Source organism: Gymnodraco acuticeps, unplaced genomic scaffold (genome assembly GCF_902827175.1).
Source record: "Gymnodraco acuticeps unplaced genomic scaffold, fGymAcu1.1, whole genome shotgun sequence".
NCBI lineage: Eukaryota > Metazoa > Chordata > Actinopteri > Perciformes > Bathydraconidae > Gymnodraco > Gymnodraco acuticeps.
Window position 1 is genome coordinate 189,592 of NW_022990906.1, and position 144,179 is coordinate 333,770.

Below are 144,179 nucleotides of genomic sequence, written 5' to 3' on the forward strand. Positions count from 1 at the left end.
CTCTTGTACTTTGGTACGAAGGCCACTTCCGGGTCTCCGCTGGCACCGGTGAGTTTGCAGTGGCTGCCGTTTGTTGTACACCTAGCATGACAATTAGCCTAAATACTAAATGTATCGCTGGTTGTAGACCCTTGCAGGGATCCTGCAGCCCATGTCTGCTGCCGCTGTAAATGAAGCTCCCCTGCTGTGTGTTTGTCTGAACTTGGCCTCATCGGTAGGTAGACCTTCTGCTAGTATCATTCTTCCTGAATGTTCAACTTCTTAGCCTAGTATTGTTATCGTAACATCACCTTAAACTTAATGTCTGCTAGGCTCTGCGCTGGAAGCGTGATAAAGGACTGCTGTTTGGCCTCCACATCTGTGTTGCATCCACGACTGCTCTAAGTTTACGAGTGTCTTGCCTGCCTGACTGTTGCCTGGACGGCTGGTCTACCCTCACGGCTGTGTCTGTCTGCCCAGCCGGCTTGCCTGCCCTACTGTGCTTCACCGCTACACTACTGTCTGGCAGGTGTTGCTCTTGGCCTACATTGTCTGTACCAGCCTCTTGGTATCACTGTGCCTTTGCTCTTCATTACAGGGCCATATTTTAAACATTGTTATCGCGGACTGTTCGATTAATCTCTGTTCATGATTAGTTATTTCATTGAGTTAAGTTTGTTTTGTTTATTTAATTCAAGATTAAGTAGACTGTTAGGTTGATTTTCGTTTCTTTGGTTTAGTTTTCGACCCTGTTGCTTTAAATATGTTTTGTTTATTTCAGTTAATATCAGTTACTTGTAATCAGTATTTTGTAGTATTCTTGACTTTTTATTGTCTTATACTTATCTTATGTGTTGCTCTGTGTATTAATTTGTGTTTACTGTTTATCCCAGTAATTGTTTCTTGTTTGCCCCTCTTAGTTGCTGAGAGCCAAAGGTGTGGTGCTGTTGTCCCCGGTGGTGGCTTCCCCCTTTGTGTGTCGTGCTCCCCCCTGATTTGTGTTCCTTCGTGTGAGTGTGTAGTGATCACGGGTGCCTTAATTTACTTTGTTGGGATCCCTCTCACCCCTCGTCACCTCCATCCACTGGTAAGCCTCAGCATCCCTGAATTAAGAGTTCCCCCCCTTTATTTTCAGTGTGTATAATGATCTTATGGTGTTTTTAATGATATTTTAATGCCAGAAATAAAACATTTGATAAATTGGAACCACGTCTCCTGCCCCTCAGTATCACAAACCTGAGTGCCTTGTTGGTACTTGGAATAATTATTTCCTTGGGTGCAATTCCCAAGGTGGCGTTGTCTGGCTTTTAGTTGAATAGGATTTCCAACAAACGTGCCGCCACACTAAGCCGCTTTCTAGTTTAAAAAGTGAGAACTGCCAAGAAATGGACCATAAAGCCCTTACAGAACATTGCCAAGGGATCAATGTTGCTATCACCAAGCCTGAGGCGGATCTCATTGAGAAGGCCACAAAAACACAGGCCAAATCCAAACTGGTATCGATACAGAGCTGGGCGGATTACAGCATCTCATATGAAGGCATCATGTTCAACAAGTGCAACTAAACCATTGCTTAGCTTGATTAAAGCTATTTGTTATCCAGTAGACACAACATTTAAAACTGCAGGCTCTGGGGCGCTGTCTAGAGCAGTGGTTCCCAAACTTTTTGTGCCCAAGGCACACCAAAGGAGAAGTAAAAATCTCAAGGCACACCTATTGTGCAAAATAGCCCTTATAACACGTGTTATCACTCATATCATGTAAAATATCTGTAAATGTGCATAATTATTGACTAATGCCAAATAAAATGTGACAAAGACAACTATATTACTCATGAAATATTTATTAACGAAATATTTCAGAAATTAATTTGAAACTTTATCAAATTAGGCTTCATCAAAGCAGCAACACACTCATTTAAACCAGACAGGTCACACAATTAACATTTCAGCAATCAGCATTGAAACATGTGCTATTGTAAATATTTTGCCGACTTACAAATTAGTGAGATACATGTGCCTGTCGGGGCGCGCAGAATTTTTTAATCCTTGGTGGCACTGAGGAGAGGGCCACTCGCAAGTCCTGTTCAACAGAGAGCCGTGACCTCCTGTTGTTCTTCATGTAAATCAGAGTAGAGAACGCCAACTCCAGAGATGGGGTCGTTACTAAAAAAATGTAATATATTACATATTACTTTAAAAAAAGTAATATATTACACTACTTCGTTACTATCTACATAAAGTAACTCGTTACTTTACTCGTTACTTTACTCGTTACTTTACTCGCCGAGCACGTACGAACTGCGCATGCGTGAGTTGCAATAACTCTCCTTACCAGCAGGCGGCGGTAGTGTGTATTTGTCATTCAAAACAGGCAACAACCGGAAGACAGAGAAGAAGAACAGACTACGTGATATAAACAAACAACAAATAGCGTGTGCGGTAGCTTCACCTTAGCATGTGTTCTTTGCAGGTGTTTGTTGAGGTTTGACGTGGTGTTTCCAGCAGTGGATAACAGCTTCTGGCCTGGACACAGTTTGCACCTCACCGTCACATTCCTGTCTATTCTTCGGACGAACTCAAAGTAATGGGCATACCTCCACCCCTCGAGAGTTATCGCTGACTCAGCCATGTTTATGCAGCACTGCATGTGGAGATGTGGACGCGCAAGTCGCGCAGATTACGTACATATAAACCTACAAAGTACTGATATAGTAAATTAAAAAATAATTATTTTTGTGTAGTTGTATATTGCAATAATAACGTATGGTTGTCACAAAATCCCACGGCACACCCGGACTTGCCTCACGGCACACCAGTGTGCCGCGGCACACCGTTTGGGAACCACTGGTCTAGAGCAGTGCTTCTCAAAGTGTGGTCCACGGACCACTGGTGGTCCGTGAGCGCCCCCTAGTGGTCCGTGAGTATATTGGTAAAATTTCACATTTTTAATTAATTAATTAATTCAAGTTTTCCGCACTCTCGTGGGAATATCTCCGCAATGGAGCGAGCTTAAGTTTCACTTTCGATTGCATGATATAACCCAGATAAACACCTTCATCACACATGTTGCCACTTGTTTGTACAATTTTCAGGCGATTTGTAAAAAACGATGTGTTTTTGGATATTTGTGGAGTTAGGTGGTCCGCGAGTGTTTTTTTATTGGTTAAGTGGTCCTTGGTATGAAAAAGTTTGAGAAACACTGGTCTAGAGCATGGGTCGGCAACAGGCGGCCCGCGGGCCATTGTTGGCCCGCCAGCAATAATATTTGGCCCGTAATTTTGAGAATCAAAAAAAAAAAAATTGTTTTTAACAACATAGGACCGAGAGTCGCACATTAGGGTTTCCGTTAGCCGGTAACCGGTTTTTATCTGGTAAAATGTATTAAAACCCGGTAAATTCAAAACCTGCTGGTCAAAATGTCTGGTAATAATTAGGGATGCTCCGATCGATCGGCCGCCGGTCATTATCGGCCGATATTCACTCTTAATAGTTTGATCAGTGCTCTCTATAAAGGCCCGATCAGGAGAGCTGGATCTGATCGATATGGACATAAACGCAGTGAAGTATAACCGGACCCGAGAGAGAGATCAGATCAGCTGCTGCATAATCACTGAAGCCCGCTCACTGTTTAGCGTGCTGCATGAGAAACTGACGGGCTGTCAGGAGAGGAGAAGAGAGAGAGAGAGAGAGAGAGAGAGAGAGATAGAGAGATAGAGAGAGAGAGAGAGAGAGAGATAGAGAGAGGATGAGATCGATATAGATAAGAGAGCTCTGAGCTCGCTCTCTCTCTCGCTCCTCTCTCTATCTCTCTCGCTCTATCTCTCTCGCTTCTCTCTCTCGCGCCTCCTCCTCGCTCTCTCTCTCTACTCTCTCTGCTCTCTCTCCTCTCTCTCTCCTCTCTCTCCTCTCTCTCTGCTCTCTCTACTCTCTCTCTCTCTCTCTCTCTCTACTCTCTCTGCTCTCTCTCTCTCTCTCTTCTCTCTCTCTCTCTCTCTCTCTCTCCTCTTCTCTCTCTCTCTCTCTTCTCTCTCTCTCTCTCCTCTACTCTCTCTCTCTTCTCTCTCTCTCTCTCTCTCTCTCTCCTCTCTCTCTCTCTCTCCTCTCTCTAGATAGCTGATAGAGCCTGAAAAGAGAGGATCCGTTTCTCCCGTGTTATTATTCAAAGTTAATGTAAACTTTTGAATAATGTACTTCATCTACAAGTAGTTTGTTTGAATGTAATAATTATGTTGTCCATTAACTGAGTTTTAAACATCAGCATATCCGGTCATAGTCCGGTGATTACCTGCTAACGGAAACTTTGCTACACCATTCTTATTATTATTATTGAAACATGACCGGTAAGTTTCAAATTTGTCCGGTAAAATAAATTCTGTCCCGACATATCCGCTTACATTCATAATGTCAGCGGAGGGAGGGGAAGCGGCGCTGTGGAAGAGCAGAGTGGCGAGGGAGAGCTGTCATCTTCCCTTTACAAGCTTCAAACATGTATTTATAGTGTGATTTTGGAAATACAAGTTCCATATTCTGAAAGCCAAGACTTTGTTTATTTAAAATCAAACAAAACACTCGAACCCTGAAAAACTAGTTTTTTACGCAAATCCACGTTTATTTTTAAATGAGCCGTTGCGACTTCCGACTGATTTCGATAGAGCGGGTCACATATGGCAAATGTGTGGTTGTGGGGAACCAGGTCAATTAAAGTATTTATTTAACTATTAAATACATTGAGTTTGAGTAAAATATTTGGTTACTGATTAATTTAGGTTATAATATATTAAATTGCAAAGTAAAACATGCTGTAATTTATTTATTTTGTCCTTTGATATTTTTTAAAGGTTTTCAACCTGAAAGAATCCTAATGTGTCCTTGAAAAGTTGAAATAAAGAAAAGGAAAAAGGATTCGAGTTGTCCATGCGTTGCCCCTCAAGCCTCTCAAATGGGCAAACACTCAAATAAATGCCAAAAACCTAGAGAACTTGACAATACTTATCAGAATAAAAGTAGCCTATGTTAAATAACACTGCTACCGAGTTAATAACTCTACTTTACTCAGTGGAGGCTCGTCCATTGAGGAAAGGGAGGACCATCCTCCCTAACATTTCAGAGAAAAATTTACTTTGAAGAGAACAATAAATACACCTCAATTTAAAAGATAAGTCTGTTAAAATACAGATAATAGCCCTGGCTTTGGGACTGAAATGGGGCTAGAGAGGACGAGCCTCCCTTTGGGCGGGTCTAGCCAGAGGCTCTGGATTGGGCGCCTATATCATCAGTGAACCAATCAGCGGATCTGACTGCGCATCAGAGTGTTGATGGGGAGGGTTATCAGCGATATCAGAGTTTTTTTCTGAACCGGGGAACAGAGGCGCTGCGCCCTCTTACCAAAATCAATTCCTTGAATTAGGCTTTGATTATGTTCTGGCCCGCCATCTTGTGGCTGAGCAAAAAATTGGCCCGAGGCCAAACTTACTTGCCTACCCCTGGTCTAGAGTATAGCGGGGTTGTGATCATTATATTACATTATATGACATTGCATTTAGCTGACGCTTTTATCCAAAGCGACTTACAATAAGTGCATTCGACCAACATGATACAAACTGTGGACAAAAGTGCCCGAGATCAGCCTCTTAATTTACCAGGGCTTCCAACATTTGAGTTCAGCTTGGAATGAGATTTTTTTTTGGTGAACCGAAAAAATAAACGTTCATGTGTACAGTGTTACAAATGTATTGAACATGTACAAACTAGGATTTCCCATTAATGTACCGGGCGCTACAGTGGAATACACACATCCACAGTGTACCCGCAACTCTTAAAATCAAGTGCTATTTTCTAAGTGGGTCCTCATCTCATCTAGGGGGGTCCGGGGGCATGCTCCCCCGGGAAGTTTTTTTTTAAATATTGAAGTTAAATTCATCAACCTGGTGCACTTTGAGAGCAAAATGAATTTATGCTAAACAGATTTTCTTTTTCTTTATGGATATTTTACAAATCACTCACCTTTTAAACTGTATTCTTGTTTTACTGTCATATAGTATTTCATAACTGTTTTTCATTTATTCTCATAAATGGTGACCAAAACGTTTGAGACCCACTGAGATAACTAGACTAAAGTATCTAAACAGAGTCCCTTACCTCACTGAGCTGTAGTTATCTCTCAGTCTGACAGGACAGAGCTCTCCCTCTCATTGTTTTAGAAACAGCTTTTAATATCCGTTAAGCTAACCAGATGCTAACAACAACAATGCAAATAGTGAGTTTGGTAGAAATATACTGTATAATAGTAAAGTTATTTAAGATGATGCCATATTTATTGAGGATTTTACATTATAAATATTCCCCAAAATTATTCAAAAGCATATTCTTCCAAACTCCTTGCTGTAGTATGACCACCAGGAGACTATTGATGTGTGTGGTGAGTTTGGTAGTAATAAGCAATATAATAGTGATTGAATATTATTGTATTCTCTTTTTTCGGAGTTGCACTTTGCAGACGGTCCCTAAGCACTCGTTTCTTCTCCGGCTGCGGATAGAGACCAATGTAACGTGTCCAGCTCGGAGGACGGCGCGTATTGGCTTGTTTTGATCAAAATGTGATTGTAGTTCGTTGTCAACCTTACCACGGTACTTAAGAGACGTCATTTGTGTCTGAATAACGTTTTCATGAGTTATTGATCCGTGAAATCAGAATCTCCCAATATCGTTCCAACTTTACTGAACTAAGCCAGAAGACCGTCTCATTTTGTAGACCGCTCGGTTTTGATTGATTGATTGAAAAGTTTATTAACAGCTTGTATATTGGGTACAGTACAGTACAGCTCAAAACATACAATTGTTAAGGGGATGCAGACCAGAGAAAGACTTTCGTCTTGTTTACATCAGGGTCCCCCATTTCCAATTCATCATATCATTTAAAGGGGACCTATCATGCAAAATGCACCTTTGTACGTCTTTTATACATGAATATGTGTCCCCGGTGTTCCAGGGAACTCACCAAGTGTCAGAAAACACAACCCTCTCTATTTTCCTCCTTAGCCAAATCTCTAAAAAAGGGGCTGCATCTGAAAAAAACAAATCCAGATTTCAATACTTTTCTACGTCACAAAGACGTGCTCCGCTTATTGGTCAACTCTCCACCTATCAGGGGAATGAGCCACGGCCACGTGCATTGCCAAACCTCTCATTCGCATATAGGCTATCGGCAGGCTAAATCAACCCCAGTCACATCTGTGTTTTTGTCTGCTCTTGCCAGGATGTCTAAGCCAGTTAAACGTTGTGCTGTTGTTGGCTGCAAGACTCGAGAAAGGGGACTGCATGCAATGCCATCAGTGGAAAAAGAAAATAATCTGTAGCTAGACTTCATTTTCAAGGGACATGTGCCAGAAGACCACGGCAGATTTCTGTTGGTGTGTTCCAAACATTTTACGACGGACATGTTTATGAATTTCTCTCAAGTCCAACACGGATATGCCTCCAAACTAATGCTAAACCCGGGATCAATACCAACCATCCGGGACCAGGCCAGTGAGGACACATCCAATTTTGAAGCTGTAAGTTTTTATTTAGCGGTGTTTTTCCTGATAAAGCTATCTCTAGCTTGTAGTATGTAGCATGTAGCTTCGCCATATCAATGTCGCCTCAAACCCAAATAGTAATCGGTTAGGTGTTTATATGTTTTTGTAACATTTTATTTTGTACGCTCCGCAGTCTTTGCTTTGTCTTTTATTTTAATTATCAGGCATTTGCTAACATGTTCAGTCCTACTGCCATAATGGCGATCTGTGTGAAGGCTGTAAAACCACGCCCTAGCCGATAACACAAGTATTTATTCTCCTATTTATTAGTATTTTGTATCCTCTAAAATCATATTGAGTAAGTTATAATAACAAACGTAATCTTCTGTAGGTAAGTGCCGTTTTTTCCAGCGTTATATGTAAAAGCTTTTGTGATTGTAGTCTGTAAGAACGATCAGATATCATCGATCTGTAAGCTAAGCTACGCTACGCTAATGAGACATGCCGTTTTTTGCAGCGTTATATATAAAAGCTTTTGTGTGTTTACTTGTTTGCGCACATGAATATAAATGGGGGTGTGTTAGGATACAACACTGTGTGTATGCGAGGGGACACACACACCACGAGTAAAACGGAGCTAAAGCCCTGTTGGTCTGTTGTTGTTGACGAGGCCTTACCTCTAGCAACAGGCTAATTAGTGGCTAGCACTCATTACAGTCAGTCTACTGAGCTCAGCCCCTCTCCAACATATCATCTGTATTGAGTCAGAAACACAGCATGCACGTTACGGTTCAAAACTAACTCAGATTGGAAAAGGCTAAGCAAAGAGCTTTGCTAAATAGAGAGTTTTAAGCCCCATCTTTTGGGATTTCAGACTATATTTATCCAAATAGTATTTTCTCATCCTGAATACTAAATTGAGATGATTTTGTTCTAACTATGTTTTCTTCTTTACAGGCCAGCACCTCACATACTTACTAATTAGTGACAATTTGTACATCCTTTGCTATTATTTACATTTTTTTTTATCATGGCGGAAATAAAAGACAGCCCTGCACTACAATGAAAACGCTGAGCGTGCACAAGCCACTACATCCACTGGAAACCCTCTGTATAAACTGCAGTTCCCAAAGGCCAGGAAGGGAGAATGCAGAGCAAAACCAGTAAAGACTGACCCCACATTCCGTAAGTGTTTAAAATATTTATTATACAACTATTTACAAATATAAAATTAAAAAATTAGAAAGAACTTTCAGTTTTTTACATACATATACTAATCTAAACCACATTTTTTGTTGTGCTTTTTTTAAACATTGCACAGGCTACGTGGCCAACTTGATGGACCTCATCTTCGACCAAGTCTTTGTGGACCCTGCACCATTATGAGCGACCTGACAGGGAGGAGGTCATCGCGGGGTATGCTACACGATTCAATTTGGCTGCTGTCTGAACCCAACATAGACATTTCGCGGATCAGGAAACTCCTGCCTCCCTAAGGACAACGCAGGCCGGAATCACCACTCTGATCCTGCGTCCAAGGAAGCCCCAGCACCAGCTCACAAAGCTTCTGTAGGCTAGATACCTGTGACGCCTGAAATCATTAAAAAATATATTTAGTGTCATTTATACAAAATACAAGTACATTTAGTTTTTTTTTATGGGTTCAAAGAACCGTTGATTTTGACAATAAAGTTCCGAGTTGATATCAAATATGTCGTGATTATTCATGTTTGGATGGGTAAAGAATATTCTGATTTTAAAAGCATAAGGTTGTGTGTGGACTTTTGTTGTCGTACACATGGGTGTGTTATGCCATTGCTGTGTAGTATATAATAGTACATGTACAATGACAGAATGAAAGATTGCATAAAGCCATATACACCAGTATTTATTTCCATGAACAATATTGGCATTCATTTTACAATTTCAGTCAAAACAAACAAACCACTCACTGCTCTATTTGCCTCAACTGTAGTCCACCATGTTCAGCTCTGTAAATATTCAATGCATTCTGCAGGGAGAACACATTCAGGCACACAGGCTCCAATCCAGGATGGTCCACCATACAGGTTACAGAGTCCTCAAGTTCCTGCATCCGTCTTGACACCTAGTGTGATAAACATATATTGAATGACATGTGAAAAATGTATTCTCTAAACAGACAACTTAGTGAAGCTATCAAAAATGTTACCTGTGGTATCTCCATGCAGCACACATTCTCCGTTCAGAAGGCATCGTGGCGCAATTTGCACATGTACACCTGTAGAAAGAAGTCAATAACTGAGCTTTTAAAAACACATGAAACTGCACACATTGCTGACAACTGAGGTGTTGTTGGAGTTATACTTTTTATCACCCTAAGTTATTGAACTTTCCAACGGTTGTTGCACGATGTTGGAAGAAAAGGACTGTAAACTATTAATAAACGCAATGAGGCCATTGTATATATGCTGAAAATATGAATGTCTCCCTTTATAAATATATATAAGTATCGCTGTTTTTGCGTTACAAGCTCTAAGTTATAAACTGTACACATTGCATTCTTGCTAATTAGCCAAAATATGAACGGAATAAGTAGCAAGCATCGTAACAGAGTAAAATAAATAGGGACAACAGCTTGTCAACTAACCATTCAGAAACGTCCTGCTGCAACCGAGATGTTTGCACCTCCACCAAAACCTCCGCTGCTTCAAGGTCAGTCTCTGGATCAAATTGATAATATGCTTGAACACATGCATTGCTCTAAGATGACATGTTTATTCCACACTCGTAATCACAGCAAGCATGGTAACGTGACTCTCACCGGCTCATGCCCCGCTCTTCTGCAGGAGGGCGTGGTCAGCTGCTGCTCAGAATTTTCAAAGACAGGCTTGGAATAGAGCGAAAATGAGCGAAACGAGGCATGGCTAAAAAATGATCTGTTTGGTATTTTGAAAAATAAAATGTATAAATATACCTTATATAGGTATGGTCATACACTATATCATTTAAATATAGCATGATCGGTCTCCTTTAAGACATATAAGACATATTTGACATACAGATGGCTTATTTACAATTTACATACAGGTGGTTTTTTACATACAGATTGCTTATTTACAATTTTAATTTTAGATTTCGTTCTAATACATCCTAACCGGACATTTAAGACATACCAAGTCTACAGATATACAGTTAGTAACAGAGTCTAAAATGCGAGTATATACATAGATGGGGGGGGGAAGCTGTCCATTGAACGACAGGTTGAGATTTGTACCATTACCGGGGCCAGTTTTGCAATGCTCTCCCCCGAAGGTGCTCTTTAAGAGAGGTTTTGAAGGTAAGTATAGTTTTACTTTCCTTTACAGTTGTGGAAAGAGCGTTCCACCTTGATGTGGCATAATTGCGAAACGTGGTGTTTGGAGAGGTGGGGGGAGGGAGGCTCCGTTGTAGATTTAGCCGTTGATATGCTAGCAGGGTGGCTAACAACATGGCGGATATTTGTTCCCTCGGATCTCGGTTCTCTTCCTCTCGTCACTGCCTCATGCGTCTGTCTGTCGAGGCGTCCCCGGGGGAATGTCGAAGTCTCTGTTAATTCCTCGGTCTCCGCTGTCTCGACGGTCTCTGTTGTCGTCGCCTAGTTGTTGCTGCAGCGGAAGAGATGCTAGTTGTGATGCTAGTTGTGATGCTAGCTCATCGAGCCTGCAGGACTGGCTTCTTGTCTGCACCGGGCCCGGATTCAGATGGATGTCTCCCGCTAACAATAAGACCAAGACGATCATACTTCTTCGGTCTAGTTTGCCTGACGGGGGTAAGTACTTTCGCGTCGGGTTTGCAGTTAATAATGCATGAATGCTTGCACTTCCAAAAGCGAGGTGTTTCCTTTCCCAGCCGTTGAGAAGGTAAAAGTCATTGTGGTTCATTTTATCCCCGCTTTCATTACTCTCCTTCTCTAAGTGATGTTGCCTCATTGATGAGTTGAGGTAGGAGTCCATAATCCATATTATCAGGAGGATGAAATATGTAAAAAATCGTGAGGAATAACCTCCAAAGCGGGAGCTCTCGAAAATGCGACCACTCATAGCGAAACCGGATGTCACGGGTTTGCTGTTCCTTCACTTTATTTTTATATTTATATACATTTATTTTGGACGAAAACTTAGCGTGAGGAAAGGCAAGTGTGGCGTGGGTGCGTGAGTTATGGGTTAATTGCGTAACTCTCACGCTCAATGCGTGAGTGTTGGCAACCCTGAATTTACCCAGGGCCTAGTGCTTGGTTTTGGGCATGAAAATTCAGGAAACTCCCCTGAGTATTTTATTAAATATCTGAACTTTGGAGAGGAGTTGGGAGACACACGACACATCAAATCACATCTACAGATCAAGATGAAGCGAATGGAAGTACTCCCATACTCCTAGCGTGTGAACATGTTTGTGAAAAATGTGTGCAAAGTCTCCGAAAATCCTAAAAATATGCTCCTATTTGAATTCCCCATAAAAAAACACATCATTCAGTAAAAACAAGGCCCCACTGATCATCTACTCTCTGAGACGATTCCAGGGATGCCTGACTTGAGTTTCTACCACCAGGGTAAGTGGACAAAAGTGCCCGAGATCAGCCTCTTAATTTACCCAGGGCCTAGTGCTTGGTTTTGGGCATGAAAATTCAGGAAACTCCCCTGAGTATTTTACGAATATTTGAACTTTGGAGAGGAGTTGGGGGGACACACGACACATCAAATCACATCTACAGATCAAGGCGAAGCGAATGGAAGTACTCCCATACTCCTAGCGTGTGAAAATGTTTGTCAAAAACGTGTGCAAAGTCTCCGAAAATGGAGCAGTGGCTGTGATGTTAGCTTTGCGGCTAGCGGTTAGTTGTTATTTTCTATGTTCTGCCAACCCTATGTCCTGTCCCGTTGGGGGTCCCATCGACTACTCTTCTGCCGGGGGTCTTGCCAACCCTATGTCCTGTGCCGTTGGAGGCCTCGCCGACTACTCTTCTGCCGGAGGTCCTGCCAACCCTATGTCCTGTGCCGTTGGGGGTTCCGCTGAGAGTCCTGCCAACCCCATGTCCTGTTCCATTGGGGGTTCCGTTGGGAGTCCTGCCAACTCCATGCCCTGACAGGTTGGGGGTCCCGCCGTGGTCTCGCCAACACCTGTTTCGTTGGGGTCCAGCCGACACCTACTCCGCCGGATTTCCTGCCAACACCAGATCCTGTCCTGTTGGGTGTCCTGCCGACACCTGCTCCGCCGGGTTTCCTGCCAACACCATATCCTGTCCTGTTGGGGGTCCCGCCGACACCTGCTCCGCCGGGTTTCCTGCCAACACCATATCCTGTCCTGTTGGGGGTCCCGCCGACACGTGCTCCGCCGGGTTTCCTGCCAACACCCACTCCTGTCCTGTTTGGGGTCCCATCGACACCAGCCCTTGCTCTGTTGTGGGTCCCACTGACACCAGCCCATGTTCCGTCCAGGGTCCCGTCTACGCCTGACCCGCCAGGGGTTCCACCAGCTCCTGCCCGTCCTTGTGCCCGGCCCCCTGCGTTCTCCAGCCGCTGCCTTCGCCCTCGAGCCCGGCCCCCTGACTTTCCCGGCCGCGGCCCTCGCCCTCGGGCCCGACCCCCTGACTCTTCCAGCCGCTGCCTTCGTCCTCATGCCCGGCCCCCTGAGTTCGCCCGCTGTGGCCTTCGCTCCTTTATGAACTCTGCCTTGCCCCCGGGCCGTCCACCTGAGACCCCCACCACGAACTCTGCCTTGCCCCTGGGCCGTCCGCCCGAGTTTAAGTGATTTGATCATCAAAGGTAGGCCAAAGTCATTTTCAATGCGGGCCGCCGTGCCGACTTAATTCATTTGTAATTGTTACTTGGCTGTGGGTGCCCTGTCATGATAGGTGTTTATATAAATGGTGTTGTTTTGTGTGGTAGAGGGTCGCTGTCATTGATGCGTTTTGCACCCCGGGCCGCGGTTTTGATATTCCGCTGAAGTATACGCTGTGACGTAATATCTCTTCTTTTTTTCCTCGAGGGAAGGGGGGTCAGAGGGCCTAGGTATAAAAGTTACGGCTCGCCACTGCTTTGATTGTTATCTTCATCGCATATACTAAGGAATGAATGGTGTAAAATCACTCGGGGAAGTGTGGACAGCATTGTAAGTTCCTGATTGCAGAATGGATGCAGCCTCTGGGATGAGACACTACTTTACCTCATATGCTACATATTGAGGGTTTAAGGTGAAATCGGATTGGACTGACTCCATCTGCCTTTTCTCTGTGCTTTAATCATGAAGTGTGTTCTTCCCGGATGTCAGAAACATTTATTTTAAGTCAACATTTCAGGATATAATACACTACTGTACACACATGAAAAGGAGATAGACCAAAGGCTGTAGGTATGACTTTATTTACGGTGATGTGTCTGACAAATAAAGAAAACTGAACTCTTTCACAAGCCTGTTCTAAATATTTAAGGATAACAATAACAGAGTAATTCACAAATAAATAAAGAATCCAATTAAATTGCTGGTATTGAATGCCTAAAGTATGATACATTAGTAACACCATTGTAGATCTCTGCAACATACTGAATGTTCCCTTAGTTTAAACATACCATGGATCCACCGTGTCTTGGATAAGAGAACCCTCTAGTGACAAACAGTCACACAGGGAGATCATTTGTATTGCAGACATTCCCAAGCAGTTTCAATACAGAGAGAATATAGGAAATATGTTCTGTGTCAATAAGATCAGATGATTTGCCTTTACCTTATGAATTAGTTATACTATAAATGAGGTGAAGGTACTGTATATATTTTACGACACAAATGAAAATAATCTACTTACAGACTGTTAATATAGACATGAGCAAATTACAACTTAAAGTTAACACTCTATGATCTTGATGACTCCAAAAGTCAAAAACAGTAGTCTCACATTTATTGACAGATCCTTTTATTATAATATCGTAAGACAAGAACTAAAAAATGTTTTATGTGAGGGGCTGCGGATGGAAATTAGCTCAAAGCTAAATCTGGCACTGTTACGCTTGATACATTTGAATGTTTTAAGTGTTCATTACTGTGCATTGTCCCTGCCAAATAAACGATTAAATAAATAAATAAAAATAACTATTTCAAGTTTATGATACGTCAAACGGTTTGTTTACATCTGCAATGTTCCTGAAGATCTCTTGCAAACTTTTGCATAAGAATGTAGGTAAATTAAGATTTTTGGAGGATTTTACCAACATAAAAATAGTTTTTTGTCTATGATAGGCTCTTTCATATAAGGACTCCATGGTGGAGATCCAATCTGATTTCTCTCCCAGCGTTTACTCTCTGATGTTGCAGATGAAGTTTCTTGTCTCACTGCAGTTCAATGTCTTCCAGCCTTGGCTATCATAACCCAAGGCACCACAGTGCTGCTGCTGGTCAGGACACTCAGGAAGATTGGGCGAATGTGCCCTTGTTCCGTCCATCCACAGCCGCTCACCAGCCAGGAATCGCAGTCCAACCCACATCTACAGGAAACAACAGAAACAATTAGTATCTGTTTACAGAGAAAACTACTTTTAGACGCTCAATTACTGCTGCACACTCACTTCACATGATGCAGAACTGAAGGAAGAGAGAGGAACCTGGTGTTCCCACTTGAAATAATTACCTAGACTGCCAGTCTTCTAGAAAATGTTAACAGCCTAAATGTGAGTATGTCTACGGAAGTGGAAAACGGCCATCCTGGAATCGAGTTAGGAAGATAATTATTTTGTTGAGCTCAAGATAACAAGGTTTGTTTTTATAACAAAGGGTTAATTTATGCTGATGTTTGAGAAAATTAGGTAAATTTATCAAGATATTTAAATTATTTATCACAAAAAAATACATATTATTTCTCAGGATTAAGGAAAAACTACTTTTTTTGTTTGCCACATTGCTGGTCTGATCGTTAGCTGTAACATAATTACATAATGCAATTTCTGCCTGTGTTAGAGAACAACTTTATGATTTCTCATGATAACAGGTTTTTGTTTTTACAACAAAAAATGAGCCAAAATTGCAAACATGGCTGTTCTTGGCTTCCGTATCGTTTTAGACAATTTGTATATTTTAAATTGACTGAATAAATGGTATAAGTGTCGGTATTAGATTTGTATTTAGAGGAATCTGACTGACAGACATTGGAAGACATTTTCGTCTTCATAAAAAATCACTGATATATCTGACCTGAGCTACAGCCAGCCGAAGGGGATTATTTTTATAACTCAAAAGCTAAAATATAATACAGCCTCAATGTTGTGACATGCCTGCAATGTGTATCGAGGCAACCAACAGAGAATCCAGAAGGTTACTCTGCATTGCCAAAAAATTGTCCATCCCATGACCCCCAATAAACAAATGGATGTTGTTGTGGAATATTTTCCAAGGCCCATAACTTTGACCCAGTTTATCAGTTCAAACTGTCCTGACTGAGCACACGCACCTCGTAACCTTGGCTGCTGTGCTCTCAGTGTTCTGTCTCCCTGTTCCTGCCTGTTGGCGTCAGCTGATAGAGGTGTTATCATTCTATGTTCCTGCCTGTTGACGTCAGCTGATAGAGGTGTTATGATTTTATCTTGTTATGCAGCATGTTGATGATGCTCTCAGAACTAGCTAAATACATGGGTCTGAGGTAGAGTTCTTCAGAATTGACGTGGCAACCCACCCGTGCAGTCAGACCGTGACTGCTGTGACTTGTGATGTGAACTCTCCGGCCGAAACTCCAAATAAACCATCAGTGTTTGACATCAAAGCTCCTGCTCCACCGTGTCTCCTTCCTGAGTCGGTGACTCCCACTGTATTGCTACACAGAAGTTTCCCTTACAAATTGGAGTTGTCGGCAGGATACCAACAAATCTTCAGAACTGGTAAGTGTAATTTCAAATCTACATTTGGACATTGCCTTACCAGAATCTGTGATTGACGGTATCCTAAAATTACCTGTGAAACTGAGCGGCTGTGTTTCGTTTTTGGTTAATGAACATTTGGGGATAATAAACCCAGGGGATCAGTGTCTGGGGACTCAGTCCTGGCTGATTTCCTCTGTGTGTGCTGCTCGGGACGGAAGTGCCATACAAGTATACACAGCTCATGTTTAGAGAGACCTTAAAGAAAGGCATCAGTGAAGTGGAGCTTCTGTGTGAAAGCAATGTAAAAGATTTGTATTGGACAAATCGCCGAATTCTGGGGGTTTTAGCGGCCAAACACAGCAGTTGAAAATAAGCAGCCGGAGATATTACTGCTATCGCCTCCCTGTAAAACACGGCTCCAGCTGCGGCCGCGGGTGTGTGTGTGTGTAAAACCTCCCCGTGTTTGTGGGGCTGGAGAAGTGCAGCTGAGAGGGAGAAAGTCACAGCCTTTTGTCTATAAGCTTTAACTCACAACACCGCCGTCTCTATTAAAAACGAGATGGTCTAAAAAGCACTCGTTGTTTAGGACCGCTTTCTCATGGTAAGATGGGCCAGCGCGAGGTGGGTAGTGGCAAGCAAGCATAGAGCAAACTGTGTTTCATCGTTGTAATGAACTCGATAGTGTAAGAGAATATTTTAATCTGATCTTGATTATAGAGTTTCTTATCTTTTCTTAGAATCTGTGATATTGCAAACATTCTTTGTATTAAAGTCAAAGCTCCTCTCTGTAAGTTGAGGTCACAGGTCAAAAGCTTCTCCCCCTTTCCTGTGGGGGAAGGGTCCAGGCCTGCATGCAGTTTGCGGGACAAACAGATTATTGTCCCACATCTGCTATTGATTAGGTAAGCGCGGGTTTCTGATGGCTCCGCCTCTTCTCATGTTGATGCGTGCTGTGGTTTCTTTGTGTCAGAGATGGCTTGGTGGGTGCACAGAGATGTGTGAAACGAAGTAATCTCCCCGGCTGTATTAATGTACTTGTAAAATAAACTCTCAGTGCTTTGGCTAACGACGATCCAGTCTCCTTCATTCCACCTCAACATTGCAACACAGAAGTTTTCATCACAGATAGCAAGTGTATAGGCTGGTCGTATCGGACTACAGTCAACTGGGCTGTCGTTTGGAGAGAAAGGGAAGAGGGAAAAGTCTGTGGGCTCTGATCGTGGGGGCACAGCGCCACTAGAAAAGAGTAGTGGTGTCGCAAGAGGATAAGCTAGTTATCGCTCTTGGACGGCTTTCAGGCACCGATCTATGACTTGTATACAAGGGTGGGTGCGTGAGTCAAGGCGCCCCATCTACAATTCCCCACCCCCTCTGACACCTCTTAATTCGGACTAAATTGAGCTGGATGAGCTTAGCTGTCACGCTGGTGTTTATTACGAGTTCATGTTTTGTTTGTCTGATTGTTTGTATGGGGGGTCTATATTGGTTTGTCCCGCCGTCTTGTGTATGTTTTGTAAGAACTAATAATGAATCAGTCCATAGACAGGGTAAAATGAACTAAACTTTAGTTATCCCACCAAAAGTAAATGACTTGAGAAAAATAAATAATATAAAGATGTAAAGCAAAATTCTGGTAGTATAAATGTGCTGCAAAATGAAAATAAATAGCAAAAGAGTGTTTTTATGTCCTGCCTCTGAGTGTGCAGGGGAAAATGTAAACAAGAAGCCCACTGTTCAGGGTGTGCGCTGTATAGGTGTAAGAAGAAAACTGACAAGTTTTCTGAAACCGAGCTTATGAACAATAGAGTAAAGGTCGCTGGTTAAGCCAGGATCAATATATTTGTTGAAGTTTTTATTTTGTGCATAATAAATGTTTTAAACCTTGGGCAATCTCTTTAAAAATAAGTAATTACAGTTAAAAAATAGATGTTGTTTTCCAAGGGCCTCCCTTTCACAGGCCCACACTTTGAATCATGACACTTCCAAGTCCTACAGAGATCAGTATCACTTTGTGTTGCTAGCCAAATCCAGGGGTTCTACTCGAGCCCAATTTTAAATAAGTATTGAACCCAGCTCGAGCTAAATGTCAAATGTATTTAATTAATGTGCAAGTGTTTTGATTTATTTAGAATGTTCCAGTCTAGTTTCCTTCGAGTTTAGTCTAAGCATAACATTTTCACTGCTGTCCCAAATGTTTTAAACCTTGGGCAGACAAACAAACACACACACACACACACACACACACACACACACACCCACACACACACACTTTGGATAAGTATTCACCTTTTCCAAATTGTTGTTGCCTTCTTTAAAGTTATTAGTAATTCAAGATGAATTATTAAATTAAATGTGGTACATAACATAGAATAAATAAAATAACTTTGACTTGATAATTTTGTTCACAACAACCTGTCCTCTAATCTCTACTAGAATAAGATACGTGTGCATGTTTGGGTGTTTTAACACTCCTGTAATGTACCTAATCTTGTTATCCTTTTCATTACAGAGCTGGGAAAATGGTGTATTGCTTAGATTCTGATCCGTGCAAATCCAATTTTGACTGACTTTAGTTCTAATGTTAATGTTAATTTGATTTCAACCCATAAGTAATTATTTAGATTAACTCAACATTTCACATGATGATGGATTAGTGTTCCACATTTTTCCCACTCATTTGTTGTGCAATTAGGCCAATGGTAAAGAGAGACATTGATGACCTTGTGTCCCTTTTGTTGGTACGTGGTTCCATTTTGTCTATGGCCTTGGACGGCTTCACTAAGAGTCACCCAGTTCTACCCTGCTACAGTCCGGCTGAGTGCAGTCACAGAGATGCTATGGCTGCTCTACATGACATTAATGGTCTGGTCCGAGAATGGACACCATTTCCTGCTCCCAGAGAGAATGATGCTCCTCAAACTGAACATTACAGCCGTTGATACTGTCTCACGTGGGTCTGCTCCCCCCACCGAGCCATGAACTGAAAGCTTGACATCTGCTTTGAACACTTTGAAGCCTCATTGTCACACCAGCACCAACCCTTGGGTCAGTCAGATGAGACTAACGGCTTCACTTAGGGCATTTGGTTCAGATACATGACTCTCGTTACCGCAGAGTGGGTTGTTTTTTTAAGGCTATTCATACTGCTATGCAGAGGATGCCTGTAGGTTGGCAAGCTGTTAAAAGCCCCTACTATTTTTAAAATAGGCCTAATGTCAGGGGCCTCTTAGTTCTACATGTATTCACATTATATGGACCATGTTTCCACCTGGTAAAACTAAAGGCTGCATGGTACTCAGGCTACAATACGACCATTCTGTTCTGCTCTAACGATTCAATTGATAGATTCTACATCAAAACAATTAGCTTGTATTGTTTCCAATGATAACGTCACTTTAAGTGGAGGAATGCAAACCTGTTTTCAAATGTAAGGTTTTGAATTTGTTTGACATTTCTCAGTAGTGACACCCTCAGACACCCACTATCATTCATGCTATGCCTTCAGTGGTAACTCAGATGTTAAGGGGGATGAAGCTTTTCCTCCCAAATCAGCTATGCTTTGTTTTTCAACAAATGTATACATTTCCTGCATAATATGTGTCTCACAATTGTTTTTTTTTTTGGAAGCTGCACACAGGTGATACTGAGTCTTCTCGAGTAATAGATTATAAACTACACCATGCTTAAATAGACTCCTAAGTTATTATTTCATATGTGACATATGTAAGAAAAGGGAGGGAAGAGTCAATTATATTGAGTAATTGATTTTATATTGGGTAATTTATTACTCAAACCTGTTTTATGGAAGAGAAAAATATTTCTGATAAACTAATATTTTATCAAACGGTAAATGGTGAATTAATATAACATTTAGAATAATTGAGAAGGGGTTATATCCACAGGGACTAGCTCACCTTTAACTTAAAATAACATTTCTCTGCTTTGGACTGATGAGTATATGATTCTTGCATGTTAAATGACTAACACAAACCTTACATTTATGCATGTGCATGTGTCAGGAAGGCTCCCAAATAATTCTGAGGGGCCTATCCTATTTTTGTATTTAAATGATAATGTGCTAATCCATTACTTTGAGTTGTCTGCACTCAGGAAAACATCCCTATCAAGTGTTAACCCAATAACTAGGACAGCTCTGAAGGCCAAGGGTCAGAGAGAGAGGGTCACACTCTCCGGCTGCAGAGGGCACCCCCAGCCACGGGCAAGGAGGCACGAGGTCGTTCGAGATGAGAGGATTCTAATCTTCAACTATCTGAGGAGATGGGATGCTTCTAATCTTCACCATTCTGCTCGGTGGGCTCAGGCAGACAACCCTGCGGGACGACCGAGGGCTTCAGAGGCTTCATACAAGGTTCCTTGTTTCTTGGAGGAGCAGATGTCTTCCTAACCTCTCCCATTACGGGGGGAAACCTGGATGCGCCTCTTGGAATACGCAGTTGCACTGCTCTCAAGCAGATAGCAGAAGGAATGCAGGCAGATGAGCCTCCATTTCACTGGGGGGAATCAACTACAGTGCTCACTAATGAGCCACACAAAAGCAGAGCAATTGGGGGGTTTAAATATGGCGCTCTGATGAACAAGAGTTTGAGCCAATCAGCACCTCACTGCTAATCTACAGTATCAGGATGCCTTTACACACCAGACACTCGTTGTCATAAAGAGAGGAGGAGAACGAGTCAGAAAGACTGAAGGACACGTTCTTCCAGCTCTCGTACAAAGATGAACTTTGCATTGATTTTATATCTTGGATGTTTACAGAGGTACAATTAATGACTGTTTTTATATTTCCAATGACCAGACATGTGTTGAATAGTGGTGATTAATATATTTTTGCCGGATCAGATTACACTTTCGCACTAAACAAAATTAATTAATTAATATTTTCAGATTATAAGGTATTGAATAATAAGATATTTCTACTATTACCACAGATAATGTTAATATCCTTAATCGTCCAGCAATCAGGCTTAACAACACTACTCTTTAATGTATTATCCATGCATAGAAAGACTGATGTTTCAAGTACTGGATTAATTTCAGTTTTGGCCCAAAACAAATATTTTTGCTATTGTGCACCTGTGTTTTATGTGTGTTCATTATAATGCTTTTGACAAAAGATGATCCAAACACTGATGAGAGATGATTTTTCTATTATGATTGGCTGTATCAATCATTGTGATTGAATGTTTCAATCTTAATGTGATTGTTATTGATGTAATTGATGTTGTGTAAGTCCTGATAGAGATTTAAAGGGATAACTGGTCCGCTTTTCAAATCTCCGCGTGTCCCTATCAAGCTGGTTATAATACAGGAAGGAATCCAGAGCTACCAAGTAACCGTTAAACAATAATCTACTTTAATGGTAACATGACAATGCAATACAATCAATACAGTACAAATTCCATACAGTTATCTTTGGGATCCCGAATTTACCTGCACGTGAGCCAGCCAGAGGAAAGAGACTGAACACAGCGTGTGTCTCTGTGTTTATACTTTCTAACAATGGGAGGAGTTATCTGATCCTCCCTTTGGACCTCCTTGATTATATCACAAACACCTCAGATCTTAGGTTTCCCCAATCACTGTAGCTAGATCTAAGTTGAATGCAAATCAATACATGCTCTCACCTTCCCCCATCTTCCTTTGTCCTCAAAAACACATGTCAACAGGCCCCAAATCCAGCTCACAGTTTTACACAAATTATTTCCCATTTTAAGCTTATTCATAGTTTGCTAACATGAATACATACAAATATTTCACTACAGTCCACACTCAAATCTGAAGATTCCCATTGATTTAAGTATTGAACAAAATATTATCAGACTAAGGTTTTTAGATTATCAAAATTGATAAAAAGAGAAAACTGTTGTGGAAATATTTTCCAAGGCCCATAACTTTGACCCAGTTTATCAGTTCAAACTGTCCTGACTGAGCACATGCACCTCGTAACCTTGGCTGCTGTGCTCTCAGTGTTCTGTCTCCCTGTTCTTGCCTGTTGGCGTCAGCTGATAGAGGTGTTATGGTTCTATGTTCCTGCCTGTTGACGTCAGCTGATAGAGGTGTTATGATTTTATCTTGTTATGCAGCATGTTGATGATGCTCTCAGAACTAGCTAAATACAGGGGTCTGAGGTAGAGTTCTTTAGAATTGACATGGCAACCCACCCGTGCAGTTAGACCGTGACTGCTGTGACTTGTGATGTGAATCTCTCCGGCCGTAACTCCAAATAAATCATCAGTGTTTGACATCGAAGCTCCTGCTCTACCGTGTCTCCTTCCTGAGTCGGTGACTCCCACTGTATTGCTACACAGAAGTTTCCCTTACAGATGTTACTAATGGCGCATTTCCACTGCAACGGGGTAGCCCCGTTTAAGCGTCCCTAAGCATCCTCGCTCAGGCCTCGGGCTGCCTCGCTGGCCGTCCGAGGTCGTGGCGCATTCCCATTACAGTTTAGGACCTGGGGTAGCAACGCAGTGTAGGCGGGGCGATCGGCTTTGTTTTTGTTCACATTTCAAGTTGTTCCGTCGAGCTCCCGCTGGATTTGATCATCCCCAATGAGATGTAGGAACGTCGTCACCTCCTCGGTCGACCACGGTGTGCTTTTCTTATTAGACGTAGCCATTTTTGTAGCTCATCCGTTTACAAAATGCTGTTTATAAAAATGCTGCAAGCTTGCTTCTAAATATATATGCGACGCTAGGGATGAACTCGCGCGCGATCTTGTGACGATTCTCTCTGACCAATCAGCAGTCGAGAGTGTTGACGTCACTAGTTCAGCCCTGGCCCTGGTCTGATAGAACCACGATTTTATGGGGCCGAAAAAAGAGGGGAAAAGTACCCGCTAGCCGGTACTAGGCTATATGGAAAGGCCACCAAAAACTGGCCTGGCCGCTTGAGGACGGTTAAGGACGCTTAAACGGGGCTACCCGCTGCAGTGGAAATGCGCCATTAGTGACCTTAAGAGGTGCTGTGAGCCTGAACAGAGCCAGGCTAGCTGTTTCCAAATAATTCCAGTATTTCTGCTACGCTAAGCTAACTGGAAACTATTCCTTATCACAGGACAGTTACAGTGACAAAATCTAACAACAAGCACACAAGCACACAAACAGAAAAACATCAAACCCCCTTGGTGTTTGGGTCCAGTCCCCCTAACTTCATTCTGTCCAACACAGTTTGATGTTGTCCTGGCAGACTGGCGAGGTCGTATGCAGATAAGCCACCATCCTGCAGCTCTCTACAGTGCTGTAAGGCCTCTTCCCATGTCTTCTCCTCCTGCGCCAGATTAAGTCTGTCTTCACATATGAAGGAGTCAATTTGAGAGCATAAATGACTGTGCCATTCGGTTCCATCATGGCACTCAGCACAGTACCCATCAGAGGCTGGTTCACCTACAAAAGCAAAAAGATAGAGTCTGAAATTACAGTCTCTCTTGTAACATAGACATGATTGCATTCTGGTAAACCTGATTATAATGATAGGCCCAATTTTCATGATTTTTTAAAATATTTATATGGCCATTTGGTTGCCATAAAAGTAGCAAGTGTACACTGAATGGAAGCAGAACAAACTAGGTAAGTATACTTATCTTCCTTCCATCCCACCAGATTTGAACTTCTTGAAGACAGCTTTCTCATTTTTTCTGGACAATCTCCAGTGATCTGACCTCCATCTCATACCAATCCAGCCTTTGTACGGAGCAATCATGTCGGCCTGGGCTTGATTTCTGACGTTGAACAAGTCGCTATAGTGCTCTCTGCAGTGTGCCCGGGCAACATCCCAGTCAAGCTTGTCAGATATGGGGACAACTCTGAAAGTCGCTGCATGCGGAGGAGTGGAGAGAACGAAGAAGACGAGGGGGAGAAGAAGAAGGATCTTTTTCTCCATGTTGTCTGCAAAAAGGCTACAAAGTACACTTAGGTCACCTTTCAGGGATTACAACAATAATAACAACTAGGTTACTTTAATTTAAATATGTTTTAATTAGTTTCTCAATCATCCTTATTTATACAGTTCCACTTTGAGACAAATTATCCGGTCACTTTTAGCCACAGTCAACAAAAGCTAATTGCAATTTTCACAATTTTTTTATAAAAAAACTACTATGACAGAGCAGCAGGATCAAATGCCAAGGGTAATACCAAAAACATTGAACATAAAAACAACTTTTTCTATAAAACCAAGGCTGTTTCTATGTTAACACTCACCATAAATGACGGCACCAACAAAGAGATCTCAGCCTCGGGGATATTTGCTGAAAAGAGAAGGGATGCTTCTTCTTTAAAGGCAGAGCTGTGGATTATATAGGACCTTTTGTTACAAATTCCCCAACATGAAGTATCGGAGATCAGATGATTTCTACCTAAACGGACCAATCAGAGCCATGCATTGAAACAACTTTGGCCTTCACCATACACAAACTAAATCTTCAATTTATTGTATCATCATTAGTCAAACATCTTAAATGATGCACAGCAGTTATCCTCAACTGACAAAACAAGCATCTCTTTCCATTTGCCTTAAACATTAAGCCTTCCTTTATATTTGTATATTATTTTTGCAAGAAGTCAAAACAAGACAGACACACTGAAATTTGCTTAAAATAAATTGGTTTAGATAGCATACAATATAGATATGTGACTACAGTTCAGGCCACCAGGGCTAGTTAAGCAAATGGTTGCAAAAATTAAACCTGATATCAAAGTGATGTTTGTCTTTCTGTTAGATTTGTTAAGCCGGCACAGCTGGGATTTGAGCCAAAAATGTTTTGTTTACCAGACAAATGGTTTACCTTTTCTGCTTTGAGTAAAAGTGTCAAAAATGTCAATTTTCACTAAACACATGTTAGGGAAGTAATTTGTACAGTCAGTCCATCGGGCACTTTCCTATTTGGTTCAAATGTCACCAAATATTATCTACATTATCTTGATAGCTCAGATTTGAGTCCAAATGTAAACGTGAGATTGTAAACATACATTCTAAAATGGCATTTGAAATGTTTGGCATTACATTTGAACCTGGTTCATTATAAAAAATAAATGCAATAGACTTACCATAAGAAAGCTCACAAACAACCAGACATTTGAACATCAATTAAATATTACCAACATAATTAGAGTTTTTAGTTTTCAAGCTCCAATTTTGAACAATCAAAGCAGAATGATTTTCAACAGAGTGATGAGCACTTGATGGGAAACACTTTAAGGCTGGTATAATATTTATGAACAAGAATTTGAGAATCATTTTCTTTATATTTATCTATCTATCGATAATAAATAATGAATTTGGAATATGTTGAAACCTTTATGACTGAACTGCAACAACCCAGGTCAGTTTATTATAATCCTGATAGTAATCCCATGGCAGAAATGACTTTTTACATTACTTTTTGCTTTGTCTCTCAATATTTCAAGAAATCACAAATGTGTTTAAATGGTGGCTTTCACATTTATTACACGGTAATACAGCTTTATTTTAGCATCACTTGAAGACACATACAAACTGATGATGGTAGACAACAGCTACACAAGGTAGTTGACAGTCTTAGCAATAACTCAGGTATTTAATAAGTCCAGCCTGTGCCAGGGCACATTGAGAGCCAGTGTGCATCCCGCTCCATTTCCCTCAGCTCTCTGGCGCATGCTGCTAAATTATTCGCTAAACCCGACGCTCTGCTCTCCGGGCGAAGCTGCAGCAGGTCCTGTCTGTGTGCACTGCAGCAGGCTGTGCACACAGACATGATGATGTCAGAGTTTTTAGGAGGTTATGGACACCATGTTGTTAGGACTCAGGATCTCAATCCAGTATCCATCAGGGTCCTGAATGAATGCAAGGCCTTTCATTTTACCTGGGGTGCAAAAAAATAAGTATGAATACATGTGAAAAAAAACTTTTGAAATTCAGGTTTCAGCAAGTGTGCAGTGAAGTGTACTCCTCCAGATTTGAACGCAATGTGTTAGTTCTTAACTTAACAGCGTTGTAAGCAATTATTTGTACTTGGCAACATTCACAGCTACACTGTATCTACTGATGGTTTAACAGCATTTATCCTCAGTTAGTGGCTGGTAGGATGACCTAAAAATGGCCTGAGATCTCATATGAGGATATTTTGATTAACTCTGTAGTATCTCTTCGTGTAGAATAGATGGTTCCTCTTTGAGAAACTACAAAAGTACAAGGCATATAAGCTCAGCTGGTCAAATTCTGTTCTAAACCAAATGTCTACAGTGGTTTTGTAATAACCATTACTAGAATGATTGACCTATCAGAATCAGAATACCTTTATTAGTCCCACAGAGGGGAAATTTGCATCGTTACAGCAGGAAAGAGCCACAGAGAGCTTAATGTTACATATGTTAAAAAAAGTACTAAGTTATGATATAATAAAAAATATAATAAAAATAAATAAATAAATAAAAAATACTTTTCAAAATACAAATCCTGTATGTCCACAGAAACAAATATTGAGTGTACCATTTAGATAGCTAGCAAACATTAGCTATCTATCAAAATAGCTAGAAAACAGGTGCTATCAACTAAACAAGCTAGCTAACGTTAATTACCCATCAAACAAGCCATCTAGGAAAAAATGTTGTGCCATTAAGCTTACTAGCAAACATTCGCTATCTATGAAACTAGATAGCAAATGTTATCTACTTACCCATCTACTTACCAAGCTAGCTTACGTTAGCTACCCAACTTTGAAGCTAGTTAGTGAACGTTAGCCACTAACTGTCATAGTTTAAATTATTATTATTATTTGATACCCTATGGTTAAACTTACAGTGCGGAAATGTCTACGGTTCTGGCAGTAAGTTATTATGAAGAAACATTGGTGACATTTGCTTTTACTAATACTCTCACACAGCCAGCAGCTTCTAACAGCTCCAAACTTCAGTGTACATTCCCACGTATGCATTATTTGGATGAACTCATTAGTATCGAATTGGTAACTTTCTTACAAAAAAAAGTATCAAAACTTAATAAAATTGTATTAAGAAGTTTAAAAACAGTTCATTTGGAGAAGAAAAAGGTTACTAAAGCTTGGCAAAGTAATAGCACTTCAGCTCACTGACCCACCAAATTAATCAATGTGGAAGCGCCCTAGTGAAGTAAAAGAATAAGATGAGGCTTTGGGGCAGGTCAATTGAAGGTATATTCATATTTTTCAGGATATTAGGGAAATACATCATAATTATAATTCCCTCTTACATTAAAAGGTGTACAAATACTATTAGTTACAAAAAATAAAATCGCATTGCTTTGATATTATTGGGGAGAGGTGAATACAACTGAAGATAAACAACAGTGGTAGATTCATTAAGACCAAAAATAATAATGAAAATGTTAACATCTATTGTAGTATACTTAAGGGCTTATTTTATTCTTGAATAGAATGGCATCAGCCCATATTTCAATTGTAATTGCTTTTCATTTTAAGGGCACAAGCCAACTAAAAAAGCCTAATGGAGAAAGAAAGAAAAATATCTACAACGCAGGCTGTCAGTTTTTATGTATTTAACCCGTCTATGACCCTGAGTTTCACTAACGCTTCACATCTTACCATCATCTGGCTTCTTGACAAATGTGACTCCTTGTTCTTCAAACAGTTTGCAGGCAGCGTAGACGTCAGGAACTGCAATTCCTATGTGTCCTGTTAAATGCCAGGTAGACATATAGACACTTTACTATGGATTCAGACTGTTAGCCATAGTGTAGTTTGCTCCAGTGAGCCAATACATGTTCAGAGATTCTCACACATTAAAAACAACAGACAAAAAGCAAACAGTATATCCTTTAAATGTTAAATGGACATTTTATAAAGAGTGTTATACTATTCTCCTACATTTCAAGTCTATGCCATCATATATGCTGTAGGCTTTCAAACAAGACATTTTGTTTCACTTTAAAAACAGGGAGAAATCTTACCAAAGCCACGTGGATCTGAGTTTCCATTGTGATAGGACTGGCTCTCATCGGCCTCAGAGCCCCAGTTACTGAAAGGCAGAGGGAGGAATACAAAAATGGTAAGAAAAGAAAAGTACAAAGGAGGAAGGAGACAAAAAGGTAGGGTAGAGCCTTACTGTGTCAACTCAATGGTGGCTCTTCTTGAAAAAGTCCACGCCGTCTTTTCCTTCACCTCTGTAGGAATCTCCTTTTTGTCCTCGAAGCCCAAGAAGAAGAGAGAGAAACGCATGGAGGGGAAGTCAAACTTTTGCAGGAGCCTGGAAGAGTGAGAGTTTTTTAGGAATCGTGTGTTTAAAGTGGATATAAGTCAAGTCAACACTTAAAAACTAGTACTCACGTCATGCCAAGGATTCTGGTGTAAAAGTCCAACGATTTAACTGGATCTTTGACTCGCAGCATGGTCTGCTGCATCATGAAATCCTGAAACACAGGAACACAATACCAGAGCTTTACATACACAGAACACTGGAAGTCAAGTGCAGCACTAACAAATAATAACCACGACTGATGCAGAAAAATAAATGCATCCTGATTTTAATATTATTTGCATTATTATATTTCAGTGGGTTTTCTTTAAATCTTATGCTTTTCATTCTATATTCTCTTTCATCTTAATATTTATTTTCTTTTTATATTTGATTTGATACATTTATTGACCTCAAATAGTAAGACAGCTAGTATTTTACTAAGTGTTTTGTATTTAATGTTATTTAAATTAAGACTCGTGCTTTATTTATTATATTAAAGGGTACTGTACGAATCAAGTCTTCATTGTTAATATGAATATGATATTATTAATAACCATTGTAAAAATGCATGGTCACTTGTTTTCCTGGTATGCAAAAAAATCTCACAAATACAGCGTGTACGTGAATTGAAGTGTGTTTGAAATAAAATACAAAAACACTTAAAATATATTAAAGATTTTGTTTTACTTGGTTTCGGCTACAGCAATAGTTACAGATGTGAAATATGAAGCAGTGTAGTATTTAAAAAAAAAAAATGTTAACAGAGAAATGTTCACAACAACTATGTTTGAAGGGTAGAAGATTCCTTTGCTGTGTCTGAGTGCAAGCAGGGGAACATTTGTATCCTGGCACTGAGTCGTGAAGAAAGACATCAGCCAAACTGCACCTCTGTGCAACTGAGCTGTGTGAGCTTCACCTCCTGAAAAAATATACCAGAACGATCAGGACTGCTTGGACAAAACACATTTACTTCCTAGTTTTCAATGCAAACACATGCAAAGACAGTGATGACGTAGGATGATGTTCCATGCAAAAGCAAGTGGTGACAGACTGAAGTTTAAAAAAAGTGTTTTTTTATATAAATTGTGTTTGTCCATGGATGTATGGCTGGTCAATATATTAATATTTTACTCATATGATGAGTTCAGACTAGATATTGTCTTAGATTTTGGATATTGTTTGAACTTTTCCTGGTTTTAAGAGCTGCATTACACCAAATTGAAGTATTTTTCTGAACTCACCAGACCTGTAGCACTTCAATGTATTTTGATAGGCGAAATGCATCAAGAACTAGCACCAGACATATTATCTCATAATTTGCTGCATTCATGTTGCAATATTGGTGAGACCACTTTTCATTTTCATCCTAAAATATTTATGTGTAGAGCCATTCTACGACTGTGTGTGTGACTTCACAGTTGAGTGTTATCTCTGTGGTTAGCAGAGTTCCCTTTCCTGTGCTCTTCCTTCTACCGTGTCACATTTTTTAAAGTGAACACAAAATCAACACATCCATAGAAACCTCCCAAACACTGCCGTGGCGAAACCATTTACCCAGTAAACTAAATCCATATGTTTAAACAGTTATTTGTGTCACCTTTTAGCTACATGCATTACTTCATGCAGACTTCAAAAGAACAAATATGGGTTGATGGGTTGAAACCTGGTTGAAACAGAAGCAGTGCATTTAGCCATATTAAGGCACATTTAAGATTATGTGGAAAACTCTATAAATAGCAGAGAAGTGGATTGTGCTGCAAGAGGTTAACAAGGTTTCTCCAGTTGTTTGTCTATCCTTTAGAGTCTCTTATTTCTTATGTAAAACTTACGTGAACTTTGATTCTGCTGGAAATGCCAGGGCTCATCCTTGAACTGTAGACACATTCTTGAGTCTGTAAAGCCGGCCAGGGGCCCATGCAAACAAAATATTTGGGGGGGTTTTTGTATATATCTTTTTTTTCTGGTGGGCCCCAATGGCATTGACCACGCAGTCTTCAAAGTAACCAAGCAACCTAAATGTATCTGTAATTTGTCTGTCCAATGACCTTGCTCCCTTTCATGTCATGTGATACCTGCCTGAAGAGCGAACCGTTTAATCAACCTCAAAAGTTATAGGTACTGTAGCTAGCAGCAGCAATTTCGGCAGCATTATAAAAAATACAATAGCTTGCATTTATAATGTACAGCAAACCAAAGCACAAGAGCGGTGCTCAAAAGAGAAAGGACAAGAGAGAACAAGGAGATGTAACAGCTAAACTGACGAAATTAGACCGTTTCTTTTGTCATACATCGTCCTCGAAATCTCGATTAATTCTGTAAAGTGATTGTGTGATTAGTTCGCTGTGCGGTTGTCAGGCTGTGGTGGTCTGAGGCCAGGGCAAGTTGTTGTTGATAGCTTACATGTGCGCTTATAAGTAGGGATGCTCCGATTGCCAATTTCGGGGCCGATCACCGATCGTCGATCGCCGGAATCAGTATCGGCCGATACCGATCGCCGATCCGATCGAGTGGGCGGGGCCTAAATGGAAGATTTAAACATCACTTTAAATCTTCCATTTAAAGTGATGTTTAAAACTCAGTTAATGGGGCTCATTCACTGGAGCTTCCACAAACAACAACCAACTTAATTATTACATTCAAATGATGTACATTATTCAAGTTTACATTCACTTTGGATAATAACACGGGAGAAATTAGCGGAAGCGCTCTCTTTTCCTCTCTCCCTCTCTCTCTCCCTCTCCTGACTACCTGTCAGTATCTCATGCAGCTCACTGATCCAGTAATGAGTGACCCGACAATGAAGAATACATATATTTATAATAACTAGTTTAGCTTGTTCCAGAGGTATAAAATAGCTAAGTGTGTTAGGTCTAACTCTTACGGTACGTCCACACAGCAGCTTTTCAAAAATCTTGAAAATCTTGGAGCTGGGCGTGTCTGAAATCTTGGGGATTTTTTGCGAGCAACGCGACCAACAACCAATCACATGAATCTCCCGCCCCCGACATACAAAGCAAAAAACCCCGGGGATTTAATGCGAACAATATATATATATATATATAAACTCCCCAAACAGGCGAAAACCTACCAGTTTCACCCACTGTCTCTGCCACCTCCCTCCATGCCTGGTTCCTCCGGTTTGTATCCCGTTAATAGTTCTGGTCGTAAAGAACCGGGTGATTTGCTACCGTAATTTCTCGTTTGGAATATGAGGAAATGAACTGCAGTCTGGTTCTCCCTGTGTGTGTGTTTCGCTGCGCTTACCGGTCCGGCGGGCGGAGCTGCAGGATTTCTGCTTCACACACGTTGCATACCGCTATTTTACTGTCTTTTTCGGACACCTTAAAATAATGCCAGAACGGTGAAGCCATTTTGGCGAGCTTGTTTTGCCGCACACAGAGAAAAGTGTCATGTATTTTACGTCATGCGATCGGCTCTCGCGATCGGCATGTTTAGAGAGCACCGATCGATCGGTAGAGAGTGAGTATCGGCCGATCTCGATCGGTGACCGATCGATCGGAGCATCCCTACTTATAAGTGGTTGTGTGTGTCTGTGCGTGTGTGAGCGCATCAGCATGCGATTATGTTTTGGGCGATGGGGGGGGTCCCAAAACAATATTTGCACCGGGGCCAATCACAACCTTGTTACGCCACTGTGTTACTGGGTATATAGTAGTGTCTATATAGCAGAATAATACAGGCAGCATAGATGTAGTAACGTTTAATGGCTGGCATCAATAAAGGTATGGTCTAATGAATCCCTAGATTTATAAAATTATATTTGTAAAAAAATAAAATGTGGTCAAAAGGGGTCTGTTGTTTTGTTTCGTCATTCCAACAACCTAATTACATTTGGTGTAATTGTATAAAATCAAAGTAAACAGGACATTTCCATTTGTATTAAGTATATTTTTTACAAATATGAATTGGCATTTTGTTTTTCAAATATTTATGTTAAAATGGGACTGAACATTTTTTTCTGCTGTTTGTACGATTGATCGATTATTAAAACAGTTGGCGATTTGTATTTATTGTCGATCAAGAGGGACATAGTCGACCAATTCATGGTTGATCAAGTGTGTTGACATTTCCTTCAGTGTTAAAAAAAAAGAAAAAGTACTATCAATATATTTTTGAGATGATCAAAACAACAGTTTGATTGAAATTGCATTGAATATATATATATATATATATATATATATATATATATATATATATATATATATATATATATATATATATATATATATATATACACAAATATAAATATAAAAGATATAGGACCATTTTCTAGAAACGGATATATTGATTATTGCAAAGCACACTTTTTGGTTCGCCAGATTGACAGGTTATTAGTTATTAGTCCCTGCAGCGACACTGCACACATCAGCCAGCCCCAGACCCGCCTGCTCTTCGCCACAAGCCAGTAATGCAAGTCCGGCCGCGCCTTAACGCCACCTTTCTTCAGAGATCTGGGAGATTTAGCGTTCCTAACATACTTGTTGCTACGCATGCTAAATCACGTTCCAACTTCTGAGTTTCTTTCCACGCGAGAGCTGTTTCTGAGCGTTAGCAAACGCCTGTAACAAAAACAACAAACAAAGTTACCTGAAACGTAAATGTAGCAGTGACACTCACCGTGAGCATTAGCAATCATGTTACAGATAACCGGTTTACAATCCACCGGTCCAACACAAATGTTGGATGAAACGTATCTGTCCGATAATGGAGGCAATGTGAATAGCTGGTTTACCTATCTGCGAGTCGATGGCCTGTTGGGTGAGCTAGGTTTGACTGTCTGGTAGAAGTTTAGTTTAACTTCAACAGGGACGACAATTATCTTACCTTAGTAACCGGGTCTCCATCTTTGCAAGCTGCAGCCGCTGCCTCGTCTGAAAGACCTTTGTCGCTCATTTTTGCTCAGAGACTGACTGTACAAAGTTGGACCGCAGCTCTGCTAAGCGGACTGACAGGGAGTGGGGCTCTACTACTGACGGAAGATGAAGACAAGCAGCTTCTGGTACAGGCCTTCAAAATAAAAGGCATTGGAATGTACTAACCAGCGCCATATAGATAGGCGCTGGTACTAACCACACGACCGCACCTGGCAGAGCATTGACTTCAAATAATTTAGACTGACTTGATAATGCATTGGCCTATAGAATGTTCTTTAAATACAGTCATTTCCTATTAATTATATTTTTTATTTCTAGATTATTTTGAACATTTAGTGAGGATTTTATTATTTATTTTAATTGCTAAAGCACCCTGTCATGTTTTGACGCTACACTTGTGAAATGCCATAACATGGAGGTGCTTTCTTACACAGTGGTATAATGCATTTTGGTTCAGGATTATTTAGGAAAGTGCTAAACTTGGGACAACATAATTGGCCCCTTTTCCATGTCGGTACTTTTGCTCTGGACATTTGACGTGAGTTGATCAGAATCTTCCCACGTCAACTTTTATTTTGAAAATAAAGACAGGAAGTTTCCATTTTTAACTTTTGGCACACCAGGCTCAGTATTATGTAATCAAGAAAGCTTGCTACAGAATGCATAATGTTTGTACAAACAATTACCTTGCATATCCCACTACATATACACGTACTAGTTTATCTGCACAATCATACACATTAAAATACAATAAAACTGTAATTACTCAGATTGTGAAGCACATTATGCTATAAACGATGTTACTCCATAGATTGTAACCCTTATATTGATTTCATTTAGCTAATATGATATAATGCATTAGTCCAGGGGTTCCCAAACGTTGCCATACCAAGGACCCCAATTAGGATTATCCATCCTTATCCCTGTTGCAATTTTTTTTTTTTTAAATGACGAGTACATTATGATGGAAAATATAATAAATTAATCATACAGCTTAATACATTTTCTTACTATATATATTTGTATTAATAATTAATAATCAGTTATTCTTCTAAAAAATGTTTGTATTTATCTTTTGTTTGTCATTCATTACATTGATTGTGTCTTCTGTTATAAACATTCTTAACACAATATTAAACAGTAATATGAACAATTAACATATATTTTTAGCATTTTTGAAAGCTACTTATGCCTTAATAATATTATATATAATAGTCAACAGTAATATTAACAATAAACATATTTATATTCATATATATAAACAACAATATTTGCTACATACATTAAATACCGCATTTAAAATCTGATGAACTCAGTGTACATCTGACCGGGTGACGACATTTCCTATTGACGCAGCAACCACTGTAAGTTATATTCTTGTTTAATTAGACTTCTCTGTTTCATTTATTCTACTCTGTATAATTGTTCTGTAGTTATTGTAGCTAAAACGGCTAAATCGCTTTTGAGAGATTTTAAATCTCAGATCTGCTCAGGCGAAACCTGCTTCACAGGTCTCAGCTCTCAATCCTGCATTATAATATAGGCAGGGCCAGTCTATTGTTGCCCATCAACTGTGAATAGTTAACTAATTAGAGGGGCGTGCCCCTACAGCTGTGAGAACTCAGCAATCAGGCGTCCATTTTAGGTAGCTCTTTCCTGGAGCATCAGCTTAAGCGTCAGACAGCCGAAGACTGACAAAGACATTGGAGTCCTACGGGAGTAAGACTGACAAAGACATTGGAGTCCTACGGGAGTCACGAGGGAGGCAAAGAGGAGGTAAATCCTACTCTGATTGAGCTGGTGTCTTATTTCTCTTTTCTTTAGTTTTCTAACCCCTGCTATAATCATGTGTATTTTCTCCATTCCTGTTCATGTGTCTTCTCGCAATTATCACTGGCCCCGTGTATCTCGTAATCGATATAACCGGCCTGCTCTCGTCTATCCCACATGCTCCACTGAGATCCAACATCTAGTTTCAGGTGGCCTGTGGAATTGCCAGTCAGCTGTTCCTAAGGCTGACTTCATCTCTGGCTACGCCTCCCTGCAATCTGTGGATTTCCTTGCTCTCACTGAGACCTGGATTACTCCATCCAACACATCCATCCCAGCAGCTCTCTCCACTGCATATTCCTTCTCCCATACACCCAGACCAACTGGCAGAGGAGGTGGCACTGGTCTCCTGCTCTCTCCCAAATGGAGCTTTTCCCTCTTCAAACTACCTAACTTCACTCCTTCCACCTTTGAATTCCATGCCGTCACAGTAACCCATCCTATACAGTTAACCATTGTTGTTCTCTACCGTCCACCAGGCGCCTTGGGGGACTTCTTGGAGGAATTAGATAATCTCCTCTCACACATCCCTGAAACTGGCCCTCCCGCTGTACTTCTCGGAGACTTCAACCTCCAGACGGGGAAGATAGACGAACTAACATCCCTGTTAACCGCCTTTGCTTTCTCACTGTCTCCGTCCCCACCGACTCATAAAGCTGGCAATGTCCTTGATCTCATATTCTCAAGGAACTGCGCTACTTCTAACCTCTCTGTAAACCCGCTCCACACATCCGATCACTTCTTCATTTCATTCTCTCTACCCCTTTCCAAACATAACAAACTAATCTCTTCTCATCCTGCACTTGTCCGCCGTAACCTTCGTTCCCTCTCCCCCTCTACCTTTTTCTCGTCGGTGCTCTCAGCCCTCCCTTCCTCTGACTCGTTCCAACTCCTGCCTCCAAACTCTGCTCTCTACTCTCTCATCCACTCTGGACTCTCTCTGTCCTCTCACATCTCGGCAGGCTCGTCAGTCCCCTCCTGCTCCCTGGCTAAATGATGCACTGCGTGCTAATAGAACCGTCCTTAGGGCAGCAGAGCGGAAACGGTGGAAATCCAAACACCGTGATGACCTCCTAACCTATCAGGCTCTCCTCTCCTCTTTCTCTGCTTCGATCTCTCAGGCAAAAAGCACTTTCTTTCAAGATAAGATCCAATCTTCCTATTCCAATCCGAAAAAACTATTTCCATCTTCTCCACCCTCTTGGACCCTCCAAAAGCCCCTCCCCCCTCCTCACTTCTGTCAAGCGACTTTGTTACCCACTTTGAAAAAAAGGTTGATGATATTCGCTCTTCTTTTTCTGACTCACCTTTACTCACCAGACCCTCCTTCCACCAATACACTAACCTCCTTTTCCCCTCTCTCTCTCCAAGTGAGGTTCTTACCCTCATTACCTCTGCCCGCCCTACCACCTGTCCTCTGGACCCTATCCCTTCAAACCTCCTTCAGACTATCGCTCCTGATATTCTACCATTTCTCACCCATTTCATCAACACTTCTGGTCACTTTCCAAACAGTCTCAAGGAGGCAAGAGTAAACCCTCTCCTAAAGAAACCTACTCTCAACCCGTCTGATGTTATAAACTACAGGCCTGTCTCTCTCCTCCCGTTCCTGTCTAAATCACTTGAACGCGCTGTCTTTAAACAACTCTCCTGTTATCTCCATGAGAACAACCTTCTGGATCCGCACCAGTCTAGTTTCAAGGCAGGTCACTCCACAGAAACTGCTCTCATTGCTGTCACGGAGGAACTGCACACTGCCAAAACTGCATCCCTCTCCTCTGTCATCATCCTGTTGGACCTGTCTGCTGCATTTGACACGGTGAATCATCAGATCCTCCTTCGCACTCTCCAAAACCTGGAGTTTCAGGCTCTGCACTTTCCCTCCTCACCTCATATCTGAAAGACCGTACCTACAGGGTGACTTGGAGAGGGTCTGAGTCCGACCCTTGTCAATTAACTACAGGGGTCCCTCAGGGCTCTGTTCTTGGTCCCCTCCTCTTCTCCCTGTACACAAACTCGCTCGGATCAGTCATTAGCCCGCATGGTTTTTCATACCACTGCTACGCTGACGACACCCAATTAATTCTGTCCTTTCCCCGCTCAGAGACCCAGGTCGTCGCACGCATCTCTGCTTGTCTAGCTGACATCTCTCAGTGGATGTCTGCTCATCACCTCAAGCTCAACCTTGACAAGACTGAGCTGCTCTTCCTTCCGGGAAAAGATTGTCCCACTCTTGACCTAACAATCAACATCGGCACCTCAGTTGTTTCCCCGACTCAGACTGCAAGGAATCTGGGTGTGACCCTAGATAACAAACTGTCCTTCACCGCAAACATTGCTGCTACAACCCGCTGCTGCAGATACACGCTTTACAACATCAGGAAGATACGTCCCCAGCTGACACAGAAAGCGACGCAGGTTCTGGTCCAGGCTCTCGTCATCTCACGCCTAGACTACTGCAACTCCCTCCTGGCTGGTCTACCTGCATGTGCCATCCGACCTCTGCAGCTCATCCAGAATGCAGCGGCTCGTCTGGTCTTCAACCTACCTACATTTTCCCACACCACTCCGCTCCTCCGCTCCCTTCACTGGCTTCCGGTAACTGCTAGAATCCACTTCAAGACACTGGTACTAGCGTACCATGCTGCGAATGGATCTGGCCCTTCGTACATCCAGGACATGGTTAAACCGTACACCCCAGCGCGTGCACTACGCTCTGCATCAGCCAAACGACTCGCTGCGCCCTCGCTGCGAGGGGGACCCAAGTTCCCATCGGCAAAAACATGTGGGTTTGCTATCCTGGCTCCAAGATGGTGGAATGAGCTCCCCATTGACATCAGGACAGCAGATAGCTTGCACATCTTCCGGCGCAGACTGAAAACTCATCTCTTTCGACTCCACTTCGAGCGATAGAACTATTAACAAAGCACTTATATACTAATAAAGGACTGGCTTATCTAAAGCCAGTTGAGTAGCACTTGAAATGTTTTGGCTCTATGAAACCTGATGTACTTATATGATTCTGTTTTCTTCAAGGTTGTGTCTTCCTGGTCGAATGTACTTATTGTAAGTCGCTTTGGATAAAAGCGTCAGCTAAATGTAATGTAATGTAACATCCGTGCTCTCATCCAGCTGCAGAGCGAAATATTCACTTGCTCCAAAAGCTGAGCAGATTCTCAGTAGAGGCAGCTCGATTACGATTGGCTTGAAGGGCGGTCGTGAGATTTAAAAACAATAAAATAAAAAATATTAAAAGATTGGCATCAAAGGAGGACACATAGATTGATAGATATGCAGTTATTAATAACATCTAAAAAAATAAATAAAATGTAACTTTAAAAAAAAAAAGATTCCCCTTTCCCTCAAACTTTGCGTGACCCCCCTGGCGGCCCCCCGGGGGGTCGGGGCCCCCACTTTGAAAAACACTGCATTAAACAAATACAAAACAAATATCCAAAACAAAAACAACAGTTTGCCATGTAAATTACTTTATTATAGACTAGAGTTATTTCATGGGAGTAATAACAGAGAACTATATGACTTAACTATGAACAGTTTTCTTTCATTAGGCTGTGGTGGAACTGAGGACGTTTTATCAAGAGTTCCTGAGACTGTTTTGCTGCAAGAGACGGGACAAGACACTTAACCCAGATGGCAGTAGAGGGTATGCTTCTCAGGATTTCATTCTTTCTTTCAAAAAAGGGCCATTTATGTTTATAAGGGTTGACAAATACTTAAATCAAATATATCAGGGTTTTTCCTGACAGTACTAAGTAGGGAGTTATACAAACATTTCAGTTTGAAAGGATAGTAAACATTTATAATTTTATAATCATCAATGTAGAAGCCTGACAGCATGACAAACATTTTCCCAATAACGGATTGTGAACAGTGAACAGCGCAGACCATTATCTTTTCAAACGGATTAAGAGTAAACTGTTCCTCTCACCTCCGCCTTCCTCCAGCTGCATTATAACATTGCCAACATGTGTTTAAAAACATATTCCCATTTGAAATACCACAGTCCCGTGGTCATACCCCTGTTACCCTATGCATTGACAAGAGATGAGGAAAAAGAAATACATGAGAAAACGAAAGGAAAGCCCTTTTCACTGCGATGATCATCCTCGTGCTCCAGCAGAGCGGGGTTTAGTAGCTGCGTCCGAAAAGGGTGTAGTACTTGGCGGGCTCCTTCCCGCAGACACACTTCTGCCCTGGCTGCAGTGTCTTCAGGGGAGAGAAGGGGATGCAGAGGCTCTTGGCCCCCATGGACGGGGCCCCAGGCTCCAGGTCCTGGTCCCTACAGGATGACAAAGCACAAACATGTTGGGATTAAATATCTATGGAAGCCCAGAGGGGATCTAATAATGAAAATTATAAATAATCTAATTTGCATTTCTCACACTTGCTATGACCAAAATAAATTGTCATAGCATAATACTTTAAAGTATATTGAATGTATACAGTTGGCTTCCCTTGTCTTGTGTCTGTGTTCATTATATCTTACCTACATGAAACCAAAGTTTGCACTGATTAAATAAATGTTTTGGGACTATTTAGTACTTAGGGTTCGTTTAGCTTGAAGTGTTAGATATTTTGTAGCTCGTAAATGTTTCTGTAAAAAGCCTGAACTCACTCCTATTTTAGATTAGTTGGTTATGTATTGTAAACATTTTCAGTATAGTGCCTGGGTGGAACATGTCATAAAAAATCTGAAAAAATGCATTAGTAATGACACCATAAAACAGCAGACGGTGAATCGTGTCGCACCCCATGACTGAATGATGTGACACTTATTATTGCATATCTATATATTCATCTGTAAAGATAATGATATGCGTGACTTGGTTGTCTTTCGCTCCTTTACAAAATGTGTGTAAAGCTTTAACTCTTCACATGTCAGAGAGCGTTGTGTTGTGTTGGACGTACTTGGCAGTGGTTTTCTTGATCGAATCCTCGCAATCAATTTCCCCACAGAAGGGGATCTGGACTATCTGTGAAGCGAGATACATGTGTTATTAATTATTTACACACGTAGAGGAGAGACAGTTGCATGTTTTTAGCTTTTGTTACTCACCTTGCCCTGCTCCAACATTTTCTGGAACTCTTCCATTGTGTCTGCAGCCACCATGTTGTTGTTCAGGTCATCTGACGCTCTGACAAACAAACAACACAGACTTGGTCAATCCTCTTGTTTGTATATGGACGCCATGAAAGCATCTCTTCATTCTGCTGTCATTGTGTGGGTTCTCATTTCCAGCTGCATCTGTTACAGTCTCTCTGGGCATCATTTCAAACACAATGTTGCCCCCAGCTGGTTTGGATACAGGATGACTTTAAAAGCGAAAATATATTTTAAAAATATATTTTCCTTTAGGCACTTGCACTTGCATGACATATAATCTAAATTTGGCTCAAGTCTTAACAAAAGGTTCTTTACGTGCTGCTATTCTACAGACTTTAAAGAAAACCATTAACCATAAATACTAGGGCTGTCAAGTTAACGCAAAAAAAAATTAACGCCACTAATTATTTTAACGCGATTAACGCATGTGTATTTTTTGTCCTCGGCCGCCCCGTAGTTTCAGAGCGCATCGAGTTTAAAATACCATCTACAAGCTGATGCTGACAGCCCCGCTCCTGCTGCCCGCTTGTGGCAGACCACACTTCCACGCTCACCGGCAGGCACCGACTGGCTGTTGGGAGGACCGGGAGGGTGTGTGTATGTGTGGCTCGAGCGAGCGAGAGAGACATTACGTGCATTGTTGTTGTTAGCATCTGGTGCTAGCTAGCTGCGCTAACGGATATAAAGAGCTGTTTCAATTAAAACAGAGGAGCGACATTTCGCCGACAACTGCGCCGAGCACTTGACTTTATGCAGGAAGCCAGACAGTGGGACATTGTACGAAAAGTCAGCACACTCAGCACCGATAGTGCGCAACATGATTGCAGCGTCCAGGCAGCTCCGGTTCGAGCATATGCCTTGAGTTGCACATAGCTCCAACGATCCATCTCACACACACACTTTTTATTGTATTAGGTTCCAGGTTGAATTGAGGCGAATATTTGTAATGTTCAGAAGTTGTTGTGTTTAATATTCATGAGAATATTTGTCATTGTTCAAATGATAATAAACATTAGCATAAAGCATATTTGTCCACTCATATGTTGATAAGAGTATTACAAACTTGAAAAATATTCTTCTAAGGTACATTTAGAACAGATCAAAAATTTGCGATTAATCGCGATTAAATATTTTAATCGACTGACAGCCCTAATAAATACACATTTAAATACGTTTTTAAAGGAAAATTAGATAATTGTATGAATATTCTCATTCCTTCCAATGTCATCAATTAAAACCCAATTGCAATATCAGTCAAAATAATCACAATGATATACGTTTTTCAAAATGGTTACTAAGGGATAAGGGTATATTAAACCCAAAATGTGTCTCGTGTAGTATGAATATAATCAGTTCATCCTTGTGTATAAATGGACGTTTTTATCGCCAAATTTGATGAAATTACTTGCAGGCGTTCTTGAGATATCGCATTTATAAGAAAGATGCTGATGGACCACTTCAAAAATGTCCCTCTGTAGGTGAGACATTATAAAAAAGACCCTGGTGTGTAGTGCTGCGTCTCACTTCTTGAACAGGCTGCTCTGGATGTCTTCCAACATGGCCACCAGCTTCTTCTCCACCTCGGCCTCTGGAATCGTCACCTTGGCGCCCGAGTCTCTCCTCACGGCGACACACTGACGCTGCTGCATGTCTTTAGGACCCACCTCCAGACGGATAGGAACGCCCTGGAGGAGGGACACAGATTAAAACAGTGTGTCATTATAAAGCCTTTACAGCAATCACGTTATATTTCATATGTAGTCTAATATTAAATGTCAGAATTAGAATACCCTTATTTGTCCCACAGAGGGGAAATATACATTGTTACAGCAAGTAAAGAGCCAAATATAGCTTAATATTAATTAAGAATAAAAGATAAAAATAGAAACTACACAAATTACAATTAACAAATTACACATCTAGTAACAGTATTGTAAACAAATCTGTGTAGCATGTATGCAATAGTGTGATAGCATCCAGAAGATAATATTCAAAGTGGAATTATATATTGCACAGTTATTTACAGATTTATTACAAAAGTTAAATTGTCTAATTAAAGGACAGCAGTGGGTAATAATAATAATAAGAATGATGAAGCATCATATATATATATATATATTGCACATAAGTACAATTGCCCAACAGGGGTGTTATATTCTTTGTTGTTATATGTGTGTGGGGGTCGTGGGCCTTTAGGTAAAGATTTCCTTCACGAAGACTAACACTTTTCTGATGTCATTATTTCTAACCTTGAGCTCCCAGTGGTTGAACTTCCACCCTGGGGAGTAGTTGTCCCGGAAGTCGCTCTTCACCCTGACGCCTGCAGCCAGCAGCCTGCTCAGGTACTTCGAGCACTGGGCCAACACAGCCTCCTTGTCCTGCTCCGGCAGCGAGACAGTGAGCCCACATGGGATGATGACAATCTGGATCAGAGAAGAAAAAGTTACAAATACAGAGCTTTATGGCGCATTTCCACTGCAGCGGGTAGCCCCGTTTAAGCGTCCTTAAATCGTCCTCAAGCGGCCAGGCCAGTTTTTGGTGGCCTTTCCATATAGCCTAGCACCGGCTAGCGGTTACTTTTTCCCTCTTTTTCCGGCCCCATAAAATCGTGGTTCTATCAGGCCAGGGCCAGGGCTGAACTAGTGACGTCAACACTCTCGACTGCTGATTGGTCAGAGAGAATCGTCACAAGATCGCGCGCGAGATCATCCCTAGCGTCGAATATATATATATATATATGTATATATATATATACACCAAGAAACAAGTAAACGATCTCTTCCACATTCTCCATTGTTGTGTGGGTTTTGTGAGTTGTGTCGCATTGAAGATGACGCCACTGCAGTTTTACCCAGCGTCACTCCGCCCAAAAAGCCCGCCAAAAAGCCGATCGCCCCGCCTACACTGCGTTGCTACCCCAGGTCCTAAACTGTAATGGAAATGCGCCACGGCCTCGGACGGCCAGCGAGGCAGCCCGAGGCCTGAGCGAGGACGCATAAACGGGGCTACCCCGCTGCAGTGGAAATGTGCCATTATACTTGTTTTGCTTGTATTTACCAGTTTTTTTTGTATCATAGATTGGGTGTTTACTCTAGCAAGGGGATTGTTCTTCATATATTCCATTGTGAAAATCTAAGAATTAGTTAAAAAGCAGGTTGCTTCAGGGGTATGCCTTTACAAAATTGTCAGTCAACGCATTTTCCAACAAGTTTATCTACTGCATGCAACAGTCTTTGATGCTTGGGATGATTGACACCAAAAGAGTAACTCTAAAGGAATATAACTCACTCTCTCCCTTTCCTCTCCAAAGATGAATGTCTGACATGATTACAGATGGAAAACTAACTCAATCAAAATAATAAAAAAGTATACCCTCCAGGTATAAACGAGGCTAGAAAAGTAAATAATACTTTAAATAAAATACGTATATATCAAAAACACATTATAATAACTGTCTGTGTGAGAATGTGTGTCTACCTGGAAGCAGGCCACTTTGGGGGGCAGAACGAGTCCCATGTTGTCTCCGTGCACCATGGTGAGGACACCGATGGTCCTGGTCGTGATTCCCCAGGAGTTCTGGTAAACCAGCTGTTTCTCACCTGGCCTCTTGGGATCCTCAAACGTGATCTCGAACATCTTGGCAAAGTTCTGACCAAGATGGTGAGATGTAGCACCCTGAGGAGGCAATGACAGAGCAACAATTACTTCATGTTCTTTTTTACAGTGCAATGTTCTAAAACCAACTCTAACCATCAATGACTGTGTGAATCATGTTTGGTTTCTTTGCTTGTCATTATAGAAAAATAACTTTTATATTGTGATGGCCTTGGTGTAAAACAGGATTAAAAGAAGTGATCCAGTGCACAGCTGTACCTGAATGGCACGGCCGCTGGCAGAGATGAAGGCCTCCACAGTGGTGGTGTAATCTCCTCCTGCAAACTTCTCCTTCTCCGTCTTCCTGCCCTTCACCACGGGGATGGCCATCAGCTCTTCATACACCCTGGCGTACAGATCCAGGATTTGGAGCACCTACAAATACAAAAATGTAAAGCACACAAGCACTATTCGTTTTGTAGTCCTTTTACACTCATGTTGGTACTGTAAACTACTGGTACTGTAACGGCCCGTCCACACTACAGCTTCGACAGCTTCAAAAACGGTTTCCAATGCGTCTGCCCATTCACTTTGAATGGGGTGACGTCACATTGCCTCGCTTTTCGCCGAACTGAATTGTAGGTAGCATAGCGGTCCGTCTCCGGCGTCAGAACCCTGGAGACGCCGGAGTAGCCAGCGCCAGCCAATCAAATCCCGTTTCTGAAAATCGGACAGCTCAAGCCGTAGCCAATCAAACCACGTCTAAGCTGGGAGAAATATCCCGCCGTTCATTTCTATATTTCAAAAAAAGATGGAGGAGAAACTAATTATCGCCGTAGCAAATCACCCGGTTTTGTATGAGCACACCCTCTTCACCTACCGGGATACAAACTGGAAGAACCAGGCATGGAGGGAGGTGGCAGAGACAGTGGGTGAAACTGGTAGGTTTTCGCCTGTTTGGGGAGTTTATATATATATATATATATATATATTGCTCGCATAAAATCCCCGGGGTTTTTTGCTTTGTATGTCGGGGGCGGGAGATTCATGTGATTGGTTGTTGGTCGCGTTGCTCGAATATAATCCCCAAGCTTCAGACACGCCCAGCTCCAAGCTTTTTTTGAAGCTGTAGTGTGGACATCTCACCATGGAAACATACATTTTTATTTATTTGTTGTCAAAGGGACCCTATTTTTCTATTTTTCCTTCCCTGTCGTGTGTGTGGATGTAAATGGTCTGCAAAGGCTAAACTCAAAAGTTCCCTCCAGAGGGAGTTTCTCTTCCATGGTTTCAGACAGAGGGTGAAAAGAGAGAAAAATATAGACCTTTTTGAACGTTAAAGCATGGAGACATGTCACAGTAGAGGCACAAAATACTAATATGAACCTGAACATTTGCATAATATATGTCCTCTTTAAACGTAATGCATTGTTAGCAGGCGCTTACCTCCTCAGCTGCCTCCTCTTTGGTGGCGAAAGCTGTGTGTCCCTCCTGCCATAGGAACTCTCTTGTCCTCAGGAAAGGCTGGGGGTGTTTGAACTCCCACCTCTGGAGAAGAAAATAAGGAAGCAACAGGTGAGAAAAGAGAAAAATGCTTCTTCTGTGTACCAAAATACAGAGGTAAACAAAGAGGTATGGAATAGAAACTGCAGATACGAATGGTGCACACGTGACAGGAGGAGGATACTCACCACAACGTTACACCACTGGTTGAGTTTGATGGGCAGGTCTCTGTGGGACTGGACCCATTTGGCGAAGGCGGGGTACATCACTGAGGCAAAGAAGCACAGGTTCATACCAGTTAGCAAAACCAGGACTATCATTGTGTTAAAAACTCAATTAAAGATATTTCATATTGTACAGTCTTAAAAGGCTGTGTTACAGACCTGTCTCACTGGTGGGTCTGATCGCAATGGGCTCTGCCAGCTCAGTGTTTCCTGACCGCGTAACCCAGGCAACCTGACAAAGATACAAAATAATCACTGATAAATAATTAGATTAGATTTACTCTATTGATCCCAAATTAGGATATTTTTTTATAGTAGCATTGTTAAAACGGAATTGCAAGAAATAAAGATTCCATAAAATAAAAAGTAAATATATGCAAATATACATACATCTATAAAATACAAAATATATAACAAAAAAAACATAATGTTTGAGCCATTTGACTTTCATAAGATTATTATTGTTTGAACATTCGTCAAATGCTTAAGATTAAATATTCCTAAATCATCTTTTGGGTGAATTACACTTTACACTTAAATGTACAAGTTCATTTGAGTCTCTCTTTGCTGTCAATTATTATGGGCTTTGACTTCAATGAGGGAGGATATGCGTTTGGATATGACTTTGCTGCTGCAACAGGCTACCACTTATTCATCCATTATTCAGCTATATGCATTATCTTCTTGAGTCCGTAAATTCCTCGTATTGTTATTTCCATCCCTTCTCCCTCTATGGTGTTGATTTTCTTCCCTGGGAGTTCCTTTTACCTCTGGAGCGAAGTCTTCAATGTGGGATTTTTCCTTCTCCAGAGCGGCCTGAGACACAAACATGGGGAAGTAGCAGTTCTCCACACCCAGTTTCTTGATCTCCGCGTCAAAGAAGGCTTGGATGGTCTGCCAGATGGAATAAGACCAGGGCCGCAGCACATAGCAGCCGCTCACATCGTAGTACTCAATCATCTCTGCCTTAGTGATGACCTGCAGGGGAAGGGCAGTGTTAGAACAAAAAAGGCATTTGAAAAAATAAGAACAATTTATTGTTTTGAATGGCTTTACTGGAAGTAGAAACATTTTAGATTGGAGTCACTCACCTGAGAGTACCAGTCAGAAAGGTTCTCCTCTTTCTTGGCCTCCAAGCCCAACCTGTTAGGAAACAGAGAGCCAAGTTAGCAAACCAAGAGGGCAAGAGGTCCAAAACACGACAATAACACATTACTTAAAGGGTTTGTGTGGTAAAAAGGCATTTTTGAGCCAAAGCCTGTCTGTTTTACTATTTCTTCACAGTTTAATTATCTTATTGCTGAAAGAGCTATGTGTCAAATGTAAGGTAGTGGTTTCTAAATACAGTGGCAGAGCATTCTGGGAAATTACAACAACACAAACAGAAATATCAGGAGTGATGAGTGAGTCTGGGTGCAGATACAAATATACCACTGCATCAACACAATTCTCACAAAACACACATCCATGCATGCTGCACAATTGAATCAATAGCCCAGTCTGCTCTGATTGGTTAGCTGGCCGGCTTGAGATGTCCCGCCCCTTAGTCTATCACGTACATTGTGTTTGTGCTTAGCCAATAGAATCATGTTACATTGTGATGTTATCAAGTAAACAAAGGAGTCCAATGGAGGTGTTTCAACGAGGGGGGTGGGGGATGTCTATGATTTTAGGACATGAACTCTTCCTTGTTTAAAATCATAATAAAATACATTAAAAATAAAAAAACACACACAGAAACACACACATTCCCAGCCAACTGTGCAACTCAAAGCTCAGATCCGTAGCTATAAATCCAGCAAACCGTCTGCTAACGGACAAAAAGGAGATATTTGGGTCATCTTGTGATCATGATTATAAATCTTTATCTGAGGAACAGAACTTTTTATTATACTTTTTGCATCTAATATCAAAACCTTTTCATCGTCAGCAGGGTTTAAGGGTGCTGATGCGTTCTGTACTTACTATGGATAGAAAACCATGCAAAATATAGATATTTATACATATTAGCAGTGCAGCACTATCATTAGAGAGATCCAATTTCCTTCTAAAAGCTAACAAGCACTGATCAAGCAGATGAAAAACACACCGACCATTTAGAACTCACCAAATCTGAATACAAAAAGCTACAGTAGCAGAGGGTTGTGCTTCCATCTTCAGTGTCCGAGTAAAAAAATCCAAGTATGTCCCGACAATGTGTCACCGCTCTAGTATTTGTTTAAAGACTAAGACCAACAACTCATGGCATTGTAAGGTGTACAAATATACCCATCAACAGATAGTTACTACACGGTATGTGGGTACATGATTTCCATTTTTAAAATGTTGTGATTTTCTGAGCTTTGCGAGAGCATATATTGCGATTTATTACCCGTTTTCAACCACAAATTTGTTAACATCTGTTTTATCTAATGAGTAAACAGTTCAATTTGTGTTTAAATATAAATACTTATATATTTTAAAAAGATTTATACTTAGTGATAAATAAAACATTGACACACATAATAAACCCATACATGCTGTGCCGGTTTATCCCATAATCCTAATGTTAAGTGTGTTGTAGTAGTAATCTAACACCTCTATAAACAACAATGTATCCCTCCAAGGAAGAATCTCATTCAACCAGCTATCACATGCCCAAAACAGAATTCTGAGAAGACATTCAAGTATAAGATTTTTAATTGGCTCCTCCAGCCAAATACTTTTCAGCCAACCAACAGCAACAGAATATGATCTCGCCATACATCTAACTTCAGTGTACAGAGCATTGCTCCACGTGTGGGATGAGGAAGAAATTGTCTAACTATGGTTAGCGACAATAAATTGGAATTTGGGAATACATCTGCATTTACAGAGAGACACTGAAAGAAACAGTACAGTAAGTAGGAAAGTTGACTTCAGATGCAAAAAGTAAAATAACAATTTGTTCCTCAGTATCCTTCAAATTATGTTTACAGTGATTGTTGTACAATTATCATAAATCAGACAACTTGAAATTACAGAAGCTACCAGAGGAAGGGAAAGCTTGTTTCATTATTTCTTAACCTCTCTCCTCTTATGTCAGTTCACAGTCTCTTACCGTGTTTGTTTCTTAGGTCCTTGACCCTCTCCTCCTCCTGCTCCTCCTGCTGCTGCCTCCTTTCCTTGGCCACCTTTGTCTCCTTTACCCTTCTTCCCTCCTCCTCCTCCTCCTCCTCCTCCTCCTCCTCCCTGTTTCTCAGACTTGTTCTCTCTCTCCTTGCGGTTCTTGTCCTCTCCTCCAGTGGCTCCGGCAGCAGCCACTGGTTTGTAATCCTGTCCTGTGAGCGTCTTGTACTGGCTCTTCAGGTCAAGCAGAGCCTTCACGGCTGCATCCACCTGGTCCTGAAACAGAGGGAAAGTCATCATTTTCATCCATCTCCAGTCCTAGTTGTATTTAACCCTAATCTGTAACTGTAGCCTTACCTTGGGGGCCTTCTCGGTCTTCAGCTTCCTCACTAGCTCTCCCTGTTGTGACACCTGTGAGAACAGTTCCTGGGCCTGTGGTGGGGAGCCGGCCTGGGTGGAGGGAGCGCTGGGCGGGGTCTGGGCTTTGCTAGCAGGGGCTTGTGCTCCCAGTTTGTAATCCTGTCCGGTCTGCTGCTTATACTCCGCCTTTAGAAGCAGCAGCTGCTTCACCGCTGCATCGACCTGATCCTGATCAACAGCCAGCAACAAGGAAAATATTTAGTCATCACCGCAGACAGTCAAGGTCAATTCCACAATTTAAAAAAAACTCTGGTACATTGCTGGTGGATTATTATGGCAGTTATGGTCTCACCTTTGAGGCCTTTTCAACCTTCAGTTTCCTGACCACTTCTCCCTGCTCAGAGACCCTCTCATAGAGGCCGGAGGCAGCAGGAGCAGAGCTGCTCTGGACTGGTGCGGGGGCTTTTTGAGCTGGGGCGGGGGCGGAGGCTTTCTGGACAGGGGCTGCTCCAGGCTTGTAGTCCTGGCCTGTGGCCTCTTTGTATTCGGCCTTCAGGACCAGCAGCTGTTTGACTGCTGCATCCACCTGATCCTGGGGACACACGGACAGGATGCTGTGAATCAGTTCATGTTTTCATAATTAGGAGCCTCTGATGGGTTGTAAGAACACTGGGCCAAAATTACATGTACTTATTAATATAATCAATTATTTAAGCATAACGTCTTATAGCTGTATCAGATCTATTTTCAGACTAAAGGGTTAAGACCTAATAATGTTTTTTGTACATTTACTTTTTGTATACACACTCTTAACCCCTGTTCTGACCATCTTTGGTATTTCCTTTTGCATTTTCCTTTAATATCATCTAAATTCAACATATTGCAAGTCAGAAACCGCAAATAACCCCAGCATTAGTCACAGTGGGTGGTGGAATCAGAGAGTCAAACGTTATTTTGATCTGGGAAACATCATAAATGTCTGATTGTAGCACAGAAGAGTATGGCTGGGGATTGCAGGTCAATTAGACCAGTCATTCTTACCTGCAGTTCAGTAGTCTGCCGTAACTTATTAGGCAATAATCAAAGTAGAGAAAGACAACCTTTTAAAGAAACTCTCAAATCAAACCTGCTTAATGTCAGTCTGGGTGTAATTTGTGAGTTTGACCAATCAGCTTAATGCTTATGTATGCATAAACGTAACATCACCTTTTAAGTTCAACCCACTTTTACCAGTGAGAAAAGCACGGAGAGAAAATACTGTTATCTCTCAAGTGAAATAACAGTTCAACTGTGACAGAAAACTATGGAGGACATCATTACTATTAGAACAATCCTGATCGATAACCAGCAACAAAATATCAATTTAGGACTATCCAACAATATAAACACTGGTAGCAGTAGTATATTTAGTATTTGTGATACATTAGTCACTGTCTCACCTTTGAGGCCTTTTCAACCTTCAGTTTCCTGACCACTTCTCCCTGCTCAGAGACCCTCTCATAGAGGCCGGAGGCAGCAGGAGCAGAGCTGCTCTGGACTGGTGTGGGGGCTTTTTGAGCTGGTGCGGGGGCGGAGGCTTTCTGGACAGGGGCTGCTCCAGGCTTGTAGTCCTGGCCTGTGGCCTCTTTGTATTCGGCCTTCAGGACCAGCAGCTGTTTGACTGCTGCATCCACCTGATCCTGGGGACACACGGACAGGATGCTGTGAATCAGTTCATGTTTTCATAATTAGGAGCCTCTGATGGGTTAACACTTGTTCAGCACAGCTAACATAAGCACTGGGTCAAAATGACATTATGTTTTCAGCATGAAACTGTAAAGCCACTTTTTTCCCATAAATGTATTTATGCACTCTTGACCCTTGTTCTAACAATTGTTTGGATCTCTTACTTATTCAACTATGTATTTTTAATTCATCCTATAATATAATAATGAAATACAACATATTACAACTTAAACACAGCAAACAGCCCCAGCTTTTGTCACTGCAACTGGTCAACGTTTTTTTTTTTAATGAAAATTCACAAATTGAATCTGCCTAATGTCATGGTCAGAAATGTGATGGGTATTGACCATTCAGCTAAATGCCGATTTCTATATAGATGCATGTAACATCACCTGTCTTTAAATCAACCACTTTAAACCAGTGAGAAAGCACAGAAAATGAAAAATACTGTTATCGCTTATGTGAAATAACTAGGGGTGTAACGGTTCACAGTATTCACGGTTCGGTATGTACCTCGGTTTGGGGGACACGGTTCGGTATGGGTTCGGTACAACAAGAAAAAGCAAAAAAAAGTCCCAAATGCAGAATTCCAGGTTTGTTTTTTATTTATTTTGAACAGTAGTGCAAGTTTCAGTTTAAAAAATAAGGAACCTTTTTTTAAAGGAACATTTTGAATAATTAACTTTATTACACAGTTAAAAACAAACAGTACCACACACACTCAGATGGCCATATTATCTATAATGGCTGATGTCAAACAACAAGTTTCAATAAGCTGTAAAACTAAAAAGAATGTCTTGAAAATATTACAAAATAAATAATAAGAAAGTGTTTCAATCACAATCAATAAAAGTCCTCCACTATTGCATAAGGGTGCATAGCAGTTGAAAAACATATGCCAATAGCTTCCGTTATTTATTTCGGTCTCTTGGCTTTCATGTCTATTGGCTTCTTAAAAACAGCGGGGATAAGCTTTTGAACTGCTGCCGGGCTCCGGTGATTGCCAAATCTGGGTGATGCCTTCTGATATGATTTAGCATGTTTGGCGTGTGTTACCATTAGCATACTGCACCGCTGTGTCTAACAACGCCGACACACCGTCCTCGTCCGATCCACCACCCGAAATGTTCCCACACAGCTGATTTAAAAGAAGCAGGTGGGTTCTAGCTCCTGTGTGTTATCTGAAATCGCCATACTAACTTTTCTTCTTCTTGTATTTTGTTCATTTTGTTGTGTTTTCTTCTTCTTCTTTTGTCGTTTAAGGGCGGCTGGCAAACAGCTTTTAGGCGCAATACCGCCCCCTAGATTATATGTAGTGTAGTGGATACTGCCCTGAATGACAGACCTTTTTCCCACTCGTAAAAAAAAAGGCATATTCGTCGTGTGATTGCATGCACCGAACCGTGACGTCCGAACCGTGACGTCCGAACCGTGACGTCCGAACCGTGACGGTACCGGACAAATACGGATACCGTTACACCCCTAGAAATAACCTAAAACTGTTCATCTGTGCAGAAAACTATGAAGGACCTCATTACTCTTAGTAAGATCATACGCTCGAGTATTCACTCCAGAAATGGAATAGTCTGGTATCAATGTGTTAGACATATGTATTCGATGTTTTATTTGTACGAGTATTGAATTAAGTGACAATAAATAGCTACTTGCCGCATCACACAGATACTCTCAAATGTTCTTTCGATTGTGTTTTCGGATTTTTTCACTACATGAATACCATGTGCAATGTTTTAGAATACCTTGGGGGCTTTTTCAGACTTCAGTTTCCTCACAACTTCCCCCTGTTGAGAAACGCGCTCATACACGCCTGAGGAAGAGGAAGAGGAAGGGGTGGTCGCAGGAGAAGGAGCAGGGGAGGGAGGGGCCATCCCAGGTTTGTAATCCTGACCGGTCAGCTGTTTAAACTCTGCCTTGAGAGCGAGGAGCTGCTTCACTGCAGCATCAATCTGGTCCTGATATCATCAAGAAACCAGCTCATTGTTGCAGGTAGTGGTGGATAAACTTTACTGGCATGCAGACAACGTGCAGACATGACCAATGGATGGGACACGGGCAATGGATGGGACACGGGCAATGGATGGGACACGGTCAATGGATGGGACACGGGCAATGGATGGGACACGGTCAATGGATGGGACACGGGCAATGGATGGGACACGGGCAATGGATGGGACACGGGCAATGGACGGGAACAATGACACGAACAATGACTGGACAAATCATTTGGGACACAAGTAGCGAGCAACAACGCAGAACGAAATTTGGACGCAAGACCATGCTTTTCAACAAAGGAGGACATGAGAAAGCTTTAAACAAATTACTCAGGAAGACGGAAAGAACAATTGACGAGAGTGCTGATTCACAGATGAGGACATGAACAGCGACAGGACAGTCGGATGGGGACAATATAAGCATCGTACCTTAGATGCTTTCTCTGCCTTCAGTTTCCTGACCAGCTCCCCCTGCTGGTTGACGCGGGTTAGTGGACAGGAGGAGGCGGAGTTTGTTGCAGTGGTGGGCGGAGCTGCAGCAGATGTGGGAGGAGCCATGCCTGGCTTGTAGTCTGTTCCTGTCTGCTGCTTAAACTGTGCCTGTACAGAGAGACGGTTACAATGAGTTTCCACACCATTTGTATAGATAACACTCTCCATCAGGTTTAATTTATTTGTATTACAGCTGACATACCTTTACGGAAAGCAGCTGCTGAACCGCCTTGTCCACTTCCTCTTTAGGAGCTTTGGCAACCTTAAGCTGACGGACAGCTTCACCTTGTGCTAAAATGCTTGAGAATATGTCACCGGCTGAAGATGAGGCAGGTGCTGGGGCGGGGGCAGAGGCAGCCTTGGTGGTGGTAGAGGCAGGCTAAAATAAGAGGTAAGGCAGGCAGATAAGGAGAGGGATCCTAAAACTTTGAAACACCTTCCCTGTTGTGATCGAAGACTGCGGTTTGTGTTTTTTTTTTTTTTTAATCTGACCTCACAGACTATCTATTCTTAGGGCTCTTAATGATTTGCTAAATATTTGCAATAATAGCTTGACCAGCTTGCAATCACTGTCCCTATTAGATTTCTGCTACTGCTGTTTGATGTCCAAAATAGAGACTAGATCAGTATTGATGACTCATTTTACATTCAGAAACTAAAGACCAGAGTGCACTCGTATCTAAATAAAAAGCTGACTTGAAGTGAAGGTCTGTAGCTACTATTTGATGATTTAAAAAAGGAACTTTTCACTGATAACAACTGTGATTTATAGATATAATTAGGGATACAGGTGTTTCCTAGATCTATTAAAAAAACATTCAAATGTGGGTTGTCTTCCCAAGCACTCACTGTGTTGCTGGGGGCCTGGCTCTTGCTCTTGTCCTTAGATCCAGCAGTGGGCATATCCTTGGTGTGTCCGTCAGGAATGTAGAACAGCACACAGGGGCTCTCCTTACAGCTGTTAGGACTGTGGAATGCAACCTCAGTTAAACTCAGTGATCTCCATGAACGGTGGGGTGGTTCAAACTGAGTAATAAATCCTGTTCCTCACCTTACGGGCTCGTAGGGCTGGTCGCAGATGTAGAAGCCCCGCCTCTGGAGCTGGATGATGTCACCTTTCTTACACGACTTCAGGCAAGGATCTCCAAGCATCTGCTCCTCCGACTGAGAAAAACGATTATAAGACATTAAACGAAAACATTGAAAAATGTTGCAACGCATGCCATGAGATTTGCGTTGCAGAAACAAACCTTGCTGTTTTTATTGATGTAGTCCTTGAAGTTGTCTTCTTTGGTGATGACGGCTTTGGAGATGAGGGGCTGGTAGTTTATGCAGATGGCAGGCAGCAGGGGGGCGCTGTTGGTTTCAGCCAGCCACGTGATCTTTGTCGTCTTCTTGAAGTCCTTGTTGTCCAGGTTCAGGCGAGCAGCCATGGACACGACCTTGCCATCGGCCCCCCTGAGAAAGTAGAAAACGTGCATTTTGTTACTTTAAATGCACCACCACGTGATTCTCAACAACGATATTGAATAGTTCTCTTCGTACTTGTTAATCTTGGTGATGATGAGGTTGCCCCAGTTGATGAAGGTGACCATCTCTCCCTCTGAGAAGGTCTCTGCATCGGCTCCTTCAACCAGAACGCGAGGTCCGTACCAAACCTCCTTCATGCCAACCTCTGCGTTCTGGATGGACACAGAAATGACTTCAGCACTTGTATGTGTACTAAGAAAATGTTGGTACTCAAGTAAGTGAGATAACTTCTAATAACTCCTTAAGTCCGTAAAAAAAAATGTACACGTATATTTCTGAGAAAATCTTGAATATTCGCGTGATCACAAACTTATAATATAAACATAAAGGCATTGCATATTAGTCAATTCAGTGACAACTGACCTTGAGTCTGAATGAATTCACAGATGTACTCAACCTAAATGTGTCATTGTCAGGAATTATTTACTTCAGTTTTCTTTCGAACCCCCCCCAAACAAAATATTAAGAGTACAGTCCCTTCTCTCACAATAGTGTTATTTTCTTTTAAATTCATTAGTGACACAGGGCATGTGTTTATATGCGTTATTTCCATTCTGTATTTGGCTTATATCCTGACAAAAAAGGTATTATTCTTTCAATATTTTTCCTGGCAAATTTATAAATGTACTCTTGGAAATTCGCAAGTCTAATGGGGAGGTAATATTTTGAGGATTTTTCTCTAAAAAAAGTTATTCATTATTTGTTTCTTTTATTTTTACAATTGCCCTTTTTTGTCATTGTATCAAATAGAATTTTTCTTATCAATCAGATCTTTTCCAGGCACAAACAACCATAACACATTTGGTGATCACATTGTGTGTGTGTGCGTGTGCGTGTGTGTGTGTGTGTGTGTGTGTGTGTGTGTGTGTGTGTGTGTGTGTATGACAGCGCTCTAACCTTGGGGTGCTTGGCCATCTCCTTCATCTCCTCCTTAGCCTCTGAGACGGTAACAGGAACTACATAGGAGCTGGACAGAGCTGTGAACCTCGGAGCCACTGGGTCGATTACCTAACACACACAAAGACAACACATACACACAAACAGGTGAGTATAAGAAACAGCAGACTTAAGATTTGTAATAATCTCTACATACAAAATGATGAGTAATGAAAAGACAAAGCAGAACATGATGCAACTTAATTCAAAGAAAACTCCTTGAAAACTAAACAAAAATAGATACAAAAAACCCCAGCTCAGTAAGAAATAAATATAAAGAAAGTAAGAAAGTAAGATGCAAAAGAAGAAAGTAAAAAGAAAAGCAGCTTTCATGAGTGATTCATGGTCATATGCAGGCGAGGGTAGAAAAGCAAAACAAGTTTTTATTCAGCTGCTGATTCAGTCTTCATCCACTCACACTATTTTACCAGCCAAAGGACGCCGCATGATTTATAATAGACAATCCAGCAACACGATTTAAAATATACCAGAAGAGCACAACAAAGGTGAATGCCATTCAATACAATGGACATAAAAGATGACAGATTTTCAGTATGCAGGCAGCTGTGGCGATATTATACAAGTAAATAATCCCTATTTATAATTTTTATATTTTTGGTTATGGAACCAGTTAATTAGCTCAGTTTACTCAGCCACTCTTTAACCCAAAACATTTGTTTTTCATAATGGTAATTCCAATGTTGTTAATATATTTGTTGTGATTTAGTAAATAAGGGGCAAAACACTTTTTAAATCCTACATAAAAGAAATGTAAAATTCTCTCTAAAAAAAAAGGCAATGGACTAAAGCAGGGGTGCCTGGGTGGGGGAGATTCCCAGTCGATCGCAAGATGTGAATAGAACAACAATATTCTGTTTTATAGTTAATGTCCTATAACATAATCTTCCTGTGCCAGAATAATGCACTTGAACACATCAAAGCTTTGTGATTGGCGTGACAACATGTGTCGGGGCGTGGCTGGTGGGCAGTGGGCACTAGTTAGCTGACGTTGTCCGTGACAACAGGAGTGACAGTCCGCACACAAGACCACAATTATGGCAGGAGCAAAAAAGCCCAAAAATATCATTTTCACTCCGAGTGGGAGGATGATTATTTTTGTATCTATTCCAATTCAAAGTCCATCTGTCTCATCTGCAATGCGAGCGTGGCTTTATCGAAGAAGGGTAATTTAGGAGCGGCATTTCAAAACAGTGCACAAACTCTACGAGACGGAATTCCCTCCTAATTCTGCCCTACGCTCCCAAAAGGGGAGGGGCCTGAAAGGACAGCTAAATGCACAGCAGCCCATTTTCACCAGGCCCAACAACAAGAGCAAGGCTGCTACCATAGCATCTTATCGTGTCAGTCACGTTCTTGCGAAACACATGAAGTCTTTCAAAGACGGCGAAGTTGTGAAAGAAGCTTTCCTGGAGGCTGCGACGCGCTTTTGGGGGACAGTAAAAATAACAGTAGCATTTCAACAGGTTTTTGATATAATAAAAACTAAAGTTAGATATCGTTATTAATCAGCTGTAAGTTTGAGTTTGTTTGAACTTATTCATTATAATTATTGTACAAAATGGTATAAGAATGCAAACTTAAATTGATTATAGTCCATTATCAATTCAGGTTAAGAAACTAGAGTTGCTTGCATCCTATTTTAAAAAGGCATTTCTTTTTATAATCTACTAAAATGCAACAAAAAATGGGTTTGATTCTATTAATGTTGTCTTTTTTATTGCACTTTGGCAGCAGATTCCTGTGTAGCTTCAGATCTGAGTTGTCTTATTAGTAAGCCTAATTTATACTTTTGTAGCAACACTATTTTTATATAATGGCAAATAAAGGGTTCAGAGTCTTTTCTTTTTTCCCTGTGTCATCTGTGGCAGCACTGTTCAATGTTTCTTGAAAACATTACCCACTGTAGTGACGTGTGAATAAACTCCAACTCCGTATCAACAACACTGTTGTGTAGCTTCAGTTAAATACTTGTATGTGTGTAGATTAGAAAGAGGTATGATAAAGGATCTGCAGTATTTTATGAAGTATTAATCGTACAAAGGTCAGTTTTATACAAGTAGAAGTGTGTATTTACCTGGTAGTAGGCTGTCAGTAATGGCTACGCCTCTCTATTTGGACTGGTAGATCTCGACAGACTGGCAACTTTAAAAGTAGCTCTCGGTTCAAAAAAGGTTGGGCACCCCTGGACTAAAGGATTAGAATCTCAGGGGTTTTAGCCTTTGCAGACCATTTACACATGCACAAAAACCTATATAAAAACACTACAGGAAAGGGAAACTCCAAAAAGAATAATAGGGCCTCTTTAAATAAATTGTTTGCACTTTCAGTATGACAGGATGCTTTGGTCAGGCTGGTTTAGACAATGCAGTCTAACTGTAGAAGCCCAAATTATTCCCACAACTGGTTTGGAATCCGGTATAGTCAATTGGCACCTCCATTAGCCCTCCAGAAGCTTGATGTTTTGGCCAATAATGTCTTGAAAACCGAAGCAAGTACACATCACTACTTACAGTTCAAGACTTCAAGACCATCAGTTTTTATCAGTGAGGATGGAGAATGGAAAACAACAACAATGTGTACAAGTTAGCATCCATCAATTCAGAGATGTAGAGAATCCAACCTAAGGATAACTAGTTCACCAATCAGTTCAACCGACTTCGTAGTTTCTCCCCTGCTCAACCCATGCTAAGGTAATATCTCTGACTTCCTGCTACACAAGAATACTGCCTTTTGCTTTTTAACTGTTGATTGGCTGGTAAAACAGTGAAGCTTTCAGATAAACCAGCTCAAGATGGAAGCAGGAAGGGAGTGGGTGAAAATGAGCAGGAGGTGGAGGAGAAGGGAGGAGGAGGAGTACCTTCAGACAGCTAATTGGCAGCTTGGAAACAGAAGAGTGAGATGCTGTTTAATGTCGGATACAAGGAGGGAACAAGGAGGAGGTAGAGAGGAGAGAGGTAGAGACACATTTACATAGAATGGAACGTTTTACATTATTTCTCCTCACCGCTTTGTTACACCTTCCTGTTTTTGTTTGTCTGTTACATTTCCACCTCCACCCTTCACTCTTGTATTTAAAGCACATATTGCTACACTCCATCTGGGATGCTAGTCTGTTATGAAGCAACAATACCCAGCAGGCTAAGGAATACAGGAAATTGATAAATTAAATATAAATTAGATAAATAAATAAAAACTGTACTATAGGGATAAAGACCTTAAAATACACACTTTTTCTGTTGCACACCAAAATGAAATGGCATCAAAATATTAAGATTTCGCAAGAGCCGAACATTGGTCCAAGCAGAAGACGTTTTAATATTGAAATTGATTTAAGTCACTCCCAGTATGGAAACCAATTATCTGAATTTATATTCATCAACTCAGGAGAAGTGTGATGATGAAGATGACTTCAAACCTGATTTAGCTTGAGCAGAGAGTCTGTAAACAAACCATTAAATATTCAATCAATATCAGTATAGCTCCATTGATGCTTCAGCTTCTGTTTTGCAAAAATATTTCTGGCACAAAGTTAACTAAATACACTTGTGGCTAATTACTAACAATGTTGTGGGGTAGCAGTAAGCAAACGTTCCTTTAAAGTCGAAATAGACAAGTTTTTCACTTTAAAAAGCCTCGCTTTTAACGATGCAATTCTGTCTACCAACGGGTACAATCTGGCTTTATTTAAAGCAAGCAGAAAGTGCTTCAATAATTGCGCAACCAAAACAGGAAAAAGCAATACAGGAAAAAGCAATTTTGTTTTACATGGTAGCTATTTGTAATTATCCCAAGCCTCCAGGAAGTGTGCTGGTCGTTGAAGCAAATTTACGTACTACACTCCAGTTCTACTCGCGACGTAATCTTGGCTCAAAAATACCTTTTCCTATTGACTTACTTTGGGAAAGAAACGTCTGTAAATCAGTGTATTTCCAACAAAAAATTCCCAGAAAACTCAAGTGCGCATGCTCTTTCGGCAAAAGGCCCCGGATGATCTAGGTACTTTCTGAATCTACAGTCGCTCCATTTTGGCTTCATGCGACACTGAGCAACTTAGAAAATAGGAATGAACGGTGCCCAGCCTTCGACCTTGTATCCAGTTCTCTAGATAATTCCATGAGTTATCCCAAATTACCAAAGAGTGTCAATGTCATTTATTTGCGGTAACTATCCCCAGTAGTATAAAAGCTAAGGGTGGAATAACTGAAGTGTAAAAAATAAAAAGCTGTGACAGTGTTGCTAACATTTTCTGATGCGCGTAGCTAGCACTGGCTCCAGAAATTGTCAGAGGACAACATACGTTCAAACGCATAATGGCAACGTCATTTTCCATTCATTTGCTTAAAGCTTGTTGAGAAGAGAGAGAATGGGTAAAGTTGTCTATTGCCACACAGGTGCAAAAGTTGGTGCTATTCTTTTATATATCTGAATGTCTGTGCCCAATACACACATCAGAGTTCACTGAACTCTGAGGCTTAAGCTAAATATTAGACTATCCCAAACAAACTACTGTAAAGAATGTTTGTAACCGCATTCAAACATGAGCTGCTGTAACGTCAAATTCAAATACGGCCAAGTTGACCTAAAGGAACTTTGGAGCCTTGACAGAAGAGAGTGTGTTAGTTGAACATGCATAAAGCAAAAGTTGGTCCCTAAATCTCAAACTGACCCCAACGACGTCAGGACTTTTGGAAGCTGTTTTAATCAAAAGTACTTTGTCCCTGATGCGTCCAAAGAGTCTGTATTCAACTCTACCAATCAGAAGTGATGCATAACCTTCACACTTCAAATCTTATTTGTGTGTTCCCTAGCGTAATGCTCTTTTTGTTTATATAGTTTTTTAAGCAATAGTTTCACAAATTCTACTTGACCCTGGGATGAAGCAGCAGGTGCCAGCGAGGAAGACCACACAGAGGAAGCAAAAATGATGTCCAGAAAGATGTAGATGAGGACAGCTAAACATGAAGACAATCAAATGTGGGATATGAAAAAAAAGCAGCTAGTTTTTGAGGTTGTCAGTGCTATTGGGGGGTTGATATGGTGGGTGATGGTGGGGTATAATGAAGCAGGATACCAGGGAGCAAACAGAATGAGAACAGCAAAGCAGAAAGAAGCCATGCCAGCAGTGGACCTCATCATAACTAAATTCCATCTTTCCCTAACATACATCCAAAGTAGAAAATGTACCTTCTTATTGAAGGCCCAGATCTTGTCCCACTCCATGTTCACCACTGACCGTGATCCACCCTGGAAAGACGCAGGGGAAAAAACAAAACACATTATTAGAATAAAATATATTGTATTGTACACAAAGTGGAATCTTTAATTCATTACATTTGCAAATAGGAAATTGTGCAGATTGTGTGCCATCATGAAATAAAAATGTTAAACCCACAAATTCTACATTTCAAAAGGTGCCAAATGCTGAGTCCAAAACTGTTAGAGTTGGCTCAGGTAAAGAGAAGAGTTGAGCATTTTAGAGAGGAAGCCAGGCTGTTCCCCTGTCCAGCTCTAAACATGACTGTGATGTACCTGTGCTGCAATGAACTGTTTCAGACCCTCGACGGTCATCCCTCTCCTCAGGACTCCTCTAACAGTGGGGAAGCGGGGGTCATCCCTGGAGGGCGATATGAGAAAAGTCAAAAGAGAACGTAAAGGTTGCGTGAGAAAAAATATATAAAGTTAAAGGGAGGATGAGGAGGAACACTGGAGGACCAACAAGACCTCCTGATTATGAGAGAATATTTTTTTATCCTAATGCCGGTTGCTCAATTTCAGAATATTTAAAGAGGAAAAATATCAAATAAAATAAAGACAAATATATTTACATAGAGGTTAAACTAAAATGTGCAATAAGAAGATAAAAAATATATAATAAAAAAATTATATTGTGCATGCATTACACATTCCTAAGCATCAGTCAGGAAGAAAATCAACGTACCATCCGTCGACGTATCCCTGCTCCACGAACCAGGTGAGCTTCCTCTTGGAGAGCACCGTGTTGTTGAGGTTGAGGCGGGCGTACTCCCAGATGTAGGGCTTCCTGAGGTGCAGAGCGTCGATGAACCAGTAGAACTGTTCGTCACGATCGTGGTACTCAGTGGTCCTCAGAGCGTGGGTAACACCCTCCAAGCTGTCCACGATTGGACAGGCAAAGTCGTACGTTGGGTAGACTCTGGAAGCAAGGAAGGTTTTGACTTCATTATATGATGCAAATATCCTGGTTTATTTTTATTGTTTCCCCTCCCTGGACTCATTTAACTCTCAAAGCAGTTTAATGTTAAAGATCTGTGTTTTTCTGATGCCGTTCGGCTGCCAAAAATGTTTGTTTCTCAGATAACTTAAGGTCCGGAGGTTCATCCGGTTAAAATATTCAATTTAAAATATCTAGAAAGTATATTGTAAAATGGGCTTCGAAATGTATCAAAAGTCCATTTATGACAGCTTCTGGTAAACAACTAATATGATGATGCATGTGCAAAGAAGATTATTGGATTCATTAGGAATTACGTAATTCCCCACTCCCAAAAATATAAATCGTAGGTCTAGATTTGTTGACATTCTAAGTGGAAATGTCACATATTCTATATTTAAGTCAGCTACTTGTGGGTGCTTCCGGTGCGAGGGTGAGGAGTGTTCTTGCAGCGGTACAGGGTGGGATCTCTCATGCAGCCGTTGTTGGAGTTCATGTCCATCTTGGCCCTCATGCAGCAGGTCTGACCGCTCTTTGTCCCGGCTTTCATCTCCGCCCACATCTTCATGTTCTGCTCCACCGCTGCAGAGGAGAAAAGAGTTCAACTATAGCTTCAGAAAGTTCACAAATGTACACTTGAGTTTCACAATTCACTGTGACCGTTGACCATGGCATCCTGAGACGTACTGTTATTTCTGTTTTTAGATTCGGCGCGCTGCTCCCTCTCAAGCTTCATCTGCTCAGGAGGCGTGTTGTCGATGTAGGCCCTTCCCTCAGTGAGCAGCTGATCAGCAAAACGCATTATGGTCTCAAAATGGTCGCTGGTGTAGGTGAACTGGTCTGGATGGATCTGGAGCATGGAAACGTCTTCCAGGATCACCTGAGGAGCAACAAAGACGTGAGGAAATAAGAACTGAAAAATCTTTCTTTGGCAGTTTGACAGGTAGTATGGAAAGATTAACTAATTGACATGTTTTTTTGAGTGTTTTACCTTCTCAAAGTCTTCTTTTTCCTTCTCAGGGTTGGTGTCGTCGAAGCGCATGATGAGCTTGCCTTTAAATGTGATCTGGTAGTGCTGGTTGAGCAGAGCAGCCTTGGCGTGGCCGATGTGAAGGTATCTATTCACAGAGAGAAGGAAACATTTAGTTTAGGTAAGCTACTTCATAATCTGGACTCCTCTTCAAGTGGATATAAAGCCTCACCCGCTGGCCTCAGGAGGGAAGCGAACCACCACCTTGCCCATCTCAGCTCCTGGTAGCTCCACAAACTTGCCGACATCTTGCTTCTTCTCATCCGACTGTTGATCAGAGACACAAACAGTCAGGAAAACATCAGCACAGCTGCCTTTTTCTTGTACTTATTCTGTTTTGCACCAAAGCAAGTTCCGGTTGGGTTCAAAAAAATCAACAAACTGAGCTGAGCTGCAACATTTCGACTAATCATTTACCTGCAGGATTCTTGTTTTTGAGTTTGTTTCTTCATGGTTGAATACACTTTTTGCAAGTTGCTTTGGATAAAAGTGTCAGCTAAATAAAAGATAATGTACTTAGCAGAAATATAGTTACTATTTTGATGAAAGATGAATTATTTTAAAAAAGGCGGAGATTTCCTGTGTTAGGTTCGCATAGCGCCTTTGTAATAACAAAAACAAGATGTTGGATCGTTTAGTAACTGAAATGGAAATTCTTCACTATTTTCTGACATTTAATGTACCAAAAGATTTATTAATTTAACCAGGGAATGATCTTCACATTAATCGAATCAAATAATGGTTAGTTGCCAGCTGTTTGTCACTAATCACAATGACCAACTGATTAATTTGTGGAGAAGGAGTAGTGGTTTCATCAAGACAGTGTGACTATCAATTCAGATTCCTCACAGTGCAAAACGCTTGTGTAAGCCCTGCCTTACTTCACATTGATGACATTTATTTTTAACATATGTTAGAAACATTAAAGCACATTATATCTGAAATGACACTTACGTTGGATTTGGTCATTGGAGCTTTCTTGCTGGCATATTTGTTACCCACAACCGTGAAGGGAACCTGAGAGCTCAGGAAGAAGAACCAGCGGTTGACGTGGGAACAGGTTTTGCCCTGACTCGGCCATTCCGCGTGACCTGCAGAGAAACAACCACAACCTGTAGGGCTGCATTCCAACACATGTTCCGCACCAACACAGACAGGGACAATAGAGTGGTGCAGGAATGAGTCCTAAAACACTGTAAATGTCCCTGCTGCAGGACTAATAAAGGAATTCTGATTCTAATAAAAAACCAGGGAATGAATCAGCCCTTTACAACTTCTGGTTCAAGTCAAAGATTTTGGTTAGATGCCTAAAATAAGGTCTGGCGTAAGAGATTTGGCCATTTTGTACAACGACATAAAATACGCCAGTAATTCTTCTAATTCTCCTTAATGTCCGAAGTTGCTAACTTTATATTTGCTCTTTAATTTTATGTCTTGCATTTTCTTTTTTGCTGTTTGTCATTCTCCTGCTCTAATTCTTGTCCTGAACTTGTGTATAATAAATGGTGGTTGCAAACAAGTATGTAAATGAGACTTCTAACTGCATCACGGCAAACATTAACTGCATTTAGCTTAGAGGTTGTTCATTTATAGCCCAAAGTAAGCTTTTTACATCTGCCGATTTTACTTTTGCATTTACGATCCGAAAATTATAAAAGCAGAGGCAATAGGTGAGGATTATCCTGCTGAACACAATGTGAAGTACAGTGGCGTTTCTATATGTACAAAAGTGGTGGGGCACAAAAAACTTAGATGTCTATATTAGGGCTGTCAAACGATTAAAAATTTCAATCAGATTAATCACAGCTTAAAAATTAATTAATCATGATTAATCACCATTCGAACTATGTCCAAAATATGCCATTTATTTATGTATATTGTTGTGGGAATGGAAAGATAAATGAAAGAAGGCGGATATATCCATTTAACATACAGTATCTATGTTTATTATAACATGTTTCTGCGTGTCAAAATGAAAGACAACCCACACACCTATCAATCATCAAACCGTGGGGTCTTAATTCATTACGTGTTGATTTCTATCAACGGGGGAGTACTTCAGGAAAGTCGACAGAGGGGGGGGCGGCGGCTAGTGGAGTACTTCGTGACCACAGAGTGTGAACGTTGTGATCAGCTGTTTTAGCGCAGTTCTCCAGTGAAGGGGGGGGGGGGGGGGGGGGGGGGGGGGAGTTTCCCTCCGCAGCCGGTTGGCGTAGTTTTGGCACAATTCCGTTATACAGACCAACGTTAACAGCAGCCCTGTCTGTGCACACGGAGACCGACTCTGTCGTCCGGTGATCTAACCGCCTTCTGGAAAAGCTTCACAAGTACGTCGGTACCCAAATGCGCTTTGTGACACAAGTGACGGTACGCATTTCAGAGAGATTACGCACATAACCTGCGTACCAGTTATGTGCACCCCTGTACTACAGCAAAAGTATTCTCCGTCGGGACTTCCTGCAACAACACCACGCCGTTATCAAAGATGTTCTATTGAGAAGACGATCACTACGTGACAAACGTTTTCAAAACCGTGGCTCCTGAAATCAATCTTACTAACTGCTGTCTGTGCAATTTACTCCGCGCGAGTTGGCAGACTTTATTTTGCTTACTTTAACATAATTTTTCATGGTGGGGCTAAGCCATTTCTTGGTATGGGTGTAGCCTACCCCAGCCATACCCTGGCGCTGCCACTGGTGGCACGTATGGGGCGGGCCATTCTGCACATGCGTTAAATGCGTTAAATATTTTAACGCAATTAATTCAAAAAATGTATTACCGCCGTTAACGCGATAATTTTGACAGCACTAGTCTATATATAAGCTTCTGCAGTGAGGTTCATGGCTGGTGAGGCACTGGCTCTGACTCTTCAGGTTTACAAATATTATATTTTGACCTAAATCAAAATATAATATTATTTTCAAAAGCCTCTTTAGTCTGATGCTTCAATTAATTTTCAACAGAAGGATACCCAAAAAATATAATTGTATCATTTAAATATTGAATTGTTCTCTCTTAGTAAGATCCCATTTTCAATAAAAATTGTGGTCTTTGACTTGAAGATGAAGTCCATGCTATCCTTCTGGACAAAAATCTCTATTACTTTTTTGTAAAAGTCCTCCTTATCTTCTTGTAGTTTCAAAAGTCTATCATAAATCTAAATGATGGATTTATGATTCGAAAATTATAAAAGTAGGGTAGACATGTGGATATTATCCGGCTGAACAAAACATACATTTATCTAACAGGTACGTTTCCCACAGATCTTATTTTGAGCTATTTTCTAAAATCCTATGGAGAAATCTCATTGCTTTTTTGTGGAGGGAACCCATGCGCAGCTTACTTCCTGGTTTTAGGACGTGTCTCTCTCCTGCTCTTCACCTGCTCTTCACACACCACACTTTTCGCGGCACACGTACTTACAGCCAATCAGCTCTGAATGATGTGAGATGACGTATGGTGGGGATGGCAGCTCTATGCCCCTATGGTCATTATTTTTTGCCACACACATTAAATAGGAAAATACTCTGAGCATGCGCAGTGTAGTTTTTACAGTCACCGTTCACTTAGACAGTGAGAGGGAGGGGCAGGATCGGGTTTTGTCCCACATGGCTCTAAATAGCTCAATAGGCACACACTGTAGACACTAAATAGAAGAACACATACTAAAACAGCAATGTACAGACGAATCAGATGATTAAACATGATCTTAAAATATATTTTATATATATTTTAATTTATTTTTTGCATTTTGTTGTAATCATTATTGTAATACTTTCTGCTGACACTAGGTGGAGCTGTGCCCCTAATGACCAGTCGCCACTGGTGAAGTATCATAAACCTGTGATGGCATCGAGGCTGATTTTCTGCAATCATCCAATGGAAAAATGTTTTTTTGTCGAAGGACCTCTTGCAATGTTAACCTCCAGCAGGGCCTATAAAAAAAGACTTCATCTCTGCACCACTCTCTGGCACTGGTACATCCTGCAGGGTACTGACCTTTGAGGGCAGCCCACACAGACAGGTCAGCCAGAGTGACAGATTGTCCGACAAGGAAGGTGCGCAGAGAAAGAGCCTTATCCAATTCCCCCAGCGCCGCGCTCACACCAGACTGACCACACAGACGCCGAGCGCTGAACTCCAGCCAGTGGTCCACCTACCAGACAGTATTTCGAATGAGGAAACCACTCTTAATAACACAACAAAAAATCTCTAACACACACAAGCACACACCTCGGTCTGCTCCATCATGTTGGATCCGTAGAGGCCAAGAGCGGGAGCCACTCGGGCCAGGTACCGACTGATAGAGTTGGTGTCATTGAACTGGATCGCACTGAGGAAAGGAAAGAGAACAGAGTAGAAATTAATTAGACCATTCTAATCCTATAGCACACATACCTTCTACATATGATATTTAAAAAAGGAACACTTCAACCATTTAAATTATCATTTTCATATCAGCAACTCACAATGTGTTAGCTTTAACTCTTTAATTTCTAAGCTTATTTTTTGGCCAGTTTAGCCTTTATTACCATGTGTAGAGAGTCAACGGGCCGGATTTGAACCAGTTTTTTGTTTGTTTTTATTTGTATTCATATGTGATTGCCTCAGTATTTTATATGCAAGTCCGCTATTTTTACTCTTGCCTTTTATCTGTTTTGTTAAAACTGTAAATATCTCTGCTGCGGGACGGATAAAGAATTTCTGATCTGATTTCGCTCCAGCAGGGACTAAGCCCTAGGACAGGGGTGGGGAACCTTTTTCCTCTCAAGGGCCATTTCAATTTTTACAATATCCTCAGAGGGCCGTACAAATTATTGACATCTGTTTAAAAAAAAAAAAAATCACAGCCCATTCACTTCATTCTGTGCAAAGAAAAAGCAACCTCTTAATCCAGATATCTCACCATGACTCGCGTATGCATGCACGTGCACTGTGTGGCGTGACCACCAAAACAGAAAGATATGGACACAAGATGTGTGCAAATGTATTTAGTTTCCTATCCATGTGAACATGATTTAAGTGGGGGGGACCTAACCTCCTCTAGGGGGGTCCGGGGGGCATGCTCCCCCGGGAAGATGTGTTTTTAAATCTTGAAGTTAAAAACATCAATCTGGTGCACTTTGAGAGCAACATTAGTAGATCTATGGATACATCTCTCAGCACCCAGATGAAACAGAACTGGAAGCAGATTTATTTTTCTTTATGAATATTTGACAAATCACTCTCCTTTCAAACTGTATTCTTCTTTATTAATAACAACTTTTTTTTACTGTCATATAGTATTTTATACCTGTTTACTTTATTCTCTTATTTTTTTATAACTATAATGATCATATAAAGATGTGCCTTTACCTCACTGGTTGTAGAAAAAGCTTCTTATATTCGTTAGCATAGCTAGCTAACCAGATGCTAATAACAACAACGTTATTGACTGTATGATCAGTATGACAGATGAACAGATCGCCACTGGGCTTTCAACTAAAGACACAGACACGCAGAAACTGCGGCATGTGTAAGGCTCCTTATCGGTACTGCAATTTCTGAAGTGGCGTTCTGGTGCTCTCCGTCAGAACTGCACCCCTGTCAGTCGAGACATATACCACGTGATGACACGTTAGGCTCGTGTTGTGTTCAGCAACAACATGACCTTGGCCAGGAAAAACAGGCACTCGCTTGTTTAATTTTTTTGCGGTCTAGATTTCTTACTTTTTTGCGTGTGTTTATAAATTATCTCGAGGGCCGTACCAAATTGTCTCGCGGGCCGTATACGGCCCGGAGGCCGGAGGTTCCCCACCCCTGCCCTAGGACATGGGCACCAGTTTACCAAGTAATGTATGCGGCAGTTGCTTTAATTCTTAATTCTCACTGTTGACAAACAATCCAAAAACCTTCTTGATCAAATTATGTGAAAAAGGATTGGTTAGCAAAAGCAAGAATATATCAAAACATCAAAAATAAAAACTCCCACACAACTTGTGCAGTATAATCTCCATTACTTAGCATTTCAATCACCCTAGCATAAACGGAAAATAGCACGCCTGCGCAAACTGTTGATGCAGAAGGCTTTAAAATAAGTAGGGTTTATCAAAATATATTCACATGTTTGGAAAACAGTAATCATTGAGATTTGGAGTATACTGCATACGTTGTTTTTTCTGTGAGAGTTTGGTTTTTAACCCCATTTAATTCATTTCATAAAGAATGGCATGCGAGAAAATGTTTTCTTCACAAACTCAAGAGTAACAAGAGGTGAGATATAAAAATATTGAAAGTATTACTTTAAGCACATTCAGCAGTTTGAAAAAATGGTGCTACCTACTCAGAGACTTGAAGCCGGGTGTCTTTGCCTTCCTCCACTGATAACTGCACACTGGCCTTCACATGCTCTGCTGCCAGAAGCGCTCCTGCAGGGTAGAGGAAACAATTTAGTGTTTTGATAGTTGTGACTGGGCGTAAAAGAATAAACCAACTGCATCTAGAAAGATTATGTTAAAAGGCACCTGGATGTTTTGTATTCTTTAAATAGGTTTGGCCCCTCTATCTAAAGGTGACTTGAGTGCAACATAACAACCTGTATGACTGCAGGCAATCTTCACAGAACATTTGTGAACCAGTTGAACTGGTCCTCTACACTGCAGTGTTTTATGTGACCTGCCCCTTTCGTAGAAGTACTGCTTTCCTAAAACTGTGGTTTTCAACATGTCAGGACTCAAGAGTCTTTGCATAAACATTCTTGTAATGCCATGGACTTAATATCAACACATGTAACGGGTTTTCTACAGAAGAAAACAATTGACCAAGGCTGCCCAGTATTACACTTTTAAGGTCAAGTGCTGGTGTTAAAACGAAAATAAACCAGGTTGCAAAAAATTAATAAAAAAATAACATTTCCAATACAACCTTCCACGTTTCAGCTGCTTGCATCAGCCTGCTGTACTCTGTATACACGCAAGAGGCGCTATTACCCGCTGTCAAAGCTAGTGGGTTAGTTCATTGTAGTACAAAGCAATGGCATACTAAACTCAGGAAAGCCTTGTTCTGAATGTATTTAACACAGAATACTTTCCAATATCAATAAAATATGTCAAGTTTCAACGCTAGATACTTTTTATAGACATGTAACTAAGTATGTATTTACCTAAACCGACTAGCTCAGCTAACCTTTTAGCTAGTGTCATCGTGTCAACTGCTCGTAATAAATGTGTGTTATTTGGTCATGTGCATTTCCAAGCTCGTGATGACTTTTTGCATGGGTATATGCATGCCATAGTGAACGTTCAAATGTGGAATATTAACATTTAAAGGTAGCTGCTGTCATTAAAAAGGACATGTTAACGAACTGTCCACATGCTGTGTTTCAGTGCCACGACGGCAAGCTTGCTAACGTTAGCTTGTTAGCTAACTACACACCCAGTTTGAACTTATAAGGACATACTGCCATACAGACGTAGCCTTTATTGCAAAAATAAACAACTTGGCTGGTTCCAAACTCATTCCATTGTTGAGTTGCAAATATTAGCCATGTTATTTTGCTGGTTTACAACTTCTAATAATAATATTAACTTTCAATATTGTATTTCAATGGGTCTGTGTCTTCATATCTTCTGAATCAAGCAAATCCTAGCAACTGGTCAATTGTCTCACTTTATAAGAGATAGTTATAGCTATATTATTATTACATACGATGAAAAAACATTGAGGGAGAGTTTATAAATATAGTTTGTCTCGTTTGTTGGGGTGACACGTAACAGTGCTAGCTAGTCAGCTGTCACTACATTCATGCACAGGACTCAAAGAGCAAGTATTCAGGCTGCAACTCACCTAGAGGCGGATTGCTCGTGTTGATGGTGAGGTTTAACGCCATGATGTGAAATCCTTCTTCCACAAAGGTGGTAAAGCCTTTTCACAAGAAACCTAACAGCAGACAGCCAAGACTACTCTCCACAGCGAGCAGCACCCCGGGGATCCAGAGTCTGAGCAGCAGCAAAGCATGAGAGGATGGGACTTCTTTTGTTTTTGTGACTGCTAACCAACCACTTATTGCTGCAACACTGCCACCAACTGTTCAGGAGCTGAACACACAGACACAAAACACGAGCACAAACCAGGAGCCTCCGGGACTCTTTCATTCTGGGGCCCCATTATTTTTTATTTTAAGTTGTTAACTTAATGTTTGCTTTTTGGATTTTACGTTTGTTTGTTTTTCAATTCAATACTCTCCCGTTGTTCTTCTGGTCCTAATCAGCCGTCTATCTGAACGTGTGCCCACAGTGAAAATGTAGGTTTATTCTGGATATACATTTTTGACTTACATCCTTATCGATATTATTGTTACTGCTTTTGTGGAGAAATAGCGACCACTTGATGGAAGCTAATGGGAATCATAGAAAATAAATGAACATTGTGCTCATCACATTCCTGTTCATCATTCCTTGACAAAAAATTGACCATTGCCATTCAAAGGAAAAAGTGGGAGAATTCATAAGGCTGGGCTAGTGGGCTTTATGGGAAAAAAATTGTATTTACTCATAAATGTAAAGTTGACTTATGTGTAATTTCTTGAACATGTCCTTCTCAAAACCCTTTACACTTTCACTCCGCTACAGTTCAGTATGTTTTATTCCAATACATTTATCTGACAGCTTTATGTAAGGTTACACGATGTTTGCATACAAAAACATTATAACAGTTTATAAAATGGTGATGTTATCTGATGAATTAAACTAACCAACAGTTTGGACAACTAATGCTGAAACTATATTGTCGATGAATTAAGTAATTATTGATGTAACAAACATGTTATATTTCAATCTTTTCAAATGTAAAAATATTCAGCTTTTCCTTTTCATAATTGTTATACATTTTAAATTAAGTTTAGGTTATAGTTGTGATCATGACTTTTCACTCTTTTAACTATTCTTATAAACCAATCAAATGATTTAGGAATACTTCAGCTACATTTTCCTAATTGTTCTTGCCTATTGAACTTAAATAACATTACAATTAATGACTAATACTTGTTTTCACACTGTGGTATGAGTACTTTTATTAAAGTACATCTTCTGATTAATTTCTCCACCACTGTAGTTATATGTACGAAAGTGTAAAGCCTGCCACAACCATGTCATTCATTGTATGTACGTCATGGACTGAAGCCAAAGATCTCGCGATACTTGTGGTGCTATAAAAGCCCATCCGCGGCCTTAAATCGGTCTTTCTTTCTCCCCCTTTAACGGTGAAGGTGCAACAGTAATCGGTCGTCCCGAGCCCGGGTTCATCCGACACCCTCACGCAAGCTGAACTCAACCAACACGCAACATGCCTCCCAAATTCGACCCCAGCGAGGTTAAAGTTGGTATGTTTTCAGTGTTACCTGGGTAATAAAAGCAGAGTCTTGTTCACAGCAAGATGGAGTCGTTCTCTGACGGCTGTCTCCGTGTCTGCCGGCCTGTGAACGGCCTAAAGAAAACGGTAAAGTTGGGGCACGAAATGCGACGAGAAACGGCGAAATAATTGACTTTTATTATTGCAGGCTTAAATTATATTTTCCAGTTACTGTGAGTGATTTGTGACGGGGTTTGCCAGTGTGTGTGGGCTACATGGGAACCACGTGCTAGAGTGCTAGCTAATGTTAGCTGCATTAGCTAATTTACCTTGCCTCGTAACCTTATTTGACTTGTTTGAATGTATTCATTTGTTTTATGGACTAATTTTAAAATGACTTATTGCAGCAAGTAATGTTGATGCTTTTGATTTACAGTTCCTTTTTGCGAATTATAGCCTGAAGGGTTTTACAAATGACGATGCGGCTGCCCATTATTGTAAATACACTTTCATATTGTATTGCGTCCTACTGTCTTGATTTGATTTATCAAGATATTATAGCAATTTTGGTTATTCGTATACTAAAAAACTAAGTGATTGGATTTGTAAATGTTCTCATCTCAGGGAGATTATAATATGATAACAATGAGTCTTGTATCATAGGAATATAGATCGTGTTTTGCTTCAATTTGGTGTGATCGGTCAATATTGGACGTGTATGTTGCATTTAACATTAGTGAGCGAGGTGTGAATAGAGTTAAATTGCTCTAGTCGATGTTTGGGACTCACTTCCAAATCCACCCCTGTTCCCAGAATGATTCCTGTTGAGCTTTATTACTTCAGATGGCAAAATGTGATGTTTCTCTAATACAATATGGGACATTCATTTTGTTTTACAACATATACTATGCCAAATTAAGACTAAAGTGGACTACTAAACACCATGTCCTTCGCTGCTGACCATGACATAGTTAATTGATAGACGAGCTATTATTTCTATGCATCAAATAGTGGCGTCAACATGTGGCCATTAGGGCAATATTCCTGTCTTTTAACCAACATTACTAGTAAGGTTGTCAGCCTCCCGCCACTATGCCTGTCTGTCAGAGTGACTGAGTATAATCCAGTGGAGGCTAAGAGTGACCCGGCTTTAGGAAACAGGGATGCCCGAAAACCATGGACAACTTTGTGCCGAAAAGACTGGAACAAATAAACCTGCAACAGGACCTGTTTACTCACTTGTCAGTACGTTTTGTGGACAAGCCCTAATTGGATTGTGCTCAGTGTCTCTTCTTTTTCTTGCAGTGTACATGAGATGCACTGGAGGAGAGGTTGGAGCAACATCAGCCCTGGCCCCCAAGATCGGACCCCTGGGTCTGGTGAGTGTGAAATAGAAATGCATCTTGGTTTAAAAACTATATCAGCTTCCCGCCACTATGCCTGTCTGTCAGTGGCTGAGTATAATCCAGTGGAGGCTAAGATTGACCCAGCTTTAGGAAACAGGGATGCCCGAAAACAATGGACAACTTTGTGCCGAAAAGTCTGGAACACAAACTGAGGATGGCACAGCTATAATGCATAATTATCTTTTGAAGTGTTTTTTTATTTTTATTAGTGGTACATTTTTAGCACCTTTTGTGTGGGTGAAGTTTAAATGTTTTTTTTTTCCTTTCATCAGTTGTAAGCTTCTCAACCACTTTGTATTTTCCTCAACAGTCTCCCAAGAAAGTTGGTGATGACATTGCCAAGGCCACCGGTGACTGGAAGGGCCTGAGGATCACTGTGAAGCTGACTATCCAGAACAGACAGGCAGCGGTATGTCAATATGTCCAAACTGCAATATCTATACATTAACAACAATGATGTGGAGGTAATAGGATGACTGGCAGTAGTCATGACTGTTCTGTTTTATCATTGCTTTCCTAAGGTTGAGGTCGTTCCCTCTGCATCTGCTCTGATCATCAAGGCTCTGAAGGAGCCTCCTCGTGACAGGAAGAAGGTCAAGAACAGTAAGTGACCTTCTTTAGAAAAGTATTAAAAAGCACAAATATTGATTTAAAGTTCATTGACTCATTGCTCCCCTCTTCTGCTTTACAGTCAAGCACAGTGGGTCTGTAACCTTTGAGGAAATTTTGACCGTCGCTCGCACAATGAGGCCTCGCTCCATCGCCAGAGAGCTCTCTGGTAAGAAATAAATCTCTTAACTCTGAATTATACTTCTAACATTTGAAATGCAAGTTGGCCAATTTATAAAGAGGTGCAGGAATGAGTCTTAAAACCCTGAAACTCTTCCACATCAGGTCCCCTAGTCTGTCATTTATTTTTTGTCTTTTCACATTTTGTTCTACGGTGTAAAATATGTCAGATTACTGGCACTGATTTTTACCTCTGACCTTATTTACGCTTCAAAGATAACAGTTGTGTTAACATGTGGGCATTAAAGCAAACATTGCTGTCTTTTAACCATTACTAGTAAGGTTGTCAGCCTCCCGCCACTATGCCTGTCTGTCAGAGTGACTGAGTATAATCCAGTGGAGGCTAAGCGTGACCCGGCTTTAGGAAACAGGGATGCCCGAAAACCATGGACAACTTTGTGCCGAAAAGACCGGAACAAATAAACCTGCAGATTTGATCAGTTATTTCAACATGTTGTGAATAGCTATGAGCTGTAAACTAAATGACTGGTTTATGGTCTTGTAAAACTTTTGACAATATGTATCGTCTCCCTCCAGGAACCATCAAAGAGATCCTCGGTACCGCGCAGTCTGTCGGCTGCACCATTGATGGTCGTCATCCCCACGATGTCATCGATGATATCAACGGCGGCAAAATCGAGTGTCCATCCGAGTAAATGCGTGACACCAATAAAGTGTTCACAAATGTAACTCTTTGTGTGGCACCTTTTTTACACTATTCATGCTCATGATGCATACACTCTGGGAAAGTATATCAATTACTGAACCATGTCACTTGTAATGCTGCAAAAATATTACAGAGCCTTAACTATAGCCTTAGAACTTAACTGCTTTAACAACTCTGACGATTGTATACACTTGGTTGGGGACATTTTTGTCAACATGACCTGCCATTTGAACAGTGCTGTGTACAAAGTAGTTGGTCAGATTGTAAAAGAAGTTCCTAGGAGTTAAGTTAACCATTTTAAATGTTGGATATTGTGGTTTATTGATCCCATATTGGGAAATGTTTTCCTTGCAGCAGTATAAAAATGTTGCATTGCTCACAAGTAAAAAATAAACAATTCAAAATTGAAATAACACTGCATTTAAAAGTAGAAAATATACAGTAGACTGAAGATAAACTGACAAAACACTATTGGCCCTTCGATAGTGTGTTATAGGTTAGAGCTGTAATGGGCTGTAATAAAGTGTTTTTATTTTAGAATTGTTTCTGTCACAGAAATATAAAATTGGTCCGTGACGCAGAGATCAAGGAGCAGATGTGACGGCGGCACAGCGACGCCACACATGGAGCAGTCAGCTTTCTCCAGCAACACCAGTCCAGAACCAACGGCAGAATGACCCGCTCTGAATCAGTCCGCGTCGCTGCGGCACAGACACACAGCAGGGATTTGTGTTTTTGAAAAACACTCGTTATCGTAATGTCAGATTTTTGGTGGATTTAATCAAGTCTTGGATTGCAGAATATGAATGTCCTCTTGCTATTTTCAGTTGATGAATACGTGTAAAGTTTGTGAAGGCAGGAGGAAAGCTTCCGCGATCACCGTCTCCTCTCCGTTCATCCAAACCCCGCCCCCTCCTGAAAAATAACTACTAATAAGAGTGACGGGCTGATAGTGACCTGATAGAAACTTTATTATTCACTTAATCACTGATTGAGATGATGAAGCTAACTTAATCTCATACATTTATGGGATTCATGTAACAGTAAGACAGAATGTAAGTGTATGCTGTTGTAAATACTCCTGTTGTCTGCTGTGTTCAGACTTACAGTGGGCCAAAAAAGTATTTAGTCAGCCACCAATTGTGCAAGTTCTCCCACTTAAAAAGATGAGAGAGGCCTGTAATTTTCATCCTAGGTACACTTCAACTATGAGAGACAAAATGAGAAAGAAAATCACATTGTCTGATTTTTAAAGAATTTATTTGCAAATTATGGTGGAAAATAAGTATTTGGTCAATAACAAAAGTTCATCTCAATACTTTGTTATATACCCTTTGTTGGCAATGACAGAGGTCAAACGTTTTCTGTAAGTCTTCACAAGGTTTTCACACACTGTTGCTGGTATTTTGGCCCATTCCTCCATGCAGATCTCCTCTAGAGCAGTGATGTTTTGGGGCTGTCGCTGGGCAACACGGACTTTCAACTCCTTCCAAAGATTTTCTATGGGGTTGAGATCTGGAGACTGGCTAGGCCACTCCAGGACCTTGAAATGCTTCTTACGAAGCCACTCCTTCGTTGCCCGGGCGGTGTGTTTGGGATCATTGTCATGCTGAAAGACCCAGCCACGTTTCATCTTCAATGCCCTTGCTGATGGAAGGAAGTTGTCACTCAAAATCTCACGATACATGGCCCCATTCATTCTTTCCTTTACACGGACCAGTCGTCCTGGTCCCTTTGCAGAAAAACAGCCCCAAAGCATGATGTTTCCACCCCCATGTTTCACAGTAGGTATGGTGTTCTTTGGATGCAACTCAGCATTCGTTCTCCTCCAAACACGCCTAGTTGAGTTTTTACCAAAAAGTTCTATTTTGGTTTCATCTGACCATATGACATTCTCCCAATCCTCTTCTGGATCATCTAAATGCTCTCTAGCAAACTTCAGACGGGCCTGGACATGTACTGGCTTAAGCAGGGGGACACGTCTGGCACTGCAGGATTTGAGTCCCTGGCGGCGTAGTGTGTTACTGATGGTAGCCTTTGTTACTTTGGTCCCAGCTCTCTGCAGGTCATTCACTAGGTCCCCCCGTGTGGTTCTGGGATTTTTGCTCACCGTTCTTGTGATCATTTTGACCCCACGGGGTGAGATCTTGCGTGGAGCCCCAGATCGAGGGAGATTATCAGTGGTCTTGTATGCCTTCCATTTTCTAATAATTGCTCCCACAGTTGATGTCTTCACACCAAGCTGCTTACCTATTGCAGATTCAGTCTTCCCAGCCTGGTGCAGGTCTACAATTTTGTTTCTGGTGTCCTTTGACAGCTCTTTGGTCTTGGCCATAGTGGAGTTTGGAGTGTGACTGTTTGAGGTTGTGGACAGGTGTCTTTTATACTGATATCAAGTTCAAACAGGTGCCATTAATACAGTTAACAAGTGGAGGACAGAGGAGGCTCCTAAAGAAGAAGTTACAGGTCTGTGAGAGCCAGAAATCTTGTTTGTTTGTAGGTGACCAAATACTTATTTTACAGAGGAATTGACCAATTAATTCATTAAAAATCCTACAATGTGATTTCCTGGATTCTTTCCCCCCATTCTGTCTCTCATAGTTGAAGTGTACCTAGGATGAAAATTACAGGCCTCTCTCATCTTTTTAAGTGGGAGAACTTGCACAATTGGTGGCTGACTAAATACTTTTTTGCCCCACTGTAAGTCATGTGTGTGATGTCTCATTCAGGACATTCAGTGTCCTTTTTTTAACAGAAGACCGTTGCTTGAAGCTGCAGCTAGACTGCAGAAGTATTAGTTTTTTGTTTTTGAGGATGGAAAAATGTCACACAGAGATATAGGGAGGCTAGACCTATACAGTTGATTAATTATGGTTTATAACTTAATGTCAAGACGAAGAAGAAGAAAATATGGCTGCACTGTTCAGTGTCAATCCTATGGAGATGGAGATCGAGGTTATAAATCTCCAAAATAATGTTCAGCTGACGTCTCAGCAAAACTCACAACATTTCTGGAGCCTTGTAGACCCAGAAAACTATAAGAACATCACCAAGCAGCACTGAACACGTCTGCTTTATTTGGCTCTACATCCCTTTGTGAAGCAGCTTTTTCTGACATGAATGTCATGAAATCTAAATACAGAACAAGACCGACTGATGAACATGTAAATGACTCTATTAGAGTGAACCTACGTGGGTACACTCCAGCATACACCTCTATGGTGGACTCCATGCAGCGCCAGTCATCTCACTGACTGTAAAAAAGAGTGAATGCACTTATTTTACAGGTGCCATAAGATGCTTGCAAGGTGGTAATTAAGGCGATGTATTTACTATGTGGGCTATAATAAGAAGTGAAAACATTGTATTTTTCTCTTGGACATTTATGTGAATCTTCAGTGATGTACTTACTATGTTGTCCATATTAATATGTGAGAAATTGTCGTTTTCTTGGACCTTGATGTGAAGTTAAGATTTTAGATAAGCTTTAGGTATTGCAATTTCACACAAAAGTAGCGTAATTCAACTGATGAGTGCTATGTGAATAAATGTAAGCGATGCGATGCAAGTAGCTCTTGGCCACTTTCATTTTTTCAAAGTAGCTCTCAGGTGGAGAAAGGTTGGAGACCCCTGAGCTAGACTGATTATTTCAGATCTGGTGACTACATTTCCCATAATGCAACAGAACTCATTCAGGTGTTAGGCTTACAGCAGCCTGAGGAACATAAGGCTATAGGGGTCTGGTACAGTAACCTTTTAACTACAGATTTTACATTTTTAAAGTCCTTTCAAAGCATGTAAAAGGCCTCCCACCATCTGGAAACGTGTCACTTGCATCATGACAAAGATGGCGTATTCCATTTATTAAGAAATTATTTAATTTGACTAAATCAAAATGCCATGATTTATCACTTAAACTGACATTAGATAAAGAATCACTAACAATATTTCAACATGACTTGTAAACAAACACAGCGAGGGGAATACAAACTGGTGGGTGATTTAGGACTCGAGTCAATGTGCACTTTTAATACAAAAGATTTATTGAAAATTTCAACCAGTCATTTACAATTCTACAAAAGTATAAATGGTTCAAAAATTGAACAAACACAGGTGCATCTCTTTATACTGAGGTCATGTAGTCCACAACAATTGAACTGTGTTATGGTAAAATACAAAACTGTGATGCTAGCTTCCAAACTAGTGTGTGATTTCGTACCCTATAAGCTAGTAGCACATTTCAGGGCAGGTTTTTTGTTACATTTATCAAACATGTCTTATTTGAATCTATTTTTATTTGGAGCTTTTGTGGAATAAATAAAAGGCTGTTCCTTAATTGAGGGTATCACAGTAATGCTGCCACTATCAAATACTTTAATCTATTCATAACTGGAAAACGTGTCAAACTACGCCCTATGTTATGTGAGCCAATGGGCAAATGCAACGGCCCAAAACACTTCCATTAGACTTGATGAAACATACACACTGTTAACGAACAGTGCTGCATAAACTAAACGCAGCAAAACAAAATGCTTCAAATAAAAAACGCCTCAAAACGCAATGGAAACCAGGCACACAAACAATTGAAGCACACAGCTGGGCCCGGAGCACTTGTTGACATTCTGGGATTACTATAATTGGCCAAATTAAATAAATGCGGAGCATGTGTTGTCAAGTTGGTTAAGATGTTTCTTCATTTTCATGCGTTTTGGCATATTTCTTTTCTTTTCTTTGCATTGTGTATGAATGAACAGCACGTTTCTCCTGGAAGTGTCTTAGGCCGTTGTAATGTCATTGCCCGTCAGCCAATTTAGTATATAGATTGAAAAGCTCATATACAAGAGCATATAAATCCAATGAGTCACTTTGACATTAACTTTCTGTCAACGGACACTTACTACTGTATATCCTTTACTGTATAGAACAGTGTATCAAAAGGTGACAGATATATACAACAAATAAATACCAAAAAGAACAAAAGATCAGGAAGTGCGTGACGTAGTTGTTGTTTCTTTGTGCTGAAGATAGCAGCTGCCCTTTTTAGAATTGAACCTTCACCCATTGGTGGCTCACTGAACCTGGATGAATTGATTCAGTTTTGCTCAATGCTGACTGAGTGTCACTTGAACGCAACACGCCCAGGAGAGTGATGGGAGTGTATTGTTGTTTGTGTCATCATCAGTTCTCCACATCTTCCTCCTCTGCCTCATTCTCGGCTTCAGGTTCCTCGTCCATGCGCTCCTCTTCCTCCTCTTCCTCCTCCCTGCTCTTATCGTTCTCAGAGTCGGTTTTCTTCTCTCTGTCTTTACGTTTCTGCTCAGACACCTCCTTCTTTCCTTTCTGGCCCTTCTTGTACACTATAAAAGAATAAAAACATTTGTGTATTACACAAACATTCTGGAAATCTTAGATGTTGGTCTCAATAGGTGTATTTCCATCTATATCGTTAACATATTTTCAATTTGAACATAAATAAAAGCAAAATTAAGAGTTAAAAAAAACAGACTTTGATAATTAAATCATGTGATTTAAATATCCACTAAAGAGTGAAAAACATCAGGGGCCTAATTTATAAACAAGCAAAGATGCCTTTTATAAAAAGACTGGAGTTTTTATGGAAAAGTGACTGTGGCAGTGAGAATGAGCCTGAAATTAACATTATATTTTCCCTTTAAAAGTGACATACTGACCTTCTAGAGCTTCTCTGAGAGGCTCCAGGAATCGTTCAAACTCCATTTCCTCCATCGCAGACAAAACATCTCCTGCGTTCAGAGTTTTCCTTTTGGCTTTCATGGCAAAGTTGTTTGCACTGGAACAAAAAACAGAAAAACATTTTTATTGAATTAGAGGTAAAATGAGGAATGTCACAAATAATATTCACGGTCTTAAACCTTATAATGGTACTGGAAAGTTATATTACGTTTTTTTTAGGGCCGGGACTCGATTAAAAAAAATAATCTAATTAATTAGAGGCTTTGTAATTAATTAATCGAAATTAATCGCATTTTTAATCACATATAAATATTTGACCTAAGAACAGTGAGAAGCAATTTTTTTCACATGGATTTTAGTATACCATTAGGCGCATTCACACCGCAGTACTTTTCCCACAAAGGTTCATGAGAACTTAGTTCATGAGAACTCTTTGAACCTGGGGGTGGATTAGGCAAATGAAGCCGCTGACGTCACTTCTTCTTCTTCTGCTTTGGGTTTACTGGCAGGCCGCAAACCACTTCACGGCGTATACTGCCGCCCAAAGTCCCCGGCCGGAAGTCCCCGGAGTTAGGGACTGGCTTCAGTAGAAGCTGCTGGGAGTCCCTGCAGCCTTCCGAGTAAATCGCCAGAACGCCGACACCTCCCCATCTCCACCGCTCCCATGTTTTATTTTGTGTTGCCATAAGTTAGTCTCTCTGCGTTTCTGCGCTGGGCTAATGCTAATAATGCTAATGCGAGGATAATAAAATGGCGGCTTCACAAAACTTTTTGGGAGTTTTACGGGGCGTGGTTTGCAATCCGCCCAGCCAATCAGAAATATAGCTCTTTTCTCACAAGAGAGCCGTACGAAAGTCCCTGCTCTCTAGCAGCTCTCTAGCAGGGACTTTCGTGGGGGTAAAAAGGTTCTCATGAACTAATTTTAGTACCGGCTCTTTTTGGTGTGAACGCGATACAAGAGGCTAACGTCCACGCTAGCTTCCACGCTAGCTGCTATATGTTTTGCATTGAGGTGATACTTGAGGCTTGATGTGCTGCGGTGATATGCGAATTCCTTTTTGCATAATTTGCACACAACCGTGCTCTTATCGACGCTTCCATCCGTCCGTTTTTTAAAACAACATTTCCCACTGTTGTTCACTGTGGTTTGTTGTTGTCTGAAGTCATGAACGTTAGTTGGTGCTCCAGTATAATCGGTACGCCTGAAACTCATCCAGTGAGAAACGTTCCGCGGTGCAAAAATAAGTGCGATTAAAGTGCGTACAAAATTTTAACGCGTTAATTTTTGTGTGATTAATTAATCTTAATTAATGCGTTAAAGTCCCGGCCCTAGTTTTTTTCTTTAACTGTTTTTTGTGAATCAACACTCGAGTGATTTTTTCTAAGTGAGTTTGTTTATCCTTACCAGGACGTTGCATACAGCACAAACACACTGGCAGCTTGGGATATGGCTCTCCGGGCTTCTTTCGACACATTAACCCCATCTGGGAGCTGTGGGGAAAACAAATGGTGTGGATGAGTTAGAGCATCTCAAGGTTGCAGGATGAATTCATTTCATCAGAAAAACAAGCACATTAGGAACATTAACAACATATGCAAAAGGTAATCAGTTACAACTAAATGTTATGATCTTTTTTAAGAAAAACAAAAAACCAAAGTTCCAAAACAGCTACAGTAAGTTACTTTTCACCATTTAATATGGTACATTCAAGCAAGTATTGGATACTGATATTGAAATATAAAACATTATTTCACATTTACATTTTGGTACAAGAAGTTCCCATAAAGAATATATAACTCGGTGTCATCTTTAAATTTACTTACATATAAAATGTAAATACAACTTTAATGTTGTTTTTTTACACTTGTACTTACAATGTTTGTATTATTGTTTATATCTACACTTCAGTGATACTATTTTTCACTTAAACAAAATGTTTGATGACTTTTTCCCCCTCTTGTCACACGGGACTTTTACTAGTACTATTTTATTATAACTTGTGAATTTTATTTTACACTAATAGTATTATTATTCTGACGCTCCGAGACGAGTACTTCTTATGTATCCACTCACCGCCTCCTTGATGATGCGGGTGATCACCGCGTTGGGCAGGTTTAGATCTTCGGGTCTCTCCGCCATGTCTCTCGCCGGTTACCGAGTGCTTCACCCCGCCGTGTTCCCACCGCTAACTCCCCCGTCCGGATTACCGTTACCTCTCGTGTTCACAGATTAGCACTGTTGTGTTAGCCTGGAGCTGCCTAAAGCTAGCTAATGTAAGTAGCTCGTTCAGTTTCAAAGTAATATTTAGTAATATTAGTACCGCGTTTGAAGAAGACTTTATTATCAGTGTGGTTGATGGTTTTCAGTTTTATATATAAGTTTAAATTGAGTTTGAAGCCGCTCGCGTTTCCAATAGAACACATTTGTTTGGATGTTTCCCGCGAACCTTCCAAGCACGAGCCCTCCTCCGTCAACTTTCAACTACAACCCCTCTGACGTCAGCGTAACGTGCGTCGACGGTGCGTAGTTACGTAAACCTTCTGTCTCGTTGAGGAAGGCGTCTGCTAACAACAATTAGGTGCATTACCGCCACTGTTGGACTGGAGTGTGGTGTAGTAGATCGTCAGAAAAAAACGAAATACAATTATAAAAGAAACTGAGACTAAATTATCTCTATTGTTTCGGTTGTCTTATAATATTTTGTATTTAACAAACCGAATAATTTCTCATGTATCTTCCTTAGCAAATCCCCCAACGTGAAGCTTAGTGTTCCATCAGTTAACAACGTCATTAACTCTCTTTAACACATGCTTGACAGTTTCTGGTTTATTACAGTGTGTTTATAATCTATTAGTATAGTCTTTTCTGTCGAGTGTTTGATTTAGTCATGTGTGTCCTGTTCTTGGATGGGTCATGACCTTCTCTTCTATTGGGTTCCTGCTCCGTCTTCCACCTACCCCCTACATGTTTTTGAATGCCTGAATGTCTTCCACTCCCAGTATTATTGCCAAGTTTTGCATGTAAAATATTTTATAATAACATTATATTTTGCTTTACAAAAGGATTTTTATATGTCTGTAAACTAAAGTAATTTAAGTGAGTGTTAAGTTAGTTATTTTACTTCCTCCTAGGATTACAAAAGACCCCCATCACCCCAGCAACAAACTGTTCTGTCTGCTGCCGTCTGGCAGGCGGTACAGCAGCATCAGGACTAAAACAACCAGACTCAGGGACAGTTTCATCCCACACGCCATAAGACTGTTAAACACCTGCACTTTTGAAACAACATCCACAACATTAATCTGGCTGCAATTTAGAAATTATTTATCTAATATATCATATTCAATCACTTGCATAAAGACTCTTATTGCACTATTTCCCTTTTTTTCTTTTTGTATTTACTTGCACAATTGTTTCAGTTTTGTTTTTTTCAGTTTTATTGTGTTGCACTGTTGGAGGAGCCTGTGACCTAAGATTTTCTACGCATTACCAATAACATCCTTGAACCTTGAACCGTTACTTCCACCCCAATACAAACGGGAACCCAAAGCATGGAAATCACTAAGGTTCAATCTTAGTAGTAAATTCAACATTTTGTAGACGATATTGTCTGCATAACAACTCCCCAGATTTGAGGCTTGAAAGCACAGAAGCTGTTAGGACATTGGGTCGGTTATATTCTTCAGACCATTGCAATGCTAGCAATATCCCTAATTTTGCTGTGCAAACTGAAAGGTGATCTGACATTTTCATTTTTACTAGTATTCCATGTACCATGTCCTCTTTGATTTCCCAATTTGCCAATATCTTGACCCTCAACTTCTTTCGCAGAATTTCCTCCATTTCAACCTGCATTGTATGGTGATGTGTTTAACACTACAAATTCGGTGAGTCTGAGCCTGCCCAACATCACGGTTTTTAAGGTTGGTTTCTGCTGCAGACATATGCGATGCATCCATAATCTAGAACTGCAATCATAAGAGCCCAGTATATAGTTAATAAAAATGTTCTGTGATATCTGTCACAATCTTTTCAAATAGAACTGCAACAATCTCACTGCCTTGACCTGTTCAAAGGACTGTTCCATATAACTTCATGGTTACTACTGCACCATCATATGCATAAAGTGATTTCCCTATGTTTTTCTCAACATGTTTAAAATATCATTTATCATTATGGTAAATAACAGTGTACTACACGCACTGCCGGGATTGTAATTACTATTGTATACGTTTATTCGAAAATTCTGTACCCACCTTACCCCTGTTGTCCTCTGACTATAAACAGCAAATCTGACACCCAGTTGTATATTCTACCATTTACACTTTATTATTAAATATCATTTTAATAAGAAATCTCTCTTTCCATAACATGTCATAAAACTTTCCCACATCAAATCCATATGGCAATCCCCATATATTTTGCTTGAGCTTTCCTGACTTAAGATTCCAGACAGATGGACTGACCTTTTCCGAAATCTCGGAAAGTGAGTGTCTCATCAGTATTTTGGAGTGGACGGAGATCTATTAAATTCTGCTCTGACAAGTGAACATTAAAACATCATTACAACCATGAGGCACCTAAAGTGATAAACTCCCACTCACACATTATTTGCATTGTACAGATGAATATTAAAACCCTGAACATACAGACTTTTAACTCTGCTTACACCTTCATTACTAACAGAGTGGTGAAGGTCAGGGGTATTTAGGTGGTTTCCATGGCAGCTGGTTCCCTTGCACATGCAAGGAGGTGAAGCAGCCCACACATTGTGAAGCTCTCCGTAGAGTAAGCTATGCAAAGAAAGGTGAGCGTCTACTCCCACCAAGTTCAAGCTTCTGTTGCTGCTCTCTGCGCCGGGCTCCAGGATACTAAAGTTTCCTCAGCCGGTCTAACTGTGTTGTTGGAACAGTCGCTTCCATTGTGTCCATCTGACATGTCGACAGTTCGCTGCAGATGTGAATTTAATTCCCAAATATGTCAGACCAGAAGTGAATGTTTGAAGTAAAGGAGGAGTAATATTGCCTTATCTGTTCAACTACAATCCACCAATGCACCAATTTCTTTCAGAAAAATAAAACAAATGGCAAAACCACAACAACAAAAATACACCAATAACTTAATAAAAAACCTTTTAATTGGTACTTCACCAACTTTGAACATGCCTTTAAACTTACTAGAACCCTACAAAAGGATTGAATAAAACATTAAGTATGGTTTCCAAAAACTTGTAAACTCGTAAAAAATGAATACATATTTATTAGTTCAGCGTTTTGGTACCCATTTAAAGTGTGTATAAAAAGTTTGTTTTTTATGCATTTATATAAAACGTTACAACAAAGGATGTCAACATTTGCCTTTTATTCTTAAACTCACAGATGCATTTTTATAAGCACATGAAGATACTTTTGGATGTATATGTCCACCTGATGAACATGGGTCGATAATGAGGAGAGACATGCAAAGGCCCCACCACCTCTCTCACTTAAGAACAAGACAGATACTTAATAGTTTCTGTATTCATTTTGTGTCTCTACAATTTGCCCGTTTTATATTTGGTGTGAGTCTTTTGTAATTCTGAGTCCCTTACTGGATGGTATGTGTGTGACTAAGAGTCATTTCTGCAGTAAAAGTCATGATGAAGGCCAGGGGGCCCTGACACTTTGGGCCCCTGTGCCCCGTTATAATTCACCCATGCTGATGCATGACATATCTGTGTCTTTAGCTAATGCGGAGCTTTTAAGAACACCTACTGCTATAATCCACTTCAATCAGCGTTCAGACCAAAACACTGAAATTGTGGGACATAAAACCAAAACAATGACCCAAAAGACATTTCCTTCATGTGTTTCTTAACCATTTTAGATGCCTTTTAGGTACTTCCACCACGTTATCTTTCAAGTTATTACTTTTACCCAAAGTTTTGATTATGTGCCATGGCTTATGAGGCTGGTTCAATGTCATTCAGGTTGTGCGGATTATCATAATAAAATGAAATTTTTTCAACACACATTTGTATAAAAGAACATAGGCCTTGACAAGAGTTAAAACAAATAAAAAAGAGGTACAATTATTATTATTTTTGAATGATAAACATTAAATAATACAAAGTTTGAGAACTGTTTCTTGTCCATGTCTTCTACACAGGTTGCCCATATCTGTCTTTTTATAGACTTTCACTGTGATAATTGTAGTCTTTAATCTTCAATTGACTACAGCTGCAGCCACTATAGTTGGCAATGTTATTTTGACCTTTTTACACAAAATCAAAAACAGGTACTAACAGAAGTTACAATTATTCCATTTAATGAAAGTTAAAAACTTCTGCTGCACTACTGCTTAGAGGTAAATATTGTACTTTTTACTTCAGTGACTTTTCCGATCACAGCTTTTCAACTCTTTCCTGTCCGGTGAATACAACGTATATCCAGCGGTTTTTTATTTTAGGGATAAATTGAAGGATGGTATGTTTCTTTATGTGTTTAGAAACATAGTTCTTAAAGCTAAATTATTTGCAACAGCTGAAAGAAAGGGGTGTTTCTGTTTCTAAAAACGCATGAAAAGTTTACTTTTTAGAGATGCATGGACACAGTATTATATTATAGAATATGATTCATTGCTGTAGATCAAACTGCCCAACAATTTAGAATGAAGCACAACCTTAAACATCTACAGCAGTATAAAACAGACCACAAAGCCATAGAGTCTGTATTTTAACTACTTAATAACTACTTATTTTAACTGCTAAACTTTCTTGATGAGCAATTATATAATAGAACAAAGAAGAGAGAGAGAGAGAGAGAGAGAGAGAGAGAGAGAGAGAGAGAGAGAGAGAGAGAGAGAGAGAGAGAGAGAGAGAGAGAGAGAGAGAGAGAGAGAGGGAATTGTACAGGACCTAGAAACATGTGTTTATATAGTAAAAAATACAAATCACAAATGTGCCTTGTCTTTTGAAAAAAGAGAATAAAGAGATAAAAGAATGAGGATTGAAAAAATTAGGAATTATAAATATGGGACAAAGTTATATTCAAGAGAGGAAATAAAGAAAAACAGATTGGTTTGAAAATAAGAAGAATACAAGCTAAATCTGAATTTGGGTATGAATTATCATCCAAATCCTTTATTCAATAAGAGGTGGCTTTCTTAATATCATTTGGTTCCCTTCACATGTTTAACATTTTGAGATACCAAGACAAAGTGGTAAAAGTTGATATGCTTATAAAATGACATATACATCTATAAATGCTGAACTTACACTAAAGCTGCTAAGTTTTTTTATTTAAATGTTTAGATTTATTTTCAGTCAGGAGAACACAATATTCATGCAGACTTTTAATTGAACCAATTTATTGTTGCACGTCTTGTTTTGTGCTGCAAGCTGATTGTAAAATAACTTAATTAATTGTTGTTGTATGTATGTAGGCCTACTTATATTAATTTTAACATAATCAGTCAAAGCAGGTCACGCTAACTTAAGTTGATGTAGGCCTATCAGCAAAGTATTGTGCAGCAGGTGTCATGTGGTTGTCTACAAAAAAAGATAAAACTCAGTCATAAATGCTTGAGGGGGTTATTGAAGTTTAAGGCAAACGTTTTTTTTTGTCCACAGTGCATCTAGACTTGAAGAATTCGGGAATCAGTGCATGTTTAAAGGCACATCAGTGATGGTAATGAATTGTTTAATGATATGCATGCATCTATTCGTAGAAAATATATTTAGCAGGTTATTAATTGTTTTTTTTAAATAGCTGTCATAACAGTCCTATTTTAATTTAATTTTGCTTTGTTACGTATTCTTATTTCTGTGTCTTAGTATGCAACACATGTATAAAGCAAATTCCTTGTATGTAAATCTACTTGGTAATAAAAGCGATTCTGTTTCAGATTCTGATTCTGATTATGTCATTTAAAGATGATATGATGATTAAAATACATCTCAAATTTATTTAATAACGAAATAAAAATAATGTATGAATGATTAAAGGATTATAAGCACATTTTTATGAAAAGGGCCATCGTGCATAAAAGTAGCCAACGTTTTATTTTGGTAGTCTTTTTTTAATATTTTGATGCTAATTAATTGTATTTTGCTTATATACTTTGCAAATAACTAATTAAAAATAACTTCCAACACTGGATAAGCTACTTATTACTTAATAATTGTTGGTAACTATTGTATATAATAATACTATTAATAATAATAACTCCAACAGTAAAACAAAAGTAAAATATTTTAAACAAATATGGTTGGGTATTCATTTAAGAAAAAAAAAAGTAACCTCATTAAATTAATGTCACTAACAATAATTCAATGATGTGGAACAATTAACAATGTCCATTGGGCTGGAACATCGTATGGTTTTATAAAGGGATCACTGAGGAACAGCATTAACAAGTAGTAAGTGAAGAGGAGGGACATCTCAATATCAGTGCAGTATAAGGAAGACGTTATCAGTTCTAGATGTGGTTCTAAGTTCACTTGTTCTGTTGAGGTTCTGCATGGTACGGGAGGCAGGCAGCCAGGCAGTGTTGTCTGCCCACTACCGTTGGGTTCTTTAGGAAGAGGTTTGTTTATGCAGCACTACTTTTGTGTACATCCGACAATTACTACCAAACTAAGTAGCAATTGTGGACCTCTTTTTTTTAAAAGAGAGCTACGAAAATTCTAAAACCGCGCTCACTTTTAAAGTTTCATACTCTATCCTCGAGAACTGTCTCCCGTTTCGACCCCGACAGACGACTTCGGCTGCGTTATTTGTTGGATCTATTTTCTTTTGGGGATGGCTGTGCTGCGCCTTTTTCTCCTTCGCTCCGCCATCTTGAATTGTAATGTTAGTTTCTAAAAAAAAAAAAAAATTGTGTTTCCTGTGATATTTTTTGTTTAGGGTGTCGTGCCAAATTTGGATGAGTTTGAAGGAGTTTGATTTCGTGATTGTTTTCACAAAATCACATTTGTGAGTATTACGTGTTTGTTCTGCGTCTGTAGTCGACTGGAGACATTTAAACGCTACCAACGCGTGAAAATGCTTTCAGCTATCTAACTGCCTGCTATAATGATAAATAATGCCTGGACTGATACTCTGATTGTTCTACTCTCTTTTTATGAGTACAGTGCACCGTGTGTACAAGGGGATCGACACACAAACTAACTTTTAATTCGCTTACAAATGATAGATTTAGCCTGCTAAGCTAACTAGCTAATGGTTTCCAAATCAAACAACCCAGGCTAACGCAGTGTGTGTTAGCTTGGGTTAGCCTGCTGTGGTCCAGTGGTTTGCAGGTAACGTAAGTTACAGGGCAATGTGTGCAGTTATATATCTGCTCATTTCCTCGAATATTTGAAGCACACAACTGTATATTATTATTGTGATAAAGGGTAACGGTGGTGTGTTATTGTCGACTGTTGTTGACTGCTAGCTGACAAAGCTAGTGAGCTCACTGAAGTTAAGTTTGGTGCTAGCTAGCATAAACTAAGCAGTACTGTTAAATAATTCACAAATATGTGTTCTCTTAATAAGAATAGACACGTGTTAGTAAACGATCCCATAAAACGGGGTTTTATTATTTGGCTTTAAGCATTTTTTAATGGAATATTTGAAATCATCTTGAGATGTGGAGTGCATTTATTATGGTGTAGTTTTGTTAAATATCCCCACCCGTGTGATACTCTGTTCCGGTCTTTGTGTTGAAATAGGAGTTAACTGACTGTGTTTGTATGGTGGGTGTGCAACGTTTACTGTGCATGGCACATTGCCGGCGTTTGCTGCAAGCTAACCACCACCATGGCCGAGCATCTCCCCGGCGTCTACTTATAGTGGTTAGCTCCATGCTAGCGGAGAATGCACGGCTAGAGAGACGACAGTTGACAAACAATGCAACGCTATATTGATAACTCTTGAGACAATCTCGGCCTCAGCTCCCGTGCGTGGCATTTCCTGATACATTGTGGTTTTAAATGTGGCTAACGTTAGCTTCTGAGCTAAAAAAAAAAAGCGAAGATATTTTATATGCATCGATTACAAATGAGATGATGCTCATTGCGACGCAATAGCGCATTTGGAAACCACTTTACTCATATGACGGCAGTATAAATATTGTATGATGTGTTTTATAGGATTCTTAAAGTGCTCAGGACTGTGTGATCCATGAAGTGACAAAGCCATACTTTATGTGTGATGGTACCAACGACGTTTCTGTTGCACTTGACAATAAGCCAGTGCATTATGTGGGGTTAACACTAAGCGGCGCTACAGGATAATTTTAAACTTCTTTCCTCAACACATCCTTTCCTGTTTGTGTCCAACCCATGGATGTATATTAAGAACATCCAACCTAGTGGTGTAAGAAGGAAGGAAAGTAGTAATACCACAATGTACACATACTCTGTTAGTACGTAAGTAAGTACACGTCCTGTATTGAACCCCCCCCCCCCCCCCAAAAAAAAGGCAAAAAATACTCCGGTATAATATATATTTTATTACTAGATTATATTTATTAATGTATAAACTTGTATATTTAGTACTTTATATACTACTGGGTATCCTAACATATAATCATAATAATACATCATACTTTGTTTTCGAATTTTATATTTTGTATAAATAATCAAAATTGGCAAAGTATCTCAACATTAAATATACATTTAGTGGAGTAAAGCACACTATTTTTCACTAGACTTAGTAAAATAATAGTATCAAGTTGCAGGAAATGGACACACTCAAGTAATTTAAAGAGCCTCAAGATTGTACCTGAGTAAATGTACTTAGTTACATACATTCCACCCCTGCTTAAACCTACCACAGTGTAAACAACGCCAGTCACCACTGGGGGAACTGACAGGTCACACTTTAGCAGCAGCTGCCAGTTGTGAGCTTGTCTGCCTTGAACCTCAACAATTCTAGTAATTTCAAATATTTTTTTAAGTTTTGTGCACAATATTGATCACAGAATATGCAAAGGTTCACAGTATAGAGAAAAATGAATGAATTACTTGTCCCCTGTTAGGTGATTAATCTATTTTGGTGGTTGAACACTAGTCATTGTTTCTGTATTTGTCTTAGCATCCTTTGAGCTGATAACACATCCACCTGCTCATTTTCATCCCATCCATCTGTGTAATCTAATTTGTGTCATCTAGTGACGTTTTGTTTTTCGCTATGCTTCCAGGTTTCAAACTCTAGACCCCAGTCTTCCCCACTCAAGAGTGTTTCTTCATCTCGGAGACTAAATGCAACTGGACCAGGGGGATTGTGGGCATGAAGTGGCTAGGCGAATCCAAGAACATGGTATTAAATGGCAGACGACACGGAAACAAGTTGACCAGCGAGCAACATGTGAGCCAGACTCACTCACAGCGAGTGTCCCTGCGACACAGCAAAAACAGAAGTCGGAGGTGTAGCCGCAGTGAGTTACACATGTGTGTTAACAAATGTGTACATACCTCAATAGGCACACCAGCCTAACACCAGTCTTGGGTTTGGTGTTTACAGGGTTTATTGCAGCCAGCCTGGAGGCAGAGAGGCGCTGTGTGCCCTCGTCAGGAATGACTGCCAAGGAGTTGTGTGAGAATGATGACCTGACCACAAGCCTCATCCTGGATCCATACCTGGGCTTTCAAACTCACAAAATGAACACCAGGTCAGCAGATATATCACAGTGTAACTGATTATCCCGCAGCCTATTCACACTCCTATAATATAAAAGCATTTATATTGATTGTCCTGGATTAGGGTGTATGTTATTTCAGATTTTCCTATTCGGGTTCCATTTGCTTCATGCCCTTAATTTATCCCTGCAGATTTCGACCAATTAAGGGAAGGCAAGAAGAGCTTAAGGACATCATCGAGCGCTTCAAGAAACACGACAACTTGGAGAAAGCTTTCAGAGCTTTGACGACCGGAGACTGGTCTCGAAATCAATTTCTCCACAAGACGAAAGCTCAAGAAAAGCTCTTTAAGCAACATGTAAAAAAACATTTCCCAAGATTTCCCATGTTTTACATTTTCCAGCATCAAAAACAATAACATGACTAACTTTTTGTTTTGCACAGGTATTTGTGTATCTGCGGATGTTTGCCACAGACAGCGGGTTTGAGATTCTCCCTTGTAATCGCTATTCATCAGAGCAAAATGGAGCTAAAATTGTGGCAACAAAGGAATGGTGAGGATATGCTGCCACTAGTCCATGAACTAATTGCATTAGCACTGCTAAATGAATATTAACTGTATTAGCCAGCACATTTAAAGGCTGTTCTGGTGTATGTGTGAAAGCACTTCTACCGGAGGTAATGCTGCCCATTTATGCAGTGTTTAATAAACTTTTCCTACCTTTTATTTTTTTCCTATCGTTCTTAACAGGAAGAGAAATGACAAGATCGAGTACCTGGTGGGATGCATTGCCGAGCTTTCAGAGAGTGAGGAAAACATGCTGCTCCGGCACGGGGAGAATGACTTCAGCGTCATGTATTCAACCCGCAAGAACTGTGCGCAGCTCTGGCTGGGACCAGCTGCGTTCATCAATCACGGTACGAATCAATATTGTTTCTCATGGTCTGGTTTCATCACGAGATGCCCTCAGGGGAATTTTTATAATTAAATATATAATTTATAATCTCCACTAGTCCAATATTCTTTGTATGGATACTAATTTCAGATTGTTTGTTTGTTCAGATTGTCGACCAAACTGCAAGGTAAGTTCTCTAGAACACTTTTCTTTAGAAAAAAATATAATCTTAATTATCATTTTTTTTTTTTAGAGCTCCTGTTAATAATCACATTTAATTTTTCTGTTTAGTTTGTATCGACAGGACGGGACACAGCCTGTGTGAAGGTTTTGAGGGACATTGAACCAGGAGAGGAAATCTCTTGTTACTACGGAGACGGTTTTTTTGGGGAAAACAATGAATATTGTGAATGCTATACATGTGAACGGTAGGTGGATCCATTAGTTGCACTGAGAAAATACATAAAAATGTAATCTAGAGCTTAATCACAGCCGGTCATGATTCAACACTCTGACGTAAACTGCTCACCTTGTCGGGGTAGAATTATCAAAAATGACTCGATGGCTCTGTGTGATCGTGCTATTTAGACAACTATTTACGAAATCTATCATTAATTTTGCACCACATATTGATTTTAAAGTGCTTCTATTGCTTCCGCCAATAAATATATCCTGCTAGGTTCACGATCCGAACTGCGCCGATAACCACGGTCTGTCATCTCCTTTAACCCTCTGGAGTCTAAGGGTATTTTCTCGATTTTTAGATGTTTTCTCAGGGCTCGACATTAAGGACTGCCCGATGGCCCGGGGCCATCTAGTATTTAGCTCGGGCAATGGAGCCTCACCTGCTGGTTGCCCGACCGGGCAATCTATTATGCAGCTCGCGGATCCAGTAATGAGTGACCCGACAGTAAAACTAAACATATCTATAACTAGTTTAGGTAGTTTGAGAGGTAATTAAAATAGCTACGTGTGATATTCTAACCTGAAGTGTGTGTTTTGTTCCGCTCACCGCTGCAGGTGATCATGCAGAGCTGCGTATCAACTCGTCAGCAGCAGCTGATCTCTCTCTCCCGTCAGATTAGACTTCACTCGCGTTTATGTCCATATCGATCAGATCCAGCTAGTTCTAGCTAATGATATGACTACCTGCTTATTAAAAGACACCTAAACAATAAGTGTCGCTATGCAACCGGGTGAGGCCGCAAAGTATAGCGCAGCATTATGCATTTGTTTACATGCCCACCGGAACCCTGAGGTATTACCAACAGATCAACGCACAATCAACCCATACAGGACATCTCTTTCTCCACATTAAGTGTTAGCCATTAGAGTTGACTATTCTTGTCTGTCATATACTCTTCTTGTCTGTCACATAAGTGGCGCAACTGAAGCGGTATTGCGCTAAAGGGAAATAATTTTGACCGAAGAGATTTAGATTTGCCGGCTAACGGGAACTCTGACGTCCCATTTTGTGTGCTTCGCGGATGCGCTCGGCTCCTCTCGACTGCTGCTCGGGTCTGCTCGGTCAGCTTCCGGATGAGGAGGCATTCGTTCGACCAACTTACAGTAGATAACATTACAAACATTTTTAATAGTGTAAATAATGTTTGTTTTGGCAGTTATAACTGAATGTAATGTTTTCTACTTTTTTACATCTGGGAAGCCATTTGCCTTCATCAGATGGAAAGTGTCTTGATCAACAACTTAAGTATTTCTTAAAGCTATGCAGGTCATGCAAGCGAGCAAACACAAACAAGAACAAACAAACAAGTCAAATGAAGAATACAATTGAACAATATAATATTGTGGTGGTTCATCTTATAATTCAGTCTAGAGAATGCACCAGACAGCATCTAAGACCTGCAAAAATCGAAATGTTCTATAGGGGGAGGCCCCCCAAACCCTTCGTGCGTCATTTCGTCCGCGAGCATTTTTCAGGGCAATCTCTATTGGGCTCAGGGCCATCTGTAAATTAGCTTAGATGGCCCACAGGGCCATCTCCCAAAATCCTTAATGTCATGCACTGTTTCTTAAATCACCTTTTAAATGTATTTCTTCTAACATGGCACCCCATGTGTTAAATATCAAAATGTTCAGGACAATCTCTAGTATTGCTATATATGCAAATTACTCACCTTAGAGCACTGTTTGATGAGATAAGTAGCTCAAAAGCTTAAAATTTGACATCCGATTTTCGGAAAATCTTCAAAACTTTTGTGAAAACACAAATGTACTCATGTGATCGAATTGTTTTGGTGTTTTAGATTTGGTTACCAAAGTCTTAGGATCACAAAAGCAGTGAAATATTTGAATTACACTGTATATAAATGTGTTATTCATGTCTAAAATTAAAAAAATTAAATTCGAATTTTGAGTAAAATAGGTGTTTATCACTCTACTTTCACCACAGCAGGGACTGAGATACATTAGGACTGAATAATGACTTCATATTACATACCAAGGTTCATGTGATGTGTACAAATACAAATTGAGCATTCAACCTTTTTTTTCAACCAACAATTTATTATAAATATGTTTTTTTCAACCAACTATTTATATAAATATAAGAAACTGGAAAATCTAACTATTTACAATATTGAACATCAGAACTTTCAACCAACTATTCATTATAAATGTCAAGACAGTGTCAAGGTCTTTGTCTGTCTTCCAAGACAGTGGGTCTGGCTGCTGTGAAGATGGGGGTGATGGTGCATGGGCTGCTGTGTAGGTGGGGTGTACAAGTGCTATACGAGACCTCCACGAGACCTCCTTGCTGGCTGGGTTGAAGGTGATGGCTGTGGTGGAGCCTTTGTGCTGAGGTGTATCTTGACCTGGTGGCAGCCGCAGATGGAGGTGGAGGCAGCTGTAGTGATGCTGGTCTGCTGGTCCTTGGTGGTGATGGCTCTGGTGAATGCCCTTGAGCCACGGTAGATCTTGACCTGGGGGCCGGCACAGATGGATGTTCTGGCTGCTGGATAAACGCCGCCTGTGGGCCACTAGGCCCAGACAGCTGTGAAACCTCTCTGTAAAACAAATTAAAATGTAGGACAATAATTACAACTAATTTCATTGAAATAAAGTTCAAGTAAAATGTTGCTCAAGCACAAATAACAATGCACACATAAAAAGAAAGTTTGGGAGGTTGGAGAAGGAACACACACACACACACACACACACACACACACACACACACACACACACACACACACACACACACACACACACACACACACACACACACACACACAGAGGTGTGTTACTAGGTGTGTTACCAGTTACTTTACATTCAGTATAAAATCACAGACACACATATACATAGGCTACATCTGATTACAAAGTCTCATCTGATTACAAAGTCTCATCTGTACAGGACGGTAAAATAATAACAGGCACACATATAAATAAATCTATGACAAAGTCTCATCTGTACAGAACAGTATGATAAAATAATCGATGGCAAAAACATGTCACTGTAAATGTCTCTGTTGTGGGACGAATACATGATTAATTTAATCCTCTACACATGTAATGTCACTTTTACACACCAAAATAACGTTAACACAGCGTCAACATTTGCTAATGGAGAGTCTATTTTGTCCAATAAAAAGTTCATGACTATCGATAAAAAATATATATCAATAAACCTATTGTTCATTTTCGCGGTATTCCCCACACATTGCCAGTACACTATTACTGTAATATTTACACTTACCCATGCCCAAATGGATCCTTGTTGTTGTCTTTGTATTCTTCTTCTTCAGAAGAGTCGAAGACTTCACGTTCTGAGGCTCTATCTTCACTGCTGCTAGCGAAAAAAATCTCTAGCGAAGTCGGCAACCGTAAAGTTTTTTTTAGCCATTTTCTCTGTCCGTCTCTCTCTCCTCAAAGACGTAAACTGATGGGAGACACGTGGTTTATGTTTTGTTTACTTGGTGGGTAGGTCCTTAGTGATTTCTCGATGTCCATTGGTCATTTCAGACCATGATGGCTGCCGGCCGAGATTTCCTTGACGGACACATGAATCCACCAATCCACAGTGTAAAGTCAAGCTGCTTTGAGCGGCCATATTGGCTGCTGTGCCCTGGTTACAGTCTCACAGGAGATACCGCTGGAAAGCTACTCTTCCAGTGATTCCGCGGATATCTGAATCATATTTCTACTCCTTATAATCGAAAATATATGATTAATTACGTAAAATTATGCGCACCGACTCCAGAGGTTTAAGCATACTGTTGTTGTCAATAATAAAATGTTAAATGCCATTATTAACCAATCAGAATTGATTACGATAAACAGTATTATTTTTGCGACAAATGTTGTCATTATTATTTATTTTTTTCACCCAAAAAAAAAAATTATATATGAATGCAACAAAGTAAAAAATAAATAAAACTGAAATATCCAGATGTTCGGAGTAAAAAAAAACACAAATATCCAGATGTTCGGAGTAAAAAAAAGAGAAAACTCAAAACAACATAAATTATTGAAAACTATGTAACTATGTAAACGGACGTGTTAAATTGTCAAACGGTTATATTACCAGTATTATAAAATCACAAGTTAATTCCAAGATATTTGTATTTGTTTTTTTGCTCAACTATTCACCTTTTTTGTTGCAGACGGGGCACTGGTGCTTTCAAATCCAAAGCTGGGCTGCCAGTGGAGGTGCCGGTGATCAACAGCAAGTACGGGTTGCGGGAGACGGACAAGCGTCTCAACAGGCTGAAGAAGCTGGGGGAAGGAAACAGGAGCTCAGATAGTCACTCTGTAGGCTCCCACACCGATGTTGACTCTCAGGAAATGCCAAAAACACATCAATGTAAGAGTCTCCTAAATATTCAATGCTGTAGCCATAGTTACTGCACGGGTTCAAATCCTAAACTCAAAAACTTCGGAGCAGAGAAGAAATCCCACCTGCCAGCGTGGTGTGGTAAAGGTAGCATTCTACTAATCATTTGAATAAGAACATCAGTATATTAGAGTAGGGCTATATAGATGTAATTATGTATCGTGAAGAACAACCAATATCTTTATTTTAGGACTTCTTGCTATCATAATTCAGTGTTTATCCTTCTCATTGAAGTTATATTATTCATTATTAATGTTGGCTCTGAGTTACTGTTTGATTCTGTAAATGTCACCCAGCCAACACTGTAGGCAGGTTTCTTGAAACGTTATAAATATGTTATGTGCAACTTTTTATCTTTATCTACCAGCTGCCAGAAAAAGAACATCATCTTCTGGCCTGAAGTATAAAAACAGGACTCAATCCAGACAGACTTTGTCAAGAGCCCTTACTACCTCATGTTCAAAACAAGGTCGTGTAAACAATAACAGGGTACCAAAGAGACTAAAATCCCAATCCAAGCCTTCACTAAGTAAAGTCCAGTTGCGGAGTCGCAGGAGGGGTGCAGAGCCCAAGGCGTTGGCCAAAGGAGAGACTTGCCAGCTGGGTCTCAGGGACTCAAAGGTGTCGCTGTGTAAAGGCGTCACCGTGAAGAACGAGAAGGATGGACAGGAGCTGGTGCAGCAGACATTGGGCCAGCGGGGCTGCCTCACCCGTCATGCTGCCAAGGAAAATGGCAATCTACAACATGTGCAAGGTAGTGAGGGCAGTCAGTGTTCGACGTACAGAACTCGCAGGTCCACAAGGACCCTGGTAACAGCCCAGGAAGCTGCAGCTGGTGTTAAGCTAGAGCCCAGTGCTATGGACGGCTTGAGCCCAGTCCCTGGTGGAGTGGTCATTAAAACAGAGCCAGCTGACATGGAGTACCACCTCCACCATGGGGTAGGACATGAGCAGCCATCGTTAGACTCTGGCTATGCCAGAACAGGCTCATGCCCCGGGCGGAAACGGCCAACACGAACAATTAAATGTGAGGACTCGTACGACGAGCCGTTCATGCCGGTGGCTGCTAGTCACAACACTAACTTCTCAGACTGTGGGAATATGGTGTTGAGCTTCGCCGACCGGCATAGGGACTACAACGGGGTTTCCAACGGCAGCAAATCTCTTCGCAGGGACAAGGGCAAGAGTAGCTGTCGGTCACAGGACAAGGTGAAAAAGAAGCGTCAGATCACGCGATATGACGCCCAGCTGATCCTGGAGAACAGCACAGGTATCCCCAAACTGACGCTCCGCCGGCGGAGGGACAGCAGCAGTAGCAAGACCAACGACACCAAGGACCCCATTGGCTCCTCCAACCTCTCTGCCTCTTCGGTCAACTCGGCCTCTTCCAGCAAAATCAGCATCAAGTTCAGCAAGGACCATGACAAGGACAAAGGCAGCTCATACATAGCCAAACTAAATAACGGATTTTCCCCCGGGGTCCACAGCAACTCCACCAAGCTGAAGTTCCAGCTGAAGAGGGAGGACGATGCACGGAGGATATCCCAGACCAAGGCGGACCAGATGTCCTTTAACGGGGACATGGGCCAGAGTCTGGACTCCAGGAATGGTGGACATCGGACCCAAAAGGTCATGGCAGAGCCCTCGTCATCGTCGTCCTCATCGTCATCTTCAGAGGAAGACACGGACGACGAGGAAGAGGAGGATGACGATGACTACTTCGACAATGAGTTCGAAGACGATTTCATTCCACTTCCTCCAGCGAAGCGCCTCCGACTCATTGTGGGTAAAGACTCGATAGACATCGATATCTCCTCCAGGAGGAGAGAGGATCAGTCCCTGAGGCTCAATGCATAAGCTGTGGAGCTCATCACTCCCACCTTTCCCCTGTAAATAAAGATGACTCGCTAATCAACTGTTGTGTTGATGTAAAAGAAGTACAGTAATTTAAAGAAAAAAGAAATTGCTGAAAAGTTAAACATTTGAATGAACGTTACTAAAAGGTGCTGTTGACCTAAAACAAATGTCTGTTATTCACCTATGTTTATAATTTAGTTTCAATTTGAGTTTAAAAAAAAAGAAACAAATACTCAAGAGAAAAAGTTTAATCACCAACTCCATTTTCCTGCATTTTGGCCCTGTCTACACGAATAGAGATAATTTAGAAAACTGATATTTTTGCTCACGTTTTAGTCTCCTCCCCATACAAACAGAATTTTCAGTCACCTAAACAGAGATTTTCAAAAACTGTGGTTACTGTGTATCCGTGTAAAACGTAGTGTTTGAGAAATAAAGCTTTGTGTAATGAGCATGCGCGTGAAACAATGGCGGACTAACTGTCGGCTTTTGTAAAGTAACACTAGGCAGCAAACCCACCTCATCTTGCATCCACATGTTTTACATTCACAAGACAAACTCGCTGCACATTCTCCGAATCTTCTAACGTGGTATTCGACGCATCGTTGACATGGCGCCACCTATTGGTCCGACAAATATTTGGAGTTGGTTTGCGGAGGAGATAGTTTGGGAAAAAAGGCAAGATGGACAGCTTTTATTTTTTAAATGTATTCGTATACGTGTAGACGGAGCCAAATATTTGCATTCTGCGTTAAATGAAAAGGGCAGGAAGTGGTCCTCTTCTGAATAATCTGGCCTCATCCTAAGTGAAAAAAAAGCATTTGTTTTAAGTTCAACTCTTCCTTTAAGTGAATGCACTTGTTATATTCATAATGGACATGGATATTGTAGAAAGTGTACAGTATGGTGACTATCCCCCTCTGTCTCATAGGCAGGTTTTTATTGAGCTTTTGATTTCTGTCTCATAGTTTGTAATCTTTTCTGTGGTGAACCATGCTGTGTGTCGTGGATTCTCCGGAGGCATTATAAGAACAGTCAGTCAGTTCATTTGGATTCAGGTGCCATGTTCTCATTATCCCAGTAGTTCTCCTGGTTTAAAGAACCACTTGAATTTCATGAATTATCAACATTATTTACTGTGTAAGTTAATCACGTGTCTCTCTGTAGAGTTCAATCATGCAATTTTAAACCTTTAAACAAATCTGTGCTATCATGTTTTTCACCATAGAAAGAGAAGCAAACTGTTTTATATATGTTATTAACATGCATCAAAATGTGCTACAGACCACTTTGCAGTAACATTATGCATGTGTGTGTTTAGTTTGCCTGCAGTTGTCGCACATTCACGACACAAACGATACGATGGAGTTGCACAATGTTTTCTTTTCCAGTGAATCGACTCCACGGCGCTGTAAATAAAGTCAATTAAGCTGCAGAATTCAAAGAAATAAAAGCACACCGTTTTTTATAATCAGTCGAGGATAAATGAATGGGCTTTGTCTTTGGCGCTACTGTCATAATGGTAACATGGCACACATGGTCGTTCAAAGGTAAATCAAACCAAATCCGTACATTAAGGCTACCTATTTGCTTTAATTTGTAATTCTGAAAAGTAATGTACAGAAAGACTGGCTCATGTCCCTCAGATTTATTTTCTCTAAATGTCCAGTCTCACCTTTTCAGAAGTCAACAAAGATGTCCGTCTACACTAAAATCACATTGTCTGAAATGTTAGTGTAATCATGTATTCTTTTCTCTATGGTGCTACTTTTGTTTCCTTGTCATCTTTGTGTGAGTCTGTCCTGTGTGACTCTTTACTGGTAGATGGTGGCAGCATTAACTTCGACAGGCCCAACAATTCTGTAGAAATACACATTTTTAGAGCAGTAATATAAGTTATCAGTTGTCTGTAGCCTTCATTTACTTTTTTTGCAGAAACTTTAAGAAATTGTCTATCCCACAGCATTAGGTGCCTTAACAAAAAGCTTTTTCACACACTTAGACCACATTTGTAACTAATCATTGAAAAGTGACAATGCTAAAGCCATCTGCTCCCCCCTTGAAATTATTGAAACACGATAAGTCCACCGCCAGTCCTTCTGTATATTATTTTATTTTTGTTGTGTGGAAGTTAAGGAACTGTCTAATAGATTCAAGGGATCAACAGAGTTTGAATGTTAACCCACTTCTCCTTGTGTGTACTGTTCATATCACCAGCAGCTAATCACCGTTCTGATCCTGGCTCAGTTCCCCCCTTTGTCGGACGTCTCCATCCTACACTGTAAACTGTTCCAGGTGTAACGTCTGTGTTGTCTTTGTCCAATAGACAGCTGTCAAGATTCCCAATTGATTAAAAAAGTTAAAGCAAAAAAAATTAAAAAGGAAACACAAATGTGAATAGTTTGCGGACATTTTAGCGTGTAACGTGGGTAGTGGGAAACGTAAAGAGAATTAAAAATGGACAGTGCGTATATTGTCCGATATGTAAATCTTGTGAACACATCTTGTACTTATTTAACAGTTTTGAATACTTTAAAACTATATAAAGTTTCTTTGTGAATCTTGTTTCCGGAGCCTGTTTTAAAGTTGCCTGGATGTTCACATCCAAGTTTGGCTTTTAAGATGGTGTCGATCACAAATATGGCTTTTTATATTTAACCTTTTTTTATTATTGTCAACAAATCCCATGAATAGACCAACGCCAGCAATGTTTTTCATTGGTAAACGTAATACTGACGACACACATTTAAAAACAGCTCACAGATTTGTGGGGACTGTTTTTAGGTGCGTATGAATCCACATTTGGTGGTAGGCCTATGTGAGTATTTCTGGCAGCATGTCAGTGTTTGTGGATATTCAGTGTAACATGGATGTCATTGCCATAGTTTTTATTTAAAAGAATCAGACTTTAATGTGTTATTTGATTTATTCACGTTTTTTTGTTGTTGAACTTTTAAGGAGATTTGTTGACAATAAGAAACATGTCACATAATGAGTTATGTTGATTTATGTTTTTCGGGAAAAATAAGCAAGTCAAGAAACTTTACCAGTAGTTTCAGTTTAAAGGGAAGAGAGTGACAAATTGTGATTGGTATTTCGGGTTCTCTTGGCAACATCTGTGACTAAACCACCTAACCAGGGGGGTATACTACGAAGCAGGATTTTCGTTTAGCAAGATAACTTCTGGGATTTCCGGTACTACGAAGCTGGTTCACTTTTTAGCGGGCTAGATCTCCATGGTGACTTATCCTGGAACCTAGTCTGTGCTCCGAAGCAGGATAGGTTCCAGGATAAGAGATCAACTCAGCGAAAGCACCACGCCTGCTGACCAAAAGCTCAGTGTGCGGAGGAAATACAGTTTAAACTGCCGTTGCAGGAAAGACGGCCGGCCAAAATCACCGACTGTGTGAACGTGAAAATGAATAGAACATCACCTCCCATCTTCAGAGCAGTCTGACTATTATAACTATTATACTATTATGTTAAGAAAGCTTAATTAAATATCTGCCACAACATAAGTAACCGGATCAAAGTAACATTACGTTGCCTACAGTCCGCGGCACTGTGAGTGCAGACGTCGATATGTCCCATTATCATTCATATCACATCATAATATATCATATATTTCCTTATCTGAGTCAGCTGAGCCGTATCTGGCTGTGCAACACTCACAGTGTCACATAGGCTACTGTATGCATAAGTATTATTTTAAGCAACACATTAAGTTGACGAAACACTCGAGTCAAATGTAATTAAAGTCAGTTCCACTGGTGTCTTAGACGGGGCAGTGATATCATAAACCTGTTAATGTACGCATTCAAACACTTTTTCTTTTACCAGCTGTATTCTTTCACACACAGTGACGTCACGAGCTACCCACAATGCAACGCGCGCCATATATATATATAAATATGCCATTTTCCTGGAGGTGCAAATATCCTGGAGGTGCAAATATAAACAACTAGCTAACTTTGCCAGGCAGAGCGCACTTGTTATTTTTTCTGAATTAACGACCGAAGAAATCGCTGCATGTCTTCGGATTACATCTCTGGACTTGAGAGCTGTGCTCTAGGTCGTTACCAGCGTAAACTGGAGCTGTGTGGGTTGTCGGATTGCCCTTACAGACTGCCTGCAGATGTATGGAAAAACGACCGTCGAAAGTGGCCTTCGTCGATTTTGGCTGCATCTACGTCTAATTTCTGGAAACACCAGGTGAATACCCCACTTGTCACAATAACAACCTGATCTCACCAGAATGCGTGACTCCACCACGACTCCTTAACACTGCATTGCGTGGTGGAGTCACGAACTTTGTTACATTTACGTGTCTGCACCACGCAAACAACCCCAATGTAAAGTGAATGAGGCTCTTTTGTCGTGGTGCACACACGCATTTCTACAACGTCCTGCAGTGAGCTTTTATTCTATAAAACGTTTTTAAAATCTACTTTATAGCTTGTAGTAACTCGCGGGAGGCTTCTTTTATTTTATTTGTATTCATAATAATTTTTATTTTTCGTCAGAATGTATTATGGTGCATTATTTACAAATGTTTGTTCTCAAAAAACAGTGCATTGTGTGTAATACAACTGTGATTTTTATTAAATTAGTTAGTTTTTAAGGAAGGCCAGAGCTTCAGCTGTGTCCAATAGATTGTTCCCTTTTAGTTAACGTTTTTTAAAAGAACATTATATTCCGATTTGATCCTGTCCCCTTTATTGTATTACGGAGAGCAATGTGAGCGTCCATTCCCATTGGATAACGGAGGGTTTTACACCCGGAAGTAAGTATTCTCTTTACTGTCGATTGATTTTACAGTGATATCTGCACTTCTCATCAACTCAAAAACACCAGATTATCCTTGTTGATTACACAACATTGATTGGTGTAAATTGTGTACAATGCTTTTGTAATTTTCCCCTTCGATTCGGAGAAACAAATATTTGTTCAGTTTAGGATGGTCGAAGACACTACACTACCCAGAATCCTCAGCTATCGTTTGGGACTACACCATATGCTTTGCTTGACAAACCCCGTGGTTTGTCCTCAAGCTCTGTGATTGGATGTTGGAGTGGCAGTGCGTGAAGTTTACGCTGAGCGACAAACAGCATTTTTAAATGGAATGAAACCCATCGACGGCACACTATTCAAAACAGGAATCGAACGTCTCCTACCCCCCCCCCCCCCCCCTTAGGTCACAGGCTCCTCCAACAGTGCAACACAATAAAACAGATACACAGAAAAAAGTCTCTATACAAGTGATTGGAATATGATATATTAGACAAATCATTTCTGAGTAGCAGCCAGATTAATGCTAAGGATGTTATTTCAAAGTTCAGGTGTTTAATAGTCTTATGGCCTGTGGGATGAAACTGTCCCTGAATCTGGTGGTTTTAGTCCGGATGTAAGATAAGATAAGATGGTACTTTATTGATCCCAATTTGGGAAATTGTTTTTGTTGCAGCAGCATAAAAGACAAGGCATTTTACAATAAAACAAAACTACAAATAAACAAGAATAGAAAGAAAAGAAAATAGAAAATATACGTGTAGCGTCCCCAGCTGAATAATGGTCATACTCTCGAACTGATGGTATCCTTTTATTGTACACCCTTGAATGTATACATTACGTATCAACGTACCAACGTAAGAGCTAAGAAAATAAAGAAAACACAATAATTAGCCACCATCTCACAGATAAAACATCTCCATTTCTTGCATTTATAAACGTTACATTTCTAATATAAACTAAATAATGCAATTATAGCTCACTACTGCCCCCTAACTAACAGAGCAGAACGCATGTAGGCTAATATAGCAGTTTTGCTAATTCAAAAGCATGGACTCAAAACTCTGCAAAACTACGAAATAACACCACATAATATCAATACACATATTAATTAAAGTAATAACAAACCTTATAACTATCAAAATAAAAGTACAAAACTAAAACTTTACCACAGGAAAACATCGGCACACAAATATAACCACCTCTACAAAAGGTTAAACATATTAAAGGTAATTTACAATACGTGTTGAAATAGAAAATATACATGTAGATATTATATATGCAAATATACATATTAAAAAATATATGACAATGGAATATGGAATATCAAATATTGAACAGATTATATATGTGTAAAATGTACAGCGAGGTTGTATTACAAGAGAAACTATGGAGCAGAGAGTTCTCTTCCAGCCAGAGGTGATCTATTGTACAGAGTTATTGCAGTGGGCAGGAATGTGTTCCTGTATCGGTGCTTGTGATAGCGGAGCTGCAGCAGTCTGTTGGAGAAGGAGCTCCGTTGACTGTCCAGCTGCAGGTGGAGAGGATGGGTGGGTTATCCATGATGGACAACAGCCTGTTCAGTGTCCTCCTCTCCACCACAGCTTCAAAGGGGTCCAGCTTGATGCCGATGACAGACCCAGCTTTCCTGATCAGTTTATTGATCCTGCTGGTGTCACCGGCTCTGATGCTGCCCCCCCAGCAGACCGCAGCAAAGAAGAGCACACTGGCCACAACAGACTAGAAGATCTCCAGCATCTTGCTGCACACGTAAGGATCTCAGCTTCCTCAGAAAATAGAGTGTGTTCATCCCCTTCTTGTACACAGCGTCAGTGTTGATCCTCCAGTTCAGCCCATAAGTGCACTCCCAGGTACTATAGTCCTCCACAACAGCCACATCCTCTCCTAGAATGCGGCTGTTGTGCCAGACGGCAGCAGACAGAACAGTTTGTGGCTGATGGGGTGATGGGGGTCTTTTATAATCCTGAGGGCTTTCTTTAAGGTTAACCTGGTATTTTTACTCCACTACATTTATTTTAGTTACTTTACAGATTCTGATTAATGATGTGAAATATAAACAACCCTTAAAGCAGACTTTAGTTACACCTGAGTAAAATTCAGGGAAGGTGTCAAGTGCCAACAATCAGGAGAGATATTTGATTGGAGGACTGGCTTATCTAAAGCCAGTTGAGTAGCACTTGAAATGTGTTGGCTCTATGAAACCTGATGTACTTATATGATTCTGTTTTCTTCAAGCTTATATTTTGTTGGTCGAACGCACTTATTGTAAGTCGCTTTGGATAAAAGCGTCAGCTAAATGCAATGTAATGTACTGTAATGATTGTTGGTGCTTGAGAAGACTAAATATTTATCTGCAGATCCCTATAAAGTATATACATTACTCGTTATTCTCTACAAATAGTTAATTAAAAACTGTATATAATTGCTATTTTGGACATCCCTTTTCAAGATTTCAATATTACTCTAAACGTGTAATAACGTGCTTTAACCAGTAGGTGGTTTGGGTTAAAAAGCTGTCAAGTTTACAGTGTTAACAAAATAAAATATACTGCTGTTTCTGGTTTAGTTTACGACGGATATATTCTGTTATTGTTTTGATATTTGTAACACAAAAGCGATGGAAAAATCCCCACAGCAACACAGAAAAGATGGTCTTAACATGACCCAGCGGTCTAGTAGTTAATAAAAAACAATAATATCAAAACAAATTATTACTACTAACTTTATTGTGAAATTAAAACAGAACGGTAAAAGAATAGTTTCCGGTCTATTTTGAGGCCAGATCTCTGTAGATAAATAAAGAACTACGACAGATGTGTAATATTTAATGCAGCCAAACCATTTATTACAATGCATTCATGTGATGACTTTCAAAGAGTAAAGCAAGCACTGCTGAATAAAGTATGATTTATCTTTTACGAAACGTTTTTTTCATATGGAATGCAGTTGGAGGTCAACCAATCACAGAGCTTGAGGCAACGCGGAACAATAGCTGAGGATTCTGGGTAGTGTAGTGTCTTCGGCCATCCTAAACTGAACAAATATGTGTTTCTCCAAATCGAAGGGGACAATTACAAAAGCATTGTACACAATTTAAACCAATCAATGTTGTGTAATCAACAAGGATAATCTGGTGTTTTTGAGTTGATGAGTAGTGCAGATATCACTGTAAAATCAATCGACATTAAGGAGAATACTCACTTCCGGGTGTAAAATCCTCCGTTATCCAATGGGAATGGACGCTCACAATGCTCTCCGTAATACAATAAAGGGGACATGATCAAATCGGAATATAATGTTATTTTAAAAAACGTTAACTAAAAGGGAACAATCTATTGACACAGCTGAAGCTCTGGCCTTCCTTAAAAACTAACTAATTTAATAAAAATCACAGTTGTATTACACACAATGCACTGTTTTTTTAGAACAAACATTCGTAAATAATGCACCATAATACATTCTGACGAAAAATAAAAATTATTATGAATACAAATAAAATAAAAGAAGCCTCCCGCGAGTTACTACAAGCTATAAAGTAGATTTTAAAAACGTTTTATAGAATAAAAGCTCACTGCAGGACGTTGTAGAAATGCGTGTGTGCACCACGACAAAAGAGCCTCATTCACTTTACATTGGGGTTGTTTGCGTGGTGCAGACACCTAAATGTAACAAAGTTCGTGAGTCCACCACGCAATGCGGTGTTAAGGAGTCGTGGTGGAGTCACGCATTCTGGTGAGATCAGGTTGCACAATAATATTATCATGCCATATATGTGGTATTTTAGAGTTGACTAGTAGATATTGATTAAGGCAATAGACTATGATATTCTGCTTGCACCTCGTGTGAAATGGCGGATACCGGAAGTACGGTGTCGCCCTCGGCCCAATACCCGTATGTGTGTGTGAAAGAATTCACCTTGCAGGTGCAGCTATGTGGCTTTGATCCTGGATAAAGTGTTTAAGTCATGGATGTTTAAAGTTTAACTTCTTCATATTTGACTAATATTATAGTTGACTTTTCATTCAGGAAGTATGACGCTGCGCTGTCAGTACACGCTTCTCCATGTTTGTGATTGGTCGAATGCTCCATATACCACCCCTTTCATGTGAACGCGCACCTAACTAGATAGGACACGGTTGGCTTGAGCGGACGAGTTGATAGCCAGCGTTGTAGGACAGTTTAGCGAGAGCGGCTTCGTTTTGGATTAAGTCAACCAGATAACTCAAAACATATCCAGGATTGAACTAGATTCGTAGTATACCCCCCACTGCCCCAGGTGCTAGCCAAAATGATACCATTTAAAAACATAAACGGCCGTCAGCGAATCGAGCCGACTGTGATATCATTTCTCGGTCATAATCGGTTGTTTCCGTGAACGGCCGACTGTTGTGTGACGGCAAATGCTGCGGCTGCAAGGCATTGTGGGGCAGCATTTTATCCTCTTCTTTCCTAAAGGGAGGTCCAGTGGTTCATAAGTATTAATGTGGACCGGAGGGAGAGGGTGAGGAGCATAAGTTTCACTTTCCTTTTTTATTTCAATTCCAACTTTGGTCATGAAGAATATGTTTCTCTGGTGTCCACGTTCATAACACATAAAACAACAGCATCAGAGCACGGTGCAGAGTCTCGAGATGAGTTACAGTAGTCCCTCGTTCTTATTATACATCCATGTTGTAGTCCGCTGTATAGAAAACTAGTTTCCATAGTTTCCCCACAGCAGCAGACGCACATTCATGACGTCCGCTGGCGCATCATAAACACGTTGGATAGTGAAAGTGCATTCGGATTCTCTAAAGCAGTGGTTCCCAACCTTTTTTCCCAAGAGCCCAACAGCGGTAATTAAAGTTTAAAAGTCTAAAAAATGCTACAACTACTGTCACAAACTGGATGAATGTGAAGTATTTTGTTAAAGGAGGATGCAAGCGTAATTAAGGAGCACTATTGGAGCAGTAGCGTGGCGTGGGAAAAAAATTAGGGGAAGCCAGTAGGCTTGTTTGAGACAAGCGAGACCTGTGCAGACCTGCGCAATTTCGATCAACGTCTTGCTAGTGCGTTGCATGATGGTTAGTCATTTTGTCCGACTTGCTCTGGAGCAGGGGTGCCCAACCAGTCGATCGCGATCGACCGGTCGATCGCGGGGAAATTCCCAGTTGATCGCGAGATGTGTCTAAAAATAGAACAACAATATTCTGTTTTATCGTTAATGTCCTGTAACATAATCTTCCTGTGGCAGAATAATGCACTTGAACGCATCAAAGCTTTGTGATTGGCCGGCGTGACCCCATGTGTCGGGGCGTGGCTGGTGAGCAGTGGGCAGTGCACTAGTTCGCTAACGTTGTCCGTGTCAACAGGAGTGACAGTCCGCACACACACAAGACCGCAATTATGGCAGAAGCAAAACATATATAATTTTCACTCCGAGTGGGAGGATGATTATTTTTGTATCTATTCCAATTCAAAATCCATCTGTCTCATCTGCAATGCGAGCGTGGCTTTATCGAAGAAGGGTAATTTAGGAGCGGCATTTCAAAACAGTGCACAAACTCTACGAGACGGAATTCCCTCCTAATTCTGCCCTACGCTCCCAAAAGGGGAGGGGCCTGAAAGGACAGCTAAATGCACAGCAGTCCATTTTCACCAGGCCCAACAACAAGAGCAAGGCTGCTACCAGAGCATCTTATCGTGTCAGTCACGTTCTTGCGAAACACATGAAGTCTTTCAAAGACGGCGAAGTTGTGAAAGAAGCATTCCTGGAGGCTGCCGACGCGCTTTTGGGGGACAGTAAAAATAACAGTAGCATTTCAACAGGTTTTTTATATAAAAACTCAAGTTAGATACCGTTATTAATCAGCTGTAAGTTTGAGTTTGTTTGAACTTATTCATTATAATTATTGTACAAAATGGTATAAGAATGCAAACTTAAATTGATTATAGTCTATTATCAATTCAGGTTAAGAAACTAGTGTTGCTTGCATCCTATTTTAAAGGCATTTCTTTTTATAATCTACTAAAATGCAACAAAAAAAGGGTTTGATTCTATTAATTTTGTCTTTTTTATTGCACTTTGGCAGAAGATTCCTGTGTAGCTTCAGATCTGAGTTGTCTTATTAGTAAGCCTAATTTATACTTTTGTAGCAACACTGTTTTTATATAATGGCAAAGAAAGGGTTCAGAGTCTTTTCTTTTTTTCCTGTGTCATATGTGGCATCACTGTTCAATGTTTCTTGAAAACATTACCCACTGTAGTATGTGACGTGTGAATAAACTCCAACTCTGTATCAACAACACTGTTGTGTAACTTCAGTTAAATACACGTGTGTAGATAGAAAGAGGTATGATAAAGGATCTGCAGTATTTTATGAAGTATTCATCGTACAAAGGTTAGTTTTATACAAGTAGAAGTGTGTATTTACCTGGTAGTAGGCTGTCAGTAATGGCTACGCCTCTCTATTTGGACTGGTAGATCTCGACAGACTGGCAACTTTAAAAGTAGCTCTCGGTTCAAAAAAGGTTGGGCACCCCTGCTCTGGAGGCTCGCCTACATGAGACGTTGAAATCTCGCGGGACAAAGACGCCTGCAGCCTTGAGAGCGAGGCGCGGCGGCGCAGTTCCTCTCCACGGGCTGCGGAAGCGAAATGCTTGATGGGAAACGACTCGCTGGTATCTCGAGCTGAGCGCTCATTGGTGGTTTTTACCCCGTGCTGCTGATGAAACTCTCCAATTGGCTCGGCAAAAGTTTGTTGTTGTTTTGTGTCAGTTTTACGTCGCCCCCTCCATTAAAAATGTTCATCATTGTTCCACAATGTTTATCATCATGAAATTAATATCTATGTTATAATATACTTGCACTGCTTACTGTTTTCATACTTTATATATCTTAGCATATTCATACACACTGTTCATACTGCTCACAGGCTGCTGTGTATATGCATACCCCTCACTGTTTATTCATCATTCAATTAATTCTATATTTTATTCTGTAGATTGTGTACATTACTTTTCACTTTACTGCTTGTTGCACCTGGTTAGAAGCTAAACTGCATTTTGTTGTCTCAGTACCTGTAATATGTGCAATAACAATCAAGTTGAATCTAATCTTGAGCAGGAACAAATGTATTTACTTAGTACATATCTGACATTAACGATTAAACACGTGTGCATTCTTTATAAATGCAAACCGAGTCAAGCCGACTCCGGAGGTGGCGGTATGCACCTTAAAGTTGTTTGCAATCCGCCAAAAAACCGAGAGAAGAAGAAGAAGGCGAAGAAGAAGGCGAAGAAGAAGGCGAAGAAGAAGAAGCCGACTCGGAGCTGTCCGATTTCAGGCGAGTTTTTTGAGACCTCCCCCGGCTGCGATCGGCTACTCTCGTCTACTTTCGAGGCGAGCCGCAACGCGTCTCAAACAAGCCTAGTAATACGTCCTTTCTTTTGGGTCGGGGGTGTGGTGGTCAATGTAATAACGTAACCAGATGAGTGATTACAGCACCCGGTATCATTTTACACACATTTGTATCAGATGCAGGACTTACACACGCCTGTTATCTAACCCAGCGGTTCCCAAACTTTGCCATGCTAAGGACCCCCATATAGCATTATCCTCTGGCCAGGGGCGGATCTAGACAAATATTCATGGGGTGGCAAGAGGGTGGCAGGAGATTTTGAGGGGTGGCATCCCCTGACAGAAGTATATGCTGATTTGAATCGCAATCATATCAATCCATTAGGGGTGTAACGGTACACATACCCGTACTGAAATTATTCGGTACGGGCCCTTCGGTTCGGTACACGTGTGTACCGAATGAATATAGCGTTAAACGTAAAAAAAATTAGAACATGAACAACTTTCTGGAAGTAATCTCAGGTATATATCATAGAGCGACCAAGTAATTTCATTGGACGAGAGGCATACTATGAGAGCTGGTCACAGGGATGCGTTCAAATGTAGTCAGTAATTTGAGGAACTGTCGAAATGGCGAACGCAGATAAAGTTGAGCTGAAAATCCTACAGCATCATTGAAGTCTCCGGTTTGGGAACATTTTGGTTTCGCAGTTACGTACAAGGATGACGGACAAAGACAGGTGGACCGAACCAAAGCTGTTTGTCGGTATTGTTCAACTAACATTGGTTATGCGGCTGGCAATACATCACACTCATTTGAAAAGGCATCACCCGAATGTGAATATCACCGGTACCAAAAGAAAAAAGACTGAAGTGCAAACCCAACTCCCACTAGCATGTAAGCCTCCACCACTCGCAGAAAGTTCAGACCGAGCCAAAGCTATTACAAACGCCAAATATCCTTATGTTGCAGCCTGTCCTCCTACAAAAAACGACCATATAGGTCGATTGTTCAGCAGCTAAATACGACCCAGAGTCACGTTTTAAAGTGTAGCACCTCTAGTGGTCGTGTAAGAAACAACATGCTCCTGTCGATTGCAAACGCTCCGGAGGGTCGTTTATTCACAAATTACCCTCTGGAAAATCCTAAATTGTGGAATAGTTTGGCCATTAAAATGCTTTTTTATTAGATTTTTAGCGAGAAGTGTATATTGTACTTTTATAATCTACGTCCAGTGGATGTGTAGGATCTACAGTTTGATAGATATACGAAGATAATTTGAGGTCTCGCCAGGAGAACGTGTACTGTATATGGGGCAGCTTCCATGTAAAGTTAGCATGGGTGAAAACAGTATTTCCGGTCTCGAAGTTTTCATAATAAAACCGGAAGTATTCCCCACACTGTCAAATGATTACACAGTGATATCTCCATTACTCATCCACTAAAAAACATCAGTTTATCCTTGTTAATTACACAATATTGATTGGTTTAAATTGTGTACAATGCTTTTGTGTTTTTAACCTTCGATTCGGAGAAACAAATAGTTTTTTCGGAGTTTAGACACTACAGAGTTTCCGAAGACACTACACTACCCAGAATCCCCAGCTATCATTTGGAACTACAACATCCGCCTTGCTTTACAAACCCCGTGATTAGCCCTCAAGCTCTGTGATTGGATGTTGAAGTGGCAGTGCGACAAGGTTACGCCGAATGTCAAACAGCTCTTTGAAATGGAATGGAACCACGCCAGACTATCCAAAACTGGACTTGGACGGGTCCAGCCCAGCCCTCCCCCCCAGAATTACACATGCTGGCTATTGTGTGTTTCGCAACATGTTCTATGTGACGTCTCTACTGGGAATTGTAGTTTTGTAAGACGTTTTCGTATTTCCCACAATTAGAAGTTGCCAGTATTAAACTGTATACACCCCTGGAGGTTTAGGGGATACGAAACACATTGGTGTTATCAAATTTAAAACATATAATTAATACATGGGTGAAAATTGCTTGTGCCCATAATGGGCAGCATTAATATACCCACATGACAGCTAAGGTCAGAAGAGCTTTATTTAACAGCTGGTCTTATGTCTGTGACCCCTCCTGTTGTTAATTGATAAGCCTGAAACATGCACTTGTCAAGGTTCAGATGCACATTTAGCAAATATGGCAGTAGTCATCGATGATCTTAAGATAAGATACTTTATTGATCCCAAGTTGGGAAATGTTTTTGTTACAGCAGCATGTACTACTTTGTTCTACTCCACTACAATTCAGAGGTCAACCTGGTATTTTTACTCTACTATATTTATTTTTGTTACTTTGCAGATTCTGATTAATGATGTGAAATATAAACAACCCTTAAATCAGACTTTAGTTACACCTGAGTAAAATTCAGCCTTATCAGTTTGTCTGTTTTGCACATCCTCCTGTTAATATCTTTGGACGTCCTGCACTAAACTGTTTTATTGTAGAGATCACTACAGTATCTTCTTGATATTTTCTATTCTATATTTCTATCATTGACCCCTATTTTGTATGTAGGCTACTCTTAATATTTAAATGTTTTCATCAAATATAACTTGATGATATAACTCAACAACTACATTCAATAACGTGCTTTAACCACTAGGAGGTACGGTTTAGACCAGTGGTCTAGTTAATAAAACATAATAATATCAAACATAATATGACTATTCACTTTATTGTGAAATTAAAATAGAACGGTAAAGGAAAATACAGCTTCAGTCTCTCGATGTGAAGCTTATGCATTGTACCATAAACTTGTATAGACCTGTAACAGTCAACTGCATGAGGAGTTGGAAAGGTAGTTCAGAAAATCAGTAATATCTTTAAAAACTACAAAAAAATCCCTTTCTATCAGCTGTTCACCGTTATGGTGTAAATACAGACTATCTACTAATTGGATCAAATATAAAAGTCAGCCGAATTAGTGTTGATACTGCAAGGAGACGTATTGTGTGAAAATAAATGGAAGATGTTGTTTAATTGTTGATATTTTATGGTCCACGTCACGTAATCAGTTTTGGCGGCATCTCTTCCAGTTTGTCAAAAGGTCTTCTGATCAGGGCTCTATAAATACATATCTACGGCAGATATGTAATATTTAATGCAGCCGAACCGTGTATTACAATGCCGTTATGTGATGACTTTCAAAGAGAAAAGCAAGAATACTCGGAATAAAGTATTATTATTATTTTTTTAAATGTTTTCCGATTTCATATCACATAAACACCATATCCCGACGTGCATTGCGGCGTGATTTTAGCCTATCAAAACCTCTGAAAAAAGAAATGTGTCTTTCAGAATCGAAAGAGAAAACCCTATGGGAAAAACACAAAAGCATTGTACACAATTTAAACCAATTAATGTCGTATAATGAACTAGGATAAACTGATGTTTTTTAGTGGATGAGTACTGCAGATATCACTGTTAAATCATTTGATCATTGGTTTTATTATGAAAACGTCGAGACCGGAAATACTGTTTTCAACCCGTAACTTTACATGGAAGCTTGCCGCAAATACACGTTCTCCTGACGAAACCTCAAATCATCTTCGTAATATCTATCAAACTATAGATCCTACATAACGACTGGACGTGGATTCTAAAAGTACAATATATACTTCTCGCTAGAAATCTAATCATAAAGCGTTTTAATGGCCAAACTATCCTACAATTTAGGATTTTACAGAGAGGGTTATTTGTGAATAAACAACCCTCCGTAACGTTTGCATTCAACTGGAGCACTAGAGGCCGACAACTTTAAAACGTAATTATAGGTCGTATTAAGCGCTTGAACAAACAACATATTTGGTCGTAATAAGGGCTTAAACAATCGACCCATTTGGTCGTATGAGTTGGAGGACTTGTTGTTATGTTGCCATGTTAGCAAAGCGCTACCTGGCTGTGCTACCTCTGTCCCTAGAGAGGGTGTTCTCCACAGCAGGAGACATTGTTAGTGCCAGCAGATCTGCCATTTCAGCAAGCAATGTGGACAAGTTAATCTTTCTTTAAACAACATGAAAATACAATGACAAGCAAGTCCTAATGTCAAGCTGGCTGCTTAGGTTCAAATACAGATTATTTCAGTTCATCAAAATGCTGCACCTTAATGTTTATTTTACTATATTTTGTATTTATTTGAATACATTAGTCACAGTTTAATAATAATAAAAAAAATGTTTTTAATGTTTTGTGATAATTTTTTCTGCTGTACCGAAAACGTACCGAACCGAACCGTGACCTAAAAACGAGGTACGTACCGAACCGAAATGTTTGTGAACCGTTACACCCCTACAATCAATGTTAACTTGGAAAGCCACAATATTCATATTTTAACTCAATCACATAGGTGATATTATTGTGGCACATCAGTAAAGCCTTACATATAAGGTGGCAGACGTAATTTAATGAATTTTAACTGAACAATAACTGAATGAGTTTGTTTCACTCTTAGACCAGCAGGGGTACCAAATATATACAGACTGCTGCAATAAGTACATTAATTAACTGTCTCATCGATGTTTGTCTGAATGAATATGATATTATTAACAATCATATTATTCCTATCAGCTGTATAAATAATAATAATAATAATAATAGATTTAATTTGTTAGCGTTTTTACAGGTGCTGAAAGACGCTTTACAGATATAGTGAAGAACTGTTATGATTCACATATTCATTTATTATTGAATAAACTATATTTATTTTTTGGAGGAGTTAATGATGAATGTTCATCAAGATGCTTGCTCACCCTCCTTCAAATTTGAAAAACAAGTAATTATATCATTATTGATATACAGTTACAACCTTGACTTTACATCAGAAAGAACAAACATTAAAGAAGTGACTAACTGCATCAGTTAGGGTTAAAAAACGTGTATTCAGCTAAAACATCGCTGCAGTTATTATCCAGTGGAAGGTCCTTACCTACTGGCCTAGTTAAATCAAAGTGGTTACTTTCTGTTGGCTGGGCAGTGTAGTTTTACACACCGTCTTATTTTACTTTTTCAGGACTTAAAATTGAAGAAAAAAATATATACACGCATACAAGGTCATCATCTTAACAGTTTGTTATTCTCATCGAGTCATCCGTGAGCAGAGCATCAAGTTGGCATGTCTATTACAGCTGAATGCGGCGATTACTATCTTGTTCAGCAAAACGCCTCACAAATTTATTAAGATCAACAGCTGTAGTGCGTTTTGATTCAATGCTGAGTGCAGCCAAACTTGACATTCTCTTCTCTGTCATTGTAGACCGCAAATACCTCATTCCTTCAGTGCTTGGGTCCGAAAGGCTTCTCGTTTTGCGCCGTCCCGTTCAAATGAATTCGCCACCAATCATATTTCCACTCTCGCGCCAGGACCGGGGGAGGGGTTACATGACGTGCATCTTGTGCTGCATTCACTTGCACTCGGACATTAGAGACTTTCTCTCATAAATGTCCGATGAGCAACAACTTTTCTTTCAAAACAAAGATGCCAACTGGGGTGGCAGCTGGGGTGGCAAGGCTATTGTTTAGGGTGACAGTTGCCACCCCATGCCACCCCGGTAGATCCGCCCCTGCCTCTGGCAGGGACCCCCCTGTTGCAATTTTTTTTAATGATGTGTACATTATGATGGCAAATGTAAAAAATTAAACATACAGCTTCTTAATAAATATTCTTAATATATTTTTTTATTAATGATCAGATATTCTTCTATTAACAGTAAACATTTTTAGTTTTTAGTTTTTTATCTTTAGTTTTTTATTCATTACATTCATTGTGTCTTCTGTTACAAATATTCTTAACAAAATATTAAACAGTAATATCAACAGTACATATTTTTAAAGTGATTTCTGTCTTAATAATATAATATTCAACAGTAATATGAACAATAAACATATATTTTGAGCATTTTTTAAAGTTATTTCTGTCTTAATAATATATATATATGTATATATAACATTATACATACTATTCAAAAGTAATATTAATAGTTAACATGTACAGTATTTTTTGTTTGTTTTGCCATTTATTCATTACATTCAGTGTGTCTTCAGTTATAAAAAGTCCTTGTCATTTCACTATGTGTGTCTCTTTGTGTATACCTGTTCCCTCACTAGTGGGAGGGGTGGGCTTGGTGGCTCCTACACAGTTTATCAATCCTAGGTTTTAGGTTTGTCAGTGCCAGAGGAATGTCATTGTCCACTTGCAAACGTGCTCTGTGCTTTGTTTTCAATACCTTCAATGTAGAAAAGCCAGACTCGCAGAGGTATGTGGTGGCAAATGGAAGCAGGGATTTAAGAGCTCTCTCAGCCAGTGCAGGATAGTCTTTTTTGACATAAAGCCAGTACTGTGGGAGTGAAACAGCTTGAAATTTCACCTTCAACTCCCATTCATTCGCCATGTCTATGAGTCTCTCTTGGGACATAAGATCCAGACTCTCACCTACTCCTGGGGCAAATGGGTTTCTTATCCAGTTTTGATTTGAGTTGTCTTCCAGGTCAGGGAAATATTCTTTGAAATATCCCTGCAGGTGTGCTAGGTGCGACTGGATCAGTGGTGAAATGGTGCCTGGATCTCTGTCACTCCCTCCTCCTTGAGTTTGGTCGACCACAGGGCGATTTTCTTTGTAAAAGCCTGTACTTTGTCCTGCACATGTAATATGTACGTCTCGCGCCCCTGCATAGTCTTATTCAGGACATTTAGATGTTGGAATATGTCCGACATGTATGCAAGTTTCCGGAGCCATGAGGCATCTGAAAAACGGCCAGCCAGTTGATAATTTTCAGAAGTCTATTGATTTATTAGCTTCAGCTGGGTGCTTTTGTTTGAGATGCCGATCAAGTTTAGATGGCTTTAGACACTCGTTGGCGAGGATCTCGAGGCAGAGAACACATTTAGGTACATCACGGCCGTTTTTACTTGCCGCGGTAAAACCAAACTTTATGTATGATAGCTCATACCTCCGAGTTTTAGACGGCCAGGTATTCCGTGGCTGTGAATCTTTTGCAGCGGGGACATCTTCATTCTGATCGTCAGATGGTGTTTTTCTTTTAAGATATTTGTCCATTTGATCCTTTAGCAGGATGTAGCTAGTGTTCACCGTCTATGGTGTTCACACAGCAACTCAGTTACACTCTTAGTAGCGACAGCTCGATTCTGATTGGCTTGAAGGGCGGTCGTGTTGTTTAATTGTATTGGGCATCAAAGGACACATAGATTGATAGATATGCAATTATTAATAACATCTAAAAAAACATATATTACATTTTTTTTTAACATTTTACCCCCTTTTTCCCCTTTCCCTCAAAATGTTCGCGACCCCCCTGGCGCCCCGTGGCGGCCCCCCGCCGAGAGAAATCTCATTGCTTTTTTGTCGAGGGAACCCGAGCGCAGCTTACTTCCGGGTTTTAGGACGCGTCACTGCAACACTAAGTTGATGCGATTTGATTGGATTGTGAGGGAAGCCAGAGGCGGCTGGCTTGGCATGGCCCTGACCAATCGCAGGTTGGCAGGGGCATCACGTGAGCCTCATCTGATTGGTCAATCCCTCAATTTTTTTTCACCAAGGGAAGCCAGATTCGGCTGGCCTCCTCTCGCAACAGAGAGTGCAATCTACTGTTTCACCATAACATCTAGAGGGGCGCTGTTTGTTTCACTCTTTGTAAAATACTCAATGAGAATGGGGGAGAGACGGGCCGGCAGCAACACACAGCAAAGGAGAATTATCGAAACAAAACAAAGTGTTTTTATTTATTTATTTAAATTATAACTACAATCCGAAAAAACAAGGAAGCCTGGCTTCCCTTGGCCTCCGGGAGAAAACGCCACTGTATTGGAGTGACTTTGATGGTTATTGGACTCAGGATTAATTCATTTGGATTCCCGCTGTATGAAGAAATTAAAGGACGGCACAAGTGGAAACAATTCACAAAGGGATTAAACTGTTTAAAACACATGCTCAAAGTAAGCAGGATTTTGCCGATGTGTTTATGTGGATTCAAAAGTCGTAAATAATCTAAATGGAGGAGACCGATCTGATCGGAGCAACTGTGACAAATAATCCAACTGAAACCGGCATGGACAATGACTATGTTTTTAAAAATGCGCTTATCCAGCAAAGCCTGGTTTGGACACTTTACGGGCAGAAGAAACATTTCTATCAAAGAAAAAATTATACATTTTTGTATTTGTATGCCTTTAATAGCTACTAACGAATTAATCAATTATTTGTTATATTGTATTGTAATGAAGAGACAAGGCTTTTAGTGACAATCATGTATTGAGTTACAATTATATTTAAAATAAAAAAGTCTAAATATGATATTTGGCCTCAAATCATCTGAGGCCTGGCGCCCCCCCTGCGATCTTTAGTGCCCCCCCCCCCCTAAGGGGGGCGCGCACCCCCAGGTTGGGAACCACTGCAGTCTAAAGTCTAAAGTCTCTTCTCCTAAGTGCTTTTGAATTCTCCTATCTACTGACCCTTAACCCGGTGATGTTTCACACAGAGGTCAAGGGATAGATGATAGGGATAGACGTGAGGAGCTGATTTTTTGACTATTCGACCGCAACCATGGCTTTGCTGCCAGTGCCGGTTCTAGCCAATTTGATGTCCTAGGCGAGATTTTAGCTGGCGCCCCCCAAATCTAGTGCACTTTGAGCACACATTAGGTGCTTTCACACCAAGTACTTTGTCGTACTTAGTTCCCAGTAGTTAATCAGAACTCTTTAGTTCTGATTAACTAAAGAGCAGATCGCGTTCACACCGGAATAAGTCCATGAGGGAGGATTAGGCAAATGAAGCCGCTGACGTCACTTCTTCTTCTTCTGCTTTGGGTTTACTGGCAGGGCGCAAACAACTTCACGGTGTACTGCCACCCGAAGTCTCCGGCCAGAAGTCCCCGGAGTTGGGGACTGGCTTCAGTAGAAGCTGCTGGGACTCCCAGCAGCTTCTACTGAAGCCTTCCAAGTAAATCGCCGACACCTCCTCATCACTCCACCGCTCCCATGTTTTTTTTTGTGTTGCCATAAGTTAGTCTCTCTCCATTGGTGTGCTGGGCTAATGCTAATAATGCTAATGCCAGCAAATACAATGGTGGCTTCACAAAACTTTTCAGAGTTTTACGGGGCGTGGTTTGCAATTCGCCCAGCCATTCAAAAATGGGAACCTTTTTCTCCCATGAAAGTACTTGCTCTAGCAGGGACTAAACAGTCGTGTGAACGCAACATTTCAAGAACTATCCTATGAAAAGTACTAATAGGCGCTTTCACACCTTTTTCAGTACTTTTTCCAGGAATAGTTACGATACTTCCTGGGATTTTGCTTTCACACCAAAAAGATCTGGAACTAGAACTTTTTTCAGCTGTCAGAAAAAAGTGAAAAACAAACAATGGCATAAAACATTATTAATATGTCGAGTATAAAAGATTATTATTTTTCTCAGTTACCAGAATGCGTAGTTTATATGTTAGTATTTCTAAAATTCTCCTGGGGGAGAATCCCCCCAGACCCCCTGCTGGGCTTGGGTTTTCAGCATGTGGGCCTTTTTATGTTATAAAGTTCAGCGTTGATTTCATCATCTCATTGAACCTTTTTTTTTAAATCATACTTTAGTTCTGTGAATGGATACAAGCAGTGGCGGTTCTAGAACATTTGACATGGGGTGGCAAAGGGGGGGCAAGAGGTCATGCCAGGGTGGCATGGGAGGGTGGACAGTACGTGATATTTTGTACTGTATATATAACCTATTTATTGTTAAATCATGCCCTAACACAAGTGTTCTTAATGCACAAGAGAAACAAGGTGTTCAGACAAACAAACTAAAATATAGTATAAAATATCAGAAAAATACTCATGACACCCTAGAATTCTGTTTACTGTAAGTACAGTAAGAGTACGTAGTTATAATTAAGTACACAAATGACATCACCCATCTCTTAAGAGAGCTAAATGTGACCTGTGCAGCAACACATTTCAATAAATATTTGTCAATACTAAGAGCCGCTAGATTGTGCTGCTGTAATGGAATATGTATGCAAGGAGAATAATAACATACCATGTGGTCCAGCTGGAGTTTCATCTGCCTCCTGATCCCTGCCTCTGTCCCTCTTTCTGACACTTCATCTTTATTCCTCGTATACATGTCTTCTTCTTCACTAATGTCTTCATCTCCTTCTGGCTTTCTCCTGCTCTAACCATCCTGGTCTCTTCAGTGTACTCTCTTTTCCTTTTCCTCTTTCTATTCGTCCTGATCTCTTCTCAGAAATGTCTTTTTGTTGTTGTTGAATTACTCCAGCTCTGGCCTGCAAGAGTCTACTTGTGAAAAGCACTGGTACAAATGCGTGTATAACTTTACACGTTAGGGCCAGCTGATAAGTAGCATATAATAAATATACAATCAGAAAGTATTGATCAAATGCAAACAGTGCAATGGCTGTGAAATCCACAGTTATTTCCAGTGTTTGTGCACAGTAAATTACTGTATACGATTTTAGAGTATAATACCGTGTTTCCAACCAAAAATTACAGCAACTCTGAAGTTACTGTAGAAATAGCAGTAGTAACGTCCCAACTGTATAAAATCACAGTATCCAACAATGTACTGTAGATATTCACAGTAACCAACAATCCAATCCAACTTTATTTATATACAGTTGCAAGAAAAAGTATGTGAACCCTTTGGATTCTCCACACATAGCGTTGTGCGTTCCTTCCAAACAACTCAACTTTGGTTTCATCTGTCCACAGAATATTTTGCCAGTAGTGCTGTGGAACATCCAGGTACTCTTTTGCAAACTTCAAACTTCAAACGTGCAGCAATGTTTTTTCTGGACAGCAGTGGCTTCCTCCGTGGTGTCCTCCCATGAACTCCATTCTTGTTCAGTGTTTTACGTATCGTAGATTCGTCAACAGAGATGTTAGCATGTGCCAGAGATTTCTTTAAGTCTCTAGCTGACACTCTAGGATTCTTCTTCACCTCATTGAGCATTCTGCGCTGTGCTCTTGCAGTCATCTTTACAGGACGGCCACTCCTAGGGAGAGTAGCAACAGTGCTGAACTTTCTCCATTTATAGACAATTTGTCTTACCGTGGACTGATGAACATCAAGGCGAGAGATACCTTTGTAACCCTTTCCAGCTTTATGCAAGTCAACTAGGGATGCACGATATTGTTTTTTTGAAACCGATACCGATAACTTCCTGCTTCTCAAGACCGATACCGATACCGATACCGATAACCGATAATAATATAATATTTATATATATATTAAATGTACCTGTAGTTTTTGCACACCTGGTGGTAAAAAAAAGACTAGTAGTGAGCAAATGACATGAGCATTACTACTATGAACAAAACAAAGCCAAGAACAGTTTTGACTCTCGTCAAGCGCCATCATTTCTATGATGAAGTTAGAGATCGTTTTAGCCCTGGGGTCGTCTCTGGCAAACTTCTTGCCTTTTTCAAAAGCCTCGTCGATAGGTAAAAGCCCCGGTGCCTTTGCAGCTGGCTTTGGATTCGCCGCTAGTTTAGCAGCGCAGGCGTCTTCCTACGCTTTTAACACACCATCGTAGCAATGGCGATGTTTCAGGTGACAAATCAGGTTGGAAGTATTATAGCTCGTTGTCTTTTTCCCTCCTCGTGGAACTTCTGCATTGCATTTGTTAACCTCTTAAGCCCCACGGACCCGAGCTCGGGTCCGAAAATGCTATATATGTAGCAACAGTGCTATATCTGAAGTGTCATTCATGAAACTATTAATATTCCATACCCATCTGACCGGAGGAAACTTGGCTTACTGACGATACGAAAAAAAAAAAAAAAAATTCGAAAAATAAGTCTCACAAGAAGCCTCTAAATGACCCCATGTCAAAAACGGGCAATTGCTATGTCTGCTCATAACTCACAAAAACGATCATTTATAATTCATCCTTTCCGCACAAACAACACATTTTCTGAAAGCTGAGATTCCACAGATTCCATGGGTGTACACCCCATCACTATAGGCACAACATTAACCGAGCTGGCAGCCACAACATAGCAAGTAAACAATATCAGTTTTCAAATCCATGACAATAATTAGGTCTTACCTTGGCTGTTTTGTGATCAAAAGTTGTGTTCAAAGGAATAAAAACGCTGCTCAGGGTTAATCCAATGTCTCTTGTCACTTTAAAATGATTATTGAGAATCAATCCTTTCATTCACGGCAGAAGAGTAGGTCCAACGATTAACAGTCCGTGGATTCAGCTGCGGGAGCTGCTTTTTACGCATAGCTCCCCCTCCGCAGGCATGACGTATTTACGTAATTTGAAACTGCTACTCGATTCGATTGGCTCTAACGATTCAAAAAAGGTGTCAATCACCCAAATCGACCAATGGGTTCCAGAGATAGGAGTTTGCGTAAGTATAAATAAAGGCTGTATCAGCTGATTTACGCACGACCCAGTCTTTGTACGCTGCATACTAGGCTATAGCGTAGCATAGCATGTCCCGCGGCGACAGGAGAGCAGAGAACGGCAGATCGATCAGCGAAACAGCAGGATTTGTTTTCTTTGTCTTCATTGTAACAATGGCAGCCAGAAAGAAGACTTTTTTGTCCGTCGAGGAGACATTGGACATCGTATTTCAGGACTCTCCGTCGGAAGATAGTGATCTCGTCACGCACGAAGAGGACAGTAATGACTCTGATTATGAACCTCCGTCACCGGAAAGGTATGGATTCTCTCTGTTTGTATCTATTACTTATTTATTTGGTGTAAGAGTATTCATCTGTTTTTATCTTTTTGTTATTTATTTGGTGTAAGTGTATTCATCTATAGTAATTTCACACACGTGACAATAACACGACGGCATCCATCTTGTGATATAATGTTCTTTCACACACTCAACAACAACAACAAAGAAGATGGATGCCGTTTCTTGTTCTTGTTGTTGAAATAAACAAGACATATACATGTTGAATTTAACACGGTATTTCATTTAGCTGACGCTTTTATCCAAAGTGACTTACAACTATATATATATACACACACGCATATATATATATATACATACACACGTATATATATATATATATATATATATATATATACATACACATATATATATATATATACATACACACATATATACATATATATATATATATACATACACACATATATATATACATACATACATATATATACATACACATATATATACATACACATATATATATACATACATATATATATATATATATATATATATACATACACATATATATGACAGACAGAATATTAATATTAAATATTGAACAGATTATATGAACCCCGTCTCACATAATTTACACGGTATACATTTTGAGTGATATAATGTTATTTCACACACACTCAAAATTGATGTTCTGCTGTTGTTGTAGAGAAATTATTTCTGATTTGAGTTACATTTTTGAAAGTACAAGCCAGAGAATTAATCTATTTGTTTTTTCCACATTTGTTTTCACAATGAGGAAGGCGATGAGGATATGGCTTCTGGATGCCCGAGTATTATGGGGAAGATGCCACCAAGGTCAGGAGGTACTGCAGGAGGTGCTCTGATGCTGGCAACTGAAGGGTGAAGACACCTGTGTACTGCAGGAAGTGTCAGGTCCCTCTGTGCTTCACTACCAAAAATAACTTTTACAGGGCATGGCATGACTTACTGGAGTAATACTGTAACATTCAGGGTTTGTATAAAGTTTTTTTTTTACCCAAAAAATGCTTGTTGTATAGTGTGTTGCTAATTTTTTTTAATAAATCTGCTCCAGTTGGAGTCAAATGTTTCCTAAGTTTCCTCATTTTTATTGTGCAAGTAACATGCATCTCATGCAAAGAGGGAACTTCCCACACACACCACACACACACTCCACACACACACACCCACTTAATTTTTATTTATTTTTTTAACAATTTTTTTTTTTTTTATGGAATGAATACCTATAGTGATAATTAAATGTTGTACAATGATTTTTACAGTCTGGTACCTGAAAAAGGTTAAATGGCACTGATGGAACCAAATGTACCCAAATGTGCCCAAAGCTTAGTCCGCTTGGACTTTTTTTTGCTAAATCTCTCTATAAAGGTCAATTCTCACTTGTTTTGCCTCAATCTTGATACAGGGTACTTATTATATGTTATACTTTGGATTCCTAAAGCTTTTAGGCTACTAACCCATCATTCAAGGGTGGTTTTCACTATAAGTAATGGGTTTTATTTGGGCGGAGACAAAAATGTACACTTTTTGACTATGTTCCATCTGGATTTACTCTGACACTGAAACATCTTTATTGATTCAAATGGTGTATTGCTTAGATTCTGATCCGTGCACGTCCAATTTTGACTGACTTTAGTTCTAATGTTAACTTGACTTCAACCCATAAGTAATTATTTAGATTAACTCAAAATGTCACATGATGATGGATTAGTGTTCCACATTTTCCCCACTAATTTGTTTTAGGCCGAAGGTAAAGAGAGACATTGATGACCTTGTGTCCCTTTTGTTAGTACGTGGTTCCATTTTGTCTATGTCCTTGGACGGCTTCACTAAGAGTCACCCACTAAAGTCCGGCTGAGTGCAGTCACAGAGATGCTATGGCTGCTCTACATGAAATGACATTAATGGTCTGATCCGAGAATGGACACCATTTCCTGCTCCCAGAGAGAATGACACTCCTCAAACTGAACATTACAACCGTTGATACTGTCTCACGTGGGTCTGCTCCCCCCACCGAGCCATGAACTGAAAGCATGACATCTGCTTTGAACACTTGGGAGCCTCCCTGTCACACCAGCACCAACCCTTGGGTCAGTCAGATGAGACTAACGGCTTCACTTAGGGCATTTGGTTCAGATACATGACTCTCGTTACCACAGAGTGGGTTGTTTTTTTAAGGCTATTCATACTGCTATGCAGAGGATGCCTGTAAGTTGGCAAGCTGTTAAAAGCCCCTACTTTACATGTATTCACATTATATGTTGTTTCAAATAGGCCTAATGTCAGGGGCCTCTTAGTTCTACATGTATTCACATTATATGGACCATGTTTCCACCTGGTAAAACTAGAGGCTGCACGGTACTCAGGCTACAATACGACCATTCTGTTCTGCTCTAACGATTCAATTTATAGATTCTACATCACAACAATTAGCTTTTATTGTTTCCAATTATAACGTCACCTTAAGTGGAGGAATGCAAACCTGTTTTCAAATGTAAGGTTTTGATTTTGTTTGACATTTCTCAGTAATGACACCCTCAGACACCCACTATCATTCATGCTATGCCTTCAGTAATAACACAGATGTTAAGGGGATGACGTTTTTCCTCCCAAATCAGATATGCTTTGTTTTTCAACAAAAGTATACATTTCCTGCATAATCTATGTTTCTCACAATAGTTTTTGTAAGCTGCACACAGGTGATACTGAGTCTTCTCGATTAATAGATTATAAACTATACCATGCTTAAATAGACTCCTAAGTTATTATTTCATATGTGACATATGTAAGAAAGGGGAGGGAAGAGTCAATTATATTGAGTAATTGATTTTATATTGGAACATTTATTTCTCAAACCTGTTTTATGGAAGAGGAAAATATTTCTGTTAAACTAATCTTTTATCGAACGGTAAATGGTGAATTAATATAACATTTAGAATCATTGAGAAAGGGTTATATCCACAGGGACTCGCTCACCTTTAACTTAAAATAACATTTCTCTGCTTTGGACTGATGAGTATAGGATTCTTGCATGTTAAATGACTAACACAAACCTTACATTTATGCATGTGCATGTGTCAGGAAGGCTCCCAAATAATTCTGAGGGGCCTATCCTATTTTTGTATTTAACTGATAATGTGCTAATCCATTACTTTGAGTTGTCTTCACTCAGAAAAACATCCCTATCAAGTGTTAACCCAATAACTAGGACAGCTCTGAAGGCCAAGGGTCAGAGAGAGAGGGTCACACTCTCCGGCTGCAGAGGGCACCCCAGCCACGGGCAAGGAGGCACGAGGTCGTTCGAGATGAGAGGATTCTACTTTTCAACTTTCTGAGGAGATGGGGTTCACCTCTTCATCTTTCTGCTCGGTGGGCTCAAGCAGACAACCCTGCAGGACGAGCGAGGGCTTCAGAGGCTTCTATAATACAAGGTTCCTTGTTTCTTGGAGGAGTTTGATGTCTTCCTAACCTCTCCCATCACGGGGGGGGGGGCATCTGGATGTGCCACTTGGAATACGCAGTTGCACTGCTCACAAGCAGATAGCAGAAGGAATGCAGGCAGATGAGCCTCCGTTTCACTGTGGGATCAACTACAGTGCTCACTAATGAGCCACACAAAAGCAGAGCAATTGGGGGGTTGAAATATGGCACTCTGATGAAGAAGAGTTTGAGCCAATCATCACCTCAGTGCTAATCTACAGTATCAGGATGCCTTTACACACCAGACATTCTGTGTCATAAAGAGAGGAGGAGAACGAGTCAGAAAGGCTGACGGACATGTCCTTCCAGCTCTCGTGCAAAGATGAACTTTGAATTGATTTTACACCTTGGATGTTTACAGATGTACAATTAATGATTGTTTTTTTATATTTCCAATGACCAGACATGTGTTGAATAGCGGTGATTAATATATTTTTGTCAGATCAGATTACACTTTCGCACTAAACAAAATTAATTAATTGATATTCTCAGATTATAAGGTATTGAATAATAAGATATTTCTAATATCATAACAGATAAATATCCTTAATCGTCCAGCAATCAGGCTTTACAACATTACTCTTCAATGTATTACCCATGCACAGACAGACCTAAAATGATGCTTCAAGTACTGGATTAATTTCAGTGTTGACCCAAAACAAATATGTATAATAAGTCATATAACAATTATGTAGCATATTTGATCCTCAAATTAGAGAAGTATAATTTAAAGAAATTGATATTCTATATTCAACATTAGATAAACACAGAAGAACCATAAGTAGATTTTCAGGTAAGTATGGCTATAACAATAATTAATTGAATTAATTTGGTACAGATCAGTTGTAGCATTTACAAATGTATGAATTCAAGTTTTAGGAATGTTTAATCCTTCCTTTCCAGGTTTTTACAAAAGTGTTTGAATATTTGCCTAACTTTTCCGTTTCAGATTTTGAACAATGTACTTGACTAAAATGAATGTATTGATTTTACTAAGACTAAGTGCCTTACTTTTGATTTAAGTTTAAAGGAGACCTATCATGCTATATTTAAATGATATAGTGTATGACCATACCTATATAAGGTATATTTATACATTTTATTTTTCAAAATACCAAACAGATCATTTTTTAGCCATGCCTCGTTTCGCTCATTTTCGCTCTATTCCAAGCCTGTCTTTGAAAGTATGTAAATTGTAAATAAGCCATCTGTATGTCAAATATGTCTTATATGTCTTAAATGACATGATGAATTGGAAATGGGGGACCCTGATGTAAACAAGACGAAAGTCTTTCTCTGGTCTGCATCCCCTTAACAATTGTATGTTTTGAGCTGTACTGTACTGTACCCAATATACAAGCTGTTAATAAACTTTTCAATCAATCAATCAATCAATTAGTTGACAAGCTGTTGTCCCTATTTATTTTACTCTGTTACGATACTTGCTACTTATTCCGTTCATATTTTGGCTAATTAGGAAGAATGCAATGTGTACAGTTTATAACTTAGAGCTTGTAACGCAAAAACAGCAATACATATATATTTATAAAGGGAGACATTCATATTTTCAGCATATATACAATGGCCTCATTGCGTTTATTAATAGTTTACAGTCCTTTTCTTCCAACATCGTGCAACAACCGTTGGAAAGTTCAATAACTTAGGGTGATAAAAAGTATAACTCCAACAACACCTCAGTTGTTTCATGTGTTTTTAAAAGCTCAGTTATTGACTTCTTTCTACAGGTGCAAATTGCGCCACGATGCCTTCTGAACGGAGAATGTGCTGCATGGAGATACCACAGGTAACATTTTTGATAGCTTCACTAAGTTGTCTGTTTAGAGAATACATTTTTCACATGTCATTCAATATATGTTTATCACACTAGGTGTCAAGACGGATGCAGGAACTTGAGGACTCTGTAACCTGTATGGTGGACCATACTGGATTGGAGCCTGTGTGCCTGAATGTGTTCTCCCTGCAGAGCTGAATATGGTGGACTACAGTTGAGGCAAATAGAGCAGTGAGTGGTTTGTTTGTTTTGACTGAAATTGTAAAACGAATGCCAATATTGTTCATGGAAATAAATACTGGTGTATATGGCTTTATGCAATCTTTCATTGTACATGTACTATTATATATATATATATATTATTACACAGCAATGGCATAACACACCCATGTGTACGACAACAAAAGTCCACACACAACCTTATGCTTTTGAAATCAGAATATTCTTTACCCATCCAAACATGAATAATCACGACACATTTGATATCAACTCGGAACTTTATAGTCAAAATCAACGGTTCTTTGAACCCATAAAAAAAAACTAAATGTACTTGTATTTTGTATAAATGACACTACATATATTTTTTAATGATTTCAGGCGTCACAGGTATCTAGCCTACAGAAGCTTTGTGAGCTAGTGCTGGGGCTTCCTTGGACGCAGGATCAGAGTGGTGATTCCGGCCTGCGTTGTCCTCAGGATTCGCAAGGAGTTTCCTGATCCGCGAAATGTCTATGTTGGGTTCAGACAGTCAAATTGAACCGTGTAGCATACCCGGCGATGACCTCCTCCCTGTCAGGTTGCTCATATTGGGAACACAGGTCCTCTGGGATGGGTATCTTCAGAAGCTCCTGTGTGAATGGTGCAGGGTCCACAAAGACTTGGTCGAAGATGAGGTCCATCAAGTTGGCCACATAGCCTGTGCAATGTTAAAAAAAAAGCACTAATGCAGATTAGTATATGCATGTAAAAAAACTGAAAGTTCTTTCTAATTTTTTTATTTTATATTTGTAAATAGTTGTATAATAAATATTTTAAACACTTACGGAATGTGGGGTCAGTCTTTACTGGTTTTGCTCTGCATTCTCCCTTCCTGGCCTTTGGGAACTGCAGTTTATACAGAGGGTTTCCAGTGGATGTAGTGGCTTGTGCACGCTCAGCGTTTTCATTGTAGTGCAGGGCTGTCTTTTATTTCCGCCATGATAAAAAAAAATGTAAATAATAGCAAAGGATGTACAAATTGTCACTAATTAGTAAGTAACTATAGTTTATTTTACCTGCACAACATTCCAAGAAATGGAAACACAACATTCTTTGGAGCAAAGCGCAGGATGACGGCATGGAATGACTCCAAAGATGAAGTCTGGTGGTGTGGGCTGAGTTTGGCCACAGCTTTCAAAATCCTCTTGGTTGAGAGAATTGTCTCCAGCTTGTGAAAGGCCAGCGTTCCTAAGAATTTGAAAATCAAAGTCATATTTGAATTGTCATGCTTTATAGATTGTGTCTGACAACATCCTGTATTCAATAGTTGTCCCTTACAAATATTTATAGAGGTGTAATGTAATATGGTTTATGAACAACATACCTGCAGCCATCCATTGGTATTGCGCAATGCGCAGTGGATGAAGGCACTTAGGGAACAGGGGGTCATCGTGAGAGTGGATATCCTGCACGTGGTTCAGGATGGAAGTCCATTTGGCCACTCTCAGGCCCGGTGGTGGAGGTTGCTGCAGTCCAGTATATGTGGTTTCTTATACTCTTCACCCACCCTCGAAGTTTTTCGCAGTCCTTTTTTGCAGCCTTCTCCAGTTGCTTAGAAATCCCTAATAAATACATTTAACATGTAGTTAATATACATACAAGTTTACTCAAAATATTATTATACTGATGTGATTGTAGGAAGCCGGGTTTGTGTCTAAATAAAATAATGATTGTATTTACAATCAATTTATTTACATAGAAATTAATATAAAGAAAACCGTAACGTGCATGCTGTGTTTCTGACTCAATACAGATGATATGTTGGAGAGGGGCTGAGCTCAGTAGACTGACTGTAATGAGTGCTAGCCACTAATTAGCCTGTTGCTAGAGGTAAGGCCTCATCAACAACAACAGACCAACGGGGCTTTAGCTCCATTTTACTCGTGGTGTGTGTCCCCCCTCGCATACATACACACAGTGTTGTATCCTAACACCCCCATTTATATTCATGTGCGCAAACAAGTAAACATCAGGGTTCATACACTTTTTCACCAATGATTTTCAATGACTTTTCCATGACTTCTCAATGACCTTTACCTCATTTTCCATGACCAAAAGAAAATTACCACTGAAAATGGTTTATTTGAACATGGAACAGGAAAATAAGGTCTGCATATGAAACATGTAGTGCCTATCTAAAACAAATCAAATAGTAGGCTTACTAGCTTCTACACGCTAAAGCAACTGTAGTCAGGGAGGCAAACTCATCAGGTATGAAAAAGGTGACAAGGATCCGAGCCCCCCGACCCCACAGAATATCGGCTTTAAAATGAGGAACAGAGGATTTTAGCAGTCAGAACAACTAACGCAGCAGTTAATAATAACAGAAACGCCAAAGAGTCACATCTAATAGAAATATATAAAAGCATTTATTTTAATTGTGTAGCAGTCAGTTTATAATTTTGGCAGCACTGTTGAGCATTTTGAAAATGTATTGTCATGCCTCTGTGCAAGGCTTAGTCTATCTATCTTTATAGCCAGTGGTGTAAAGTAACTAAATTCATAAACTCAACAAGTACTATACTTGGGTACAATTTTGAGATACTTGTACTTTATTTAAGTATTTCAATGTTTGCTACTGTGTACTTCTACTCCTCTACAGTTCAGAGGTACATGGTGTACTTCTACTCCTCTACAGTTCAGAGGTACATGGTGTACTTCTACTCCTCTACAGTTCAGAGGTACATGGTGTACTTTTCCACCACTACATGCATTTAATACCTTTAGTTACTTTACAGATGTGGATGAATGATGTGAAATATAATCAAGTGTTAAATCAGACTTTAGTTCCACCTGGAGTAAAGTCACAAGCTACCCTGCAGTATACAAAGTCATTCAGACTAGCTGCACCTTTACCAGCTTTGAGAACACTTGCATGATCAATCATTATAAAACATATCATATATATTATTCTGAAATGGACCAATCTGCACAACGACTACTTTCACTGTCACTACTTTCACTATATTTTGATGAGAATACTTTTCTACTTTTATTTGAGGAACATTTTGAATGCAGGACTTTTACTGTAACAGAGTATTCCTACACTCTGGTACTTCTACTTTTACTCAAGTACAAGATCTGAGTACTTCTACTTTTACTCAAGAACAAGATCTGAGTACTTCTACTTTTACTCAAGTACAATATCTGAGTACTTCTACTTTTACTCTAGTACAAGATCTGAGTACTTCTACTTTTACTCAAGTATTTGATCTGAGTACTTCTACTTTTACTCAAGTACAAGATCTGAGTACTTCTACTTTTACTCAAGTACAAGATCTGAGTACTTCTACTTTTACTCAAGTACTTGATCTGAGTACTTCTACTTTTACTCAAGTACAAGATCTGAGTACTTCTACTTTTACTCAAGTACTTGATCTGAGTACTTCTACTTTTACTCAAGTACAATATCTGAGTACTTCTACTTTTACTCAAGTATTTGATCTGAGTACTTCTACTTTTACTCAAGTACAATATCTAAGTATTTCTACTTTTACTCAAGTACTTGATCTGAGTACTTCTACTTTTACTCAAGTACAAGATCTGAGTACTTCTACTTTTACTCAAGTACTTGATCTGAGTACTTCTACTTTTATTCAAGTACAAGATCTGAGTACTTCTACTTTTACTCAAGAACAATACCTGAGTACTTCTACTTTTACTCAAGTACAAGATCTGAGTACTTCTACTTTTACTCTAGCACAATATCTATATTTATACCACCTCTGTTTATAGCCTATGAAAAAAACTATTAGAAAACGAAGGCTAAAGTAGCTGCATGTAGCAGCTGCGTGTGTGTAAACTGCCCCGTGCCCTCGCAAGCATGCGGGGGAGAGAGAGATCTCTCGCCTGGATTGGAAAGATCGAAAATACTAAAAGATGCATTTTGCACGCTTTTTGCATATTAGAAACGGAGTTGGCGACACTAAAACTGCAATATAATGTTTGTGTAGCAATAATATGACATATATTTTGTACATGTCTCCTGTACCGATAAAAAGACCGTTTAATAATTTAATAATTCAGCCCCGGCCGGGGCCCGTTTAATACCGGGGCTCGGTACCCATAGTGAACGCGCCGCTCCGCAGTTTAATGCAGGGCCGTAGCTGCGTTTTTAACGCGCCTAAAATTATATTTTAAATGATTCACTTTTAATTAATGAGCTGCTTGTTTCGTTGCTTGAGAAGCTTGTGGACATAGTGTAGGTTTGTTTCTACAAGTACAGTTTTAGGGACACAAAAGTTAGGGGGGCAGCTGGGGGGGAAAGGCTCTACAGTGGGGGGGGAAGCTCCCCCCCCTTGCCCCCCCCCCCTGTAGATCTTCCCCTGGATGGCAATCAATTATTTGGTCAAAGAAATGTCAAACAATAGAGAAAAATTTAGCGATACTCCCATTGGGAACTTTGGGATTTTAGCCTTTGCAGACTTTTTATATGCACAGAAATATATTACACTACAGGAAAGAGAAAATTAATGGACGTCTCTTTAAAATGACCGCTCAGAGGAGAGGATTTCTCATTTCTCTAAACGCCTGCTGCTTCCACTCCTCTCTCCTCGGTTACCCTCCTCCGCTCACATCTCCTGTGGGTGGGACTAAGACACGAGGATAGGAGCCGAGGAGGGGAGTTGAGGAGGGGAAATTAGAGAATTGAGAAGCCTTCATTGTATCAATCAATCAATCAATCAATCAATCAATCAATCAATCAATCAATCAATGTTTATTTATATAGCCCAATATCACAAATGTTACATTTGTCTCAGTGGACTTCACAGTTTGTACAAAATATCAGTATGACAATACGACACCCTCTGTCCTTAGACCCTCACATCGTACAAGGAAAAACTTCCGGAGAAAACCCACAGTTTTAAAGGGAAAAATGGGAGAAACCTCAGGGAGAGCAACAGAGGAGTAATCCCTCTCCCAGGACAGACAGACGTGCAATAGATGCCGTGTGTACATTGAAAAGACAATACATTTGCAACATAGGTAGTCCAAATGTTTGGAAATGCATGTGTGTATAATAGGAAGATGAATCCACGAGGATATCCATCCAGGACCTATGATCCAGGACCACAGCCACGACTCAAGATCCAGGGCTCGCGATGCAGGACACAGGACCGCAGGATCATCCATGACTCCGGATCCCAGCGTATATAGACACCAAAAAGAAAGACATTTGGGGAAGCTGGGTTAATCAGAACATGAGAGTACACCTGTATAGACAGAGAGAAGGAAGAAGTAAGATGTCCCCCGACAAACTAAGCCTATATCAGCAAAACTAGGGGCTGAATCTAATCAGCCCTAACTATAAGCTTTATCAAAAAGGAAGGTCTTAAGCGCACTCTTAAAAACGGATAGGGTGTCTGCCGCCCGAAAACAAACTGGAAGCTGATTCCACAAATGTGGAGCTTGATAAGAAAAGGCTCTGGCTCCCATTGTACTTTTAGAGACTCTAGGAACAACCAACAACCCTGCATTCTTGGAACGCAATGCCCTAGTAGGACAGTAGGGTATAAGGAGTTCTTTAAGGTATAATGGCGCCTGCCCATTAAGGGCTTTGTAGGCGAGAAGAAGAATTTTAAATTCTATCCTGTGTTCTATAGGGAGCCAGTGTGAGGCAGCCAGAACAGGAGTAATGTGGTCCCTTTTCCTAACTCTGGTTAGTACACGAGCTACAGCATTTTGAATCAGCTGAAGCGACTTGACTGACTTCTTGGTACACCCTGATAATAAAGAGTTACAATAATCCAGCCTTGAAGTAACAAATGCATGGACTAGTTTCTCTGCATCGTTTTGAGGCAAGATATGCCTGATTTTTGCAATGTTACGTAGATGGAAGTAGGCGGTCCTTGAAATTGATTTTATGTGGGCGTTAAAGGATAAATCCTGATCAAATATAACACCAAGATTCCTTACAGTCTCACTGGAGGCCAAATTAATGCCATCCATAGTTAGTATATCTTTAGATAATTTGTTTCGTAGATTCTTCGGGCCAAGTACAATAAAAAAAGTTTAAGGTCATCCACGTTTTTAAGTCCTTGAGGCAGTCTTGAATTTTATTTAGATGATTAATTTCATCAGGTTTGATTGATAAATATAGTTGAGTATCATCCGCATAACAATGAAAATGTACAGAATGATTCCTTATAATATTGCCTAACGGAAGCATATATAATGTGAACAAAATAGGTCCGAGCACTGAGCCCTGTGGCACTCCATGGCTAACTTTGGTTTGCGTGGAAGATTCATCATTGACACGTATAAACTGAGAGCGTTCAGATAGATAGGACCTAAACCAGCCTAAAGCAGTTCCCTGTATGCCAACTAAGTGCTCTAGTCTTTGCAATAAGATATCATGATCGATAGTATCAAATGCAGCACTGAGATCGAGCAAAACAAGAATAGAGACTAGTCCCTTGTCAGAGGCTATTAGAATGTCATTTGTGACATTAACCAGAGCTGTCTCTGTGCTATGATGTGTTCTAAAGCCAGACTGAAAATCTTCAAATAAATCATTGTTTTTTAAGTAATCACACAACTGTTTTGCGACTGCTTTCTCAATAATTTTTGAGAGGAACGGAAGATTAGAAATAGGTCTATAATTGGCTAAAACCTCTGGATCGAGGTTGTGCTTTTTAAGAAGTGGTTTTATCACTGCTACTTTGAATGATTGTGGAACATAGCCTGATAATAAAGACATATTCATAATATTTGATAAAGAAGTGCTAATTAATGGAAAAACTTCCTTCAACAGCTTAGTTGGAATTGGGTCTAACATACACGTTGATGGTTTAGAAGAGAGAATCATTGAATTGAATTGTTCAAGGTTTATGGCTGAAAAGCATTCTAGTTTACTATCTAGTGTAATATTAGAACTTACGTTTCCGGGAGCTGTTGATAACACTATACTGGTCAAAGGCAAGAGGTCATTAATTTTGATTCTAAGAGTAACAATTTTATCGTTAAAAAAGCACATAAAATCAGTACTACTGAGTGCTATGGGAATAGAAGGCTCAATCGAGCTCTGGCTCTCTGTCAGCCTGGCTACAGTGCTGAAAAGAAATCTTGCATTATTCTTATTCTCATCTATTAATGAAGAGTAGTAGGCTGCTCTCGCTTTACGCAGTGCTTTCTTATATTCATTGAGAGTAATATGCCAAATTAAACAAGATTCTTTAAGTTTAGTGGAACGCCATATCCTTTCAAGTTGTCTCGACTTTTGCTTTATATTGCGGGTTTCGGCATTATGCCATGGAGCTAATCTATGTTGTTTTATTTTCTTCTTTTTCAAAGGAGCAACAGAGTCTAATTTTATTCGCAGCGCATCTGTAGCACTATCAACAACATGATCAATTTGGGGTGGTGTACATTTTGTATAAGTTTCCTCCCTATACAGACATGCTATCGAGTTAAGTATTGGTGGAATCTCTTCCTTAAATTTGGCTATAGCACTAACAGATAGGTTTCTGCTGCAGGAGCTTTTGACTAATGCTTTGTAGTCTAGTAACAGTACTTCAAAAGTTACTAAGAAATGGTCGGATAAAGCAGGATTATGCGGTTCGACTAATATCAGAAATAGTTGCTCAATTTCAATACCATAAGTCAGAACAAGGTCGAGAGTGTGATTATAGCAGTGGGTTGGTTTATTTACACTCTGACAAAAACCAACAGAATCTAATATAGAGTTAAATGCAACAGTAAGGCTATTTTTATCATCGTCAACATGAATATTAAAGTCACCTACGATAATTACTTTATCTGTTTTAAGTACCAAAGTTGATAAAAACTCAGAGAATTCTGATAAGAATTCTGAATAAGGACCTGGTGCACGGTACACTGTAACAAATAAGATTGGCTGCAAAGTTTTCCAGGTCGGATGCGTAAGACTAAAAACGAGACTTTCAAATGAGGTATAATTTAATTTTGGTTTAGTATTGATAAGTAAACTTGAGTCAAAGATGCTGCAACTCTACCTCCTCGGCCCATGCCTCGGGCAATATGAGTATTGATATGGCTGGGTGGAGTGGCCTCATTTATGCTGACATATTCTTCATGTCTCAACCAAGTTTCAGTGAGACAGCATATATCAATATTATAATCTGATATTACATAATTTACCAATATTGCTTTAGATGCTAGAGATCTTATGTTTAAGAGACCTGAGATATTCCTGTTTTGTTGCACTGTAGTAGTTGTTACATTTACTTTTATTAGGTTATTATGTATGACACCTCTATTAGGTTTTACCTTAACTTGTCCTTGGGCAGACACACACACCGCTAATATTGGGTATTTTATTGGGTTCGGGATTCCTATGGATGACTGCCTAGGAGAGAGCGCAGAGAAGCATGTAAGACTGCGACTCTGCCTCCTGGTCTCAACTCCAGTTTGTCATGGATTAAGTCCACAAAGCCCTGAAATGTTTGCCGAAATGAGATTTGCACCTTCCAAAGTAGGATGAATGCCGTCTCTCTTAATCAGATCAGGTTTTCCCCAGAAGGCTGTCCAATTATTTACGAAGCCCACATTGTTTGCTGGGCACCACCAAGACAACCAGCGCTGAAATGATGACATGCGGCTATACATGTCATCATTGATCAGATTGGGGAGGGGACCAGAGAAGATTACGGTGTCCGACATTGTTTTAGCATAACTACACACCGACTCCACATTAAGTTTGGTGCATTCTGATTGGCGTAAATGAACATCATTACCACCGACGTGAATAACAATCCTACTGTATTTACGTTTATTTTTAGCCAGCAGTTTAAGATGCGCCTCAACGTCGCCCGCTCTGGCCCCCGGAATGCATGTGACTGTGGAGGCTTCGGTCTCTAAATTCACGTGTCTCATAATAGAGCTACCAATAACCAGAGTTGGCTTCTCAGCGGGTGTCTCGCTGAGTGGGGAATATCTGTTAGATACGTGAACGGGTTGGTGGGGACTTGCGGGTTTCGCGCTATGCCCCTTCTGAACAATCACCCAGTCTCCCTGCTGCTCGGGAGTTGCCGGGGGACGGCTAATAGGAGCTACCTTTTGCCGGTCCGCACCGGCTAACATGGGCTTTACTGTAGCTGAGTTACTTTCTAAGATGCGGAGCCGGGCTTCTATGGCTATGATTCCCGCCTCCAACCTAATAACTATCCTACATTTAACACATGTATCGGTACCAGTAAAGGAGGTAGCGAAGTAACCAAACATGAGACAGGAAGAGCAGGAAATAACACCCTAGGGTGGGGAAAGAGCCATGGCTAGCTATCAAGCTAAAGTAGCTACCGTTAGCAAACCCGAAAAGAGTGTAGGCAACTGTGGAGTTACAGTCGCTAATGCCCCTTTCATGGCCATGGCTTATACTGTTATGGCTGATACTGTACACAGTGTACAGTACAAGCCATGGATGTATAATAAGAACTGGATACAGCGTCGGAGGCGGGGTCTCGTTCTTTCCTGAGCTGAGTGGAATCCTGAGTGGAAATGATTTTTTAAGATTGACAAACATCATGTGTAATTCGTGGCACAATTCAAACGGGATCGAAAGATACGTTTTATCTCTCCATTGACTTCAATACATAATTTTTCCGAAATAAGGTCCCATGGACCGGAAGTAGATGGGCGTGACTTTGCCACTCTAAGGTCCCATGGAAATGGAAATGCAATATGATTGGTTGATAGCGTTTTTGCGGACCTTTTTGATTACAGATTTGAAAACATCGTAGCACAATTCATTATATCAAACCTTGGAAAGTATCTAGATATCCCTGCCCTAATGCCAAAGTATCTGGCAACTGAATATGTTTTGCCGTTTGATGTCTATGTCTGGATCGTTGCGTAAAAAGTAAGGAAGGTTTCTGCCCCGTTAGTTCTCCGCTGTTTTCTTGTCCCAGTTTGAAAAGACGCGGAGGGATACTGGCGAAGTCACGCCCATCTACTTCCGGTCCATGGGACTTTATTTCGAAAAAAATATGTATTGAAGTCAATGGAGAGAGAAAGATTATCTTTCGATCCCGTATAAATTGTGCCACGAATTACACATATGATGATTGTCAATTTAAAAGATAATTTTGCAAGTCAAAAAAAAAAGAGTTGTCGTAAATCTGTGAAGTAACACATTTGTTTGTGTGAAACGCTCAATGAACTACATCTCTGGTCTCTTAGAACAACACACGTCACCAAGATGGCCGTCACCACTGTCTTGTCAACAAAACGATTGACTACCCTCACTATCACCACAATGAAACACGTCCTGAAGAATGTCATGCAAAGCTGCCTGCCTGCCTTCCTTCCTTTGATTCTCTCTGAACTGCCTGGTCTTTTTAATGTTTAATGTAAACCATTTGTGCAGATAGCGTGAAGTAGAAAAGATCGCAGATGCTAATGTAGCGTTAGCATTTCTCCCCCGGGCTTAAATTGTGTATTATAGAATGATCACACCGGTGTGACAGTACTCTTCAAAGGGTTCACGAAATATGACTACTACTCTTACTGTTTAACATGTTGGGTTACTTAATGTTACTTCATGTTAAGGCTAATAAAAATGACACGGCTGTAATGCTAACTAACGTGCTAGATACTAGCTAGGTAGCTAACTTGATCCAGCCACTCCTGGTCCTTTCATTATACGGGAAGCGAAAGAACGAGCAAGACCCATTGCTGGTATGATAACAACCTGGTAGCACACAGGCATCTTGTTAAAGTTATCTTATCTTAACCAGCGCCATATAGATAGATTATATCTATATGGCACTGATCTTAGCTATCTCTTAGTGGAGGAAAACAATAGAGAACCGCAGTGACGCGTCGTAAAACCCGGAAGTAAGTTAGAAATGTTAGCACTTCCGGTTCCTTCGTCAAAAAGCAATGCATTTTCTCCATAGGGTTTTGGAAAATAGCTCGAAATAAGGTCTGTGGTTGACACAAATTTAAGAGATAAATCACGTTTTGTTCTACGACATTAAATACATCAGCAGTGACCCCACTGGTGATTTTTTAAGAGTTTACGTGTCTGAAAAACGATGGTTGTTACCGAGTGGCTGAATAGGACTACAGAAATTGTCGAGGCCGTTGTACGTCATTACGCCTAACACGTAAACACTCCAGCTAAGTTTTTTTTCCCCTGTGTTCTGCTTGAAAGCAAGTACCTGCCTATCTTTAGTATCTGTATATCTATATCTGACCATTAGAATCTGTATTTTTGAAATTGTCGTTTTTAACACCGTAGTTTTACAAATTATAGAATAATTAATTACCAGTGTTTTCCAATTTTACTCGGCAGTTCGTTTCGTTAGCTAACGTTAGCTAAAGCTAGCGCTACTAGTTAGCTACGCAATGGTTTGTTGCTTTGCTCCGGGTTGCAGCCACAGGTCTTTGCATGAAACGTGCTCGTTCTATCGTTTCCCGGCCAATGTTTTTCAAAGGAGAGTCTGGATTCGTGCTATGAGGTAAGCTGACGTTACATTTTTGTCCATGTCACTGTGAAATGTAAATGATGGGTAGTGACGGCACGTCCACACAGCGGCGTGCGTTGAAGCTTCCAACGCTTCTGCCCATTCACTTTGAATGGGGTGACGTCACTTTTAGCCAAACTGCATTTTGGGAAGCGACGTGGAGCGTGGCTGGCGTTGCTGGCTTCAAAAGTTGAGCAATGTTCAACTTTTGACGCCTCGACGGAGGCGTCAGCCAATGAAATCCTGTTTATGCAAATCTGCCAGTACAAGCGCTAGCCAATCAAACCGCGTGTATGCTGGGAGAGACTACGCAGGTCATTTCCTCATATTCCAAAAAATGGAGGGAAAATTCATTATAGCGGTAGTGAATCACCCGGTGCTGTATGATCAGTCTCTGTTCATCTACCGGGATACAAACCGGAGGAGCGAGGCATGGAGGGAGGTGGCAGAGACAGTGGATGAAACTGGTAGGTTTTCGCCTGTTTGGGGATTTTATATCCAGTTTACTTCGTTTTAACATTGCTATTGCTTTGTATGTCGGGGGCGGGAGATTCATGTGATTGGTTGTTGGTCGCGTTGCTCGCAAAAAACCCCCAAGCTTCAGATACGCCCACCTCCAAGCGTCAAAGCACGCCGCTGTGTGGACGGGCCGTTAACTGTATCGCCGTTTTAGAGATGGCGCTGCTGAAAAGACCGCAACATAAGTAAAGATAATGAATACATCCTATTAAAACCTGTGTGGCTTATATGATAAGTCTAATTAGTAAAAGCAGCATAACGTTTCACCATGTAACTAAAGATTGTAGTCAGGGAAATCAGTTTGACATATTGAACTAATAACAAATCACCTCTGGCTGGCAGAGAACTCTCTGCTCCATAGCTTCTCTTGGACGTAAAATCACATGTACATTTTACATTTATATTTAATTTAATATTCCATCCCTCACATACTTTTGTATATATAATAACTTATATTTTGTTTTTCTTGTTATGCTGCTGCAACACAAACATTTCCCAAATTGGGATCAATACAGTAATATCTTATCTTAATTAATTAATAAATATAACTATTATAATTAGTGTAGCAGCTGACACCTATTTTCAATATGGATTAATCTACCATTTATTTCTTTAGTTCAATTTTCATCTATAAAAATGTCAAAATATTGAAAATGTTCACGAGACAAAGTGCAAGGTTATATCTTTAGATGTTTTGTTTTAGCCTATGTACTGTATGTCTTAATGCTCTTATATGTGACGGTGTGACTTCCATGAAACTAATATTTTATATCTTCCCAACAGACGAGCTGACAGGAAGCCTAACACTCTAACAACCACAACATTGCAAAGGCGAGTAAATGTAAATTAAAAACGATTCACAATTTTTTTATTTCTTCTTCTTTCTTGCAGTGAGATGTTCCTCACGCAGGCTGAATGTTACTCCTTCCTTACTGACACAGAAGCCCTTGATTTGCAATGCTTCACTGATACCTCATTCACACCAACGGTGATTCAGGGCCGGTTCGGAGCTGGAGCTTGAAAAGCACCAGGTTTTCCTCTTCACACCGCAGCGGAGCAGCCTCTTAGCTCCGGAATCCGGTTCGTTTCAAGCACCAAAAAATTGTCCGGCCAGAGCAAAAGCACCACATACGTCACGCTTACGTCGAGGCGGGGGCAGAGACAGATCAACTCCTGAACAACAACAAAAAGCCTGCGTTTTATCCAGTTTGTACACAACGATGGAGAAACTTAACAAGAGTTTCAGTGTTTCTGCCATAGACTGTATATAAAGGTTTCTGCTCATGGTGAAGCAACGTGTCTGCGTTTTAAGGTGGAACCTGAGCATTCACGTTAATCACCTCTCATTATAACTCGTTATAAATATATAAAACTATAAATATTAAACTTTACTTCACGTGTTCATTTGAGAACAGCTGTTACATACCTGGGTGAAGGTTACTTACAGTTCATCTAAATGAAAGATACAACGTTACTCCACACTCATGGTTCAGTCCACCATAAGAAATAAGACCGACCTCGGAAGCAGTTGTGTTTTAAAAA

The 144,179-nt window shown here is 40.2% G+C and overlaps 6 protein-coding genes and 3 non-coding genes across 17 annotated transcripts; 5 read left to right on the forward strand and 4 right to left on the reverse strand.

Moving 5' to 3' along the window:
- Positions 1-13,936: 13,936 nt before the first annotated feature.
- LOC117557845 lies at positions 13,937-24,261 on the reverse strand. Its single transcript, XM_034233822.1, has 3 exons — positions 24,054-24,261; positions 23,500-23,765; positions 13,937-14,994 (listed from the first exon to the last, which is right to left on the reverse strand). Exons 1-3 carry the CDS (start codon positions 24,259-24,261, stop codon positions 14,806-14,808), a joined length of 663 nt encoding a protein of 220 aa, XP_034089713.1. The 3' UTR covers positions 13,937-14,805.
- A 1,540-nt stretch (positions 24,262-25,801) lies between these two features.
- Positions 25,802-33,606, reverse strand: glo1 (glyoxalase 1). The gene is made up of 6 exons (XM_034233763.1): positions 33,435-33,606; positions 28,679-28,761; positions 28,458-28,598; positions 28,303-28,370; positions 27,938-28,027; positions 25,802-26,221 (listed from the first exon to the last, which is right to left on the reverse strand). The coding sequence occupies exons 1-6, from the start codon at positions 33,501-33,503 to the stop codon at positions 26,130-26,132; spliced, it is 543 nt and encodes a 180-aa protein (XP_034089654.1). The 5' UTR covers positions 33,504-33,606; the 3' UTR covers positions 25,802-26,129.
- Positions 33,607-38,785: 5,179 nt separating this feature from the next.
- Positions 38,786-71,158, reverse strand: eprs1 (glutamyl-prolyl-tRNA synthetase 1). Of its 2 annotated transcripts, XM_034233776.1 has the most exons (36): positions 70,965-71,158; positions 69,463-69,547; positions 67,374-67,473; positions 67,140-67,296; positions 64,095-64,231; positions 63,313-63,407; positions 63,102-63,228; positions 62,798-62,990; positions 62,521-62,692; positions 61,859-62,092; positions 61,450-61,534; positions 61,105-61,164; positions 55,861-55,971; positions 54,979-55,115; positions 54,684-54,891; positions 54,485-54,597; positions 54,283-54,400; positions 53,636-53,812; positions 53,371-53,541; positions 52,690-52,902; positions 50,647-50,886; positions 49,560-49,799; positions 49,205-49,435; positions 48,840-49,123; positions 46,852-46,903; positions 46,529-46,738; positions 45,920-45,992; positions 45,725-45,804; positions 45,480-45,581; positions 44,313-44,468; positions 43,917-44,114; positions 42,689-42,862; positions 41,964-42,124; positions 40,392-40,470; positions 40,244-40,308; positions 38,786-39,614 (listed from the first exon to the last, which is right to left on the reverse strand). In XM_034233776.1, exons 1-36 carry the CDS (start codon positions 71,005-71,007, stop codon positions 39,464-39,466), a joined length of 5,232 nt encoding a protein of 1,743 aa, XP_034089667.1. In that variant the 5' UTR covers positions 71,008-71,158; the 3' UTR covers positions 38,786-39,463. The 2 variants fall into 2 exon arrangements, with proteins under 2 accessions (XP_034089667.1, XP_034089668.1); XM_034233777.1 differs by lacking the exon at positions 52,690-52,902.
- A 1,170-nt stretch (positions 71,159-72,328) lies between these two features.
- Positions 72,329-75,352, forward strand: rpl12 (ribosomal protein L12). Of its 2 annotated transcripts, none has more exons than XM_034233779.1 (6): positions 72,329-72,498; positions 73,773-73,846; positions 74,184-74,282; positions 74,395-74,476; positions 74,565-74,651; positions 75,200-75,352. In XM_034233779.1, exons 1-6 carry the CDS (start codon positions 72,462-72,464, stop codon positions 75,316-75,318), a joined length of 498 nt encoding a protein of 165 aa, XP_034089670.1. In that variant the 5' UTR covers positions 72,329-72,461; the 3' UTR covers positions 75,319-75,352. The 2 variants fall into 2 exon arrangements, with proteins under 2 accessions (XP_034089670.1, XP_034089671.1); XM_034233780.1 differs by having other exon boundaries at positions 72,370-72,614.
- LOC117557851 lies at positions 73,551-73,678 on the forward strand. The gene has a single exon (XR_004570757.1). It is a non-coding gene; the product is annotated as a small nucleolar RNA SNORA65 (small nucleolar RNA).
- Positions 73,895-74,020, forward strand: LOC117557853. Its single transcript, XR_004570759.1, has one exon. It is a non-coding gene; the product is annotated as a small nucleolar RNA SNORA65 (small nucleolar RNA).
- Positions 74,956-75,083, forward strand: LOC117557852. Its single transcript, XR_004570758.1, has one exon. It is a non-coding gene; the product is annotated as a small nucleolar RNA SNORA65 (small nucleolar RNA).
- Positions 75,353-79,349: 3,997 nt separating the features above from the next.
- On the reverse strand, positions 79,350-83,543 carry pole3 (polymerase (DNA directed), epsilon 3 (p17 subunit)). The gene is made up of 4 exons (XM_034233771.1): positions 83,116-83,543; positions 82,447-82,532; positions 81,020-81,138; positions 79,350-80,686 (listed from the first exon to the last, which is right to left on the reverse strand). Exons 1-4 carry the CDS (start codon positions 83,179-83,181, stop codon positions 80,508-80,510), a joined length of 450 nt encoding a protein of 149 aa, XP_034089662.1. The 5' UTR covers positions 83,182-83,543; the 3' UTR covers positions 79,350-80,507.
- A 5,910-nt stretch (positions 83,544-89,453) lies between these two features.
- On the forward strand, positions 89,454-102,812 carry kmt5b (lysine methyltransferase 5B). Of its 7 annotated transcripts, XM_034233807.1 has the most exons (11): positions 89,488-89,607; positions 89,928-89,996; positions 92,209-92,445; positions 92,517-92,679; positions 92,840-93,005; positions 93,092-93,201; positions 93,399-93,565; positions 93,711-93,730; positions 93,835-93,971; positions 98,166-98,365; positions 98,763-102,812. In XM_034233807.1, exons 3-11 carry the CDS (start codon positions 92,298-92,300, stop codon positions 100,250-100,252), a joined length of 2,601 nt encoding a protein of 866 aa, XP_034089698.1. In that variant the 5' UTR covers positions 89,488-89,607; positions 89,928-89,996; positions 92,209-92,297; the 3' UTR covers positions 100,253-102,812. The 7 variants fall into 7 exon arrangements, with proteins under 7 accessions (XP_034089699.1, XP_034089698.1, XP_034089697.1 ...); XM_034233808.1 differs by lacking the exon at positions 89,928-89,996 and having other exon boundaries at positions 89,454-89,607; XM_034233806.1 differs by lacking the exon at positions 89,488-89,607 and having other exon boundaries at positions 89,629-89,996.
- Positions 102,813-144,179: the final 41,367 nt, after the last annotated feature.

Coding starts and splice junctions, on each gene's coding strand:
- pole3 (XM_034233771.1), bottom strand. CDS start 83,181: ATGGCGGAGAGACCCGAAGATCTAAACCTGCCCAACGCGGTGATCACC. Junction 82,533..83,115: donor CCCGCATCATCAAGGAGGCG/GTGAGTGGATAC, acceptor TTTTCCCCACAG/CTCCCAGATGGGGTTAATGT. Junction 80,687..81,019: donor TCTCAGAGAAGCTCTAGAAG/GTCAGTATGTCA, acceptor ATTCTTTTATAG/TGTACAAGAAGGGCCAGAAA.
- glo1 (XM_034233763.1), bottom strand. CDS start 33,503: ATGAGCGACAAAGGTCTTTCAGACGAGGCAGCGGCTGCAGCTTGCAAA. Junction 28,028..28,302: donor CTCAGATCCACGTGGCTTTG/GTAAGATTTCTC, acceptor GGCATTTAACAG/GACACATAGGAATTGCAGTT. Junction 26,222..27,937: donor TGTCAAGAAGCCAGATGATG/GTAAGATGTGAA, acceptor TTTGCACCCCAG/GTAAAATGAAAGGCCTTGCA.
- eprs1 (XM_034233776.1), bottom strand. CDS start 71,007: ATGGCGTTAAACCTCACCATCAACACGAGCAATCCGCCTCTAG. Junction 54,892..54,978: donor ATCATCACCAAGATTAACAA/GTACGAAGAGAA, acceptor CTACTTTCTCAG/GGGGGCCGATGGCAAGGTCG. Junction 49,800..50,646: donor AGGTTGAAAAGGCCTCAAAG/GTGAGACAGTGA, acceptor GTGTGTCCCCAG/GATCAGGTGGATGCAGCAGT.
- LOC117557845 (XM_034233822.1), bottom strand. CDS start 24,261: ATGGAGAAAAAGATCCTTCTTCTTCTCCCCCTCGTCTTCTTCGTTCTC. Junction 23,766..24,053: donor TCCGTACAAAGGCTGGATTG/GTATGAGATGGA, acceptor TTGCTTTTGTAG/GTGAACCAGCCTCTGATGGG. Junction 14,995..23,499: donor TGGACCCAAACACCAAGGGG/GTTTGATGTTTT, acceptor TGTTTCCTGTAG/ATGTGGGTTGGACTGCGATT.
- kmt5b (XM_034233808.1), top strand. CDS start 92,298: ATGAAGTGGCTAGGCGAATCCAAGAACATGGTATTAAATGGCAGACGA. Junction 92,680..92,839: donor ACTCACAAAATGAACACCAG/GTCAGCAGATAT, acceptor TTATCCCTGCAG/ATTTCGACCAATTAAGGGAA. Junction 93,006..93,091: donor AAAAGCTCTTTAAGCAACAT/GTAAAAAAACAT, acceptor TGTTTTGCACAG/GTATTTGTGTATCTGCGGAT.
- rpl12 (XM_034233779.1), top strand. CDS start 72,462: ATGCCTCCCAAATTCGACCCCAGCGAGGTTAAAGTTG. Junction 73,847..74,183: donor AGATCGGACCCCTGGGTCTG/GTGAGTGTGAAA, acceptor TTTCCTCAACAG/TCTCCCAAGAAAGTTGGTGA. Junction 74,283..74,394: donor TCCAGAACAGACAGGCAGCG/GTATGTCAATAT, acceptor TGCTTTCCTAAG/GTTGAGGTCGTTCCCTCTGC.